This window comes from Quercus suber, unplaced genomic scaffold, assembly GCF_002906115.3.
Source record: "Quercus suber isolate HL8 unplaced genomic scaffold, Cork oak 2.0 scaffold_789, whole genome shotgun sequence".
Taxonomy (NCBI): Eukaryota; Viridiplantae; Streptophyta; class Magnoliopsida; order Fagales; family Fagaceae; genus Quercus; species Quercus suber.
The window spans coordinates 130,748-274,926 of record NW_027070225.1 but is presented as its reverse complement, the minus strand read 5'-3'; the positions used below and the strand labels follow the sequence as shown (position 1 = coordinate 274,926).

General features: G+C 36.5%; 6 protein-coding genes, 4 long non-coding RNA genes and 3 pseudogenes across 22 annotated transcripts; 2 read left to right on the top strand and 11 right to left on the bottom strand.

The window, feature by feature from the left end:
* The window catches only part of LOC136064878 (putative pentatricopeptide repeat-containing protein At3g23330), a 1,465-nt pseudogene extending 1,225 nt beyond the window's left edge, over positions 1–240 (bottom strand).
* A 2-nt stretch (positions 241–242) lies between these two features.
* On the bottom strand, positions 243–2,082 carry LOC136064875 (uncharacterized). Its single transcript, XR_010626531.1, has 3 exons — positions 849–2,082; positions 439–528; positions 243–339 (listed from the first exon to the last, which is right to left on the bottom strand). It is a non-coding gene; the product is annotated as an uncharacterized LOC136064875 (long non-coding RNA).
* Positions 2,083–3,687: 1,605 nt separating this feature from the next.
* LOC136064877 (disease resistance protein RUN1-like) lies at positions 3,688–4,392 on the bottom strand. Its single transcript, XM_065767271.1, has one exon. It carries the CDS (start codon positions 4,390–4,392, stop codon positions 3,688–3,690), a length of 705 nt encoding a protein of 234 aa, XP_065623343.1.
* An 805-nt stretch (positions 4,393–5,197) lies between these two features.
* On the bottom strand, positions 5,198–5,716 carry LOC111990800 (toll/interleukin-1 receptor-like protein). The gene has a single exon (XM_024022584.2). It carries the CDS (start codon positions 5,714–5,716, stop codon positions 5,198–5,200), a length of 519 nt encoding a protein of 172 aa, XP_023878352.2.
* A 21,622-nt stretch (positions 5,717–27,338) lies between these two features.
* On the bottom strand, positions 27,339–29,911 carry LOC112034918 (uncharacterized). Its single transcript, XR_010626533.1, has 2 exons — positions 29,185–29,911; positions 27,339–28,958 (listed from the first exon to the last, which is right to left on the bottom strand). It is a non-coding gene; the product is annotated as an uncharacterized LOC112034918 (long non-coding RNA).
* Positions 29,912–33,536: 3,625 nt separating this feature from the next.
* On the bottom strand, positions 33,537–36,199 carry LOC112034914 (disease resistance protein RUN1). The gene is made up of 5 exons (XM_065767270.1): positions 36,078–36,199; positions 35,452–35,983; positions 34,296–35,236; positions 34,031–34,159; positions 33,537–33,604 (listed from the first exon to the last, which is right to left on the bottom strand). Exons 2-5 carry the CDS (start codon positions 35,967–35,969, stop codon positions 33,537–33,539), a joined length of 1,656 nt encoding a protein of 551 aa, XP_065623342.1. The 5' UTR covers positions 35,970–35,983; positions 36,078–36,199.
* Positions 36,200–43,505: 7,306 nt separating this feature from the next.
* Positions 43,506–49,584, bottom strand: LOC112034916 (disease resistance-like protein CSA1). 13 transcript variants are annotated; one of them, XM_024067739.2, is made up of 8 exons: positions 48,952–49,584; positions 48,285–48,825; positions 47,863–48,173; positions 47,462–47,771; positions 47,006–47,175; positions 44,865–45,364; positions 44,270–44,597; positions 43,506–43,857 (listed from the first exon to the last, which is right to left on the bottom strand). In XM_024067739.2, the coding sequence occupies exons 1-4, from the start codon at positions 49,217–49,219 to the stop codon at positions 47,596–47,598; spliced, it is 1,296 nt and encodes a 431-aa protein (XP_023923507.2). In that variant the 5' UTR covers positions 49,220–49,584; the 3' UTR covers positions 43,506–43,857; positions 44,270–44,597; positions 44,865–45,364; positions 47,006–47,175; positions 47,462–47,595. The 13 variants fall into 13 exon arrangements, with proteins under 13 accessions (XP_023923507.2, XP_065623356.1, XP_065623357.1 ...); XM_065767284.1 differs by having other exon boundaries at positions 47,863–48,511; positions 48,578–48,825; XM_065767285.1 differs by having other exon boundaries at positions 47,863–48,825; positions 48,952–49,047; positions 49,172–49,583.
* Positions 49,585–49,687: 103 nt separating this feature from the next.
* LOC136064876 (disease resistance protein RPV1-like) lies at positions 49,688–51,250 on the bottom strand. Its single transcript, XM_065767269.1, has 2 exons — positions 50,811–51,250; positions 49,688–50,570 (listed from the first exon to the last, which is right to left on the bottom strand). Exons 1-2 carry the CDS (start codon positions 51,248–51,250, stop codon positions 49,688–49,690), a joined length of 1,323 nt encoding a protein of 440 aa, XP_065623341.1.
* Positions 51,251–69,288: 18,038 nt separating this feature from the next.
* Positions 69,289–71,670, bottom strand: LOC136064881 (uncharacterized). Its single transcript, XR_010626535.1, has 2 exons — positions 70,882–71,670; positions 69,289–70,717 (listed from the first exon to the last, which is right to left on the bottom strand). It is a non-coding gene; the product is annotated as an uncharacterized LOC136064881 (long non-coding RNA).
* A 653-nt stretch (positions 71,671–72,323) lies between these two features.
* Positions 72,324–75,073, top strand: LOC136064880 (uncharacterized). The gene is made up of 3 exons (XR_010626534.1): positions 72,324–72,464; positions 74,313–74,407; positions 74,928–75,073. It is a non-coding gene; the product is annotated as an uncharacterized LOC136064880 (long non-coding RNA).
* A 4,268-nt stretch (positions 75,074–79,341) lies between these two features.
* On the bottom strand, positions 79,342–80,541 carry LOC112037281 (uncharacterized; annotated as a pseudogene).
* A 5,476-nt stretch (positions 80,542–86,017) lies between these two features.
* Positions 86,018–86,944, bottom strand: LOC112037302 (uncharacterized; annotated as a pseudogene).
* Positions 86,945–131,579: 44,635 nt separating this feature from the next.
* On the top strand, positions 131,580–132,113 carry LOC112028999 (uncharacterized). Its single transcript, XM_024061685.1, has one exon. The coding sequence runs from the start codon at positions 131,580–131,582 to the stop codon at positions 132,111–132,113; it is 534 nt and encodes a 177-aa protein (XP_023917453.1).
* The last annotated feature ends 12,066 nt before the right edge of the window (positions 132,114–144,179 follow it).

The following is a 144,179-nucleotide window of genomic DNA, read 5'->3' as shown; positions in this document are numbered from 1 at the left end:
ACTTTAAATAGATCTCTAGACTTCGCAAATGCTGATATAAGTAATGTTGAAAGTCTCAATGCTGAGTGTAGATATACCCTGAATTTCGCTAAACCTATTCACTAACTTTTCAACATTCCCCTTCATGGAATAAAAGGAAATCAGAATATTCCACGAAACATCATCCTTTCAGTCAATCTTGCTGAAAAATATTCAAACTTCTTCAACACTACCTGTCCTAGTGCACACTTTCAAAATTGCAGGACAAAATAAAAAACATGATTCAATCAATAATAAGAGCCATTTGACAGTACCATGAAACTGCTAGCTCGGGGTTCGAGCCCCCGCAATAACAATTACCTAGAAAAAAAAAGCCATTTGACAGTTAATATAAATAGCTGACCATTTTGAGACCTTGACCACTTTAGCAAGAGCCCAGGTGGATGTGAGAGAAGGTACCTTACTTGGCTAATTCTTCAACGTGGCTCTGCTAACTATCCCTCTTACCGCCGCAATAGGCTTCAAGCTTCTTGGATGTTTGATTCCCTCCTTCCATTATATAAAAATTCCCCAACAAGACAACAAGAAAAATATAAAAAAATAAAAATAAAAATTGGCTATCTGAGTGCCAAAAGGTAATTCTAAGGTACAGCTAGCACAATACTATGATTTTTTTTCTTTAAATGCTAGTAAGGGAAATCCAAAATGAAAAATTCTATAGTTTTATACCTATGACAAATTAAATTTGTTATCATGCCAATTTAAACCTGACAATCAATACCCACACTTCCATTGGATTCCCCTCCCAAATCAAAAGAGAACAACAAGGGTTGTAAATTATAATAGCAAAAAGAAAGATGATGACTTACCGGCAAAGAAGTCGTAGAAATTCCCTTTTTACTAGATTCTTCAAAGTAAGTCATAAATCCTCCAATTCTTTGTATGTGGTTCCTCATCAAAGTAACCTTCTCCGCTAGGTCCTGCTCCATCATCCTCATTGCGGCTTCGCTTATTTCTACAACCTTTTGGGGTTGAATCACTACCCTCTAAGGTTGACTCACTGCCTTCTGAGGCTAAATCAGTACCTTCTGAATCACTGCCTTCTGAGGCTAAATCAGTGCATTCTGAATCACTACCTTCTGAGGCTGAATCGTCAAAATCATGATGAAGAACACCCAGATCCTCATAGGGTATGCTGCTGTTGCTGCACTGTGCCATAGTTTGATTGGGACCTTCTTTGTCTTGCTCATATGCCAAACGGAACCCCATTTTCTTCTCCACCACCAAGGACCCGAAAATTACTTTAATCTCAAGTTTCCAGCATCCGCTTGCATCAGTTTCACTAAGTATTTCTTTCCAATAGGAGCCGAAAATTTGAGAGGACAAATAGAGCAGCCAAAGGTGAGGTAGTTTAACTTCATCATAGTTTGTCGAAAAATCAGAGTGTACATATTCCATTGTAATTCCATTGACTACAAAAAGACATGAAAGGTGACAATCTCTAGAGTATTGACGCAACTTGTTAAGTTCAAAAACAAGGCACAACGCAATTCCCATAGGATCATTACATCCAAAAGAAGGGACCTTTATTTTATCACTCCTACATTTATGGCTAAACCATTTCAGAATTTTTCCTCCAGGAATAATAATGTCTAAGATGTCTTGTAGTCTACCACTTTGTCCCTGAAATATACAAAGCATAAATGTTAGGAACTGAGAGAGAGAGAGAGAGAGAGAGAGAGAGAGAGAGAGAGAGAGAGAGAGTCATCGATCTGAATATTGTCAACCAATTTGAAGCAGTTGACACACTGGAAACACAAATGGGAGTGAAGCCTCTCGCAAACCTCCAAATGAGGTACGATTGTAGTTTTAATAGAATAATTTTGTAGTTTTGGCAATCTCTCCAATGAGATACAATTGTTTGCAATTACAACATGAGTAGTTGACGGAACATTTTGCAATGATTGTAGCCTCTCGCAACCCTCCAAATGGAGTCTTCAAAGGTTAGAGAGTTGAGAGATGCTTTTAGGAAGGGAAACAAAATTATTTCCACTTAAATTTAAGTGTTCCAAAGAGGACAAGCAACCAATTTCATTGGGAATTGATGAAAGATCTGAGTCACTAAGATCCAAATATCTAAAGAATGCAAACTTGATAAGGAAGACAATAATTGGCCCACAGGAACACAATCTGATGGCATGGAATAAAATAAAGATAATGCCCTCTTATTAGGGATTTTTTAGAAAATAACTACAAACCCCAAACAATATTATTAGTTAGGCAACGTTTTAAACATATTACATTTCTAACAATTCGACTTCAGAGGAATCGATTTTACTGTTCATATCGCCTATTTTTTGCCAGTTGAAGAAGCCACGTAGATAAAGAAATCGAGTCCTTTGGACTCATTTCTTATACACAGAAACCGACTTCGCTAGAGTCGTTTTCTATACAAAGAAAACGACTCCAGTGAAGTCGATTTCTTTGTATAGAAATTCAAACTAAGTTCCTACTGAATCAAGCTTTTTGTGTATTTTAGATGAGCCTCTTCAAATTACTTACAGCTACTGGGATGGAGTTGGGCATAGGCGGGTGGACACGGCAGTCCAGGCAGAGTCGGACAGTGGTGGCACCTGCATCGTCAGCATTCTGAATGAGCTCCTTTAGCACCGTCGTACCCTCCAAGTAGTTCAACAAAACCTCACGGATCCGTCGAGTCAGGTCTACCGTCTAACTGAAGTCTTCCAGTTCCACAAACATCGACGACGACTCCATTTCGAGATCAGATCAGATCAAATTTGTCATTCGTGGAGGAAAGCTGCCTGTTTGGGTTTCGTTTTTTTTGGAATTGAATTGGTTGCTTGAGGGCGATTGAGGCTATTTGCTTTCCTTTATCTATGTAAGGTTTTGCAGTTTGTAGTTGTACTGGGCCAAGGCCAACGAACAAAAAGGCTTTTTTTTTCTTTTTCTTTTTTTTTTCTTTTTTCAGTTCAAATTGGGATTTCGGTTTCTATACAAAGAAATCGACTTCAGTGAAGTCGGTTTCTACACAAAGAAATAGACTTCACTGAAGTCGATTTCTTTGTATTGAAAACGACTCCAGTGAAGTCGGTTTCTGTGTACAAGAAATAAGTCCAAAGGATTCGATTTCTTTATCTACGTGGCTTCTTCAACTGGCAAAAATAGGCGATATGAACAGTAAAATCGACTCCTCTGAAGTCGAATTGTTAGAAATGCAATATGTTTGAAACGTTGCCTAACTAATAATATTGTTTGGGTTTTGTAGTTATTTTCTAAAAAAATCCCCTTTTATTACATCCATGAATATTTAGTTCTTTGAGATTTTCAAGGAGAAAAATAGAGGAAGGAACCTCTTTTACGGCTGTTCCACTCAAATTAAGCAACTCCAAACCTTTTGCATTGCCTAGGTTCTCTCCCAAGTTGTCAAATTTTGAGCGTCCAGAAAGATCAAGAAATTTAAGCAACTTCAAACAAAAAATATTGTTAGGAAGACGCATGAGATTTTTGCAATCTTTTAGAGTCAACATAGTAAGGTAAGTCAAATGCTCAATAGATGAAGGCAGCTCTTTTATAGCTGTTCCACTCAAATCAATCTTCTCTAGACCTTTGACATTCCCTAGGTTCTTTGGCAAATTGTCAAATTTTGAGCATCCACAATTTTCAAGAGAGAATTATCAATGAGTTCCTTCAATCCAATACCAAGGTAAAGGCTAAGAATATCAAGTATTCTACTATCTTATCTTTATCTTGATGATTAAAAAAGCATGCAATATGCAAGAATATTTCCTTTTGTGATTTTTGGAGTCCATTAAAACTTATTTCAAGTACGCGGAGAATTGCTTCTTCAGGAAATTCTTTGAGTCTCTCTAACGCAATTTTCCATCGAGCAGTACTTTTTCCAAACAAAAAGGAACCCAAAACCTCAAGAGCTAAAGGAAGGCCACCAGCATAATTCAAAAAATGGAAAGACAATTCTCTATAATCTTCAACGACATGCTTTTCTTTAAAAGCCTTTGAGAAAAAAAGTTGAAGAGCATTTTCATCATTCAATCCTTTAACTTCATATATTTCATCTACTTGATGTTCCTTCAACAAATGTGCATCTCTTGTTGTTATGATAATTCTACTACACGCTCCAAACCAATTATGTTCCCCAACTAACATTTTTAACTGTTTCGGTTTGTTTACATCATCAAGAACAAGAAGAATCCTTTTACGACATAACCTATTCTTGATCTTGAGAACTCCATCATACTCCTCTTCTATCTTCAAATCATTATACTTCAAAACGTCCATAATAATTTTCTGTTTTAGTGGAACACAACCATATTTTTCAAAATTTTCCCTATCATCCTCAATAAAACCACGAGCTTCAAATTCTTTAGAAACCATGTGATAAAAAACTCTAGCAAGGGTTGTCTTGCACATTTGCCCCATCACTCAAATTCCTATAAAGCGAACATTATTTGACTCTAGAGCTAAACATGACTCCAATTCCACCACTTGAGAGTATATTCCTACTAGGTCCTTGGTAATACTCCCTCCGTCCCATTTTTTTGGTCCTCTATTCCATTTTGAGATGTCCCAAAATATTGTCCTGTTTCTAAAAATAAAAGTCATTAATTTACTAATATTCCTATTATACCCCTATTAATTTACTAATTCAATTTTTTAATACTCCTAAATTTTTTAAGGGTAGTTTTGGAAACTTATACATTTTTAAAAGCTAGACAAGATAATAAATGATGTTCCCTTAAAAAGTTTGACTTTTCAAACATGACAAAAAAATTGGGACGGAGGGAGTATATAAGAGTGCATCATATTTCAAGTTAAGCGATATCCATCCCATTATTTCTTGGATATCTTGAGACTTAGGCCTACAATAAAGAAAGTACAATATGCATTGAGTTTGAACCACTAATAGGTAACACAAAAAAATGCGATACATATTTAAAGTTCAATTTTATTCACTGAAAACAAAAATATGTAAATTAATTGGATCACGACAAATTTGAAAGAAATACAATGAAACATGTACGTAGATCTGCTTAAGGTTTCAAATAGAGTTATATACATTCCCTAGGAAGAAAGTAATATATATATATATATATATAAAACACTCCAAGTCTACATTAAACTATCTCTACATGAGGTGGGTCATCTGAATATTTAAAAGAAATAAATATGTCAAATTAGATTACCTAATATTCTTTAAATGCCATTTGGAGAGGTTGCCTACTTGTGTCAAAGCATCTCTCCATTTCTCCACCCTCTCTTTGTTCTCCTTTTCTTCATGTTTACCAAATGCATGTGCAAAAGTTCCCATTTTTTTACGTACATCAGATGGATCAATATAGTGAAAAACGAGCAAAACTGTTATTCCCATATCTTTCTCACAAGCAATGATCTTTGCAAGTTCATCTAAGCACCAAGTTGAAGATGCATAGTTTTCTGAGAGAATGACGATAGCAAATTTTGCTTCTTCTATTGCTTTCGACAACTTTGGTGAAATGGGCTTTCCTCTCTCAAGATTTTCATCGTCTTTAAAGATGATGATGCCTTTTTGTATCAAAGCAACATGCAGATTACCCATAAACTTGTTGTGGGTGTCCTCACCTCTGAAATTGAGGAAGACGTCGTACTTTCGTCCAACAGCAGAGGAAGAAGAAGAACTTGGGAAAGATAATGAGGCGGTTTCTGTGACCATTAAAGCCATAGGAAATATACTACTAAATATTGAATCACAGTCTATATCTGCATACAAAAAAAGAAAAAGAAAAAAATATTCAATTAGAACTGGAGAAAGATTAAAAAGAAAATCAATTAGGGAAGAAGAAACTAGTCGACGCTCAAGCTGAACTGCGTGATTTTGAAATTGTTAAATATATTATTATTAACGCGATGTGTTATACCATGTTGTATATGCTAGAGTGGATGTGGAAGGGGAAGCATAGAATAGGAACATCGAGAACACGAGGGTTATGTGGTTCAGCCTTGTCGGCCTACATCCACGGAGAAATCTCTTAAGGGCTACATCTTTATTGTGTAAGAGTGTAGTAAAATAACCTTTGTTACAATGAACTTTAACATAAGTATATATAGGCGACTAAACCCTAAACTACTAGTACAAGCAGGAGTGGGCTTGGGCTTATTACATATGGCTAATATGTCTAATATATCTCTAACAGAAATTACTTCGAATTGGAGAGAGAGAGAGAGAGAGATGGAATCAAATCCAGAATGGGAGAAAGGGCAGCTTTTGAGGAACAGAATCCTTGTTGTTTATGAAAAACTAGTTGCATACCCACGCGTTGAGCGTAATAATTTTTTTAGGATGGTCTCATTAAATATTTTATTAATACTATAATTTTAGTTATTAACCATTGGTTTTTCATTAGTTTTTAAGTTAATAAAAACCTTAAATATACCTTTTTTTTTTTACCTTTATACACACACATATATATAGTGAATCTTTACACATACCTTTAAGAAAACTTTATATAATCCACTTTTTAATTTTAGTTATTAACCATTGGATTTTCATTAGTTTTTAAGTTAATAAAAACCTTAAATATACCTTTTTTTTTTTTTTACCTTTATACACACATATATATAGTGAATCTTTACACATACCTTTAAGAAAACTTTATATATTCCACTTTTTTGGATGCGTAAAATTATAGACTTCTACTCCATAATGATAGTGACTAATTAATTATATATATATATATATATATATTTTAGTGATCTCATTTATAGCGCTTCTTATCATTATCATATATTTACTAATTGATTATTTGCATAACAAAGACGATAAATGAGAGGTAGCATTGTTCATTAGATTTTCAAAAGTAATAGTGTATGAAAATTATATATATATATATATATATAATAAATAATGGTTTTTAATTTTCTAGCTTTATTTCTTATGCAATTTCTACTACTATCAGAAAACATCTCTTTTTCAATTATGATTAATATGGTTTCCATGGTTAGAGTTTGATTAGTTTTAAATTTAAATTTAGTACTATGATTGTATTTAATTGTTGATTGTTGATTTAATTTTTTAAGTGAATTTAATGGTTTATGTTACTACACTGTAAAGTTTTTAATGTTCTTCACATGGTAATCTCTATTTTATTTTTTACTTCTCCTTACAACCTTTTTGTTTTCCAATCAACAATTACTAATGAACGTTTGTTTTTTTTTTTTTTTTTTCTTTATCTACTCTTTATTACTTTGTATTGGTTTTTTTTCTATACCATCTCTCTCTCTCTCTCTCTCTCCATTGGCAACCTATCGTTTTCCAAAATTTGATGATGATTCTATAACATTAAATATGCATTATTAGTTTTTTTTTTTTTTTTTTTAATTTAGTGTTTATTTAGTGTTTCTAATTGGATTTTTTTTTTTTTTTTTTGGTATTTCATTCTTCATTTGATGCATTGGGTGTGAGAATGAGTGTTTCCCTAGCATTACTCCACTTAATGTAGACAATTTTATTTATTTAATTTAGGCAAAATATTATATTTAAAATTTTTTAAAATAAAAAAGGACTGGAAATATAAATAATTTAATGATATATATGGGGGACGTGGCTAAATTTAAATGTTAAATAAAATGATATGAGAAAAAAATAAAATAAAATACATAACAATAAACACTAACTTATCTGAATAATTCTATGTAATATAATAATAGTACATTCTTATATACTATTTTTAATTATTTATAATGCAATATGATAATATTTAACAATCAAAGTCATAAAAAAAAAATAAATAAATAAAAAAACTTAAAACACAAAACTAAATCCCATCAACCATAATAGAGTTCTAAAGAATATAAAACTTTATCAAGCTAAAATAGAGATGCAAGAAAAAAAAAAATCCACCAAAAAATTGAGGGAGAAAGAGTGGGAAATAACCACTTTTTTGTGAGAGAAAATTATGTAAAGAATGGAAGAGTGAATGACAAATTTATACTAAGAGGATGATAATAAAAAGAAAAAAAAATAAAGGAAGATAAAAGGAAAGAGGAAGAGTAATATCAAGGTAGAATGTTTGGAGAGATGAAAAGGTAAAGAGAAGGAGAAAGTTTGGAGAAAGTGTAAATGTTAAAAAAATTAGTTGATGATCACAATTTTCTTTTATTTGAATTTAAGTAAAATATTACATTTTTTATTTTTTAAAACAAAAAGAGAGAGAAAATATAAATAATTTAATGATAAGTAGGATGTGCTTGAATTTCAATATTGAGTAAAATAGAAGAGAAGAAAAAAAAAAGATATAACAATAAACACTAAATTATCCAAATTATGGTATGTAATGGAATACTATTTTATTTTTATCTACTTTCTTTAATTTTTTATAATGTAATCGGATAAGATTTAACAATTAAAGAGCAAAATAATAATAATATTAACTTAAAACACAAAACTAAATCTTATCAAACTAAAGCGGAGATGCAATAAAAAATAAAAATTCACCAAAACACAGAGAGAGAGAGAGAGAGAGAGAGAGAGAGAGAGAGAGAGAGAGAGAGAGAGAACCTTTTTGTGAGAGAAAACTATGCAAAGAATGGAAAAGAGTGACAAATTTATAGTAAGAGGGAAGAGATAAGAAGAGACAAATAAAGGAAGATGAAGGGAAATATGAATAGTAATATTAAAGTAGAGGGTAGTGGAGAGATGAAAATGTGAGGGAGGAAGAAAGTTTGAAGAAAGTGTAAATATTTAAAAGGGATAATTACACTTTACCCACTTGTGGTTTGCCTCTAATTCTATGTGCCCACCCGTGATTTAAATTTTGACACTTTGCCAACCTGTGATTCTCACCGTTACCTAGCCGTAACCCACCTCTCCCATTTCTGTTACTCTAACACAAAAAAGGTAAAAAAACAGAACCCCACACGAATCAAAACTCACTCTCTCCCTAAACTCACTCACTCCCATCCAACCCAATGAAGATCCACACTACGTGAAGTACAACCCAACTGTAATATCATCAAAATTGTTAACAAGTCTAGCAATTCACTTAGGATCAACAGTGCCCAGAAAAAATCTACACGCAAGACTCAAAGTTAGAGTCTTGGCAAGAGGGAAGGCCTTGACTACATCATTTCCTTCCCAATAACTTTGCATTTGCTGCTGTGTGATAGACTCCATTTTCCCCAAGTACTTCACCAATGCTTCGGGCTTCAAAAACCCAGGTGACCTTAAGATTTTGGACTTAGCATTGCGTGAGGTTTGGACTGGAGTAGCTATTTGTGTTTGGTAAGAACGGAAGATCTTTTACATAGAATGAGGACGAAATGCAGTGAAGAGCTTTTGCTCGTTGGAGAACAAGAATTTGTGTCCACTTGGCCCACATATGACTACTGTTTCCTCACCAAGAATCTTGGTCTTGAATATATCAGGGTTGTACTTTTAGTGTGGATCTATTAGAAGTCAATTTGAAATTCAAAATTCTGGATCTTATTTTATTTATGGGTCATTTTCTTACTTATTGGTTATTTTTGGCTTAAATTAAAAACCACTTCAAATGGTTTGTAAATTGTGCAGGATGATTAATAACCTGAAGTTTCTTTTTTTATTTATCAATTTGAAATTTAGAAATTTGGATGTTTTTTCATTTCTGGGTCTGATTCTCACTTGCTGGTTATTGGGGTTTTTTTTTTTTTGCTTGGATTTAATTTGGTTTTGTTACTTCAGATTTACTAAGTTGTTTGAAGAAGCACTGGACACATAATAGCATTGCATTGCATTGTGTAGGATCTTCGTTGGGTTGGATGGGAGTGAGTCAGTTTTGAGAGAGAGTGAGTTTTGATCCGTGTGTAGTTCTGTTTTTTACCTTTTCTGTGTTAGAGTAACGGAAATTGGAGAGGTGGGTTACGGCTGGGTAACGGTGAGAATCACAGGTGGGCAAAGTGTCAAAATTTAAACCACGGGTGGGTACATAGAATTAGAGGCAAACCACAGGTGGGTAAAGTGTAATTATCCCAATTTAAAAAAAATAAGTGAATGTAAAAAAAATTATATGAAAATTGGAAAAAAAAATATAGATGTTAAAACCGATAAAGATAAATATGTAAAGTCAACAATCTATTTATATATATATATATATTAATAAAAAAATAAGAATAAATAACAATTATGTAAAGATGAAACGGTGCAACAGGAGTTCTATAATAATAAATACCACGATTCATCTTTTAGTAATTTATATATTTGACATGGCGTGGTGCTTAAGCAGTGATGTAGGAAATTACAAGAAACATCATTCTACAAGATTCGAAGAAGTTAAAGCGGTCGACCCATAATGTGAGAATCATTGTATGAGTCTACGGCCAAAATGGCCCTTTACCATCAATTTTCGAAATATTTGGCAAAAAAACACTGTTTCGGAAATAAACAGGAATCTACCACTTTTTCAAGTACTCGAGTTTGGTGAACTCGAGTACCCTATTTTATAGTTCCACCGTGGCTGCTGAGCTGAAAAATGGTGATTAAAAAAAATTAAGTGGTACTCGAGCTTTGAAAACTCGAGTACCATGCAACACAATACTCGAGTATACCAGGCTCGAGTACCTTTTATAAAAAAAAATACAGAAAATTTTTTTTCTACAGTACTCGAGTTTACCAAACTCGAGTACTGTGTAATTTTTTTTTTTTTTTTTTTTTTTTTTTTTTTTTACTTTTGCTCGTTGGAGAACAAGAATTTGTGTCCACTTGGCCCACATATGACTACTGTTTCCTCACCAAGAATCTTGGTCTTGAATATATCAGGGTTGTACTTTTAGTGTGGATCTATTAGAAGTCAATTTGAAATTCAAAATTCTGGATCTTATTTTATTTATGGGTCATTTTCTTACTTATTGGTTATTTTTGGCTTAAATTAAAAACCACTTCAAATGGTTTGTAAATTGTGCAGGATGATTAATAACCTGAAGTTTCTTTTTTTATTTTTTGTGGGTATTTGCTTAAATTAGAAAATCAATATTGAAATTTAGAAATTTGGATGTTTTTTCATTTCTGGGTCTGATTCTCACTTGCTGGTTATTGGGGTTTTTTTTTTTTTTTTGCTTGGATTTAATTTGGTTTTGTTACTTCAGATTTACTAAGTTGTTTAAAGAAGCACTGGACACATAATAGCATTGCATTGCATTGTGTAGGATCTTCATTGGGTTGGATGGGAGTGAGTGAGTTTTGAGAGAGAGTGAGTTTTGATCCGTGTGCAATTCTGTTTTTTACCTTTTTTGTGTTAGAGTAACAGAAATTGGAGAGGTGGGTTACGGCTGGGTAACGGTGAGAATCACAGGTGGGTAAAGTGTCAAAATTTAAACCACGGGTGGGTACATAGAATTAGAGGCAAACCACAGGTGGGTAAAGTGTAATTATCCCAATTTAAAAAAAATAAGTGAATGTAAAAAAAATTATAGGAAAATTGGAAAAAAAAATATAGATGTTAAAACCGACAAAGATGAATATGTAAAGTCAACAATCTATTTATATATATATATATATTTTAATAAAAAAATAAGAATAAATAATAATTATGTAAAGATGAAGTGGTGCAATAGGAGTTCTATAATAATAAATACCACGATTCATCTTTTAGTAATTTATAGATTTGACATGGCGTGGTGCTTAAGCAGTGATGTAGGAAATTACAAGAAACATCATTCTACAAGATTCGAAGAAGTTAAAGCAGTCGACCCATAATGTGAGAATCATTGTATGAGTCTACACTCTACAGTCTACACCATAGGCCCATACACATCCACTTCCTGCGTCAAAAGTAGTAGCAAAAGTTCTTAGGGAGGAGCGAAAGTTACTGTGTTTTGTTTTCTTTGATAGCTATACAGTTCTTTTCATATTGCTTTTTGACCAAAATGAAAATAGTTCTTTTTTATTTTATAGTAAAACTTCAACCATTTTTATCGGGGCAAAATAGCATTAGCATTAGAGAATTCCAATTCTACTCTATTTTACCATTCCAAAAAGCTACTTTATCATTATACCATACTATTTTACAATACCTCCAGCATCCCAAAACTCTATTTTTATTAAAATATTATTTTTTAACCTTTCTTTATTATTTCTTTCCAACTGTTTTTCAATCTCATTTTCCTGGGCTTTTCAATAGTCACACACACATAGAGCCACAAACAGAGCAAACCCATTCAAACCCACACATAGAGCCACACACACATAGCATCCCATCACCACACACACAAAGCCACACACACACCGATCAAAAAAATCATCACTAGAGCAAACCGATTCAAAAAAAATTATCACCGGAGCCACCAAAGCAAACCCATATAAAAAAAATCATCACCAAAGCCACCATCGGAGCTCGCCATGAACCGATCCTAGCCCACCGATCCAAACCCAACTCGTCGATCCACGATAAGAGATGATAAAGAGGCCGTGTGAAACACCGAACACAACCTCGCTGAACCCAAACACTGGAGATCTCCGACAACCAACAACCTACTTTAGCCACAACCCAACCACGACCCAAACACCGGACCCAACCATGACCCAACCACAACCCACAACCCTTTTAAGCACCGATCATAGCAAAAAAAAAAAACCACAACCACCACAGTGACCCACGCCAAAAACAACCACCACCATAGTGACCCACGCTGTCACCCACGCCAAAAAAAAAAAAAAAAAAAGCAACCACAGAACTGAAATAATGAGATAAGGAGGAGAGAGCAAGGTGTTTGGGTTTGAAGAGAGGAGAGAGTAGATAGTGAAACAGAGAAGGAAGAGAGAGAAGAATTGAAATAATGAGATAGAGGAGAGAGAAATTTCGGAGGAAAAATGAATAAAATATTATTATTTTTTTAGAATATTGCTACAGTACAATTCTAACTTTAGAATTGTATTGTAGCACTATTGCAAAAAAATTTGCAATAGTTGGGTTTACCATTCTCTGATGCAAAGCATTTTAAGGCTTAAAATGCTAAATTGTTTTAGATTTGGCATTAGTATTTTCAATGCTAATGCTCTTAGAATACATAGTGTATCTTCAGTTTATACAAAATGATTTTTTTTTTTTTACGTAGGCATTAAAAACCTTAAATTATATAAAATATAATAAAAATTAATTTAAATATATCAATATCACAATATATATATATATATATATATTTGAACGTGTAAGGTTGAATTAATCAACCATCTTGTTGCTTTATTCCGTGCCAAATTTGCTTGTATTTTAGCAATTAGTAACTCTATATTTAGGTGGAGATTCATGTAAAGGGTAGTGTATGAGAAAGTGTGAAAAATGCTCAAGTTTGTGCAAGGAAGCAGAGACTCGCGGTTAGGACTCGCGCGACTGGCTCAAGCGCACCAACTGCAGCACACTGTAAAGCATGTAGGGGAGCTGAAGGGTCATACCAGCTGTCGCATTACAGGACAAAAGTCCTCAGGCTGGCAGGCCGTTAACTCGCGGCTGGGACTCGCGACTCAGACCAGTCGTGACGCTAAGTCGCCAGACTACCCTGTTTGGGAAAAACTGACTCTTCGCACTCCAAACACACACCACTAATATAGACCCTTATACCCGAAATGTAGAAAGCTTCTAGAGAGAATTTGAGAGAGAAATCCTAGAAAAAAAAAGATTGATTCGTTCACAATCTTCACCTAAGAGACTTTTCAAATTCCTCTACTCTCACTTTCTCCATTGATAAAATCCTTGAGAGGTTCTTGACCAAATCATTTCTCACCATACCCATATTAGTGAGAAGGTTTATTTGGTATTTTGGGAAGCAGTTATGAAGAGACCAATTCACATTGGTTGATGCTATGGTTTATAGCGGAATCCGATAAGCTAGAAAAGAAAAAGGTTCGACGCAACCTTGTTAGAGTAGGAAGTTTAGAGGGCTTAGGTACACTGGATAGATTAGGCTTGGAGGGTCTATTGTTATTCATGTATCCCAACTACATTATTAGGTTTTAAAGACTTAGGATTTGATGTATTTAGAACTTAATATGTAATGTTGCAAACCATGATCAAAACAATATGTTTAGTCTTGTTTAGACTTGCTCAAAGTTGTTTAATTATTGTAAAATTGGAATCGAGAGGCTGCAGATGTATTAGTGCATTTCGGCCTGGCTCGATCGATCGAAGGTTAGACTCGATCGATCGAAAGTCAGCCAGATTGTGTTTTCTGCAGAATTTTCAACTCAGCCCTACCTCATTAAACGTTTAGGGTTTTATATTTTTGCCATAGGTATATAAGGCAAAACCCTAGCCACGTTTTGTGAGTTGCTTTTGTCGTATTGATGCTCATACTTTTCTATTTTGTGTAAATCTCTTATGAGATCTAGATGAGCTTTCCTTTACACAAAACTTAGGGTTTTCAAGATAGAGATAGTATCAACATCTTAATGATCAACTCGGTTGTTGCCATTGAAGCTTAAAGAATAACAAGCGTGGGTGCTTGTAGCTGATTGGAGAATTCAAGAAATAAGGAGTCCATGGATTTGGAGCTTGCACGTGGTTGTGTTAGTAAGTTCTATTGGTTGGTAGCATTAGGAAGTCAAGCGGGGAGCTTGTAAGTCCTTTTGTATGAATTTCGATTCTTTCATAGTGGATTTAGGTTTACTTTGAGGAGAGTTAGGTTAAATCATCCCCAGGTTTTTATCGTGTGGTTTCCTGGGTCATCATATCATTGTGTTATTTATATTTCCGCTGCTTTATATCTTGATATGATTGTTTGATTGTTTTAACCAAGAATTGCATAATTTGACTAAGTTAATCACTTGGCTAATTAATTAGGTTAATCCAATTGTTGTTTTAATGGGTCTAAAAACTTAACAAGTGGTATCAGAGCGGGTAGCTCTTTTTGTTGTAGATCTTTTGATCTCTAAGCTGATCATTGACCCCTGTTGTCATGGAACATGGACACTCTCTTGTTGTTCCTCTTCACTTTGATAGGAATAACTGTACTTATTAGAAAGTAAGGATGAAAGCATTCCTGAAATCCATTGATAAGAGAGTTTGGAATTCCGTTGAGTACGAATGGGAGAAGCCCACTACTTCTATGAGTGAATGGCAAACTTCTCAAAAAGAAGCAGCTGAGTTTAATAGCAAAGTTATGAATGACATCTTTAACGCTATTTGTATGAAGGAATTTAAGAGAATCTCTAATGTTGAGGTTGCTCACACTGCTTGGAAAATCCTCCAGATTATGTATGAAGGAACAAAGGCTGTCAAAATAAATAAGTTACAGCAATTAACTTCTAGGTTTGAAAACATTAGGATGTCTGATGATGAATCATTTGATGAATTTTATGCCAAACTTAATGGCATTGTTAATTCTGCTTATAACTTGGGTGAAATCTATGATCAAGCTAAAATTGTTAGGAAGATTCTTAGATCCTTGACTGAAGATTTTAAACCCAAAGTGACTGTCATTACTAAGAGCAAGGATGTGGACTCTATTTGTTAATGAGTTTGTAGGATCTCTTCAGTCTTATGAGCTAGACCTACCCAAAACTAACAAATCCAAGTCAATGGCTCTTAAGTCTGTTAATGATGTTGAGGTTGGTGGATTTGATGATGAGCTCTCTGCTACAGAGATTGCTTATCTTACCAAGAACTTTAGGAACTTTCTAAGGAATAATAACAGAAAGGCAAGAAATACAAACATTGCTGAACCTAGAAATTTTAGGAAGAATGATCCCATTAAGGTTAGCAACACTGAAAAACCTAGAGAAAGAGTAGGTCAATCTTCCAATAATTCTCTGGGTTCTTAATGTTTTGGTTGTCAAGGGTATAATCATGTTAAATCTGAATGTCCTACATTCTTGAGATCTAAGGGCAAGGCTATGGCTGTAACCCTTAGTGATAATGAGATTTTTGATGATGAGTCTGGATGTGACGAGGATGGAAACTTCATTGCTTTCACTGCTACTGCTGTAGTCAATGAAAGCATATCTGTTGAAGAGAACTCTTTTGATGGGGAACTCTCTGAGGATGCAGATCTTCAAGAGGCCTATAATAAACTTTGCAAAATTGCTACAAAGGATGCTATGAATGTTGAACTTGGCCTTAAGAAAATTGAATCTCTTGACCTTGATAAGAAAAATTTGCTTGTTAAATTGTTTGATACTAATAATCTTTTGAACAATGTGAAAACTGAGAATATGCTGTTGATTGATAAAGTTAAGAAATTAGAACTTGATTTAACTGTTACTAGATCTGCTAGTTTTAAACTTGATCAAATGTTGAGTGTTCAAAAGTATTATTCTGACAAATCTGGTTTAGGTTTTGTTGAGAGCATCTCTGTGTCTGCACCTCATTCCACAAACTTTATTCTTTCATCTTCTTCTGAACCTTCTGTGAGTGAGCTTGTGAGTGAAAGTTTTAAACCCCTTGTGAGTGAGGCTGTTAAACTTATAGAAGTTTCACCACCTAGGAAGATTAGGGTTGATCTGAAAGAGTCTAGACCTAAGGAGTCTACCCTATCTAAGGACAAGATGCATGGTAAACCTACTTGGGTTTGTCATTTTTGTGGAAAGTCTGGACACATTCGTCCTAACTGTTACAAGTTTCAAGCTGCTAAGAAAGCAAATAAACCAAAAGTGTTTGTACCTCAAGCACAAGATCCTATGGCACTTATTGGTGAATTGGTAAAGGCGTTAAACCTTTATTCTAATTTTGGAGTTGGGAGTCATTCGAACGTGAATAAGAACTCCAATGCTCGTGGTGTATCTAAAAGGTATTGGATGCAAAAGACTCGATCTAATTGAGTCTTTCTGACATGGTCCTTGTGCTTCATTGCTCTACTTTTTTGCAACTATTGTTCTTTGATTTGTGTTGTTTTTATTTCTAGGATTTGCATTGTATAATATTCATGCATTTCATTCTAGGATTTATTTTGTTTTTTTTTTTTTAAAAAAAAAAAAAAAAAAAAAAAAAAGCAAAAATATGTTTGACATTATTTTTCTTGGTTTTTGAAAATAAGGTTGGTCAATTTATTTGCACATAACATATCTTGTGTATTTTGTTTAACTTTGATGAGCTTATTTACTGCACTTTACTAGTTGAAACTTTGTAGTGCATGTTGTGTGGGAAAGATGTTTGTGGTCATTAATCACTTTGTCTTGATCTTGATGTCACAAGTTATTTGACTGTCGGACTTAATCCTTTTGAGAAAGGCATAAATAACCATCTCATCACTGCTCACTAGCCAATCACGAATATCTTAGTGCATATCGTAAGATTTTGTGCTCGAAAAAGTGTAGCATATGCACAAAAAGAACATAAGGTGTAGCCTCGATTTAATTGCTTAATTCTTAAAATTGGTGTGTACTATAAGACTTGATGCCAAATCACATAATTAAAATTGGTGTGTACATTATACTGACTTTTTAATAAGTCTCTGAATAAATTAAAATTAGTGTGTATATTAAGAGGCAAAATTCAAGAAACTTACATGATTGCAAACTTTTGTTCTATGAGATGTGAGAGTTATATGATGTAACTCTTTTGGTGATAGTCTCTTTCAAATTCTATGTGATGAATTTTGTAGACTTTGTGTTTGATTTTTATTCACATATCACCTCACATGTATCTCAAGTTTTTGCTAGTTGCACACACTACACAAGTTACTCTTTGCTAAATTTTGTACATGTTATTGTGTGTGTTTTTGATATGACCAACCAAGTTTGAAAATATTTTGAGAATTATGCACAACATATTTTTTGTTTGAAGAATTCAAAGGGAGAATGATTGAAATTGGTTTAAATTTTGGGTTTTGAAAAAGCATTTCATCTCATACTCATGCATTTTGTTCTTAAAATTTTAATGCTTTGAGGAGTGTTGTGGCCAAAATGTATTTGTTTTTTCAAAACTGTGATTTTTCCAAAATTTAGTGAGCCTTTGTCTGTTTCGATCGATCCATTTTGTTTTTCGATCGATCGAAAATGAGCTTAAATTTTTTTATGAGTCTAGGGGTACTTCGATCAATCGAAGATCGCGAATCAGGTTTTTAAAACTTAGACTTTGACTTGTTCAAAACACTTTTCAAATAGTTTCAAAACCTTTTTCTCTCTCTCTCTCTCTCTCTTTCCGACTAGGCAAGGCCAAATCATCAAGTTTTTGTCGTTTTTCTCCGAATCTTTTGCAAGGTTTTTGTCTTCTAAGGCCGGTAAGACTATTTTGCCATTCCTTTTGAGTTTATTTTCATGATTTCATGCATTATTCATTAAAATTTTCAGACTTTTTCTTTTTGGGATTTTTTTTTTTTATTCAAGCCTTATTTTATGTAATTGATTAATGGGTTTTTGTGGGGACTTGTTATAATCATGATCTATGTTCGTTAATTTGATCAATTTGAGGTTTTGCGAAAAATTAAAAATTCTAGGGCTTGTATTGAATCCAATTTGGGGTTTTTGTTCAATTAGAGTGAAATTGATGAAATTGGCTTGTTGTTTTGATGTAATCAAGCATTATAATTTGTGAGTTGTGTTATGTGATGCTCAATTCATCAATTTGTTTAAAAAATTTCAACAAGTAGTTTTTCAATTTTGGGGTTTTTGTTAGAAACCCTATGCTCAAGCCAATTTTGTTAAGCTGAACTTTAATTGAACTTAATTTTTACTGCATTAGAACATGCATCATGACATTTTAATTGTTCATGCATCATATAGATTTTTATTTTTTGTGCTAACTTGCAGTCTGCCCTTTGTTTTTGATTTTGTTTTGTTCTTTTTTTGGTTTTTCTGTGTGTTTCTGTCCTTTCCTTAGCATCATGCCTAGGAAGACTAGAGTTTGTAGGAATGTTCCCTCACCTTCCCCTCCCCCACCTTCTTTTGACCGTTAAAAGTTTCCGAGTGAGAAAAACTAAGAGATTTTTGATAAGCTGAACCTTAAGAGAAAAATTTAGGCTAAGCGTTCTGTGGTGTTAGATGAGTTAGATCTTGCCATTAGGGTAAATTTTGATCTTAGGGACTGGTTACCTTTGTCGGATGTTTTTGATCCTCCTCCACCGGCTACCTTGATTAGAGAGTTCTTTTCGAACATCTCTATCCGTGTTTATGATTCCAACACTCTAGTTAAGAGTTGGATACAAGGCGTAGAGTACACCATTACTCCTATGGTAGTGGCTGATGCTCTTGGGGTACCTTTGGTGCTGCACTCTGTTTACCCGTATGACGAGTCTCCACTCTTGGATGATGCCATGTCATACATCACTAGGTCTTCTATCCAGTGGGGTTCTGATCCTCAGATCATTTCTGCTGAGCTTCCTGAGATTAGCTATCTTTTTCTTAGGATAGCATGTCATTCTCTTTAGCCTATCTCTCATCTTCACACCATTCCTCTCGAGCGGTGTGTCTTTCTGTACGCTTTTATTACTAATGCTCGTATCATTTTTCCCCACTTGTTTCTTCGTTCTTTGAACGAGGTTTATAGGAGTTCATCATCTGCTCATGCTTTGGTCCATCCTATTTTTGTTCATAGGATTTTGTTATATCTTGGTCTAGATGATTTCCCTTCCTCTGAGCCCGTCCATGTTATAGCTCCCATAGGTGCGTCTTTTCTTAGACAGAGGGCCGCTTATCTTAAAGTTGACTCTAAACACCCTAGGTCTGAGTCTTCTGGTACCGCACCTCCTCCATCTTCTTCTATAGGTCCTGTTGGTGAGGATATTGCTGATCTTGCTAGTGATGCTGCTGCTGCTGATGTTCCTCCACCTCCTTCAGATGGCTTCGATATTCGTCGTACTCTGGAGACTGTCATGATCGTTCAAGGTTCTCATGGTCAGATTTTGGTGGACATACTTGATGAGCTACGTGATGTGCGAGCGGCTTTGGCGCATTTCCGTCATTCACCCTCACGACCTCCTTTTGATGACTTGTGATTGTTCTTTGGCATTCCGTCACAAAAAGGGGGAGTAGAGTTTTGTTACTTGTAAATGAGTTTTTGTAGTTAGGGGGAGTTTTCTTTTGTGTTTTTGCGGAGCTAGTGCAGATATTAGATTGTATCTAGGTGCTTCACCGTGTATACTTTCTTTTGATATCATTTTTGGGCTATTCATGTTATGGGAGATACATTTTTGATATATATGATTCTTGATATGATTCTTGTTTTTTGTGTTCACTGCTTATTGATTTATATTTATGAGTTATTCATTAATATATGTCTTTATTTTGTGTTGTGTGAACTTACAAGAATGCTTTGTTTTGGATGTATCTAACTTAGGGGGAGAGTTAGTTTACATATCTGTTGGTTTACTGTTTTTCTGTCACACATGCGTTCATGCATTTGTTGAGTGTTTCAGGAATATACAAGTTGATTCAATTGAACTGCTGTCTACACTTGCAACTGATGGATAGTAGTTAGGATTGAATTTGTTTTATGAGCATTATTCTTGTAAAGGACTTTTTATTTGTAAACTTTGAGCTTTTAGTTTGTATTTTGTCACGGATTGCCAAAGGGGGGAGTTTGTTAGGTTCTAAAGACTTAGGATTTGATGTATTTAGAACTCTAATATGTAATGTTGGCAAACCATGATCAAAACAATATGTTTAGTCTTGTTTAGACTTGCTCAAAGTTGTTTAATTATTGTAAAGTTGGAATCAAGAGGCTACAGATGTATTAGTGCATTTCAGCCTGGCTCGATCGATCGAAGGTTAGACTCGATCGATCGAAAGTCGGCCAGATTGCATTTGCTGTAGAATTTCCAACTCAGCCCTACCTCATTAAATGTTTAGGGTTTTATGTTTTTGCCCTAAGTATATAAGGCAAAACCCTAACCATGTTTTGTGAGTTGCTCCTGTTGAATTGTTGCTTATACTTTTCTGTTTTGTGTAAATCTCTTATGAGATCTAGAAGAGCTTTCCTTTACACAAAACTTAGGGTTTTCAAGGTAGAGATAGTATCAACATCTTGATGATCAACTCGGTTGCTGCCATTGGAGCTTAAAGAATAACAAACGTGTGTGCTTGTAGCTGATTGGAGAATCCAAGAAAGAAGGAGTCCGTGGATTCGGAGCTTGCACGTGGTTGTGTCAGTAAGTTCTACTGGTTGGTAGCATTACGAAATCAAGCGGGGAGCTTGTAAGTCCTTTTATATGAATTTTGATTATTTCATAGTGGATTCAGGTTTACCTTGAGAATAGCTAGGTTAAATCCTCCCCAGGTTTTTATCGTGTGGTTTCTTAGGTCATCATATCATTATATTATTTATATTTCCGCTGCTTTATATATTGATATGATTGTTTGATTGTTTTAACCTAGAATTGCATAATTTAACTAAGTTAATTACTTGGCCAATTAACTAGGTTAATCCAATTGTTGTTTTAAGGGGTCTAAAACTTAATATACATTTTCTAGTGGATTATTGACCGCTTGGAGGGCGGCGGAGAGGTTTTACGCTGAGGGCTTCGGTTTCCTCTTAGATAACACATCGTGTGTTGTCCTTGTGTTTACATCTCTCTTCCCTTTATCTTTACCATTAATTTAATTACTGCTGTGTTTGTGATTATTTATGGTTTAGATTGTTTATCAATTCTGGTTTAGCTTATGTTCATGTTCCGCACATTTATTATTTGATAATAAACTTGAATTGATATTTTGTAATTTGGAATCTAAACGTTCAAGGGTGTTTTATACACATATTGAACATTCAGAACGGTTACAAATTTTTTTACAAACAAAATTAAAAAGTAAAAAATGATTGATAAGAAACTAAGTGAGATATGAGAATGTTAAGATAAAAGTAATAACGAGAGGAAAAGTCTAAAATGATGATGGAGAAGAGAAAAACAAATAAAGTAAGAGAGAGCAGTGAATGATCATGTTGTAATTGTGAGCCAAGCCTCTAAAGAGCATAGCTCCTAGCGTTACTAAGGAAAACTCACGACCAAAGTCTCATTTTTGATACCTAGGAAAATGAAATCATAAATTATTTAAATAATTTTATAGAATGAGTTGAACGTGTTACAAATCTGAATGATTAGAAATTTTTATTTTATTTTTGTTTTTGAATGAGCGTTTGTTGGATATTTTGTTCAGTAGTTGTTGTTTGGACTAATCTTGTTTTTTTCTTTTTTTACTATTTTTTTAATGTTATTTTGGCTCATTTTTATTGTTATTTGAACATTTATTTATTTATTTATTTGTTCAAGTTAAAGACTATGTTTGAGGGACCAAAATTATTTTTATGAGTAACTAGAGACACAACAAAATTTCACAACAGTTCCAATATAAGCATACAAAAAAAAAAATTAAATTAGAGATTAAAAATAAAAATAAAAAACATGTGAGTTGGTATGCTAATTTTGGAATGTTATGAAATTGTTGTCAAATTTTATTATGTTCCTAGCATTACTCTTATTTTTATTCAACCCAAATTCTTGAAATTATCAAGTTAGTGTGGTTAATAGGATAGACAAAATATGTTAATTTAAATATAATTATGTGTATAATTTTTTCTTGCAAGTAATTTTTTTTTGTTTGGCAAGGTAATCAGAGGACCACCCTAACTAGTAAGGGATGGAAATGGGGAGGAGCGGGCCCGAATGATGGGATCTTCACCCCTGCCCAGTATGGTTTTATTTTTTCCCTTTTGCCTCGCTCTATATGATGGGGACAACTTTCTTACCCCATCCTTGCCCCTTGGGACCCCACCTCGCCCCATAAAATTCTATTTCATTTTAATTTGCCACACAATTATTACAATTTTTCTTTTTAATAAAACATGTTTCATTAATACCCGTGTAAAGTGAAATGGGGAGGGGCGGGTAAAGGCAAGGCTGGGTAAAATTGCCATCTCATGACTACTATGTGCAGCTACCCCTTATTTTTGAATTATCGAAAGGAAATTTTTTTTTATAAATTTATTAAAAATCAAACATTACAACAAGAAAAATCACTTTTAGTTTTAATCTTTGGATTCAATTTTTTTTTTTTTTTTTTTTTTTTGGCTTTTTAACGTTTTACTTTTAAAACTTTTCTTGATCACATTAAAAGGTACAATTGCACAGATCCAAATTTGGGGGGAAAAAAACCATCCTCTTAAACTCCAACTCGTAAGAAACAAAATTGAAGAACAATAATAGAATTTGGAAAAAAAAATGTTAACGCTTGGACTTGCCATAGAAGGCATTAAGTAAGAAAAAAAAAAAAAAAAAAAAAAAAGGAATTTATGCATAGAGTTAGCTAAATTTATGCATATGATTTATGCATAAGATACCATGAAAATATTGTGAAACTTTATTGTGTTCTTAAACTTACTCTCAAGTTTATTAGGACTCAACTTTATGAAATATTATAAACAATTTCATCAATTTGACTCATTTAATTAATGAACATTATTTAGGACCTGGGCAATGTATGAAACAACTACCATCCTTTTTACTATTTATATGGCTTCAAAGTTCGGATTGAGACATGATTACCTAGCGTATTGCACAATGCGTAATTGCTTTTAATGGCCTAGATTGAGGTGAAAAAAATCAAACTTAATCATTGAATAAATAAAGTTAGAAAAAGTTAAAAAGTGAAGAAGTAAAACAATATTGTAAGAGGAATGGATGTAATCGCATACATACTGAATCCACAAAGTTCTTTATACAGTTTGTAAAGATTCTATTTATGGTCAAGAACTTTGAGGCTAACCGTACATTTAGTATTATTAACAAAAATTTCTAGGATTTAAATACTTCTATATCTAATGTAATTATTGAATTATCAAAAAAAAAAATTATTAAAAACCAAACACTATAACAAGAAAATTTTACAATTTGACTTTTTTGAATGATGAGATTGAAAATTAAAAAGTTAACTTCTATTCTTAATCTTCGGATTAACAATTTTTTTTAGCTTTTTAAATTTTTACTTTTTAAAATTTTCTCTCTCATGTTAAAAGATACAGCTGCACTGATCCAGATCCAGTAAAACTATCCTCTTAAACTCGAACTCGTAAAAAACAAAATTGAAGGACAATAATAGACTTTAAATAATTTTTTTTTAAACATAGGAATTTATGCATATAGTTAACTAAAATCAGCATAATATCATTGAGAAAATTTCAAATGAAATCTTCTAAAGTCAAATAAACTGTAAATCAAAGAAAAGGAATTAAATTTCTAAACCCAGTAGTAAAAGAATATAAGGATTTTAATAGCAGTCTTGAACTAGTACATTGGTTGGGTTGCCTTCTTTTTATGTTAATGTAAAGTTTTGTAATTGGAGACTTGCATCTTTGTGTCCATACCAAATGGGTTAGGCCAACTGTCACCTAAAGTTTAGCTAAAAGCCCACCTTTTGTAACATATTGAACCAATCAACCCCAAAAGGCTGGGCTTAATGGGAAAGGGGCTTCCTATTTCTAATACGCTGTGTCCTTGCTTGTTAGGTGTTTCTCCTGCGCAGAAGATTCGTGACATGTCCTACCAACGGGTAGAACATTCCTCTAATACTATTTCTAACACCTTGTGTTGCTCAAGCCCAAATGGTTGATCTTTTGGGCTTGAAGGATTCAAGGTGTTATATTTTTCAATTTGAATTGCCTACTTTTCAAATACAACAAATTTTCCATTCTCTCTCTATCATATTTAAGCCTTTATTGATTTTTTTTTTCTTTCCAATGTTCATATTTTTTAAACAGCCATATATTTCTAACAATCGTGTTTTCCAATGATTATATTCTTTCAATAGAAATAGCATAATTTCCTCTCTAATTTTCATTTAACTCTAACCCAATAATAGTCTCCCTCAAAAAAAGAAAAAAAAAAAAAAAGAGCTTATTATGTCATTTGAAGGTAGCCCAAATCCAATTTGAAGTGGGTAACTTTTTATCTTTGGGTATAAAAGTAGATGTCGGTGGAAGAGTTGAACCATTTCAACATTTGGACTGATGAGAAATTGAGATGATCTTTTCTATGAAATTTCAAATCAACCAAATTCAATACTAAAAATGAAACAATAGTACGACCATGAAATTTCAAGAGTATCTTCACATAATGCTTGGCAGTAGTTGAGCGATTTGAGTAGTAATGCTTTGACAACTATGTTATGCCCACAATAATAGTTTCATCAAGGTCTAAATGGTACACATGATATTATTTATTATCGTCACGTAGCGTGTAATCGATGGTAAAACTAGAGATTTTTTATTTATTTATTTATTTATTTTTTATTTTTTCTAAATGTTAAACTTTAAAAGTGTCATTGATTTTCTTACAACCTACTTTGGGTTTTTGTACGGTGGTGGTTCAATTGAGCACCATCTCAAATGCAATGTAAGTAAAGGGTCCGTTTGGATTGAACTTATTGTTGCTGAAACTGAAAACTGAAAACTGAAAACTGAAAATACTGTAGCAAAATAATTTTTAAATGCGTAAATAGTACCGTGGGACCCATTTTTAATATTTTTTAGTGCGTAAACAGTGTTAAACAGTGTATGAACAGTGTTTTTTGTCTCATGTACAGTAAAATCATGTGATTTTACTATTCACTTGCCGGGGAAAAAAAAAAAAAAAAAAAAGAAAAAAAAGAGAAACGCAAAACGCAAAACGTGGACTCAACTTTCAGCTGAGTCCAAACGCCCTCAAAATGTGAAATATTTGGTAAATTTTTTGGTATCCGTTGGAGATTGTAATTTAAAAACAATATAAAATATGGGTTTAAAAAAGTAATTTACCCACCCAAAAAAAAAAGTTTTCTATTTTCAAAGACTTGGCGAGCGTGTCAGGTATCCAAACTTCCACTTCCCTTATGCAACTAAGAAGAATAAACCCACTTTAATTAGGAGATGTCAAATGCCTTCGTTTATAGGGCAAAATATATTTTTTTTTTAAAAAGAAAAATGCTAACGAATGCTTTTAGGGCATTGATTAACAATCTATTTTAAGAAAGTTTTGACATTATTTTTATGGAAAATAAAAAAAACTATCAAAACTTTAATTGCTTTTTTTTCTTTTCCCATAAAAACTTTCTTTAACTGGATTGTTAATCAATACCCTAAGGGCATTTGTTAGCATGACCCTACAAGAAAATAGAAGAATTTTGAAATTTCAAGAGACAAAAGAAAGAAGAAGAAAACCTTGAGATGAGGGGTTGTGATGGTTCCGGTTTTCTCTGAGTCAGACTCACTCGAACCCAATCCTTCAGAATTGTCATGTTCTCCATTTTTTTACTTCAACAAGCTTAGCTCTGACTCAGTGAAGTGAAAATGGTGGCAATTGCCAATTATAGCCGGCGTCATTTTATTTATTGTTAGTATTTCTTTAGAGATAGCAAAAATATATGATTTGGTGTTTAAAATTTGATTAAGGTTTTATTTTAGTTTGAAATATTTAATTTCTATTCCCTATAAAATTGGAAAAAGTGGGCATATCATATCAATAATAAGTTGTTTTGGAGAAATGTGGTGTCCGAAGAAGGAACGTGGTTTCAAAGAGACACTATACTGTACTGTGTGCAGAAAATGGTTCTGAGAAATGAGAAGGATTTGAGGATGATTTAATGAACTTATTAAAATAACACTGCCCTTTGCCCCCAAAAGATGAACATGAGAAACAGATTCAATTTGCATTAGAGCATGGAATTGGTGGAGTGGTCTCTGCTTTAGCTAGGAACAGATACCAGACCCCAGTAGAGCTTGAGATGGTTCAATGTTCAAGGTTGTTGTGTCGATTGGCATGAGAATGGTACCTAGCCACCCTGATGATATTTATTTATATTGCATTTCTTGAATGGGAAATGGAAATCTAGAAGCAACTATAGGCATGAGCAACTAGTTTGCAATAAGGTTTTTCATAGCATCTGGAGGAATTTAAATTGTGTCTGGGTTTGTAAAGAATTAATGAAGTGCTGCTTAATTAACTCCCAAGAATTTGTGTGGGAAGACATCATTGTATGAGAAGATCAGTGGATGTGAAAATCTCTTAGGGTTGTGGTCTGTGAGCAAGCCTCAGGTGCTGCTGTGTAGCCATATATGACAGCAAAGGAATGCCATTCTCCATTGCCAAGGGATAAGAACTGACGAGGGATTATGCAGTCATCATAAAGAGAGAGCTTAAACCAACGGTGGAGACTAGAAGTAAGCCATTTGTAGTAAATGGGGGGATTAATTTAGCTCTATCCTTGGAGAGCACCCTGCATAGCTAATTTGGTGAGCAAATCAACATCTGAACTGAGCAAGGTTTCTGTTCGAAATTTCTCAATATGAATCAGAGAGCCAAATGCCGGGAAGGGGGAAAAAAAACATTATATATGTTGCAGTTGGAGAAAAAGAAGAACAACAATTATATTAATATAACAAACCGTTACATTGGAAAGTCAAATATCAATACGTAAATATGTATTTTTCTTAAAATAAAAGCAGCAGGATTTGTATTGCATTTCACAAAATTATCAAGTAGCCAAATCTCAGTGGAGCAATTTTTACATCCAAGATCTGCTAAAACTAGAGGAGCATTATTACAGCTTTTGTCCACAAAATTAAAATTGCAGCTTCGGAAAGTAGATATTGCTAGTTTCACTTTGTTGAACAGAGCATTTCAGGTCACTTTTTTTTGGGGGGGTGGGGGTGTGGAATCCATGTTAAAAGCAGCAATGGCAAATTGGCAATACTTAAGTGGCTCTCAAGTTGAACCTCCTGAATTCCCTGCTGGTTAAACAATTGTAGGGCCTCCAGACAGCATTGGCCCACAATCACCTCAACCTTAGCTGCAACAAAATTCACTTTGAGATCTCTAATCACTGCAACATTTACAGCAACATTTACCTTGGAGTAAGGTAACTAACGGGGCTTCCATATTAGGAGATGAACTTTCGGCAGTATCTCAGACGAAAATTTTGCAGCCTAGTGTTCCTGCATCTCTTTACCTATTTATACCAAAGTGGTTGGCTGTATTCCTGGTTTCCCAAATCTCTCCATTTCTGTGCAGCCATAATTGCCATGAGAGAGTGGGAAATAGTTTCAGTGAGAATGTATTCTTATGGTGCAGCATCCAGGAGAACAGATCAGTCCAGTTCTGGATAAAGTTTATGCATTCAACTAATTGCCATAACTTCTTGGTGTCTGGGCAAGACCACAAAGCATGTAAACTGGTTTCAGGAACTTCATTACACTGCCCACAAGTTACTGAAGAGATGATGCATTTGGAAAATAGATGAGGCTTTGTTGGCAGGATAAACCGAAGAGCATGCCATGAAAAACTTTAATCTTGTTAGGAACCTGAGCCTTCCACAGTGCCTGCCACATAATTGTTGAGCTGTGATTGTTTGAAGCCTTTCCTAAACCTGACATTGCCTCGTGGTCTGACAAATCATATGCACCCTGAACTGATAAACCTCCAATTTTTGCACCCACCCAAAAGATAGTGTAATCAAAATGTTGAGTATTTCACAAAATGCTTTGAATGACAGCAGCTTCTTGTGGCATGAACAACCTGTCCAGAACAATCTTTCTGCGAGTCTTTGTATTCTCATCCAGCAAGTCACACGCATAGTTTGCTGCAGATTGAGGATTTCTTAGTAAAACCACCCTGAATGTATTCGGTGTCGGCAGCTGCCTATCTTCCCAGATGTTAATCTGTCTTCCATCCCTATCTTCCAACAGTAGCTCAACTGTGCAACCTTTCAAGCTTCCATTATACTTCTCCAACCAAATGAGGCATTGGATGGTAACTTTTCATTAACAAAAAGAGGTAGATGGGAAGGATTTGTGTCTGTATGTCATTAGAAGTTTAACAGAACATCACATTTGCAGGACACCCAAAAAAAGAAGATTTAACCAATAATGAGAGCCAATTGACAGTTAATTTAAAAGCTTGACCATTTTGAGTCCTTGACCACTTTCGCAATAGCCCAAGGTCAGTGTGAGAGGAGAATAGCTACTTGGCTAATACTTCAACGTAGACGCACTTGTAACTATCCACGGTGGCAAAGGCTTCAAGCTTCTCAGATGTTTGATCCCATCCTAACATTAATTAAATAAAAGTTCACCAACAAGACAGGAAGAAAAATTTGTGTTATTCCCACCTGATTAAAAAAAAAAAAAAAACAACTTAAGAGAAGGAAAAAAAAAAAATACGGTGCACATGATATTAATTTTTGAGTTTGGGTCAATTTGGATGTGATTGCCAAAAGCTGCCACTAAGGTACACAATATTTTGAAGTTTGTAGAAAGAAAAATGATGACTTACAGGTAATGAACAGAAAATGTTTAGCCTTCCAGGTCATTTTCACTAGATTCTTCAAAATCAACCATTAATCCTTCAAGTTTGAATCCTCTTTGGCTGTGGATCCTCATTATAGTAGCACTCTCCACTAGCTCCAGCCCTGTCATCCTCATCATGGCTTCGTTATTTCTGATTCTGCAGCTGAATCGTCAAGACCATGATGTAGAACACCCAGGACCTCATAGTTTGTACTGCTGTTGCTGCTGCACTGTGCCATAGTTTGATTGGGATCTTCCATGTCTTGCTGGTATACTAAGCGGATCCCAATTTTCTCCACCTCCAAGTTCCAGCTATCTATTTTAATATTAAGTTCAAAAAATCCATTAGCGTCAATTTGGTTTTAACTAAACATTCTTCCCCCATTGGAGCTGAAAGTAATTGGAAAAATAGGGCAGCCAAAGGTGATGTGATTCAATTAAACCATATTTTATCATAAAAATAGAGAAAGCAGAAAGGAGAGTAGAGGAGGAAGAGGAATGGAAATATGCTAAGAAAACAGTTGAGGATTTGATGAGGCTGTGTGTGAAATGCACCAATCGAACTTTTTGGGAAGGTGGTTTAGATGGCTGCTTCTACAAAATCATGGGTCGCCCTAGGCTGATCAAGTTACTCATTGCTCTTGAAGATACAGATACTATCAAGTGGCTTGATTTCTTCTGCTGCTGTCACAACTTCAAGATGTTAAAAAATGTAGTAAAACAAAAACCATTTAAGTGCAATAACTGCGCCAATGCTAGAAATAGTTAATGCAAAAAACAGTGAACAATTTTTATGACAAAACAGTGAACAGTTTTAATTAATGCAAAAAACAGATTTTATGAATGCAATAACAAATTTGAATATACAGTAAATATGATATGCAGAGAGAAAATTTCATAAATGTAGAAACAGATTTTATCAATGCAGAAAAATATATTCGATTATTGTGAAATTCAAACATGAAAAAGCATTCAGATTTGGCGTTTAAATTTAGAAAACACGATTTCACTAGGTGTTTTATGAGAAAACAGTGAACAATTTTTTAAATAGTGAACAGAAAATAATTTATGCAAAAAAGAGAGCGAACAATTTCTTAAATAATGCTGAACAGAAAATAATTTTATGTAAAATCGTAGAAATAGTTTATACAGAAAATAATGAACAATTTTTATGAGAAAACAATGAACAATTTTAATCAATGTAGAAATTAAATTCATATTTCGAAATTAAAATCTCTATATCTTACAATGCTTCTATTCAAATAAATAAAAGGATAGAAAAGCTACTTATTTTTATCCTTATGTTTATTTGTCAATTATCCTCAAGAAAAAAAAAAAAAAAAAAAAAAATTTACACAGTACTCGAGTTTGGTAAACTCGAGTACTGTAGAAAAAAAATTTTCTATATTTTTTTTTATAAAAGGTACTCGAGCCTGGTATACTCGAGTAGTATGTTGCATGGTACTCGAGTTTTCCAAGCTCGAGTACCACTTAATTTTTTTTAATCACCAATTTCCAGCTCAGCAGCCACGGTGGAACTATAAAATAGGGTACTCGAGTTCACCAAACTCGAGTACTTGAAAAAGTGGTAGATTCCTGTTTATTTTCGAAACAGTGTTTTTTTGCCAAATATTTCGAAAATTGATGGTAAAGGGCCATTTTGGCCGCAATCTTGAACTATTAGGACATTGGTTGGGTTGTCTTCTTTTTATGTTAATGTAAGGTTCTATAATTGGAGACTTGCATCTTTGTGTCCATACCAAATGGGTTAGGACAACTATCGCCTAAAGTTCAGCTAAAAGCCCACCTTTTCTAATATATTGAACCCATCAACCCAAAAAGGCAGGGCTTAATGGGAAAGGGGCTTCCTATTTCTAATACGCTGTGTCCTTGCTTAAGGTGTTTCTCCTGCGCAGAAGATTCGTGACATGTCCTACCAACGGGTAGAACATTCCTCTAATTCTATTTCTAACACCTTGTGTTGCTTAAGCCCAAATGGTTGATCTTTTGGGGCTTGAAGGATTCAAGGTGTTATATTTTTCAATTTGAGTTGCCTACTTTTCAAATACAACAAATTTTCCATTCTCTCTCTATCATATTTAAGCCTTTATTGATTTTTTTTTTCTTTCCAATGTTCATATTTTTTAAACAGCCATATATTTCTAACAATCGTGTTTTCCAATGATTATATTCTTTCAATATAAATAGCATAATTTCCTCTCTAATTTTCATTTAACTCTAACCCAATAATAGTCTCCCTCAAAAAAAGAAAAAAAAAAAAAAAAAGCTTATTATGTCATTTGAAGGTAGCCCAAATCCAATTTGAAGTGGGTAACTTTTTACCTTTGGGTATAAAAGTAGATGTCGGTGGAAGAGTTGAACCCTTTCAACATTTGGACTGATGAGAAATTGAGATGATCTTTTCTATGAAATTTCAAATCAACCAAATTCAATAATGAAAATGAAACAATAGTACGACCATGAAATTTCAAGATTATCTTCACATAATGCTTGGCAGTAGTTGAGCGATTTGAGTAGTAATGCTTTGACAACTGTGTTATGCCCACAATAATAGTTTCATCAAGGTCTAGATGGTACACATGATATTACTTATTATCATCACGTAGTGTGCAATCGATGGTAAAACTAGAGATTTTATTATTTTTTTTTTTTTATTATTGTTTTTTTTTTCTAAATGTTAAACTTTAAAAGCATCATTGATTTTCTTACAACCTACTTTGGGTTTTTGTACGGTGGTGGTTCAATTGAGCACCATCTCAAATGCAATGTAAGTAAAATGTGAAATATTTGGTAAATTTTTTGGTATCCGTTAGAGATCGTAATTTAAAAACAATATAAAATATGGGTTTAAAAAAGGAATTTACCCACCCAAAAAAAAAAGTTTGCTATTTTCAAAGGCTTGGCCAGCGTGTCAGGTATCCAAACTTCCACTTCCCTTATGCAACTCAGAAGAATAAACCCACTTTAATTAGGAGATGTCAAATGCCTTCGTTTATAGGGCAAAATATATTAAAACAAAAAAAAAAAAAAAAAAATGCTAGCGAGTGCTTTTAGGGCATTGATTAACAATCTATTTTAAGAAAGTTTTGACATTATTTTTATGGAAAATAAAAAAAGCTATCAAAACTTTAATTGCTTTTTTTTCTTTTCCCATAAAAACTTCCTTTAACTGGATTGACGGATTGTTAACTAATACCCTAAGGGCATTTGTTAGCATGACCCTACAAGAAAATAGAGGAATTTTGAAATTTCAAGAGACAAAAGAAAGAAGAAGAGAACCTTGAGATGAGGGGTTGTGATGGTTCCGGTTTTCTCTGAGTCAGACTCACTCGAACCCAGTCCTTCAGAATTGTCATGTTCTCCATTTTTTTACTTCAACAAGCTTAGCTCTGACTCAGTGAAGTGAAAAAGGTGGCAATTGCCAATTATAGCCGGCGTCGTTTTATTTATTGTTAGTATTTCTTTAGAGATAGCAAAAATATATTATTTGGTGTTTAAAATTTGATTAAGGTTTTATTTTAGTTTGAAATATTTAATTTCTATTCCCTATAAAATTGGAAAAAAGTGGGCATATCATATCAATAATAAGTTGTTTTGGAGAAATGTGGTGTCCGAAGAAGGAACGTGGTTTCAAAGAGACACTATACTGTACTGTGTGCAGAAAATGGTTCTGAGAAATGAGAAGGATTTGAGGATGATTTAATGAACTTATTAAAATAACACTGCCCTTTGCCCCCAAAAGATGAACATGAGAAACAGATTCAATTTGCATTAGAGCATGGAATTGGTGGAGTGGCCTCTGCTTTAGCCAGGAACAGATACCAGACCCCAGTAGAGCTTGAGATGGTTCAATGTTCAAGGTTGTTGTGTCGATTGGCATGAGAATGGTACCTAGCCACCCTGATGATATTTATTTATATTGCATTTCTTGAATGGGAAATGGAAATCTAGAAGCAACTATAGGCATGAGCAACTAGTTTGCAATAAGGTTTTTCATAGTATCTGGAGGAATTTAAATTGTGTCTGGGTTTGTAAAGAATTAATGAAGTGCTGCTTAATTAACTCCCAAGAATTTGTGTGGGAAGACATCATTGTATGAGAAGATCAGTGGATGTGAAAATCTCTTAGGGTTGTGGTCTGTAAGCAGGCCTCAGGTGCTGCTGTGTAGCCATATATGACACCAAAGGAATGCCATTCTCCATTGCCAAGGGATAAGAACTGACGAGGGATTATGTAGTCATCATAAAGAGAGAGCTTAAACCAACGGTGGAGACTAGAAGTAAGCCATTTGTAGTAAATGGGGGGATTAATTTAGCTCTATCCTTGGAGAGCACCCTGCATAGCTAATTTGGTGTGCAAATCAACATCTGAACTGAGCAAGGTTTCTGTTCAAAATTTCTCAATATGAATCAGAGAGCCAAATGCCGGGAAGGGGGAAAAAAAACATTATATATGTTGCAGTCGGAGAAAAAAAAAACAACAATTATATTAATATAACAAACCGTTACATTGGAAAGTTAAATATCAATAGGTAAATATGTATTTTTCTTAAAATAAAAGCAGCAGGATTTGTATTGCATTTCACAAAATTATCAAGTAGCCAAATCTCAGTGGAGCAATTTTTACATCCAAGATCTGCTAAAACTAGAGGAGCATTATTACAGCTTTTGTCCACAAAATTAAAATTGCAGCTTCGGAAAGTAGATATTGCTAGTTTCACTTTGTTGAACAGAGCATTTCAGGTCACTTTTTTTTCGGGGGGTGGGGGTGTGGAATCCATGTTAAAAGCAGCAATGGCAAATTGGCAATACTTAAGTGGCTCTCAAGTTGAACCTCCTGAATTCCCGGCTGGTTAAACAATTGTAGGGCCTCCAGACAGCATTGGCCCACAATCACCTCAACCTTAGCTGCAACAAAATTCACTTTGAGATCTCTAATCACTGCAACATTTACAGCAACATTTACCTTGGAGTAAGGTAACTAACGGGGCTTCCATATTAGGAGATGAACTTTCGGCAGTATCTCAGACGAAAATTTTGCAGCCTACTGTTCCTGCATCTCTTTACCTATATATACCAAAGTGGTTGGCTGTATTCCTGGTTTCCCAAATCTCTCCATTTCTGTGCAGCCATAATTGCCATGAGAGAGTGGGAAATAGTTTCAGTGAGAATGTATTCTTATGGTGCAGCATCCAGGAGAACAGATCAGTCCAGTTCTGGATAAAGTTTATGCATTCAAGTAATTGCCATAACTTCTTGGTGTCTGGGCAAGACCACAAAGCATGTAAACTGGTTTCAGGAACTTCATTACACTGCCCACAAGTTACTGAAGAGATGATGCATTTGGAAAATAGATGAGGCTTTGAAAAATCTTTAGACAGCCCTTTATAATCATCAGGGACATGCTCTTTTTTAAAAGCTTTCAAGCAAAAAAGTTGAAGAGCATTTTCATCATTCAATTCTTTAATTTCATATATTTCATCTACTCCATGTGTCTCCAACACCTGCATATATCTTGTTGTTATGATAATTCTACTGCCTGGGCCAAACCAATCATGCTCCCCGGCTAACATGTTTAACAAGTCTGGTTTATCTACATCATCTAAAACAAGAAGAATTCTTTTATGATGTAACCCATCTTTGATCTTGAAAACTCCATCATACTTATCATCTATTTTCAATTCCTTTTCCCTCAAAATTTGATCAATAATTTTTTGTTGTATTGGAACAAAACCATTTTTTTCAAAATTTTCCCGAACATCCTCAATAAAACTGCAAGCTTCAAAATCTTTAGAAACCATATGATAAACAACCCAAGCAAGAGTTGTCTTACCCATTCCCCCCATCGCCCAAATCCCTATAAAGCGAACATCATTTGACCCTACAGCTAAACGCGACTCCAATTCCACCACACGAGAGTCTATTCCTACTAGGCCCTTGGTAACTTCTGAGAATGCATCATTATTCAAGTTAAGCCATATTAACCTCACAATGCTTTTAATAACTTGTGAGAAAGGCCTGCAATAAAGAGAGATCACAGAAGATATTTGGTGTTCAATTCCGCTTACTGAAACAAAACCATGTAATGATGTAAATTGATAGGCTTAAGATAAAATTCATGGAAATGCAAACATGTATGTAGATCTGCTAAAGGTTCAAAATGAAGTCATATATATGAAATGGGTCATCAGAATATTTAAAACAAATAAATATATCAATTGAAATTAAATTACCTATTCATTAAAGGCCATCCAGCGAGATTGCCTACGTGAGTCAAAGCAGCTCTCCACATCTTCACCTTCTCTATATTCTCCTTGAAACGATTTTCATGTTCAATAAAAGCCTGTGCAAAAGTTCCCATTTGCTTCCGCACATCAGAGGGCTCCACGTCATAAAAAACTGGCAGAATTTTCATTCCCATGTGTTCCTCGCAGTGAAAGATCTTTGCAAGTTCATCTAAGCACCAAGTGGAAGATGCATAGTTTTTTGAGAAAATGACAACAGCAAATCGCGATTGTTCTATTGCTCTTGAAAGCTCTGGCGAAATAGTTTTTCCTTTCTCAAGTTTTTCATCGTCCTTAAAGGCGTTAATGCCCTTCTGATTGAAAGCATCGTATAGAAGGTCCGCCAATGTGTTGCGGGTGTCCTCACCTCTGAAACTGAGGAACACATCATACTTCCGTTGGGCGACAGAAGAAGAAGAGGAACTTGGGAAAGATGAGGAGTCCGTTTCCATGCCCATTAAAGCCATTAGAAATTATAGATCTGACATGCAAAATTTAAAAAACAAAAAAAAAAGATCAATTAGAATTAGTTTAGAACAGAAGAAAGAATAAAAAGAAATTACTTGATCCCCAACCTGAATTGCGTAGCTTTGAAAGAGATGGAATTGAATCTGAAATTAGGAACTGATAGACAAAGAAAGAGGAGACTGAGTGGAGGACCGAAATTTGGAAGAGATGAAAGAGGACTGAAGATATTCTTTATTTTTCTGAGTACTTTCACTTCCTAGGGGGAAAATAGTAAACTAATTTTTTTTTTCTAACTATTTAGTTAGTAGATCCGGTTTGCAAACTATATTGTATAGTAGCATCTCGAGTATTTGAAACTCGATTTTAGCCTGTAAATCGAGTCTCAATTACTCGATTTTTATAGTCTGATGTGGCATATTTTTTCACATGGAGACCACCTGGAAATCGAGTCTTTAATACTCAATTTCCAAACCAAAAATATTTGAAAAAATTTGAACTCTCCAAGTCTCATGTACAAGCCGAAATACCAGAAAAAAAAAAAAAAAAAAAATACAATCAGATCACAGACAAACAATCCAGATCAAATGCATGTGTTCATCAGAGGAAAAAAAGGAAAAAAAAAAACCCAGAAACAGAAGACCTGGGTCGCCGAAATACCCAGAAAAAGATCAAGCTCAAATGCATGTGTTCATCAGAGAAAAAAAAAAAAAACCCAGAAAAAAAAAAAAAAACCCAGAAACAGAAGATCTGGGCCGCGGTGCGACCTGGGCCGCGCGGCGACCTGGGCCGCGCGGCGACCTTGGTCGCGGTGCGACCTGGGCCGCGCGAGGCGACCTGGGTCGCGCGGCAACCTGGGTCGCGGTGCGACCTGGGTCGCGCGGCAACCTGGGGCTTGCGCCGACCTGCGCCTCGCCGGCTGGGGCTGCTTCTGGGTTTTTTTTTAATTTTTTCTTCTGGTTTCGGCTTCTTTCATTCTTATTCGGTTTTTTTTTTTTTTCCTTTCTGGCTCTGATTTCTTTTTTTTTTTTTCGGTGGAGCTGGTCTGATATATATATATTGGCTTAGAAATCGAGTCTCAGATACTCGATTTCCACGTAGATGCCACGTGAAAAAAGTGCCAACTCAGACCCGATCAAAATATAAAAATCGACCCTTAAATACTCGATTTATAGCCCCTAAATCGAGTTTCTTAAACTCGAAATGCTAGAAAAAAATATAGTTTGAAACTATTGACAACTAACTATATAGTTGAGATTTTATGGTTATTTACCAATTTCGTTCACTTCCTAGTGAGGAGCGAAAGTTGCTCTCTTTTTCTGAGTGCTTTCACTTCAAAAGTAGCGATGAAATTTCCTAGTGCGTGAGCAGCCAAAGTTCTTTTTTTTTTTCTTTTTTTTTTTTTGGTGAACTAGCAGCAGCAGCCAAAGTTCTGCAACAACAAAAAATTCTCTTTTTCATATTGCTTTTTCACCAGGTTTGTAGATTTTTCTTTTAAGTAAAAAATTCAAGCACTAAGGAAGACAGGTGGACTTTCCAGTAACTAGCGAATTCCTGTTTATGTTTATATTTATTTCCCTTTTTTCTTTTTTACAAGCTACAAAGTTTTTTTTACACTACTTTTTGGGGTTTTTTTTTTTTTTCGGCGCTAAATAAATCATTTTTTAGGATTATTTTATTAAAAAGATTCTTTTTGAAAATAAAGTTTGGAGTAAAATTCAACTTTCCAAAAGTTGAGTTGTATCAGCCATCAATACTAATGCTTTAATATGGTATTTAAAAATTTTTGCCGTTTGTTTTCAAAAAAAAAAAATGGCATTTATAAATAAAAATCAAATCACTTGGAACTAGAGTCCTATGCAGTGTTTTTTTTTTTTTTTTTATAAAAAAAACTAAAGTTTATAAAAATCGATTTCAATGCAATATCAGAAGAAGAAAAAAAACCCAGAAAATTGAGTTTGAATTTATAAATAAAAATCAAATCACTTGGAACTAGAGTCCTATGTAATTTTTTTTTTTTTTTTTAACTAAAGTTTATAAAAATCGATTTCAATGCAAAATCAGAAGAAAAAAAAAAAAGAAAAACCCAGAAAATTGAGTTTGAAAAACTCTAGTTCTATGTAACACACCTAGTTCCACACCTAGTTCCAAATTGTGCAATTTTCTTTTAAGAGTTTATTTATGTATTTATTTTTTTAAATAATTATTAAAGAAAAGTAAGAAAAATCATGCAATTGCCTTTTAAGAACTGAGATTTAAAATTGTGATTTTTTTTCTTTTTTCCTTTTTCTTCTTTTGATTTCCTCCTGGACAATTCTTTTCTTTTTCTTTTTTTTTTTCTGGGATGTGGCGTAACTGTGTTTTTTATTGTTTTTCTTTTTCTTTTTCTTTTTCTTTTTTTTAATTAGAAGTGATTTTTTTTTTTCTAGTAAATTTGGATTTTTTTTATGTCACTTTTTTGTTTTAATTGGGAATTATTTTTTAACATAGGTATATAAGTAAATTTAAATAAACTTACTTTTTTTCATCTTCCCACTTTTTTACTTCCAACTAAACAAAAAAAAGTAAAAAATTAAAATTTTTTCTACTCCCCACTTTTTTGTCATACCACCGTTTTTTTATTTTCCCACTTTTTCATTCATCCTCCCAAACCAATGGAGCAAGCCTTCTAGGAAATTTCATAGTTTACCTTACCCAATGCCCATCTACAACAAGTACAATCTCCTTTATTTGATTATTTTTAAATAAAGAATCTCATCTCAGCTGTACTAAGTAATATCAGGTTTGAATTTATCTTTTTTTTAAGACATCAAAAACTGTGAAAGGTCACATGAAATGTGAAAGTACAAAAAATAAATTAAAGAAATAGAGTAAGCCTTCTAGGAAAGTTCATAGTTTACTTTACCCCATACGCATCTAAAACGAGTACAATCTCCTTTATTTGATTATTTTTAAATAAACAATCTCCTCCCTGCTGTACTAAGTAATATCAAAGTTTTCTCAAAAAAAAAAAAAAAGTTATATCAAAGTTTAAATTTTTTTAATCATCAATCTCATAATTATATCACTGTATAAGAAATTTATTTTTATACTCCTAAAATAAGTAATTTAAATAATTTATGCATGTATATATATCTGGCACATAATTCTAGAATAGAGTTCCACCACACACCGGTACTAAAATATTTCATTCTTATAGTCAATCCAAAAAAAACGTCTAAAACATAATTCAAAACTTTGGTTTATATTGCTTTTTTGCTTTTTACATTGCTTCCAAGTTAATAGTTTGTTTATATATTTATTAAAGAATTAATTATTAAAGTAAAGTAAAAAAAAATCATAAAATTGCCTTTTAAGAACTGAGATTTTTAAACTTAAAAAAAAAAAGTCATTTTTAATTTTAACATTAGAACAAATGAATAATTTTTTGATGAACAACAAATGAATAATTTTAAACCTTTTAACTTCTCTCTCTTACATTAAAAAAGTGAGATTGTATAGTTCAGGTGCTCATATATATTGTGCATATGCCTAGCATTAGTTATACGACGGCATCTTTGCATGACAAAAATAATAAATAATGTCAGCTCAAAAAATCAAAAACATAAATATTGTTAGTTTTATATATAAATTACTTAAATCCACTCTAAAAGTATAAATTATAAATTCTTTGTACTATGCATTGCAAACCCGTTTGGTAAAACATTTTAAACACATGTTTTCAGTTTTTAAACAATATTACACGTATTTTCATACACTTTTTCACCCATACATATTTCAAAAAAATATAAACAACATTACTCAAACTCCTTTTCCAAATGAACCCAAACTTTAAAGTTTAAACTATCTTCTTAAATTGAATGGAGATGGTACTTTTTTAGCCTCACTTTATTTTTAACCGTTTTTTTTTTTTTTTATGAGAATCTATTTTTTATTGTGAATAAGACTCAATTTGCAAGCATTGTTGAAAACATAATATTAAGATGGCTATTAGGTCTAAAGTCTTAAAACTTTGATAGTGGGGATGTTGAGGCAATTCTACGTGTTCCCTTAACTTGTTATCAGACAAATGATGCTATGTTTTGGTCACATTCCAACAATGAGTTCTACACAGTCAAATCTAGTTATTGTGTGGCTAAGATCATCGCAATAAAAGAAAATTTAATTTAGAGATCAAATGGGGGCATAAGCAAGTGTGATCAAAGTCTCAAAGATTTGAAAGTTTACAGTGTTTGATTCTCAACACACCCATATCTCAATATTCATAATTTAGTTCTCAATTTTCAAATTCCTGTTTGGAACCCAAACTTGAACTCAGTATTTGGTTTGTAAAAAGCAAGTGGGGCCTAAGTCAGAACGGCTACCCACGTTTCTTCTACACACAAACCCAACCTGAAGATAAAAGAAGAATGCAAAGGTGAAAAAAATAAAAGCTTTGATCTCATAAAATAAACCCAGAAAATAAAGCCAAAAGATCTCCGTTTTAAAGGTTTGATGTTGATATATGAAGTTCTGATCTCATATCATAAACCCAGTAAAAACCACAAACATCATAAACCCAAAAAACTAAAATAATGTAGTCCGAAAATCAGAGCCAAAAAGCCTGTAACAACACATCACTCTTCACAAAATTTTAACAATAGATGAGACTGAGAGAACGAAGTAGACGCACCTGAGATTGGGGCTAGAACAGGTGGATCTGAAATTAGGGAAGAAGAAATGACTTGATCCCAACCTGATCACTTGCGTTGTGTTGAAAATGCGTCGAATCGGAGTGAGTAGAAATCCAATCTGAAATTTGCAAGAGAGAGAGAGAGAAGGCTGAGGAGAGCTAGAATTTTCAAGTAATGAAACAGACTGAAGTTTCAGTGCTCCTTTTAGGGAAAATTAGAAGAAACTTCCACTGCTCTTTTTTATTACTATTATATGTTTTCTCATTTCTGAGTAATTCCACTTCCTAGTGAGGGGCGAAAGTTGCTCCTTTTTTTTACGCTTTTTCAAAAGTGGCGCCGAAAGTTTAGTGCGTGAGCAGCGAAAGTTTTCTTTTCATTATTTTAATTTTAACGGCTACTGCAGTGCAAACTTCTTTTCATATATATTTTTTTTTGATGAACAAACTTCTTTTCATATTTTCTTCTTAAAAAAAAGTTCTTGCTGTAAGTTCCCATTGACCAGAGAAGTCCTGTTTACATTGCCATATTTTGCTAGCTATAAATTTCTTTTTACATTTGCTTTTTGACCCAAGTTAAGAGTTTGTTTATATATTTATTAAAAAAACTAATTATTTAAGTAAAGTAAGAAAAATCATGCAATTGTCTTTTAAGAACTGAGATTTAAAATTAAAAAAAATTATTTTTAATTTCAACATTAGAACAAATGAATAATTTTAAACCTTTTAACTTCTCTGTCTTACATTAAAAGTGCATTTGCATAGTTCCAAGTGCTCATATATATATTGTGCATGCGCCTAGTATTAGTAATACCACGGCGTCTTTGCATGACTAATATAATAATAATGTCAGCTCAAAAAAACAAAAACATGAATATTGTCAGTTTTATGTATTAATTACTTCAATTCACTCAAAAAAAAATTACTTAAATTCAGTTAATTCACTCTAAAAGTCTAAATTATAAATTCTTTGCACTTTGCATTGCAAACTATTAAAATTTAATGGAGAATATACTTTATTAGCCTCACTTTATTTTTAACAGATTTTTATTTTATTTTATAAGAATCTATTTTTAATTGTGAATAAGCATAATTTGCAAGTATTGCTAAAAACATAAAATTAAGATAGCTATCACAACTTTTTAAGTCTTAAAGTCTTTATCTTTGGCACCGCACATTGTTGATATGATGGATGCCACTTGTGGGCCGTAGATTAAAAAAAAGAAAAAAAAAAAAAAAAACCTTTAAAAGTCTTTATACTTTGATAGTGGGGATGTTGAGGCAATTTTACATATTCCCCTAACTTGTTATCAGACAAATGATGCTATGTTTTGGTCACATTCCAAGAATGGGTTCTACACAGTCAAATCTAATTATTATATGGCTAGGATCATCGCAATAAAAGAAAATTTAATTTAGAGCTCAAATGGGGAATATGCAAGTGTGGTCAAAGATTTGGAAGTTTATACGGTGTTTGGTTCTCAACACATACATGTCTCAATTTTCATAACTTAGTTCTCATTCTCATAACTCACAACTCACAATTCTTAACTCAATTCATAATTTCCTTTCTTTTCTTTTTTTAATCTCACTCAAATTCTTGTTTGGAACCCAAATTTGAACTCAGTTTTCAGTTTGTAAAAAGCAAAATAAAACTCAAACAATGGGAACTATGTCAGAACAGCTACCTAGTACCCACATTTCTTCCACACACGAACCCAACAAAGAAAAGAAGAATGCAAAGGTGGCAGTAATGACATCAAATCAAACAATCAAATTCCAATTTCATATTTTATGAGTAAGACTTTTTAAATAAAAAAATGACAGAAAAAAAAGTTAATGTTTTGTTCATGTGTGGCAGAAAATACAATATATCAACCAGAAGTTACTGAAACATACTGAAATTTAGGTTGAGGTGGATGGAGGGATGATTCATCTTGATAAATAACTTGAACAAACACAAAAAGAAGGAAAATAGTGTAGGAGTATCAAAAATACAACCTAGATCGACTAATCTAACTAATTCAAAACTAATAAGCCCTTAAAATTTTTAAAATGAATTATTGGGAACGGCAATAGATTCATACAGCAGGCAATTTTCTCTCTTTAAGGCACATTAAAGAGACATTAGATAAAGATTGAGTCCGTTTCTAGCTAGAAAGACATTAGAGAAAGAAGAAATGAGAGTAGAGGAGGAAGAGGAATACGAATATGCTAAGAGCACAGTTGAATAATTGATGAGGTTGTGTGAAAAGCAGCAATAAAGCTTGTTAGGAAGGTGGTTTAAATGGTTGCTTAGGATGATCAAGTTACTCATTGCTCTTGAAGATAATGATACAATCAAGTGGCTCGATTTCTTTTGCTGCTGTCACAACTTCAAGATGATAAAAAATGTAGCAACTTATCACTAGGGTTCTTGGGTATTTTGTTTGTCACTAGCTGAACCAACATCCCAAGAGAAATATATTAATACAACAAACCTCAGGAGAATTATTTTAACGAATAATTAATTTTTATTTATCAAAACACTAGAAGAAAAAACTTAAAACAAAGCTGGACACAAATAACAGCCCAGCAAAAACAAAACTCAAACAACCCCTCCTCTCTGCTACCAAAGTACAAACAGCTACATTTGCAACCACACTTTCCAAGCCCAACAGGGCACTCAATCATTACAACAATGCAACTTCATTTCATAAGCAAACATTGCTCTAATCACAAACTATTGAGTTAGTGGAAGCTTTTATACTTATTTGTTGTGTAATAAACTAATAGTAGGTTATTTTATGCTTATTTGTTGTGTGAACAAAATAATAGTATGTTATGCCAAATAGAAATAGAAAAGACAATCACACATGGAACACAAAGATTTACGTGGTTCGGCTTTAGGCCTGCATCCACGGACAGTATCTAACAGAAAATTTCACTAAGAAAATAGGAGATTACAAAATGGCACAAAAGCATGGGACAAGAGAACTTTAATTTCTCTACACTGAATCCACTGCTTAAACTCTATAAAACCAATTAAACAAAGCCACACATATATATACACACATTGACATACATACAGCAAAAAGGAACCCTCAGTTAATTCTTGACCAGTTTAGTGAGTGCCAAGGTGGGTTTGAGAGGAGGGACCCTCCTTGGCTAATTCTTCAATGTCGCTCTTGTAAGTTTCCCTCTTACCACTGCAATAGACTTCAAGTTTCTTGGATCCCCTCCTACCAATATATAAAAAGTGCCCCAACAAGTCAAGAAGAAATTTTTGTATTATTCAAACCTGACAAAAAAAAGTTTAAAAAAACAAAAGTGATATGAATTCTGGAATGAATTTAATTTTTGAGTTTGGGGTGATTGGGATGCGAGTGCCAAAAGGTAATGTTAACCAACACAATACTTTGAACTTTCTTTTTTTCCCTCTCTCAATGCTAGTATATGTACAAAGATGGGGGTAAAAATCTAAAAAGAAAAACTCCAGTTTATACATATGACAAATTTAAATTTTTATCATGCCAATTTAAACCTGACAATCAAAACCCACACTTTCATTTCATTGGATTCCCCACTTCAAAAAATAAAAGAGAACATCAATACTTGTAAACTGTAATAGCAAGAAGAAAGATGATGACTTACAGGAAAAGAAGTCGAAACATTCCTTGTACTAAATTCTTTAGAATCAGCCATACATCCTCCAAGTCTTTGGATGGGGGTTTGTCTCTAGAGTAGCCTTCTCTGCTTGGTCCAGTCCCGCCATCCTCATCACAGCTTCGCTTATTTCTGTTACCTTCTACGGTTGAATCACAAAGATCATGGCAGAGATCACCCAGATCCTACTAGAGTGTTCTGTTGTTGATGCTTAACTGTGCCATAGTTTAATTGAGATCTTCAATGTCTTGGTAACTATCCCTCTTCCCTCCGTGAATGGGTTCAAGCGTCTAGGACATTTCGTACTATCCTTGTACTAAATAAAAGTTCACCAACAACACATCAAAATTTGTTTAACTCCAACCGGATTATTAGAAAAAAATACTAAAAAAAGAAAAGCAATATGGTATGATTTTAATTTTTGAGTTTGGGTTGATTTTGCTGTGAGTGTTGACAGGTAATTCTAAGGTACAACTACCCCAATACTTTGAAGTTAACAATGTAAAATTAAAAAAAAAATAGTATATGTCCCCAAAAAAAAATTGATGATGACTTGTAAAGTAGTAAGAAGAAAGATGATCACTTATTGGCAACGAAGTTGAAAATTTCCCTTTGACTAGAATCCTCAGAATCAGCAATAAATTCTCCGACTTTATTAATTCATTTTGGCTGTGGTTCCTCATTAGAGTAGCCTTCTCCACTAGGTGTCCAGCCCCATCATCCTCATCATGCCTTCGCTTAGTTCTGCTACCTTCTGAGGCTGAATCATCAGGATCATGATCCTTAGAGAGCATGCTGCAGTAGATGCCTCGGTATATTTCTGAGCTCTGCAACTTTGTGTTCTTCTGGTTGTTATTGTTGTAATTTAAACTTGCAGGTATTTCTACATTTAAAAACAAGGTTGTTCTTATTGAAACGCCACTTTTGATCCTTGGAATTGGGATGAGTGTGTGCCCATTGACATTCAACGAGTTACTTCCATGGCGTGATATTTCTTATGTAAAGAATTTGCCGTTCTTGGATGTTTCTAGAAGAGAAGACCTATAGAGACATTTCCCTCCACCACCAGAAGATTCCACCAACCTGTTGCTAAAGATTTGTCAACATTATAGTAAAGGACTAGCTAGAAAGCTTGTTGCCATGCTAACTTATTAAGTTCTTACTACTACCTATGTACATACATACATACATACATGTATTTGTGATGTGTGTGTGCATGACATCTAAATTTTATGTCAGGATCAATGCTTGTTTTTAGTCATACTTTTAACATACTGAATTTTGTTGTACATTCAGGTAAGGGAATATGACTACAAGTGAGACCAAAGTGACCTGCGTGCTGCAGGGGTAGTTCAGGTTTTGGAAGTAGGTTGTGTGGTTGCCACCATCTCTACTTACGTACTTCCCTTGGATATACCAATAATGTCCTTTGCTCTCAAAGATGGGCATGAGAAACAGATTCAATTTGCATTAAGAGCAAGGATTTGGTGCAATGATCTCTGCTTTAGCCACAAAACAGCTGCCATACCCCAGTAGATCCTTTGAGATGGTTCACTGTTAAAGGTTGTGTCAACTGGCATGAGAATGGTACCTTTCCACCCTAAAGATATTTGTTTATGTTGCATTGATTGGATGGGAAATGTAAATCCAGAAGCACCTATAAACATAAGCTCCTAGTTTGCAGTATGTTTTTCATAGCATCTGGAGGAGTTTAGGAAATATGTCTGGTGTGGCTGCTAACTCTCAAAAGATTGAGGTTTTCTGTGCTGCTGTTCCTGATGGGATGAAGAAGTGATTATTTGAGCTCTTGCAATTCAAAAAGGCTCACTACTTGTAAGATAGTTCGGGGTTTCTCTAATTTCTCAAAGACCTGGTGCAAAAGTATGTTTGCTCCTTCTTGATAAGATAACAAGCAGAATTGAATCATGGACAGCAAGGAACCTTTCCTTCGCAGGATGGCTTCAGTTCTTTATAGCCTTTAGGTTTAACTGGTCCAGCATCTTCATAATGCCAAAGAATTTTATCAAGGCTATTGCACAGATATTGAGCAGTTACCTATGGAAAGGAAAGGAACTTTAGGGGGCTAAAGTATCTTGGGATGTTGTATGCAAGCCAAAGAGAAGGTGGATTAGGTTTGAAAGAGGTGCAAGAATGGAACTAAGAAAGCATAATGAGACATATATGGAATCTCTTTGCTAAGGCAGGTTCAATTTAGGTAGCTTGTGTTAAATAAAACCTTTTGAAATACAAGAGTTTCTGGTTTGTTAACATTCCTCAAGTAGCACTCAGGGATAGGCGGAAATTCTTACTCTTAGTTGCATTGTCAGGACATTTCTGAAGTTTGAAGTGGGATCAGGTTGTATCATTTTCCTATGGCATGATTGGTAACATCCAGATGGAATCCTAATTCAGAAGTATGGTACTCAAGTCATATATGATGCTGCCAGCCAAAAAAAAAAAAAAAACTAACAAGGAACAAATTAAGCACTCAGGACAGAATGCTAGATTGGGGTTACACTAGTGATCTAAAATGTGTACTGTGCAGGAAGATCTTGGAATGTAGAGCACACTTGTTCTTTGAGTGCTTTTTCACTAGGAATCTGGAAATAATTAGATTTCAATATATATTTGTATAGGAATAGAAGTTCAACAGAACATTTGCAGGACAAAAAACTGATTTAATCAATAATAAGAGCCATTTGACAGTTAATTTAAATAGCTAACCATTTTGAGTGAAAGGAGAGATCCTACATGGTTAATTCTTCAACGTGGCTCTGCTAACTATCCCTCTTACCACTGCAATAGGCTTCAAGCTTCTTGGACGTTTGATCCCTTCCTTCCATTATATAAAAGTGCCCCAACAAGACGACAAGAAAAATTTGTATTATTTCAACCTGATTAAAAAAAATGTGGCTATATGAGTGCCAAAAGGTAATGCTAAGGTACAACTTGCAGAATACTATGCTTTTTTGTTTTTGTTTTTTTTGTTTTTAATAATTTATTTAAATTATAAATGCTAGTATGGGAAATCCAATAAGAAAAACTCTAATTTTATACCTATAACAAATTAAATTTGTTATCAATCAAAAGCCACACTTTCCTTGGATTCCCCTCCCCAAAAATAAAAGACAACAGTAAAACTTGTAAATTGTAATAGCAAAGAGAAAGATGATGACTTACAGGCAAAGAATTCCCTTTTACTAGATTCTTCCGAACAGACATAAATACTCCAAGTCTTTGGATCTGGTCCCTCGTTAAAGTGGCCTTTTCCACTAGATTCTTCCGAATCAGACATTCGGTTTTGCTTATTTTTGCTACCTTTGGCGGCTGAATCGTTCAATATCACGATAGATTTCACCCAGACCCTCATAAGGCGTGCTGCTGTTGTTGCTGTTCTTTGCCAGGGTTTGATTTATATCTTCGATTTCTTGGAAACTACTACATTCGTGAATGGCTTCAAGCTTCTTGGACGTTTGATCCTCTGCATCCACTAAATAAAAGTGCACCAACAAGTAGTTGTAAATGATGGCTTGTAAATGTTAAAAGTTAAAACTTGAAAGTAAGAAGAAAGATAGACTTACTCGCAAAGAAGTCAGAAAATTCCCTCAGACTAGGATCCTCAGAATCCTCCATAAATCCTCCCAGCCTTTGAATCCCCTTTGGTGGTGGTTCCACAATAAAGCAGCATTCTCCACTAGGTACTGCCCCATCATCTTCGTCACGGCTTCGCTTATTTCCGCTACCTTCTGCAATTGAATCATCAATATCATGATGGACTACAATGCTGCTGTTGTTGATGCACTGTACCATAGTTTTACTGGGAATTTCGATGTCTTGCAGGTATATGAATCGGACCCCAATTTTTTCCACCTTCAGGTGCCGGGAAGATGCTCTAATCGTAAGTGGATGAAATCCGTTCAGATAGGAATAATAGGTCAGCCAAAGGTGATGTAATTCAATTGTATCATATTTTTTCACATAACCAGGAATTTCATTGCGATACCTTGGAATTCCATCGATTATAAATGAAAGAACCCAATTATGAGGGCATTCAAGCCAATAGTTGGGTACAAAAACAACACAAAATGCAATTCCAATCGGCGCATTAGACCAATTAGAAGGCACTTGTACTTTCAATTCATGACCCGTACATTCATGGTTAAAATATTTCGGAATTTCACTTCTAGGAATAATAATTTTTAACTTCATTGGTAGTGTACCACTTTGTCCCTGAAATATACAAAGCATAACGTTTAGAACTTGGAGAGAGAGAAAGAGAGAAAGAGAGAGAGAGACCTGAAGCATGTTATTAACGCCCTGAAGCATTCTATTGTCAACCAATTTGAAGCAGTTCAAAAACAGGAATTGCAAATCGGCGCGATCTAACCTAAAACGATAATATTGCAGTTTTGGCAATCTCTCCAGAGAGATACAATTGTCTGCAATTATGGATTCAATAGTTGACGGAACATTTTCCAATGATTGAAGTCTCTTGCAACCCTCCAAATAGAGACTTCGAAGATTAGAGAGTTGCGACATGCTTTCTGGAAGGGAAACAAAATTATTTCCACTTAGATCCAAGTATTTTAAAGAGGACAAGCAGCCAATGTTATTGGGAATTGATGAAAGATCGCAGTGACTAAGATACAAATATGTTAAAGATTGTAGACCTGATAAGGAAGGCAATGATAAGCCCACCGGAGCTGGACTTGTTTGCACGGAAGAATATATATAAGAAGGCAATAATATTCTTTCCGTGGTAAGACCTGTTGGCAAGAAAAGTGATGTAAGCCACTCAGGACTTTCTGGCAGGAAATAAAATTCAGATAACTTCCATCCACGGATAATTAGCTCTTTGAGATTTTTAAGGAGAACAATGGAAGAAGGAACCTCTTTTATGGCTGTCCAACACAAATTAAGCACCTCCAAACCTTCCATATTTCCTATGTTCTCTGGCAAGTTGTCAAATTTTAAGCATCCAAAAAGATCAAGAGAATTAAGCAACTTCAAACTACAAATGGTGCTAGGAAAACGCACAAGATTCAAGCAATGTGTTAAAGTCAATAGAGTAAGGTTAGTCAAATGTTCAATTGATGAAGGCAACCCTTTTATAGCTGTTCCACTTAAATCTAGCCCTTTTAAACCTTTGACATTTCCTAGATTCTCAGGCAAGTTGTCAAAATTTGAGCATCCAAAAAGATCTAGAGATTCAAGCGATTTCAAACTACAAATAGTGCTAGGAAGACACACAAGATTTTTGCAACTCCTAAGAGTTAATGAAGTTAGGCCAATCAAGCCTCCAATTGATGAAGGAAACTCTTCTATAGCTGTTTTACTCAAATCAAGCTTCCCTAGACCTTCAATTATCCATGGGTTCTTTAGCAAGTTTTTAAATCTTGGGCATGTTTAAAGATCAAGAGCACCTTGGAACTTAAAACCACAAGTGGTGTTAGGAAGACACACAAGATTTTTGCAACCATCTATATCCAATGAAGTAAGGCTTGGCAAGCGTTCAATTGATGAAGGCAACTCTATTATAGCTGTTCCACTCAAATTTAGCATTTTTAAACCTTTGACATTTCCTAGATTCTCAGGCAAGTTGTCAAAATTTGAGCATCCAAAAAGATTTAGATATTCAAGCGATTTCAAACTACAAATGGTGCTAGGAAGACACACAAGATTTTTGCAATCGCTTATATTCAATGAAGTAAGGCTTGTCAAGCGTTCAATAGATGAAGGCAACTCTTTTATAACTGTTCCACTCAAATCTAGCATTTTTAAACCTTTGACATTTCCTAGATTCTCAGGCAAGTTGTCAAAATTTGAGCATCCAAAAAGATCTAGAGATTCAAGCGATTTCAAACTACAAATGGTGCTAGGAAGACACACAAGATTTTTGCAATCGCTTATATTCAATGAAGTAAGGCTTGTCAAGCGTTCAATTGATGAAGGCAACTCTTTTATAATTGTTCCACTTAAATCTAGCCCTTTTAAACCTTTGAAATTTCCTAGATTCTCAAGCAAGTTGTCAAAATTTGAGCATTTGGAAAGATCTAGAGATTCAAGTGATTTTAAACTACAAATGGTGCTAGGAAAACATACAAGATTTTTGCAATCGCTTATATTCAATGAAGTAAGGCTTGTCAAGCGTTCAATTGATGAAGGCAACTCTTTTATAACTGTTCCACTTAAATCTAGCCCTTTTAAACCTTTGAAATTTCCTAGATTCTCAGGCAAGTTGTCAAAATTTGAGCATTTAGAAAGATCTAAAGATTCAAGTGATTTCAAACTACAAATGGTGCTAGGAAAACACACAAGATTTTTGCAATCGCTTATATTCAATGAAGTAAGGCTTGTCAAGCGTTCAATTGATGAAGGCAACTCTTTTAGAGCTGTTCTACTCAAATCTAGCCTTTTTTAAACCTTTGACATTTCCTAGATTCTCAAGCAAGTTGTCAAAATTTGAGCATCCAGAAAGATCTAGAGATTCAAGCGATTTCAAACTACAAATGGTGCTAGGAAAACACACAAGATTTTCGCAACTTTAAGAGTCAATGAAGTTAGGCCAATCAAGCCTCCAATTGATGAAGGAGTCTCTTCTATAGCTGTTCTACTCAAATTAAGCATCCCTAGACCTTTGATTATCCATGGGTTCTCTGGCAAGTTTTTAAATCTTGAGCATGTTGAAAGATCAAGAGCACCATGGAACTTGAAACCACAAGTGGTGTTAGGAAGATACACAAGATTTTTGCAATAGCATACATTCAATGAAGTAAGGCCTGTCAAGCGTTCAATTGATGAAGGCAACTCTTTTATAGCTGTTTCCCTCAAATCTAGCCTTTTTAAACCTTTGACATTTCCTAGATTCTTAGGCAATTTGTCAAAATTTGAGCATCTAGAAAGATCTAGAGATTCAAGCGATTTCAAACTACAAATGGTGCTATGAGAAGAATTGAACAAAGCAGCCATAATGAGAAATATATGGGATTTTTTTTTTTTTTTTGCAAATGCAGGCTCAAATTGGGTAGCTTACTAGCTTGGGTTCAATCTAATCTTTTAAAAGCTGAGTTTCTGGAGTATGAACATTCCTCAAGACAGCTATTGAGGTTGGAAAAAAATTCTAAATCTTAGAAGCACTGTTAAGCCATTACTGAAGTGTGAAGTGGGATCAAGTTGTAGTATTTTCCTATGATATGATTGGTTGAATCCAGACTGAGCTCTAGTTCAGAAGAATGGTACTCGAGTCATATTCCTAGACTTGGCAAAGTGGGATATCTACTCATTAATGGAACTTCAATTACATGTAGGTGTGCAAATCATGGTCCAAAATCAACTTCGGAAAACGAGCAGGTCTGTTTGCATGAGGAAAAAAAAATATAGAAAACATCAGAATATCGGATTGTCTTTTTTTTTTTTTTTTTTTTTAAAGGAAATAAAAAAGAAATAAAATTAGAAAAAGTTAAAAAGTGAAGAAGTAAAACAATATTGTAAGAGGAATGGATGTAATTGCATACGTACTGAATCCACAAAGTTCTTTATACAGTTTGTAAAGAGTCTATTTATGGTCAAGAACTTTGAGACTAACCGCACATTTAGTATTATTAACAAAAATTTCTAAGATTTAAATATTTCTATCCCCAATGTAATTATTGAATTATCTCAAAAAAAAAAAAAAAAAATTAAGAACCAAACACTATAACAAGAAAATTTTACAATTGATTTTTTGAATGATGAGATTGAAAATTAAAAGGTTAACTTTATTTATTTATTTATTTATTTTTTGAGAATCAAACCGAGCACTTTTATTCATTATCAGGAAAATCTGAAATAACAAACTGGTAAATGTCAGATGGAACATGCTCTATCCAAACTAATAAAGGGAAAGAAACTATTGCTCTCTTAGCCAATGCATGGGCCACACAATTACCCTGCCGCCTAATATGAGAGAAAGAGTAAGTTCTAAGCAAACTAATCATAGACATGATGTCTTTGACAATCTAACCGATGGATGAGTGGCTGCAATCCGCTGACCCTAAAGCTCTGCACACAATCTCCAAGTCACCCTCAAATTCAGAGTCCGTCATACCCAACTCTACAATGAATTTAACAGCCTTTCTTGCAGCTAAAGCTTCCAGCAATTCCACTAAGCCCGAGTACGAAATCTTTTCGGCAAGAGCAGCCATTACCTCTCCCTTAGCATTCCGAACCACCACCCCAATACCTGCCTCTCTAGATTTAGTAAAAACCGCCCCATCATAGTTAGTTTTATACATCTCACCCTGAGGAGGACGCCACTGAATGCGACCTTTGGGAGGTTTTGTTGTTGCCTTGGGAATCTTCGTCTGGAACTCTGAGAGATACAACTTCGCCGCTTGTAAGATTCTATCTGTAGCTATTCCCTTCTCATTCAGGCACAACTTGTTGTTGCCCGACCAAATAAATAAGCTCCTGGACATTGTGGAATTGAGGAACCTCTGTTCGGACCCAGCTGAAACAGGGGAACCAAATGTGGTGGAGCTTCTCGCAATCCCAAATGGCATGGAGAGTATCTTCCTCGGCCACGAGACATGCTTTGCATTTTGCATCTTCCAGAATCTTCCTCTTCTTCAAATTTACCATAGTCGGCAAAGCATTTGAACAAACCCGCCAAAGGAACATTTTTATTTTATTTGGGATGTGCAACTTCCAAATACTTTTCCAAAAAAGAGTTTGCTCCGAACTGTCAGAGCTTGATGCAGCACCAGAAATTTCAGCTTCACAGAGGAGCTGATATCCCCTTTTTGCCAAATAATTCCTGTCCTTGCACGCAGGCCAAATTAAGCTATCTTCCTGATCGGTCCAACACAAAGGAATGGCTCTAATGCGGCTAGCCTTGAAACTCAAAAAGTGTTGTTGTAACACATTTTGGTCCCAGGTCCTAGTATCAGAGTTTATAAGAGCAGCAACCCGTGCACCTTCCAATGCACCCGAGTGTGGAGAGAGTACTTTGGCCGATCCCTTCCTAGGCAGCCAGTTGTCGTTATAGACATTTATACTTTTACCATCCCCTATCCTCCATCGCATCCCCATCGAAATCACCTTCCTGGATTTAAGAATACTCTGCTAGGCATATGACCCCCCAGCTACATGTGCTTCAAAAATCAAACCAGTTGGAAAGTATTTTGCTTTGAAAACTCGGAAAAATAGGGAGTTTTGATCCTTTAGTAGTCTCCACACCTGTTTTGCAAGCAAGGCATCATTAAACTTTCCCAAATCCTTAAAGCCCAACCCCCCTTCGGCCTTTGGCTTACAAAGAACCTCTCATTTTTTCCAATGGATTTTCCTTTGCTCTCCCTTCGGCCTCAATTTCATCACAAAGGCCTCCAGGTAGTTTGAAACAACTCATGGCAAAAGTGGGAATTGCTTGCACCACGGCTTTGAGTAGAATCTCTCTACCCGCTTGGGACAGAAGCTTCTCCTTCCACCCTTGGAGTTTGCTCCATACTCTCTCCTTTATATAGTTAAGGCTTGCCTTCTTATTTCTTCCCACCACCGCCGGTAAGTCAAGGTATTTCTCATATTCTTTAACCTTGGGTATCTGTAGAAAGTTTAAGAGTAGGGTCTTTGTGTCTCCATGAACTGCCTTGCTAAAGAAAATGGTTGTCTTCTCTCGGTTTAGCTTTTGTCCTGATGCTTTCTCATACAATGATAGAATATTTTGAATAACTTGCAAATCTGCCAAAGAGGCTTTACAAAACAACAGGCTGTCATCAGCAAAAAATAAATGGGAGATTTTTGGCCCTCTCTTACATAAGGAAAAGCCCCTAATGCCATCCTCCGCTGCTGCCTTATGAAGCATCCTATTCAACCCCTCTGAACATAGTAAGAAGAGGTAGGGGGACAAAGGGTCACCCTACCTTAGACCTCTAGAGGGTCTAATATCACCCCTAGGTTCTCCATTCACCAAAATTGAGTAAGAGACAGAGCTAATACAAGCATAGACAAGGGACACCCACTTATCACAAAAACCCAATTTCTCCATGATTTTTACCAGGTACACCCACTCCACCTGGTCATATGCTTTGCTCATGTCTAATTTCAAAGCCATAAAACCCCTCTTCTTAGATTTTTGGTGCTTCATATGGTGAAAGGTCTCAAAGGCCACCAGGATATTATCAGATATAGCTTTGTTAGATTGGAATGCACTTTGAGTATTAGAAATAACACTAGGTAATAAAATCTTGAGCCTATTTGCTAGAACCTTAGAAATAAGCTTGTAGAGAGTATTACATAGAGCAATAGGGCGGTGGTCTGAAACTCTTACCGGGCTTTTGACCTTGGGAATGAGAGTAATGAATGTCCGGTTTATTGAGGAAGGTATGGAGCCCGAATTGAGGCAAGTGAGTACAGCCTCCACCACATCATCTCCAATAGCCGACCAAAAGTGCTGGAAAAACAGAGGTGGCATGCCGTCTGGTCCTGGTGCCTTTAGAGGGTCCATCTGCTCTAAAGCCACCTCTACTTCCGCTCTTTCAAAAGGTGCTACAAGTACCTGGTTCATCTCTTCAGTAACCACCGTAGGAGTGGCTTCTATTGCTTCTTCAATCTGATCAGGTGAGGAGGAAGCAAAGAGGTTTTGATAACATTCAACCAAAATATTTGCAATCCCATTTTCATCGTCACATCTATCCCCCCTGTGATTTTCCAATGCCTCAATTCTGTTTCTCCTGAACCTGTGGGATGCTTTGCTATGGTTAACTTTATTCTTAATCTTCGAATTAACAATTTTTTTTAGCTTTTTAAATTTTTACTTTTAAAACTTTTCTCTCTCATGTTAAAAGGTATAACTGTACAGATCTAGATCCAGTAAAACCATCCTATCAAACTTGAACTCGTAAAAAACAAAATTGAAGGACAATAACAGACTTTAAATAAATTAAAAAAAAAAAAAAAAACATAGGAATTTATGCATATAGTTAACTGAAATCAGCATAATATCATTGAGAAAATTTCAAATGAAATCTTATAAAGTTAAGTAAATTGTAAATCAAAGAAAAGGAATTAAATTTCTAAACCCAGTAGTAAAAGACTATAAGGTTTTTAATAGCAGACTTGAACTATTAGGCCATTGGTCAGACTGTCTTTTATTTTTTTTATTTTTTTATGTTAATGTAAGTTTCTATAATTGGAGACTTGTATCTTTGTGTTCATACCAAATGGGTTAGGCCAACTCTCACCTAAAGTTTAGCTAAAAGCCCACATTTTGTAACATATTGAACCCATCAACCCCAAAAGGCTAGGCTTAATGGGAAAGGGGCTTCCCATTTCTAATATGCTGTGTCCCTTGCTTGAAAGGTGTTTCTCCTGCACACAAGGCTCGTGACATGTCCTACCAGCGAGTAGAACATTCCTCTAATTCTATTTCTAACACCTTGTGTCGCTCAAGCCCAAATGGTTGATCTTTTGGGGCTTGAAGGATTCAAGGTGTTATATTTTTCAATTTGAATCACCTACTTTTCAAGCACAACAAATATTCTGTTCTCTCTCTATTATTTTTAAGCCTTTATTGATTTTTTTTTTCTTTCCAATTGTCATATTTTTTAAACAGCCATATATTTCTAACGATCGTATTTTTTAACTATTATATTCTTTCAATATAAATAGCATAATTTCCTCTCTAATTTTCATTTAACTAACCCAATAATAGTCTCCCTCAAAAAAAGAAAAAAAAGAAAAGAAAAAGCTTATTGTGTCATTTGGAGGTAGCCCAAATCCAATTTGAAGTGGATAACTTTTTTATCTTTGGGTATGAAAGTAGACGTCGGTGGAAGAGTTAAACCAGTTCAACATTTGGACTCATGAGAAATTGAGATTATCTTTTCTATGAAATTTCAAGTCAACCAAATTCAATAATAAAAATGAAATAATAGTACGACTATGAAGAACAAAGAAGAAAGCAAATATTAGCAAACTATTGCATGTTGTGGCTTGGTTGTAAGAGCTCTCGTATTGCTTCACATAATGCTTGGCAATAGTTGAGTGGTTTGAGTAGTGACACTTTGACAACTATGTTATGTTATATCCATAATAATAGCTTCATCTAGGCCTCAATGGTACACATAGTATTACCCATTGTCGTCACGTAGCGTGAGATCGATGGTAAGACTAAGAATTTTTTTTTTTTAATGTCAAACTTTAAAAGTGTCAATGATTTTCTTACAACCTACTTTGGGTTTTTGTACAGTGGTGGTTCATTTGAGCACCATCTCAAATGCTATGTAAGTAAAATGTGAAATATTTGGTAAATTTTTTGGTATCCTAGGAGGATTGTAATTTAAAAAAAAAAATATAAAATGTGGGTTTAAAAACGTAATTTATCAAAAAAAAAAAAAAAAGTTTGCTATTTGCAAAGACCTGGCCAGCGTGTCAGGTATCCAAATTTCCACTTCTCTTATGTAACTCAGAAGAATAAACCCACTTTAATTAGGAGATGTCAAACGCCGTCGTTTTTAGGGAAAAGAAATATGTATAAATAAAAGAGGAATTTTAAAATTGAGAGAGACAAAAGAAAGAAAAAGAAGAAGAGAACCTGGAGATGAGGATGAGCTGTGATGGTTCTGGTTTTCTCCGAGTCCTTAAGGATTGCCGTGTTCTCCATTTTTACTTCAACTAGCTCTGCTCTAACTCAGTAAAGTGAAATATGGTGGCAACTACCAATCATGGTTTTCAGACCCGGACCGGACCGTACGGTCCGACCGGGAAAACCTCGAACCGCTTATTTTTGCGGTTCTTTTAGCATCAAGAACCGTTCTATGTGAAAAAAGCAGGGATCCGTGAGAACCGCGGTCGGACCTCACGGTTTTGAGAACCGTGATCAGACCGTTCCTCACGGTTCCCTGCTTCCTTTGAATCTGACCTTATAAAAAAAAAAAAAAAAGAGCAAGAAGGGGAGATCTTCGTTGAGTTTGGAGGAGGAAGGGAACTGGAGATGAGAGGGGAGATCTTCTGGCTTTGTTCTCCGCCGGTGATGGAAGGCCAGTGCTCTCAGTCCTCACTGCTTTCATCTCTGGCTTTGTTCTCTTATTTTTTTGTTCTCCGCCTGTGAGAGTTTGAGAGAAAAAGAATGAGAAAGAAAGGATGAAGAAAGACAAAAAAAAGTAGAGAAGACTGAGGAGTCAGATGAGAGGAGTGGGATAGGGATGGGGAATGGGGAAACGTGTGTGGAGGATAAAAAATAAGAGAAAAGAAAAAAGAAAAAAAGAGTAAGAAAAACGTATGGTCCGTATGGGTGCAAAGGAAGAAAGGAAAAAGAATAAAAAATCACAACAAAATGTTAGCATAATATTTTTACAATATTTCACAATAAATTTTAAGTAATAGATAGTTATTAGTTAATATTAATAAGTAAAAAAATAATTTTAATGATGGGTTCAAATTAAAACTAGTGATAATTTTTTATATAAATTTTGTTGTGAAAATATTGCTAAAAATGTTGTAAACTTCTTCACTGCTTTTGAACAATTTTTCTTTGCTGCTGCGTGCGTAATGCTTGCTTGCTGTCAACTCCTTACATGCAATGCTTCTTACTGTCAAGCACTTCCTTCTTAGCTTTTGTTATTTATTTAACTTTAACAATTTTTAAATGCATGGACACCTTCATCTAGCTTTTGTTTTGTTTTTTTTTTTTTTTTAATTCATAATAAATGGTGAACTTTGACTATTCAAATGGGCTTGGGAGTTGGTAAAAAAAAAAAATGATCCATGGTCAAATGGGCTTGGTCATGAGCAAATGAACTAATTTGTCTCTTAACTATTTTATTGAGTTTCATAAAGTAAAAATTATTGGGTACTAAAGTGTACTTTGTCATGACTTAAAAATAATTTAAAAATTCAATAGCTATTTATGTTTTTTTAGAATTTATAAATCTTATTTGCATTATGAAAGTTATGTTAAAAAAAATACTATCTATATTTGTTTTGGGTTTTTCTAGTTAAATTTTCAATTTTTATTTATTTAATATATTAATTTATAATTTAAATAATTATTAAATTAATTATGACGTCATCACGGTTCGACCCCGGTTCGACCTCGGTTCGACCTCAAAAACCTTGAACCTCTCCATTTTACGGTTCAATGAACGGTCCGGGTCTGAAAACCATGCTACCAATTACAGATGGCGCTGATTTTTTACTATTGGTATTTCTTCAGAGACAGCAAAAATATATAATTTGGTGTTTAAAATATGATTAAGGTTTTTATTTTAGTTTGAAATATTTAATTATCATTCCCTATAAAATTGGGAAAAGTGGGCATATCAATAATAAGTTATTTTTGGAGAAATGTGGTGTGTGAAGAAGGAATGTGGTTTCAGAGAAGAGACCCTAGTATTGTACTGTGTGCAGAAAATGGTTTGAGAAATGAGAAGGATTTGAGGTTGATTCAATGAGCTTGTCAAAATAACATTGCCCTTTGCTCCCAAGAGATGGACATGAGAAACAGATTCAATTTGCATTTGAGCAAGGAATTTGTGGAGTGATCTCTGCTTTAGCCACAAACAGCTACCATAGCAGACCCCAGTAGGGCTTGAGATGGTTCACTGCTCAAGGTTGTAGTGTCGATTGGCATGAGAATGGTACCTAGCCACCTTGAAGATATTTATTTATATTGCATTTCTTGAATGGGAAATGGAAATCTAGAAGCAACTATAGGCATAAGCGACTAGTTTGCTGTAAGGTTTTTCATAGTATCTGGAGGAATTTAAATTGTGTCTGGTTTTGGAAAGTGTAAGGTTGAATTTAATCAACCATCTAATTGGCTTTATTCCGTGACCAATTTGCTTGTAATTTAGCACTTAGTAACCCTGTACTTAGGTGGGAAAATTGTAAGGGTAGTGTGTGAGAAGAAGTGAAGAAAAGCTCAAGAGTGTGCAAGAAAAACAGAGGTTCGCGGCTAGAGCTCGCGGGTGGATCGCGACTGGCAAGCCACCAAAAGCTGTCACGTGAAAGGTACACTGGGAAGCTGAAGGGTCGCGCCAGCTGTCACGCTACAGGACAAAAGTCCCAGGTTGGCCAGGCCGTTACGTCGTGACTAGAACTCGCGACTTGGACAAGCCGCAAGACCAAGTCGCCAGTTCGCCCTGTTTGGCAAAAACTGACGTTTTGCATTCCCTTCTCACCCTACTATATATACACCTTTATACCCATCATATTGTGAGAGCTTTCAGAGAGAATTTTGTGAGAGAAAACCCTAGAGAAAAACAAGATTGCCTCATCCCCAATCTTCATCTAAGAGACCCTACAAATTCTTCTACTCTCTTCCTCTCCATTGTCATACCTTTGAGAGGTCTTTTACCAAATCCTTATCTCACCACACCCATGTCTGTGGGAAGGTCCATTTGGTGCTTAGGGAAGCAGTTTGGGAAGAAACCAATATATATTGGTTGATGCTATGGTCAAGTAGCGGAATCTGGGAAGCTAAAGAAGAAATAGGTTCAACGTAACCTCGTTAGAGCAAGAAGCTTGGAGGGCTAAGGTACTCGGGTAGATTAGGCTTGGAGGGTCTTCTGCTGTTCATGTATCCCAACTATATTCTTTAGTGGATTTTATCACCGCTTGGAGGGCGGCGGAGAGGTTTTACGCCGAGGACTTCGGTTTCCTCTTCGATAACACATTGTGTGTTGTCCGTGTGTTTGCATCTTTTTTTCCTTTATCTTTGCCTTATATTTACTGCTGTGGATGTGTGTATATTTGGCTTAGATTGTTTTATCAATACTGTTATAAGCTTGTTATCATATTCCGCACATTAATTGTTTGATATAAAGCTTGAATTGGTAATTTTGTATTTTGGGGTCTAAACGTTCAAGGGTGTTTCATACCCATATTGAACTTTCAATTGGTATCAGAGCGGGTGCACTCTTTGTGGTTTGATTACCTGAGTGCGATCCTAGACCCCTTGGCTATGGATGCTGCTGTAAAAAGAATAATGCTGAATTGTGGTTTAAGTGTTTGTGAAAAAGACTCTATGAGTATATTTGAGGGATACTCTAAAAATGAACTCTTATAGTTAATTAAATCCAGGAAACATGCTAGGATGTTCATTCACATGCTGAAATATTTTGAAAGCAAGAACCACATTCTTCACAATAGTCTATGTGAGTCTAACTCTTTGATTGAGAAACACAAAAGAAGAAATAGATCATTGTGTGAAAAAATTGATAATCTGAAAAAGAAAATTCAGTCTGGAATAAGCATGGAAAATAACAATGAATTTTTGTTTGATGGTCAAGAATGCTTGTCTCATGCTTGTATGTTTGTGCACACCTCATTGAAGGTATTTAATTCATGCTTATGGTATCTTGACAGTGGATGTTCTCGTCATATCACAGGAGATAAATCATTTTTTAAGACTCTTAAAGAGAAAGCATGTGATTATGTGACTTTTGGTGATGGGAGTCATGCTCAAGTTCTCGGAAAAGGGACGGTTGAAATACCGAGATTACCTGTGTTGAAGGAAGTACTATACATCAAAGGATTGAAGGCAAATCTCCTAAGTATTACTCAAATATGTGATGAAGATTTTCTTATTCAATTCTCAAAGAAGGGGTGCATAATCATTGATGAGAAAGGGATTCAAGTCCTGGAGGGAAATAGGACTACTGATAATTGCTATGGAGTAGTGCCTACGACACCTATTTCGTGTAGAAGTGCTCATGTTGATATGTTGAAACTTTGGCATCACAGGTTTGGACATGCAAACTTCAAACAAGTATGTAAAGTTTCTAAACTTGAGACCATTGAGGGACTTCCAAAGTTTGGAAAGGTGGAGAAGACTATATGTGGAGCATGTCAAATGGGGAAACAAACAAAAGCAAACCATCCCAAGGTGAATGTGATTGCTACCTCACGGTGTTTGGAACTTCTTCACATAGATCTAATGAGGCCTACAAGAACTGAAAGCCTAGGAGGAAAGAGATACATTATGGTGGTAGTTGATGATTTCTCAAGGTACTCTTGGGTGGAATTCCTAAGAGAGAAGTCTGAAGCATGTGATAAAATGCAAAGATTATGCAAGAGATTGCAAAATGAAAAAGGAGTTCCCATAGTCAAAATCAGAAGTGATCATGGGAAGGAATTCGAGAATGCTAAATTTGAGTCATTTTGTGAAGAGCATGGTATCAAGAAGGAATTTTCAGCTCCAAAGACTCCACAACAAAATGGGGTGGTTGAAAGAAAGAACCGGGTGATCCAAGAGATGGCTAGAGTCATGCTACTCAATAAAAACATACCTCAAAGGTTCTGGGCTGAAGCTGTGAACACATCTTGTCACATTTGTAACAGAATTTATTTCCGAGCAGAGACAAAGAAGACGTCATATGAAATATGGAGAGAAAAGAAACCCAAGGTGAAGTATTTCAGAGTATTTGGGAGCACATGCTATATTCTAAACGACAAGGAAAATCCAGGAAAATTTGATGCTAAGAGTGATGAAGGAATGCTCCTAGGATACTCCACAAATAGCCGAGCTTATAGAGTGTACAACAAGTGCACTAAGACGGTGATGGAGTCAATCAATGTGGTCATTGACGACACCATATCTGAAAAGGAAATTGATGATGATGGAAAAGGGCTCAAACTCAAGGAGAATGAGGATAATGATATGCCTCTAAGTAATGATGCTGAGAAAGTAACACCTGAAAAGGAGACCACACCCCCTGTATCAAGAAGAGAGACTAGATCAACACAAGAAGTCTCAAGTCCACTCACTCCTCCAGAAATTCAAACCCCAATTTCTCGTGATGAGGAACTCTCAACTTCTAGGAAACCTTCATCAAGAGTGACAATTAATCACCCATTAAGTAATATTATTGGGGATGTGAATAAAGGACTTCGGTTGAGAAAAGGGCTAAAGTATACTGCTAACCATGTAACATACAACTGCTATCTTGCTCAATTTGAACCCAAAAAGGTAGAAGAAGCACTGAAAGATGAGAATTGGGTAGAGTCTATGCACCAGGAGCTACACCAATTTGTTAGAAATGATGTGTGGGAATTTGTCCCAAGGCCTGAAGATACACATGTGATCGGCACCAAGTGGATTTTCAAGAACAAAACAGATGAAGATGGTGAAGTTATCAGAAATAAGTCTAGATTGGTGGCTCAAGGGTATACTCAGGTGGAAGGCATAGATTTTGATGAATCTTTTGCTCCGGTAACAAGACTAGAATCTATTCGGATTCTCCTATCCATAGCATGCATCATGGATTTTAAGTTGTACCAAATGGATGTAAAGAGTGCATTCTTAAACGGCTTTCTCAATGAAGAAGTTTTCGTTGAACAACCAAAGGGGTTTGAAGATCCTCACTTCCCAGGTCATGTACTAAGATTGAAGAAAGCTTTGTATGGGTTGAAGCAGGCGCCAAGAGCATGGTATGACCGTCTCACTACTTACCTATTGGATCATGGGTTCAAGAGAGGTCAAGCAGATCGCACATTATTTGTTAAAAGAGATGAAAAATCCCTTCTTGTCGCTCAAGTGTATGTGGATGATATCGTATTTGGTTCCACAATTGATAAACTAGCTCATGAGTTCCCGGAAGAAATGAAAAGGGAATTTGAAATGAGTATGGTGGGAGAGTTGAACTACTTCCTTGGACTTCAAGTGAAACAACTGAGAGATAGAATATTTATTTCTCAAGAAAAGTATGCCAAAAATCTTGTCAAAAGATTTGGTCTGGACTCCAAGAAACATACCTCTACTCTCATGAGTTCCTCGGCAAAGTTGAGCATAGATGCAGCCGGTGTCGACATTGATCCAACCCTTTATCGGGGTATAATTGACAGTCTTCTCTATTTCACAGCAAACAGGTCGAATATTGCATTCAGTGTCGGAGTCTGTGCAAGGTTTCAAGCCGCTCTTAAAGAATCCCACTTAACAGCAATTAAGTGAATCATTCGCTATGTAAATGGCACATCTGACTATGGGATTTGATATACAAAGGATTCGAATGAGTGTTTGGCAGGATATTCAGATGCTGACTGGGCAGGGTGCATTGATGATAGAAAAAGTACTTCTGGTGGGTGCTTCTATCTTGGAAATAACTTGGTTTCATGGATGAGCAGAAAGCAAAATTCAGTATCTTTGTCAATGGTTGAAGCTGAATACATTGCAGCAGGAAGTTGTTGTGCACAATTGTTATGGATGCGAAAGCTATTGCATGACTATGGCATTTCTCAAGACATTATGTGTGTGTTCTGTGATAATACGAGTACCATAAACTTGTCAAAGAATCCAGTTCAGCATTCCAAATCAAAGCATATCGAGATCCGCTATCACTTCATCCGGGACTTGGTAGAAGACAAAACAGTATGTCTAGAATTCATCAATACTGACAATCAAAAGGCTGACATATTCACCAAACCTCTTGATGGCCCAATGTTTGAATCCTTGCATAAGACAATTGGTGTCGGTATCATTCCTTAAACTCAATCCTCCATGATATCTAATTGTGTTTTTAGTTGCTTTGTGTGTCTTTTGTTTGTCTTCTTTTTGTTGATTTGTTTGTCAAATTTGTTTTGTGTCAAAAATCCAAAAACACATAAAAAATTTGAAAATCCAAAAAGTTTGATCACTTTTTTGAGTTTTGCCTCAAAGCATGTTTTGCCTTGTACTTTTGTACTAATGGCTTTGTGCATTTAACGAGCTTAGCTTGTCTCTCATGCACTCATATCATTATGGAAGAAATTCTGAAATCTATGTGATTGTTGTAAATAGATCTTTAACATTGTCATGAATGATTAGTGAATGATTTTGTTGATCTTGAGACATGCATAGACTCATGCCTATATATCTTCCCATTTTTTATTTTTTTTGCTTTAAAGAGCTCTCTAAATGTAAATCTCCAAAAGAAAAGAAATATTGAGCTGCAAAAGCCTGTCGCACATACTAGTATTTAACTAGGAAAAAGGGAAAGCGACCAAAATTAAATGTTTGATGCTCAAAAAGCCAAAGGCTTACTCCTCAATTGAAATATCAAAAATTTCAGGCATCTATCTCATAATGAGATTCTCTTTGCTCAAAATTAGCAAATGATATGTTGAATATGGAGCCAAATGAAAAACTTCAAAGTATTGTTATCAAGTACTTGTGGGAGGTCATATATGCGTGTTTCTATAATTGAGATAGGTCACATTATCTAGTGCTAGTTGTGTATGCCTTGATTGAATTAATCATCGAAGCTTCACATTGGACTAAGGACTATCTCATTTTTGATATCCACACACAACACACAAGTCTATGTTCAATGAATGCCATATTCATTTATGTGATTGTACTTGATTAAATGTGGTTTCACATGCTCAATCTTTGTTGATCAAACACAAAATTTTTTTTGAGTGTTTTGTTTTGTTTTTGGAAAGTACTTTACTTTTACAAAAATGTAAAACTTTTTTTTTTCAAAAACAGTGTTGCTATGTTTTGGCGACTAAGTCGCGGGTTGGCCCAGTCGCATGTCCTAGTCGCGAGATCACTCAGAGATTTTTCACGGATTACTGGCGAGTCAGTGCTCTAGTTGCGAAAAAGACTAAGAAAATTTTTTCAAAATTTGAGTTTTGCACTTTTCACGGGTCAGTGTGGCGAATGGTTCGTGGGTGGAAGGTCCAGTCGCGAGAGGTACTCAGGGATTTTCACGGCTCATATAGCGACTATCTCGCGGGTAGACCTTCCAATCGTGAAAAACACTTAGAGAAATTCTCAAGTCTCTTTTCTTCACAATTTTTCGCAGCTTAACCTGGCAACTTGCTCCAGTCGCGAAAAACGCGTGTTTTGCGTTTTAAAGACAATTTTAAAATTTTTTTTAGTTTTCCCTCATACTTGTGTGACTGTTCATTGTCTTCCTCACTTTACTCTCACAAACACTTCGTGTTTCTCGTTGAAAATCTTCCATTTCTGCATCATTATCTCTCAAATCTTCAACAAAAAGGTATGGGTTTTCTTCCTTACCCTTCATACTTCCTGATTTGGGCAATTTTTTTCCGTTTTGTGAAGATGTTTTTGTGTATTGTGATTTATCATGTTTGAACATGGGTTTCTGATTTTCGGATTATACTGTATGTTTGTGTTGGCCCATACATTGATCATCTTTATCTTGTGTTCTTTTTGTGGTGTTGGTTGTTTTAACACACTCATTGTCATGTTTTAGCCCTCAATTTCAAGTGTTTAGGGTTTCCTTCCTTATCCATGGTATGGCACTGACATATTGCTAATAATGGGTGCTATTTTGTTTGGTGTTTGTGTGTGAATTAAATCATAGTGCAGATTGAAAATGTCTCCATTCAAGAGATCAGCTGTGAAAGGAGGAAGCAGCAAAGGGAAGGAACATGTCATTGAAATTGATGATTTCTCTCCTAAACCAAAGCGGGCTCGTTCCCCATCTGGTGTGTTCGATCCCAACAAGTTTCGATCATATGCTGCCTTTCAGACTCATGAAAATTACTTCAAAAAGGCGACACCTCTGATTGAAAGAGTCATTGACCAACATTCTCTGTTTGACACCAACATTCCTCAATGGTTTGCTCGCAAGGACTGGAATTATCTCTTCTCTGACCTTGATGATGCATATGAAGATATGGTAAAAGAGTTTTATGCCAATGCAATTGTTGAAGGAGATGAACTTAAGTGCTGGGTTAGAGGAAAAAGTTTCTCGGTCTCTCCCGCATATCTAGCAGAGATTCTGCACATCAACAGGCCAATACTTGGGATATCATCGGTCTATGATGATTTTCATCCGGATGAAGAATGACTTAAAGCAGCTTTTGGGGACAATATGGAATTTTCCTCAAATGGGAATTCAGTCAGTGTTTCTTCTCTTCCTCCAAAATTGAGGGTGCTCACAATCGTCATGTTTCACAACCTGTATCCCCTATCCAGCACAGGGTATATGAATCTCGGGCGTGCACTATTTCTTCATGATCTGATTTCTGATGTTGAAATTGACATATGTGCTCATATCTTTCATATCTTTCGCAAAACTGTTTTAAGAATAGAATCAAGGATGTGCATCCCACTTTGCTGTCTCATCTCACGGATTCTGAAGCGTAAAGGGATCTATCCGTCTGAGAATGAAGTTCCCTGCGCAAAACCATGTCCAATCAACATGCGCACATTCAATGCTAGCATTGGTCATAGCAAGAAGGGAATCAAAACAGAAGCTTCTGCGTCCCACAGTGGCTCGCGCTCCAGTTCACTCCCCGCAGACGAGAAGCTCGACTCTATTGTAGCTTCTGTTCATGAGCTGAGTTCAAAGATGTCCGATCTTACTTCCATCTTACATCATCTCAACTCTTGATGGGATATGAAGTTTACTTCGATTCAAACTCAATTGGATGAAATTCAAAGAAAGTTAGAAGATAATGACGACTAGTTATTCCTTGACAAAAAGGGGGAGATGCTATTGGCAGGGGGAGAGCTCAACGAAAGGGGGAGATTTCAGTTAACAGATTTTTGTTTACTGTTTTTGTCTATCTTTAGTTTTTATCATTGTTCTGTATCCATCTTATATCTTTCAGCACTTCATGTTGTTGTTTTGTACCCATTGTTGCTTTTGTAAGCTTTGAGGGTTGTTTCTTGTACTTATGCTTGTTTTGTAGGATTTTATGGTTTGTGCCATGTATTTGCAAAATTTTGCATATGCAGCCTTTGTGCTTTGTGCTTTGGTACTTGTTAATGTCTTGCATTTTCTTAAGTACAACACTCTTGTGCCCTTGTAGGATTGTTCCTAGATGCATATATGTTTGTATTCATTGGTTGAGTGTTGGACTAGCAAATGATACTCTTCAATTGAGTTTATCATTTTTGCATGTCCGGATGTTCATTCCTTGTGTGAATGAACATAGTAATCACTTTTGCTTAAAGTGACTACTGTTGTTGATCTTGCCATGAATCATTGCTATTATGCTTATGTTCATTTTTGCTTAATCATGCTTATTTTGCTCCATATGCATATTAAGTTTTCTGCATACAATGATATTGCTATGTTATTGTGTTTCAGGAGTTACTTATTCATATGTTCAAGAGCTTTACAGAATCTAGAGTTAGGTGTGAGTGAGTTTTCCAACTGTTCCTAACTCACGTTTAAGTCTAGAGTCTGTTATAGGGTTTTGTCACGGAATAGCCAAAATGGGAGATTGTAAGGTTGAATTTAATCAACCATCTAATTGACTTTATTCTGTGACCAATTTGCTTGTAATTTAGCACTTAGTAACCCTGTACTTAGGTGAAAAAATTGTAAGGGTAGTGTGTGAGAAGAAGTGAAGAAAAACTCAAGAGTGTGCAAGAAAAACAGAAGTTCGCGGCTAGAGCTCGTGGGTGGATCGCGACTGGCAAGCCGCCAAAAGTTGTCACGTGAGAGGCACACTGGGAAACTGAAGGGTCGCGCCAGCTGTCACGCTATAGGACAAAAGTCCTAGGCTGGCCAGGTCGTTACGTCGCGACTGGAACTCGCGACTTGGACAAGCCGCGAGGCCAAGTCGCCAGTTCGCCCTGTTTGGCAAAAACTGATGTTTTGCATTCCCTTCTCACCCTACTATATATACACCCTTATACCCATCATATTGTGAGAGCTTCCAGAGAGAATTTTGTGAGAGAAAACCCTAGAGAAAAATAAGATTGCCTCATCCCCAATCTTCATCTAAGAGACCCTACAAATTCCTCTACTCTCTTCTTCTCCATTGTCATACCCTTGAGAGGTCTTTTACCAAATCCTTATCTCACCACACCCACGTTTGTGAGAAGGTCCATTTGGTGTTAAGGGAAGCAGTTTGGGAAGAAACCAATATACATTAGTTGATACTATGGTTAAGTAGCGGAATCCGGGAAGCTAAAGAAGAAATAGGTTCGGCGTAATCTCGTTGGAGTAAGAAGTTTAGAAGGCTTAGGTACTTGGGTAGATTAGACTTGGAGGGTCTTCTGCTGTTCATGTATCCCAACTATATTCTTTAGTGGATTTTATCACCGCTTGGAGGGCGGCGGAGAGGTTTTACGCTGAGGACTTCGGTTTCTTCTTCGATAACACATCGTGTGTTGTCCGTGTGTTTGCATTTTTCTTTCCTTTATCTTTGCCTTATATTTACTGCTGTGGATGTGTGTATATTTGGCTTAGATTGTTTTATCAATATTGTTATAAGCTTGTTATCATATTCCACATTAATTGTTTGATATAAAGCTTGAATTGGTAATTTTGTATTTTGGGGTCTAAATGTTCAAGGGTGTTTCATACCCATATTGAACTTTCAGAAAGAATTAATGAAGTCCTGTTAATTAATTCCCAAGAATTTGTGTGGGAAGACATCATTGTATGAGAAACTCAGTGGATGTGGAAATCTCTAAGGGTTGTGGTATGTAAGTTGGCCTCAGGTGCTGCTGTGTTGCCATATATGGCACCAAAGGAATGCCATTCTCCATTGCCAAGGGATAAGAACTGAGGAGGGATTATGCAGTCCATATAGCCAGAGCTTAAACCAAGGGTGGAGACTAGAAGTAAGCCATATGTAGTAAACGGGAGATTAATTTAGCTCTATCCTTAGAGAGCGCCCTGCACAGCTAATTTGGTGTGCAAATCACGGTCCAAAATCAACATCTGAACCGAGCGAGGTTTCTTTTCAAAATTTCTCAATATGAATCAGAGAGCCAAATGCCAGGAAGGGGAAAATAACAATATTATATTTGTTGTGATTGTTGGAGAAAAAGAAAAACAACAATTATATTAATATAACAAACCGTTACATTGGAAAGATAAATATCAATATGTAATTATGTATTTTTCTTAAAATAAAAGTGGCTGGATTTGTATTGCGTTTCACAAAATTATCAAGAAGCCAAATCTTAGTGGCACAATTTTTACATCCAAGATCTGCTAAAACTAGAGGACCATTATTACAGCTTTTGTCCACAAAATTAAACTCGCAACATCTGAAATTAGATATTGCTAGTTTCACCTTGTTGAACAGAGCATTTCAGGTCACTTATTTTTGGGGGAATCCATGTTAAAAGCAGCAATGGCAAATTGGCAATACTTAAGTGGCTCTCAAGTTGAACCTCCTGAATTCCCTGCTGGTTAAACAATTGTAGGGCACGCTAGATTCCTGCAAAATGAGCCTCCAGACAGTATTGGCCCACAATCACCTTAACCTTAGCTGCAACAAAATTCACATTGAGATCTCTAATCACTGCAACATTTACAGCAACATATACCTTGGAGTAAGGTAACTGAGGGGGCTTCCATATTAGAAGATGTACTTTCTGCAGTATCTCAGACGAAAATTTTGCAGTCCAGTGTTCATGCATCTCCTTACCTATATATTCCAAAGTGGTTGGCTGTATTCCTGGTTCCCCAAATCTCTCCATTTCTGTGCAGCCATAGTTGCCATGAGAGAGTGGGAAATAGTTTCAGTGAGAATGTATTCATATGGTGCAGCATCCAGGAGAACAGATCAGTCTAGTTCTGATAAGGCTGGTGTGGGATAAAGTTTATGCATTCGACTAATTCCCATACCTTCTTGGTGTCTGGGCAAGACCACAAAGCATGTAAACTGGTTTCAGGAACTTCATTACACTGCTCACAAGTTACTGAAGAGATGATGCATTTGGAAAATAGACAAGGCTTTGTTGGCAGGACAAACTGAAGTGTACGCCATGAAAAACTTTAATCTTGTTACGAACCTGAGCCTTCCACAGTGGCTGCCACATAATTGTTGAGCTGGGATTGTTTGAAGCCTCTCCTAAACCTGCCATTGCCTCGTGGTCTGACAAATCATATGCACCCCGAACTGAAAAATCTCCAATTTCTGCACCCAACCAAAAGATACTGTAATCAAAATGTTGAGTATTTCATGGAATGCTTTGAATGACAGCAGCTTCTTGTGACATGAACAACCTGTCCAGAACAATCTTTCTGCGAGTCTTTGTATTATCATCCAGCAAGTCATGCACATAGTTTGCTGCAGATTGAGGATTTCTTAGTAAAACCACCCTAGACGTATTTGGTGTTGGCAGCTGCCTATCTTCCCAGATGTTAACCTGTCTTCCATCCCTATCTTCCAACAGTAGCTCAACTGTGCAACCTTTCAAGCTTCCATTATACTTCTCCAACCAAATGAGGCATTGGATGGTAACTTTGCGTTAACAAAAAGAGGTAGATGGGAAGGATTTATGTCTGTATGTCATTAGAAGTTTAAAAGAGCATCACATTTGCAGGACACCCAAAAAAAGAAGATTTAATCAATAATAAGAGCCAATTGACAGTTAATTTTAAAGCTTGACCATTTAGAGTCCTTGACCACTTTTGCAAGAGCCCAAGGTGAGGGTGAGAGGAGAATAGCTACTTGGCTAATACTTCAACGTTGATGCTCTTGTAACTATCCACGGCAGCAAAGGCTTCAAACTTCTCAGATGTTTGATCCCATCTTACCATTAATTAAATAAAAGTTCACCATTAATTAAAGTGATACGGTGTGAATGATATTAATTTTTGAGTTTGGGTCAATTTGGATGTGATTGCCAAAAGCTGCCACTAAGGTACAAGTGCCACAATATTTTGAAGTTTGTAGAAAGAAAAATGATGACTTACAGGTCATTTTCACTAAATTCTTGAAAATCAGCCATTAATCCTTCAAGTTTGAATCCTCTTTGGCTGTGGATCCTCATTATAGCACTCTCCACTAGCTCCAGCCCTGTCATCCTCATCATGGCTTCGCTTATTTCTGATTCTGCGGCTGAATCGTCAAGATAATGATGTAGAACACCCAGGACCTCATAAATTGTACTGCTGTTGCTGCTGCACTGTGCCATAGTTTGATTGGGATCTTCCATGTCTTGCCGGTATACTAAGCAGATCCCAATTTTCTCCACCTCCAAGTTCCAGCTATCTATTTTAATATTAAGTTCACAAAATCCATTAGCATCAATTTGGTTTTAACTAAACATTCTTCCCCCATTGGAGCTGAAATGGCAAGACACATAGTAATTGGAAAAATAGGGCAGCCAAAGGTGATTTGATTCAATTAAACCATATTTTATCGTAAAAATAGAGAAAGCAGAAAGGAGAGTAGAGGAAGAGGAATGGAAATATGCTAAGAGAACAGTTGAGGATTTGATGAGGCTGTGTGAAATGTACCAATAGAACTTTTTGGGAAGGTGGTTTAGATGGCTGCTTCTACAAAATCATGGGTCACCCTAGGCTGATCAAGTTCCTCATTGCTCTTGAAGATACAGATACTATCAAGTGGCTTGATTTCTTCTGCTGCTGTCACAACTTCAAGATGTTAAAAAATGTAGTAACTTATCACTAAAGGTTCTCTTGCATTTTGTCACTAGTAGAGAAGCATGAATTGACCAACAGCCCAACAGAATCTATTATCTATTATCTATATATTACTAAAAGCTGAAGCGTAGCATTTAATGTTGTTACGCTTAGGTTGAGCCACATCAGTTGCCATGTTATTATCATTTTTTTTCTTGATTTTGTCCTACAATTTAAAAATGGTTTTTCTAAATTTAAAAATCCTAATAAAAAGAAAATAATTCCCAACTCTATCTCTTTCGTAGTTATAATTTTAGATGGCAACCCTTTATGTTCCACGATTACAATTTCAAACACAAAACTTTTGTGTTCCATGGTTACAATCTCAAAACCCTTAAGCTTTCTAACGCTAGACTTTGACTTTCTGACTCTTCATCTCTTCCTCTCCTCACACTATATTAATACCAAAAATCTATATCTATCCATATATAATATAAAACACCACTCCTTATTGCACCAGCAACGTTTACATTTAAAACACCTGAAGACAAGTGACTTTTCATTAGTGGTTTAAACGTTTTGATACTCTTATAGTAACTTTGGTGTTTAGTAGCCTATGTTAATTTAAGGAGACAATGTTCTGATTCATTAGAACGTTTTGAATGTTGGGTAGTAATTACAAACCCATTTCATATTCCTAACCATCAAAAAACTATATATATATATATTAAAAAAAAAAAAAATCTAATAGTTTACGTACATCTTTTTCTCTCTATACGTTCCTCTCTCCGTTTCTCTCTCTCACTCTCTTCTGAAAGCCTTCTTCTCTCCAGGCTGCCTCACGATGCCTCTTCAAGAACAAACCATCCTGGATCAATGGGAAAGTCCCTCTCCAGTTTTCGCACATCCAAGTGAGTGTTGCCTTAAAACTTCCCAATTCAATTTCTGACAGTGGTTTTTGCTGTTATATTATTGCAATTTTAATGTGGATTCCTTCCCTTTGTAAATTTGGATTTTTCTTTTTAAGGTTTTTGCGTAGGCACTGATTTGTGAGCCTTAGATTTATAGATAAATTCAAAATTTGAAAGGAAGTTTTAGATAATAATTTTTATTGGGTTCCATTAGGGATTTCAAGTGTATTTGAAAGTTTAGGGAAAACTAAGAAATAGGTATGATTTTTTTATGATTCATTTATGGTGGTTTTGTGCATTGACATTATAGTTTGTGAATTTCTCTGCAAATTTAAAAATTTTCGTTGAGAATGAATTTGGGTCTAATTTAGAGGTGGCTTGGTGTTCTTGAGCATAAATTTGGAAATGAACTGTGGGTGTGTGAATGTATGTGAATGTAAGGTCATACCTTGAAGATTTTTACTGATTTGCTTGAGTATTGGTTGTGGGATTGACATTGAACTTGGACTTGATCTTAGCCATTTGGTATATAATTTTGAAAGAAAATTTCAAGCTTTTTAAATTAGAGGGGTTGATGTAGTACAAAGATGCAGAGACAATAGAGTGTGCAACTGAATGGGCTATCTTAATTTTTTTTTTTTTTTTAATAAAATGGGCTATCTTAATTGATTCCCTTACTCCCTGTAGAAATATACTCCTAGGGTTGGCCACAGCTTTCACTTGCAATGTTGAGGCTGAATTACTTGAAATAGAGATCATGTCTATTGATGAAATAGAGAAGCAGAAGTAAAGCAAAAAAAAGCACTATTATAATAGTTAGTCTTTTCTGTTGTTCACCATCACTATTATATAAGCATATAAATCTTCTTGAAGCCAACATTTTATGGCTTTTCATGCTTAGCAATTCTTCTATTGATGTAAATAGTGAAGATCAACATCTTATTGCTTCTAATAGGAGGTATCAATATGTTCCTAATTTGTAGATTCCATTATTCTAAATATTCTTTAGGTTTTGGAAATATTGCTTCCCTCTATTATAGCACCTCTAGATTAACCAAGTTCTATTTCTTGGTTATATCTGCTAGGTGTTTGACAAAAGGCCTCTAAAAGCAACTGGTTTTACTTGACATTATTGCACTTATGTTAGTTTACAAGCCTATACAGGTGTTGAGATTATAGTATAGATGAACTGTCATAAACTAGATGATGACCCACTAAGTTCTGTATTTATGTTTATTTACTTTCATTTATCACAATAATCATAAATATCTTAGACATTGTACCTGAGGTGTGCATTTTGCATTATGTAGATTGGGGATATGTTTTCTTGGTTTTGAATACTAGAAATATAATTGTTTGGACTATCTAATGTGTTCATTCCCACACCTTTTGATTTATGTTTGGATTGTGAATTCTTGGTTCTATGCTACATTCTAATTTTAGAAATTTTCTTGAAATTAATAATTTTTAAGATTTTTTTTTTCGAATCTGTGGGTTATTGGTTTATAAATAGATATAAATCATGTCAGATTTCAAAACTCATGTACAAATTAGTCTCAAATCTCAGTTGGTTACATCCTAAATGTAATTCCTCATTATTCAAGTTGGCTTGGGCTGCCTATATATATTTGGATTTAGAAAAATGCAAGGGTGTTTAGTGGCAAAGTATTATTAGAGGAGGCTATGCTGTATCTATTCAATTGTAAAGTGTTTAGTTTGTCATGGGTGTAATTTTTGGGTGGATTCAAGTTGTAGTAATTTTAATACTATTTTATCAAAAAGTTGTTCTCTTTCCAAGTTTCTGTTTTCTTTGTATGTTAAGTCATGTTTTTCTCCTTATGATGTTAGGCATAAAGAAAATGGCAAGTTAAATTCTTCTGCAAGTCTCTAATATGCCAATAGATCTTCACGTCGCTATGCTTTCTGTTGCCGACTTCACTAAGGTAACAGAGCTGTTTGGAAGTAATCTTTAAATTAAGATATGATGAGTGGAATCCTATTTTACATTCAAAGATGTTTTTCTGCAACTCTTCACACACATCATTTGATCAACTTGAACTAAAATTCTTGCTTGCTTAGTGTTGATTTCATTGACTACAACCATAAAATAAAGGATAACATGGTCCAGCCGAGAAGGTTGCCGTTGTAGCTCTTTCTAAATAAATAAATAAAAACACATTTTCTCTTTTAATTCCTCCCCCCCCCACCCCCCCCAAAACAAAATCTGAAATATCTGTGATAAGAGAAGTTAGACAATATATGTGATTGATGATAGTATTAACAACTATGTATGATATATGGTACCTCCAATGCATAACGGATGAATATTTAAACTTCATTTTCATGGGAGAATTGGTACATTTGCAATTCAATATTGTTGCTGATAGTCCAATATCACTTTTCTTCTAATGCATGCATAAGTTTAGTTTCCATATATAATATATTTTATATTGTGTTTGGCAGGGAATGATGAAAAATTAGCTGTTTGCAAGGATCGTGGAGCTAATGTTTGCATCAATTACAAGATGGAGGATTTTGTTAAAAGGGTGAAGGAAGAAACTGGTGGAAAATGTATTTTCTCTAATATTAAAAGCTCACTTTTCTTCAACTATGGATTAGTGAAACTAAAGAATATGATTATTATTTTGTTAAGTGGACATTTTCATAGGGAGGTCTTTGTTATTGTTTGTTATTGTCAAGGAATTTAATAAGTTATTTCCTTTTTCAAGGCATATAAGCTTCACTTTTGGGAGTATCTAGGGTATCATGGAAAAGAAAGAACATTGCTAAGGGCCTGAACCCAACTTTTTGTTGCTCTTTGGGGCCATGTTTAACTTTGCCTTGAGGTGAAAAATGAGACTAGGTTATAAAAAAATACAATCCCTCTGCAGAATGTACAGCAGTATAGAGATACGACTATATACAATAATGAAGATTTCCATCCATGAGAAGTGGAAGCATACAAGCACAAACAAATTATTTTTGTATTTATTTGTATGTGAGTTTTTGTTGTTATATTATTGCAATTTTAATGTGGAAATTGTTATATGAACCTATGAAATATCTCTCAAGTTACTATTAACCTTAATTTATTTCTTCATATATACTCTAGAGATAACATATATAATATTATATCATGTTAATATAAAATTAATTGACATTTTTTGATTTATTAGTACTTAATAAAGAAAAAAAATACGTATGATATATTAAAATAAAATTGCCAAACTTTCCCGTGCGTAGCACATGTTAGCGACTAGTTATATATAATAGCAGAAGCATAACCCTCAATTTCCTCCCATTAAGCCATCTGGCATATCTTGAGTAGCCGTACAATCTCAAACTAATGTAATTATTCAATCCCAAACACAACATCTATAACAACTGCTCCAAGACACCACCACCGCGCACCCTTGGTGCATGGTGTAACAATTACGCATGGAACACATATTTATGTGGTTCAGCCTTAGGCCTACATCCATAGACATTGTCTAACAAAAATTTTCACTAAGAAAATAGGAAATTACAAAATAGCAGAAAAGCATTGGGCAAGTGAATAAACTCTATAAAACCAATTGAACAAAGCCCCACACACAGAAAAGAGGAACACCCCCCACTATTTTGTTAAGTTTATTTAACATTTTTTTTTTATATATAATTGTCATTATCTATTTTCCATTGATATTAATATTATAAAGATATTTAAAATTAAATTAGTATAAAAAAATATTTTATAAATATACATTTTCTTTTCTTTTCAAGGCAGCTGCTGAGGGTTCGTTTTGAACCAGGCCTAAAATACATGTGCAGCCGCCCCTGTGAGATAAGTCTCACAAGTTGTGTTGATTGGCTATTGTGGAAAGCTCCACTTGCTTTCGGTGAAACCTCCTGGAACTTACTTCCCTCACTACTAAATGGCCATTGAGCAGTGAGAAGAGCAGAGCAAGTAGGCACAAAAGGGAGAGAGCAAGGTTCCACATTCAGACTATGAGGAGTTGGTTGAAAGATCATTTCTTTAAAAGAAAGCAAAGAGAGAGAAATTTTGTTGAGAATGGAAGAAATTTACTTGAGAAGATGATTGCTTCGTGCAACAGTAAGCCTATTCCCATTCGTACCTTCTTATCTCAACAACTCCGCCAAGCAACCAACAATTATTCTGAACATCTGGGAATGTATTAGTACAAGGGTTCTATTGAAGGACGATCTGTTCTTGTTATGCGATTAACTGAAGTTTGGACAAACTGTGCGGTCAATGATATAGTGATCTCTGCAAAGATGTGTGATCACAGTAATGTATTAAAGCCCATTGGGTGTTGTCTCGAGACTCCATGTCCTATCTTAGTGTACGAATTTGCTGCCATTGGCATCCTTGCATATCGAATTTATGTCAAACGTGTTACTAAACTACAACATCAGCCGATGGTGTGGGAGTGAGGGTTAAAGATTGCAAGGCAAATTGCTCATGCACTTTCCTATCTCCATACTGCCTTCGATAGACTTGTCATCCACATGACTATAGATATGCACCATATCTTATTAGATGAACATGATGTTCCCAAATTGTTCAAATTTTTTATTTTTTATTTTATTTTTTATTTATTATTATTATTATTCTGTATCAATCCCTGAGGGTGAAACTGAAGTGGAAGGTTATGAGGGCATACGGATTTAAAAGTTCTACAGCACCCCTGAGTTGAAAGCATCAGGCAAGGTAACAGAAAAAACTGATGTATATAAATTTGGTGAGCTTCTTCTAGAACTTTTAATTGGAGAGGATTCTCATGATATAACCAGATTGACAATTGATGAAGGTTCTTCCTTAAAAACATAAATGCGTGACCGCACTCAAGGTAGTTGCATAAACGAGATTGTGGATCCTACAATCTTGGTAGATGGGGAAGGAGGTGCTAGTTTACAGCGGCAATTTCATGCTTCTTGGATCTTGCCTTGACAAGCACAGAGGAAGATCCACAAAGAAGACCAACTATGGTAGATGTCACCAAACAACTCAAGCGGATTAAGGGTCCGTTTAGATACAGCTTATTTTGCTGAAAACTAAAAACTAAAAATATTGTAGCAAAATAATTTTTAAATGGGTGAATAGTGCTGTGGGACCTATTTTTAATATTTTTTTTCTAAATAAAGTGGTTGTGGTTTCCGTGAACAGGGAGTAAACGGTGCATGAACAGTGTGTAACTAGTGCGTGAACAATAATTTTGTCCCCTAAAACGTGTGTAGCAGAAGGGAAAAAAAAAAAAAAAAAAAAGAGATTCACATTATTAACTTGTGTTCATCCAAATCCAATCGTCTGTTATAGATAAACAGATTCACATTATTGCATACCCAAATGTTTTAGGCACGACAACAATAAAAATTTATTTGATTTTCAAAAAAAATGGCCATGAATGGAGTATAGACAAGTTAAAAAGCTTATTTGATGAAAAGCCATTTAATGCCATTATGAAATCCCCATTGCTACTAAGAAGCAGTCCTAATAAACTGGTATGCATCTTAAGTAATGAAGGAGAATTCTCTGAGATTAGCTAATGGTATTTCTCAATCACACAGGTTCACACAGACGGGTGAAGATCTTGGCGGAAATTTGCAGAATTTAAATTTTCATAAGAGTTTAGAAGAGCATGCTTCTGCATCATTCAAGAGAAATTTTTTTAATGATGAAAGCCAAGAAGTGAAGGAAGCCTCTGACAGGCCTCTTGAAGCTTAATTGTGATGACTGATTGATGATAGAGCTTGCATTGCCGTTTCAATCTGTGATTGGGAAGGAAATATAAAAGTTAGGTGGGACAAGAAAATTATGTGGGTTTCACCAATAGCAGTAGTTGCTCAGGCTATTTTTCTTTTGGAGCATTTAGATTTCTGAAGAGATGAAATTGCAGAAAGTGATCATATATTGATGCAATAAGAACTGGAGGATAGATTGGTATTGGCAAAGGAGTTTGATAGTTGTTCTTTTGTTTGGAATAATAGGAATGCAAACCAAGTAGGTCATAGTCTTAGTAATTGGGCTATGCATAGTGGTTTGTAGGGGGGAAAAAAACTTTTGTACTGCTGAGGACAATAGAATTCTACTGTTTTGTTGGTTTGTATATAGTTTTCTTTTGTCCAGCCAAAAAAAAGAAAAGGGTACGAGTCTTATTTACAATAAAATGATATAAGGGTCATATTAACAAATGCCGTAGAGCATTGGTTAACAATCCAATTAAAGAAAGTTTTTATGGAAAATGAAAAAAAAAAAAACAATTAATATTTTTAATAGCTTTTTTCATTTCCCATAAAAGTGATATCAAAACTTTTTTAAAATGGATTCTTAACCAATACCCCAACGGCACTCGTTAACATTTCCCATGAAATAATTACTCAAAAGTAGTTGGTGAACCTTTTTCTCTTTATGAAATAGTCTTAATTCATTTGAATTTGGGTCAAAATCCATTAACTTATTACCCCACAATTGATCTTCAAGCTGGTATAATTGCAATTAACTCGTTTCCCTTGGATGAGAGTATTGTTGTCCCAAAAAGAATGAAATCAAATAGTTAATATTTAACAAACAGAGAACTACTTAATCCTGCTCAAGTGTTACTGCACCAATACATTGTTATCCTCAAAAATTCAGCAGGCACCTACTGAGGGAACTTTTCACAAGTAAGAGAGCACCACAATGGTGATATAGAAATAGCAGCAGCAGCAGCAACAATAGTGCCTGTGGTTCACACAGGCACCATTGTAGTGCTCTGAATCTTGAAGCCAAGACCTCGGACCAAAAATCTTAAAGATTAGTATACCAGTTATTCTTTTTGCCGCATTATATTTTGTCCAATAACCATATCATTCATGGTTCATTTAAAAATAAAAAATATTAACCATTTCCTGGTTCCAAAGTACCTGCAAAACATAACCAATCAAAAAGCAGCATGAGGTACCAGACCATGGTAATTTCTGACTGCTCACTAATTAAAGAAAGCCATAAGTGAGAACTCATTTTTACTGGATCACAAAATTAACAGTAAAAGACAATTTCTTCATTTGTAATTAGATTCAGTCAACTGATTCCAAGGTGAAATATGAACAACTACAGATCATGAACCAGGATTTCACAATAATTTTTCCCACTCCAAAGAGACATCAAAGCATCCATTCCAAATCCTGGAGTGCTTTTTGGCTTGCAAAATTCTTCATGCCATTACATCTACACTGATCATGAACCAGGATTTCACAATAATTTTCACCACTCCAAAGAGACATCAAAGCATTCATTTTCAAATCTTGGAATGCTTTTTGGCATGAAAAATTCTTCATGCCATTACATCTATTGCACATAAAATCAAACAGATTGAAAAAGAAACTCATAACAGTCAATCAATCGTCAACTGCAAAAATATAAAGAAACTGTTGCCCCACGAACACTTTGCAGTTCAGTTTCACTTCTACATTTATCACTAAGAGGGAGACTAATAAACTCTGCAAAATAAGCCAAAGCCTCTGAGTTAATGTAGCAAACCATCCATAGTGATGCAATCTCTCCTTTGGGAAATGTACCTCATTCCTCACAATCATCAAGAAAGTCTTATTGCTTTGAATAGAATCAGTCATAGTTCATTAGAGTAACGGAACAGGTGATTATAAAAAATAAAAATAAAAAGAAAGGGAAAAGGAAGCTCTGACCCTGTCAATTCTAGTCGAATTAATGCTAATATTTCAAACACCTCATCTAGAGTACCAATACCCCCAGGAAGAGCAACACCAGCAATTCTATCAGAACTACTGCTCCTAACTGCAGCATCCACCAACCCATGCTACCTCTCAGAAAAAACCGTCACTACTGAAAAGCAATTCATGCAACTGAGAAGCATCAGGTGACAACAATAGATTATCTACAAGTAAGAAAAGTTTCTGAAGGTAGACACAAATGAAAATTTGAGGCTGTCCCTTCACCAGCTTCTTTACCTATCTTTAATCCACCTGCTGATTTTCCCACTAGTAAAGCACCTTTTGTAGCAGCATGCATTAGTCCAGGACCAACCCCACTCCATGTGGTCTACTGATTTGATATCTTCATTCCTGACGTTATTATGTTTATTTGATGGGAATAAATATAGAACTGTTAAATGAGTTTCCATTCTTCCAGCCCACACTTTATCTTAGCTCATTAAATGAGCTTGTTGGACAAGTGCTAAGAAGTCAGCAAAGTGAAATGGGTTTGCTGGTGTAGCTTGTCCGAAAGAGAAGAAATTGGGTACAAAAGTCCAGCAACATTTATAAAGGGATGTACATAAGTCAAGTCACATAAATGAATATGTGATGTTAAACTTGTGAGACACGTTGTAAGGAAGAAAGAAAAGAAAGAAGTAAAAGGCAAGGGTCATTCGGCTAAGGGAGAGCTGAAGAAAGAGATTTTGGTTGAAGCAAAGTCAAGGTAAGTGGCTTGCATTTATTGTGACTTGATGTGAAGAGTGTGAAAGGAAGAAAAGAAGGAAAAGAAGGAAAAGATGAAGAAATAAATAGAGAGGCCATTCGGCCAGTGAAGATGGGCTGAAGAAGTGAAGTCCCGGGGGAGAAAAAGAAGTGAAGTCCCAGAGTGTGAGGACTAAGTGTGTGAGTGAGAGCAAGCAAAAAGAGGAGAAAAATAGAGAGAGTAAGAGAGAACTGTATACACAGTGAGAAAGAGAGCAGTGAGTGAAAAGAAAAAGAGAGTTTTTATTTACTCAAGTTATATCTTAAGTGAAAAGAAAAAGAGAGTTTTTCTTTACTCAAGTTGTATCTTTAAGTATTGTAATCTCTATTAAGAGTGAAATTATTCAGAGTTTATCACATGGTTTTTCCCTTCAAGGAGAAAGGGTTTCCACGTAAATCTTTGTGTTATTGTGTGGTTGTTCTTTCCGCTGTTCTTGCTAAAATTTATTCACATTTACACAGAATTTTTCCCAACATATAGTTAGCTAAGGATTAAGTTGTCAGTGTGAGGGAAACATCACAAAAGCAATGTTTCTTGCTTACATGCATGCGCTGAGCTATAGTTGGCAATATATTACACATAAACATCAGATCATCTGTTAATATATGGTTTTTTGCAATGCAATTATGCTTGAGTTTCCTGTCAAAGTGGAGACTGTTATGTCCCCGAAAGGGTTTATTACTGTTTCAATGGGCCATTTCCACATATTTTTACTAACTCGTGTTGTAGTTCATTTAGTGGGTTTAGTAGATTGACCATAAATTAGGCTTAGTGATATTTAAGCTTACATACATCTTACATTAGGATGATTGGAACTCCATGTGCATGAGCTTGGTCCTTTGAAGTTTATAACTACCTAATTTTCATAACTCTAATGTATGTTATGAAAATTAGGTAGTTATTTTCACATTAAAAATGAATTCACAATAAAAATGCCCTCATTGTCATTCAGCTGAGCCTTCATCCCTCGCTAGCAGAGTAGTAGTATTAGTATTAGAGCACAAACAAAAGAGAGCAAGGAAGGACGTTCCACATTCAAGCTATTATGCACTGGAGTTGGTTCATGCCATATCATTTATTTATTAAAACAAGGGAGGAAAGAGAGAAAAGAGAGGAAAGAGAGAGAGCGTTTTATGAGAATGGAAGCGTGTTACTTGAGAAGCTGATTGCCTCTTGCAATGCCAAGCCTATTCCCGTCCGTACCTTTTCCACTCAGAAGCTCTTCCAAGCAACCAGCAACTTTTCTTCTGAAAAGCTAGTAATAGGGTTCTCTATTTGGTACAAGGGTTCTCCTGAAGGACGAATTGTTCTCATTAAGCATTCTTTTGTTTGCAATGCCAAGCCTATTCCCTTCAGTACCTTCTCCCCTCAGCAACTCCACCAAGCAACCAACAATTATCCTGCTCAACATCTGGGAATTTATTGGTACAAGGGTTCTCTTGAAGGACGAATTGTTCTCATTAAGCGTTTTGATTACGCTTTTCCCGAGTTAGCCATCAATGATTTAGTGATTTCTGCACAAATGAGTGGTCACAGCAATGTATTAAAGCCCATAGTGTTTGAATTTGCCACCAATGGTTTCCTTTCGGGTCGAATTTATGTCTCCTGTGTTACTAAATGACAACATCAGCCGATGGTGTGGGAGAGAAGGTTAAAGATTGCAAGGCAGATTGCTCGTGCTCTTTCTTATCTCCATACTGCCTTCCCAAGACCTGTCATCCACATGGGTATACATATGCATAGTATCTTATTAAATGAACATGATGTTCCCAAATTGTCCAGCTTTAATTATTCTGTATCAATTCCTGAAGGTGAAGCTGACGTGGAAGCTTTTCACGGCTTTCGACATTTTGGTTTTTGCGCCCCTGAGTTTAAAGCAACAGGCAAGGTAACTGAGAAAGCTGATGTATATGATTTTGGTCGGTTTCTTCTAGAACTTTTAACTGGAGAGGATTCTCTTAATATAACCTGATTTACAATTGATAAAGATTCTACTTTAGTAGCATACATACATAACCGTGCTCAAGGTAGTTGCATAAACGAGATTGTGGACCCTGCAATCTTGGCTGAAGATAGGGATGGAGGTGCTAGTTTACAACATCAATTACAAGCTGTGGTGGACCTTGGCTTGACATGTACAGAGGAAGATCCACAAAGAAGGCCAACTATGGTTGATGTCACCAAACAACTCAGACGTATTGAGAGGTTCGTTCCATCACTAATTATTTACTCACTTGATTTCATCCAATCATATGTTATAGATAGATTCACAGTATTGCATATCCAAATGATTTAGGCATGACAACAAACAAAATTTACTCACTTGATTTTCAAACAAATGGCCATGGATGGAATTTGGAAAAGTTAAAAAAGCTAATTTGATGGAGAGCCATTTGATGACATTATGAAATCCCCATTGCTACTAAGAAACAGGCCTAATAAACTGGTATGCATCTTAAGTAATCAAGGAGAATTCTCAATGAGATCAGCTAATTGTATTTCTCAATCACGCAGGTTCACACAAACGGGTGAAGTGCTTTTGGGAAATTTGTAGAATTTAAAGCTTCTTGAGAGTTTTGAAGAGCTTGCTTCTGCATCATTGAAAAGGAATGCTTCTAGTGATGAAATCCAAGCAATGAACAAAGCCTCTGAAAGGCCTCTTAAAGTTTGATTGTGATGTAACTGAATAATGACAAAGCTTGTATGGCAGTTTTAACCTGTCATTTGGAAGTTATCATTATGGCAGACCCTTAAAGTATGTATTGATGCTATAAGAACTGGAGGATAGGTTGTCGTTGGCAAAGGAGTTTGATAATTGTTCTTTTGTTTGAATAAAAGGAATGCAAACTAAGTAGTTCACAGTCTTAGTAACTGGCTATGTATAGTGGTTTGTTGGGGATAAAAAAGACTTCTGTACTGTTTAATTGGTTTAAAAATTTTCTTTTTCCAGAATATATATGATTTCTCAATTTAACTTGGCAAACCTTTTTCTTTTTGCAAAATAGTCTTAAATTTTAATCGTTCAAGTGAATTTGGGTCGAAAATTCGTTAAATAACTTATTTCTCCACAATTGATCTTCTAATCGGTAGAATTGCAGTTAACACCTTCCCTTTAAATTAGAAAAATATTGTTGTCCTGAAAAGTATGAAACAGAAATGTCATTATCTTTACAAACAGAGATGTACCTAGTCCTTATCTTGTATTACTACTCCAATTCATTGTTATCCTCTTAAATTTAGAAGGCACCTTCTAAGGGAACTTTGATGGAGAAATATAGCTGCATAGGGCTGCTTGAACATTGGTAGAAGTGGAGAGAAACAACCAAGTCAAGACTCTTGGTCACACTAACTCATTTGATGCCCAAAAACTCTAATCCAATTATCTTGGGTATCAATCTACGCTGAGACAAATATTTGGCATTGTAATACATATACAGATGTCTCATCCCACCATCACAAAGGATAGTAACAAACAATAGCATGAACACACACACACACAGACAAAGAGTTTTGTTGGTGTGGACACTAGGTCACTGGATGATGGAGGATAGGGATGTACATTAAAAGCCACAAAAACAAGTTTTATTTTTGAATTATAACGTGTGTGGTTATAACATATTCACATTGTTGCATATCCAAATGTTTTAGGCATGCCAACAGGTTGATTTCAAGTCTTCCTATTTCACAATGGCTTAGAAGTTAAGAGATTAAAAGACAGAACTTAGTGATTCTCAAAATGATTTCTTGTTTATAATGGCTCTAAGGTTAGAGATTAGAAGGAAAAGCCAAGCAAGATAAGTAGTATTCATTGTTAATAGCCATCCACAATGATGCTCTAAGAGTCATATTCACAGTAAAATGAACTAACTACTCAAATTTTTCTGGCAAACTTATTTCCTCCTGACATTGCCGTAGACCATAATAACCGGTATATTAACATTAATTCATTCAACTTCACTTGACAAAATGATTTCAATCATCCTTGTACACAGCTTTGAATACAATATTGTACACCTCTTAATGCAAATACATATTAGTTTCCTGATAGAATGAAACAAAAAATTGACATTATCTTAACAGAGATGTACTTATCTTAGTGTCACAAATAATAGTTACAATAGAGTGACCAGGGCCAATGGATTGTGTCACTGAACGTCTGGTGGCTCGGACACAATTCAAGGCCAATGAACTTCCAAGGAAGAGCCCATTCTTCAAAGGAAACGTGATAAAAGTTCAAGAAGGATAGCATTAAAACACACAGAAAGTATTTGTGTTCCAGCAAAGGAAAATGGGTGAAAGAATGGATTTTTTTTTTTTAATGTTTCATGATCTGGAAAATATTAATGATGGACAAAAAAGGGAAAAGGAAAAAATCCACAATACAGTAGAATCAGCAAAAGAACAAACTGGTAGAATTGGCGTAATCTTTTTCCCATTGGTTTCATTTCTCATCCTATCAACAAGATATATCACTTTAGTAAAACAAAGGCATGCACTTACCAAGACATTTCAACAGCTTCCAAGTCTGTGCCTCTGAAAGCCCCATCAAATTTTGCCGTATTGAAATTTTGTGATAACTTATTTATTCCAAGTCCTTTTGTTATTGTGTCAAATGGATTGTTCATTCTTCGTCCTCTCTAGTATGCATCGCCCTCCTTGTAACCTTTTTGAATAAACCAGAACCAAGAGGATCTATCAAGAAGCACTTAATGTTTGGATTCTTTTCCTCTTGAACACATGCTAAGGGATTCATTGACTAATTTAATATGAATGTTTAAATTAAAGGAAGTAAAATAAATTGACCTTGAGAATATGGAAAGACCAGCCACTCTGTCCTGTGCCTGCATCCATTTCCAAATCTTGGAATGCTTTTTGGCATGTAAAATTCTTCATGCCATTACATCTACACAGATCATGAACCAGGATTTCACAATAATTTTCACTACTCCAAAGAGACATCAAAGCATCCATTTCCAAATCTTGGAATGCTTTTTGGCATGCAAAATTCTTCATGCCATTACATTTATTGCACATAAAATCAAATAGATAGAAAAAGAATCTCATAACAGTCAATCAATCGTCAACTGCAAAAGTATAAAGAAACTGTTGCCCCACAAATACTTTGCATTTCAGTTTCACTTCTACATTTGTCACTAAGAGGGAGATTATTAAATTCTGCTAAATAAGCCTAAGCCTATTGAGTTTATGTTGCAAACCATCCATAGTGATGCAACCTCTCCTTTTGGAAATGTACCCCATTCCTCACAATCATCAAGAAAGTCTAATAGCTTTGAATAGAATGAGTCATAGTTCATTAAAGTAAAGGAACAGGTGATTATCAAAAAAAGAGGAGGGAACAGGAAGCTCTGACCCTATCCATTCTAGTTGAATTAATGCTAATTGTAATATCTCAAACACCTTATCTAGAGTACCAATACCACCGGGAAGAGCAACAACAGCAATTCTATCAGAACTATTGCTCCTAACTGCAGCATCCACCAACCTATGCTACCTCACAGAAAAAACCAGCATTACTGAAAAGCAATTCATGCAACTGAGAAGCATCAGGTGACAACAATAGATTATCTGCAAGTAAGATAAGTTTCTGAAGGTAGACACAGATGCAAATTTGAGGCTATCCCTGCATTAGTCCAGGACCAACCCCACTCCATGAAGTGCAATTCAAAAGTTTCGCAATCTGAAGACCATAAGAAAAAGCTAACCACAGTCAAAAGGAAAATTATGTTTCCAAGATGCAATTGTGGTTTTGCGCTGCCAAGTCTCAGCATTCTTTATGCATGATTGTCTTAGCATGTGAAAACATAATTTAGATACAGAAATTTACATTCATGTATGCCAGGCAAAGCAGGCAGGAAGCAATCTATAAATTCACGTACCTCTCTACTTAACTCTAGTGCTTGCAAGTAATGAGAATGACCAGGTCCCATCCTTGAAAACACAACTTCAAGACTCCTAGCCCAAGTTTGTGTATGAGTTCATAACATTTTTTTTTATATAATTAATTTTGTAACATTGTTCTATCTCTCTTCTGACCTTTCAACCAATAAAACCAAATTAGCTACTAAAAATTTTTGCACATTCAACAAAATTGCAACTCATTTCATAAATTCACAAATCTTCTTAGTACATGACACTCTTGGAACAACCAATAAGAACTTCTAAAGCCTGGCATTAAGGTCCATAAATTTGTCCACTTTCAATTCTGTACTCCGCTCCCACTCCCAAAAATTGATATTAAAAGTAAAATTGGCCAAGTTTGAAATAGGGCTTAGATCTCTGCATGAACTGAAGACTTTTTTTTTTTTTTTTAATTACAGTTTTCCCTTTAGATATATAAGAGTACTATTTGTTTTTACTTAGGCAAGCTGTTCATATGCCTTGCTAGAATTGTAATCCTTACTTGCCTGTGAAAGAAAAAGAAGAGCTTGAAGGTTTATCAATGGTGGAAACAGAGAAAACTAGAGATGAAGAATTCTCTGAAGATTGAAACTGAATTTTATTCAAGCTCACTGAAATGAATACATAACCCTCACTCACTATTTATACAATACATATCTCGTAACTACCTTCCTATCTAACAAACTCTAACAGAAAATACAGTTGTACATGATAAACAAAATATCTACAATCTGATAAGGAAAATATCTGGAGCTTAAGTCATGAAGAACAGAGCAATTCCAGAATTGTTTAGAGATGAAGAGCTGTGTCAAATGATGTCGTCTGCGATCTTGAACAGACGCTTAAGTAAAACGATGCCGTTTATCATTTAATGAAACGTCATCGTTTTAAGCATCTTTGAATCAATGTTACCATTGCTCTTGTGACCGTTAGAACAGTGAGTCTTCTTGCTTCTTCTCTTGTTCATTAGTTCCACTTTCAGCCCGCCAATATAAATAACCAATCTCAACGTAAAAGTCATCCATGAAGAGATTGCAGTTCATTTTTGGTAGAAATCAAAAGCAGGAAATGTGATGCTTTCACTTATAAGCTGAGAAGGCTTTTATGTGCAGCCTAACTCCTAGAAATTGGCCACTAGCAAATAATTTGGAAAAGCATCCCTCTGTTGAAATGCAAAGGAATTTCATCAACAAAGCCACTACATGTTTATGATTTCAACTTGCTTAAATTAAAGTTGCATCCCACGAGACCTTCTCATTCCTATACTTCTGTTTTTTTTTTTTTTTTTTTTTTTACATCCAACACCGGAATTGATGCTGAAATACCTACTTGTCACTAACATAGACATCCCTTCACTTCAGGGAGCAACTACTAATTATCTTCAAATTCTTTGTTATCTTGTTTGAGAAGAAGAAAATTTTTTGCTAGTACATGTAAGATTCAACATGGTTCACCAAATTCATTGATACTGTACAATATCCATGTCCTCTGTTTTTATTTTTTGTTTTTATCTTTTTCTTTTAGAAAATTCTCAATTCCTAGCATGACTAATGTTAGGTTCTAAAGGTTTAGGAATTTATGTATTTAGAACTCTAATTTGTAATATTGGCAAACCATGATCAAAACAATATGTTTAGTCTTGTTATAGTGTACTCAAAGTTGTTTAATTATTGTAAAGTTGGAATCGAGAGACTGCAGATGCATTGGGGCATTTCGGTCTGGCTCGATCGATCGAAGAATAGATTCGATAGATCGAAAATTGACCAGATTGTGTTTTCTGCAGAATTTCCAACTTAGTCCTAACTCATTAAATGTTTAGGGTTTTATGTTATTGCCCTAGGTATATAAGGTAAAACCCTAGGCACATTTTTAGAGTGCTCCAGTTGTATTGTTGCTCATACATTGCTGTTTTGTGTAAATCTCTTGTGAGATTTAGAGAAGCTTTCCTTTACACAAAACTTAGGATTTTCAAGTTAGAGATAGTATCAATATCTTGATGATCAACTTGGTTGCTACCATTGAAATTTAAAGAATATCAAGCGTGGGTGCTTGTAGCTGATTGAAGAATCCAGGAAAGAAGGAGTCCGTAGATTCAGAGCTTGCACGTAGTCTTGTCAGTAAGTTCTACTGGTGGGTAGCATTAGGAAGTCAAGCGGGGAGCTTGTAGTCCTTCTGTATGAACTTCGATTCTTTCGCATAGTGGATTCAGGTTTACTTTGAGAATAGCTAGGTCAAATCCTCCCCAGGTTTTTACTGTGTGGTTTCCTAGGTGATCATATCATTGTTTTTTTTATTATTCTGCTGCTTTATTATTTTGATATGATTATTTGATTGCTTTAACCTAGAATTGCATAATTTGACTAAGTAACAACTTGGCTAATTAATCTAGGCTAACCAATCTGGTTGTTCTAAGGGATCTAAAACTCATCAAATGGTATCAGAGCAGGTAGCTCTTTTGCTGGAGATTTCTTGATCTCTGAGCTGATTCTTGACCCCTGTTGTCATGGAGCATGGACACTCTCTGTTTGTTCCTCCTCACTTTGATGGGAACAACTATGCTTATTAGAAAGTAAGGATGAAAGCATTCCTGAAATCCATTGATGAGAGAGTTTGGAATTCCGTTGAGTATGGATGGGAGAAGCCCACTACTCCTGTGAGTGAGTGGCAAACTTCTAAAAAGAAGCAGCTCGCTTCAATAGCGAAGCTATGAATGTCATCTTCAACGCTGTTTCTATGGAGGAATTTAAGAGGATCTCTAATGTTGAGGTTGCTCATATTGCTTGGAAAATCCTCCAAACTGTGCATGAAGGCACAAAGGCAGTTAAGATCAATAAATTGCAACAATTGACTTCTAGATTTAAAAGCATTAGAATGTCTGATAATGAATCTTTTGATGAATTCTATGCTAAATTAAATGATATTGCAAATTCTGCTTTTAATTTGGGTGAAGTCTATGATCAACCTAAAATTGTTAGGAAAATACTTAGATCTTTAACTGAAGACTTTAGACCCAAAGTAACTATCATCACTGAAAGTAAGGATGTGGACTTCATCCTTGTTGATGAGCTTGTAGGATCTCTTCAGTCCTATGAGTCTGACCTACCCAAAGTGAACAAATCCAAATCAATGGCTCTTAAGTCAGTTGATGATGTTGATGGTGGTGGATTTGATGATGAGCTCTCTACTACAGAGATTGCCTATCTTGCCAAAAATTTTAAAAATTTTCTTAGAAATACCAACAGAAAGGCAAGAGGTACATACACTGTTGAACCTAAAAATTTTAGGAAGAATGATCCCACTAAGGTAAATAACCTTGAAAAACCTAGAGAAAAAGTTGGTCAATCTTCAAATAATTCTTTGGGTCCTCAATGTTTTGGTTGTCAAGGGTATGGTCATGTGAAATCTGAATGTCCTACATTCTTAAGGACTAAGGGTAAAGCTATGGCTGTAACCCTTAGCGATAATAAGGTTTATGATGATGAGTCCGGATGTGATGAGGATGGAAACTTCATTGCTTTCACTGCTACTGCTGTAGTCAATGAAAGCATATCTATTGAAGAGAACCCTTTTGATGGGGAACTCTCTGAGGATGCAGATCTTTAAGAGGCCTACAATAAACTTTGCAAAATTGCTGCAAGGAATGCTATGAATGTAGAACTTGGCCTGAAGAAAATTGAATCTCTTGAGCTTGAAAAGAAAAATTTGCTTGTTAAACTGTTTGATGCTAATGATCTTTTGAACAATGTTAAATCTGAGAATATGATTTTGCTTGATAAAGTTAAAACTTTGGAATATGATTTATCTGTTGCTAGATCTGCTAGTTCTAAACTTGATCACATGCTGAATGTTCAAAAGTATCCTTCTAATAAATCTGGGTTAGGTTATGTTGAAAGCATCTTTGACTCTGCACCACATTCCACGAATTTTGTTCCTTCATCTTCTTCTGAACTCTCTGTGAGTGAGGTTGCAACTGAAACTGTCAAACCACCTGTGAGTGAGGTTGTCAAACCTGTAGAAGTTTCACCTCTCAAGAAGATTAGGGTTGATTTGAGAGAAACTAAACCTACCCTTTCTAAGGACAAGATGCATGGTAAACCTGCTTGGGTGTGTCATTTTTGTGGTAAGTCTGGACACATTCGTCCTAACTGTTACAAGCTTCAAGCTGCTAAGAGAGCAAACAAACCAAAAGTGTCTGTGTCTCAAGCACAAGATCCTATGACACTTATTGGTGAATTGGTAAAGGTTTTGAACCTTTATTCCAATCCTGGAGTTGGAAATCACTCGAATGTGAATAAGAACTCCAATGCTCGTGATGCATCTAAAAGGTTTTGGATGCAAAAGACTCGACCTAATTGAGTCTTTCTGACATGGTCCTTGTGCTTCATTGCTCATTCCTCTGTGACCATTGTTCTTTGGTTTTTGTGTTTCTTTTGTTTTGTTTCTAGGATTTGCATTGCATTACATTCATGCATTTCATTCTAGGATTTATTTGTTTTCTCTTAAATAAAAAAAAAAAAAAAAAAAAAAAGGAGAAAGCAAAAATTATGTTTGACACTATTTTTCTTGATTTTTGAAAAACAAGGTTGGTCTATCTTTTTACACATGTCATGTCTTGTGTACCTTGTTTAACTTTGATGAACTTATTCATTGCACTTGACTAGTTGAAACTTTGTAGTGCATGTTGTGTGGGAAAGATGTGTGTGGTTCTTAATCACTCTGTCTTAATCATGAAGTCATATGTTATTTGACTGTCGGACTTGATTCTTTTGAGAAAGGCATAAATAACCATCTCACCACTGTTCACTAGCCAATCATGAACACCTTAGTGCATATCATAAGATTGTGTGCTCGAGAAAGTGTAGCACATGCACAAAAAGAACATAAGGTGTAGCCTCAAATTAAATTAAAACTGGTGTGTACTATTAGGCTTGATGCCAATTCACTTAATTCAAACCGGTGTGTACTATTAGGCTGAATGCCATTTCATACAAATAAGAGGCAAAAATGCAAGAAACTTACATGATTGCAAGCTTTTGTTCTAGGAGATGTGGGAGTTATAGGATGTAACTCTTTAGGTGATAGTCTCTTTTAAATTCTATGTGATGAATTGTGTAGACTTTGTGTTTGATTGCTATTCACATATCACCTCACATGTATCTCAAGTTTTTACTAGTATCACACACTACACAAGTTACTCTTTGTTAAACACTGTACATGCTAGTGTGTGTGTTTTTGGTCTGACCAACCAAGTTTGAAAATATCTTGAGATTTGTGCACAACATTTTTGTTGCTTGAGAAAATTCAATGGGAGAATGATTGAAACTTGTTTTTGACATAATTTGGGATTAAAAATTTGGGTTTTTGAAAAAGCATTCCATCTCATACTCATGCATTTTGCTTTCATTGTTTAATGCTTTGAGGAGTTGTTTTTTCAAAATTAGGTTTGTGTTTTTCAAAACTGGATTTTTTCTCAAATTTTAGTGAGTCTCTGTCCATTTCGATCGATCCAGTCTGTTTTTAGATCAATCAAAAAAGTGCTCTATTTTGTTTCAAAATGACTGGCTCATTCGATCGATCGAATGTAATTTTCGATCGATCAAAAATCGTGGAGAAGCTTTTTAAAAAGATCAGATCTGACTTTTTTAAACACTATTCAAACTTTTTCAAACTTTTTCTTTCTCTCTCCGACGAGGCAAGCCAAATATTTCAGATTTTTGCCGTTTTCCTCCGAAGTTTTTGCAAAGTTACTCTTTCCTCATACCGGTAAGACTCTTTTGCCCTTCCTTTTGATTTTATTTTCATGTTTTCATGCATAAATCCATGCATTTAAGGGAGATTTTCGGACTTTGCATATTGGGATTTTCTAATTGATTCAAGCTCTATTTTGCGCAATTGATTATTGGGTTTTTGTGGGGACACATCATAAACATGATTCTTGCTTGTTAATTTGATCAATTTTGAGTTTGTTGAAAATTTGAAAATTCTAGGGTTTGTTCTTGATCTGATTTGGGGCTTTTGTTAAATTGGGTAGAATTTGATGAAATTGGCTTGTTGTATTGATGAAATTAAGCATTATAACCTATATGCTATGTTTTGTAATGCTCAATTCATCAATTTGTTTTAAAAATTTTCAAGTGGTTTTCAATTTTTGGGGTTTTTGATTAGAAATTTCCTGCTCAAGCCAATTTTGTTAATTTAATCTCAATTAAACTTAATTGCTTATTGCATTAGTACATGCATCATGGCATTGCATTTGTTCATGCATCATATAGATTTTCATTCTATTGTTTTTTTTGTGCTAACTTGCAGTCTGTCTTTGGTTTTGTTTTCTTGTGTTCTTTTGTGTCTCTGTCCTTTCCTTAGCATCATGCCTAGGAAGACTAGAGCCCGTAGGACTATTCCTTCTTCCTCTCCATCCCCTCCTTTCTTTGACTGTGAGAGGTTTCCGAGTGAGAAAAACCAAGACCTTTTTGAGAAACTTAACCTTAAGAGAAAGATTTGGGCTGAGCGTTCTGTTCTGTTAGATGAACTTGATCCTGCCATTAGGGCTAACTTTGAGCGTCGAGGCTGGTTACCATTGTTGGATGTTTCTGATCCTCCTCCATCTTCTGCCTTGATTAGAGAGTTCTTTTCGAACATCTCTATCCGCATCTATAATTCCAACACTTTAGTAAAGAGTTGGATATGAGGCGTAGAGTACACCATTACTCCTCAAGTAGTGGCTGCTGCTCTAGGGGTACCGTTGGTTAGGAATCTTGTCTATCCATACGACGAATCTCCCGAGTTAAGCGACGTTTTGTCTTACATCACTGGGACTTTTGTCCAATGGGGTTCTGATCCTAGGATCACTTCTGCTGAGCTCTCCGGATTGCACTATCTGTTCTTTAGGATAGCGTGTCATTCCATCTGGCCCATTTCTCATGTTCACACCATTCCTCTTGAGAGGTGTGTATTTTTGTACGCTCTGGTTACTGATGCTCCTATTAGTTTTCCCCATCTCTTTCTTCGTTCTTTGAACGATGTTTATAGGAGTTCATCTACTTCACATGCTCTGGTTCATCCTATTTTCATTCATAGGATTTTGCTCTATCTTGATCTTAGTAACTTCCCTTCCTCTGAGCCCGTTCATGTGAAAGCTCCCATAGGTGCGTCTTTTCTTAGACAGAGGGCCACTCATCTTCGAGCTGGTTCTAAACACCTTAGGTCTGAGCCGTTTAGTAGCGCACCTCCTCCTTCTTCTTTTACAGGTATTGCTGGTGAGGATGTTCCTGATCCAGTTGGTGATGATGCTACTGCTGCTGATGTTCCTCCACCTCCTTCGACTGACTTTGATGTTCGTCGTACTCTGGAGACTGTCGTGACCATTCAGGCGGCTCATGGTCAGATTTTGGTGGACTTACTAGATGAGATTCGTGCTCTCCGAGCCGATTTAGCGCGTCTTCATTCACCCTCACCACCTCCTTTTGATGGCGACTCATGATTGCTCTTTGGCATTCCGTCACAAAAAGGGGGAGTGGAGTTTTGACTTGTAGAGAGTTTTTGTAGTTAGGGGGAGAGATTTTTTTGTTGCTGTTTGAGAGGAGCTTGTGGAGTTTTTAGATTGTATCTAGGTGCTTCACTTTGTATATCATTTTTTTTTTTGGGATATTCATGTTAGAGGGAGTAACATTGTTTGATATACATGTTGTTTTCTTTATACTTGTTGATTTGTGATTCACTGCTTATTGATTTATATTTATGAGTTGTTCATTCATATATGTCTTTATTTTGTGTTGTGTGAATCTTACAAGAATGTTATACCTGTTGTTTTACTATTTTCTGTCACACATGCGTTTATGTGTTTGTTGAGTATTTCAGGAATATACAGGTTGATTTAACTAAGCTACTGTCTACACTTGCAATCGATGGATAGTAGTTAGGCTGAATTTGAAGTTTATGAGCATTTCTTTGTAAAGGGCTTTTTACTTGTAAAACTTTGAGCTTTTAATTAGGGTTTTGTCACGGATTGCCAAAGGGGGAGTTTGTTAGGTTTTAAGGTCTTAGGATTTTATGTATTTAGAACTCTAATTTGTAATGTTGGCAAACTATGATCAAGACAATGTATTTAGTCTTGTTTAGGCTTGCTCAAAGTTGGTTTATTATTGTAAAGTTGGAATTGAGTGGCTGCAGAAGTACTTGGGACTTTTGGCCTGGCTCGATCGATCGAAGAATAGACTCGATCGATCGAAAATCGCACAGATTGATTATTCTGCAGAATTTCCAACTCAGCCCTACTTCATTAAACGTTTAGGGTTTATGTTTTTACCCTAGGTACATAAACTAAACCCTAGCCACATTTTTGAGGGTTGCTCCAGTTGTATTGTTGCTCATACATTACTGTTTTGTGTAAATCTCTTGTGAGATCTAGAGGAGCTTTCCTTTACACAAAGCTTAGGGTTTTCAAGTTAGAGATAGTATCAATAGCTTGATGATCAATTTGGTTGCTACCATTGAAGCTTAAAGAATATCAAGCGTGGGTGCTTGTAGCTGATTGGAGAATCCAAGAAAGAAGGAGTCCGTGGATTCGGAGCTTGCACGTGGTCGTGTCAGTAAGTTCTACTGGTGGGTAGCATTAGGGAGTCAAGCGGGGAGCCTGTAGTCCTTCTGTATGAACTTCGATTCTTTCGCATAATGGATTCAGGTTTACCTTGAGGATAGCTAGGTCAAATCCTCCCCAGGTTTTTACCGTGTGGTTTCCTGGGTGATCATATCATTGTGTCTTTTATTATTCCGCTTCTTTATTATTTTGATATGATTATTTGATTGCTTTAACCTAGAATTGCATAATTTGACTAAGTAATAACTTGGCTAATTAATCTAGGCTAACCAATCTGGTTGTGTTTTAAGGGGTCTAAAACTACTAGAATATGGACTAGATTGTACTTGATTCACACACACAACATACAAGTCTAATGTTTAATGAATGCTTATTTCATTTGTGTGATTGTACGTGTTCAAATGTGATATATGTATACTCAATTGCTTGATGATCAAATCCAAAAAGATTTTTAAGTATTTTATTTGTTTTTTTTTTAAAAAAATGTGTATCACTTATGTTTTGAAATTTTGAAAGTTTTTCCAAAAAGCCGAATTTGTTTTATTAAAAAAAATCCTCCAGAAGCATTTTCACGAGTATGTTGCAAGTAAGGTATCTCACACCCTAGTCGTGAAAAGGGGGATGTAAATTTTCATTTCTTCTAAAATTTTACACTGAGAGTTTCGTAACTCCCTCATGAGTACTTCACAAGAAACAGCTTCCCGCGAAACTTGCCCTATGCATTTGACGTATACCACAAGTAACTCGTAAGTACTTTCCGAGTAACTATCTTGCGAAATGAGCAGATTTTCAATTTTTAAAGGGACACGCAATGGTAGCTTTTTCAAAACTTCTATTTTGCCTCCCTTGCGCCTTTCTCAACCCAAAACATCTTTCTCACTCTAGTCTCAACCAAAACTCCTTGGATTTCATCCCTAAGAATTCTCTAAGGTACGTTTTAACAACTTTTATCTTTTGAATCTTTAGATTAAGTCTTAGATTCTTCAAATTCTAAGGTTGGGGTTATTTTGAATGGGGTTGGGAAAATTTAATTTTTGTCAAATCTTTTTACATTTCTCTTGCTTGGGCTACGTCCCATTGTCTTTGTTTTTGTTTTTATTGGCCCTTTGTGGAATTTTAACATATATTTTGGCAAGTTTTTCACGTGTTCATGCATTGTTTAACATATTTGTGTAGTGTGTGTGCTCTAAGTGTTTGATAAAATGCCTTTATGGTATTTTTTTTTTTTCCATTCTTTTGGACTCCAATGAGTACCAATTTTTGGGGATGATCATGATTACTGATTTTTATCATGTTTTGATCATTATTTGTGTGTTTTACACATTTTTCCCTATGAGTGCTTGTTCATGCATTCCTCATGCATCTCACATGCACACTAGATGCACCCTTGATGCACACACTCTAACACTTGACATGTTTTACATTCAGTCATGCTAGTTAAGTCCTTTTAGAACCTATAACATGTTTTAGTGTCTATGTTATGCTTGTCTATTTCTATTTTAGGACATTTTTCTCAATTTTTTCTTGTTTATGGACTAACGTGTATCTAATCAAGTTTGTTACCATGTTTGTGTATGGTTTATGTGTTTGTTCATTTTTGTAGATGTCTCCTCATAAGTTAGCTACAAAGAAATCAGCAAAGCGTCCTTGTCACTCCCCCGATTTGTTCAGAAACCAAGATGCTAACAATGCCTACATCGATTAATACAAGAATGCTACGATCATCATGGAAAGGGGTGTGAACATTGAATCCTTAGAGAACACATTCATTCCAAAAGTGTTCAAGGAGAGGACATGGATGAAATTGTTGAATCCCTCGGGTGATTTGTATGACTTCATCATCAATGAATTCTTTACAAATGCATTTGTGGAAGATGACCTAATCAGTTGCTGCATCAAGGGGAAAGAATTCACTGTCTCTAAAGAGACAATCCAAGAGCTTTTAGAGATCCATCCGATGACTCCGGATAGCTCTCTACATTTTTGAAAGTTCAAATAGCTTATAAAAAACCAATATGAACGTTTAGATCCCTAATTACAAAATTACCAACACAAGCTTATACACAAACAATATATTTGTGGAAAGATGAATATAAGCTGAACCCAAATTGGTAAAACACTCTAAATCAAAATTAATCACAAACACACCAGTAATTAAAAGGTAAAGAGTAAGAGAAGAGAGATGCAAACATAAAGATAACATAGCGATGTATTATCAAAGAGGAAACCAAAGAACTCGGCAAAAAACCTCTCTACCGCCCTCCAAGTGGTAAATGATCCACTAGAAAATCAATTGGGATACATGAATAGCAATAAACCCTCCAAGCCTAATCTACCCGATGCATCTAAGCCTTCCAAGCTTCATGCTCCAACAGGGTTACGCCGAACCTTGTCTTCTCTAGCTTACTAGATCCCACAATAAGCTCCATATTGCGTCCAACATCCTTGGCATCTTCCAATGCTTCCTAAAGCTCCAAAAACACTTAACACTCTAAATGGTTGTAGGTCATATTTGGGTACAAATCTCCTCCCAATGGGTATAACAATGAGAGAGGGAATGAGAAGAGACTACAAAGATTTCTCTCTAAGAATGAGTGGCTCTCTCTCTCTAATGAGGTGGGTGTGTTGTAGAAATCTCTCTTAGGGTTTTTCTCTCTGAATAGCCACCCTTACATTTTGTGGGAATAAGGGTATTTATAGTAGGGCATGTGAGGAATGTGGAAAGTCAGTTTTCATCAAAATAGGGCATTTTAGCAACTTGGCCTCACGACTGGAATGAGTCTCGAGTTTATGTCACAAGAAAACTTCTAGGCCAAACTGTACTTTTGTCTTGTAGTGCTCCAACTGTCGTGACCCTTCAGCTCCCTATATGCTTCACACATATGCCACTTTGGCAACTTGCCAGTCGCGAGACTTCTTTGAATGCACACATCTTAAGTTTCTTCACAGTCTCTCACACACAACCCTTACATTATTCCCACCTAAATACAAAGTTTCTACATGTTGAATTATAAGCAAATTTGGTACGGAATAAAGACAACACATGGTTGATTAAATTCAACCTTACAATTTTGATGAGAGAAAAGACAAACTTGAGCCTCTTGTGTAAGTTCTTGGATGTCAACTCAAGAAGAAGGCCTTGCACATGATTGACTTCACGCCTGAGATGAAGGCTTTGGCCTATATCATGATCTTCAACCTCTATCCAGTGAAGAATTTGATAACTTTGTCAGGGCCAAGGACCATTTTCCTCCATGATCTCTTCACTCACAAAGAGATTGATATATGTGGTCACATCTACCACCTCTTCGTTAAGTGTGTTCAGAAAAGAAAGACTAGGATGACTCTACCATTCCTAAGCCTCATCATGTCACTCGAAGGCATGGGTGAAGATTCCAAGTGGACTACTTCTCATGCCAAGGGAAGAGTCAATTAGTAAGCACACTATGAATAGGAGTAAAGCTCACATTCCTGGTCTAGAAGCCTGTACGGCACCAATTCCAAGAGAAGAAGCTGCAGCTGAAGGTGGCAACACCGAAGGTGGGATTGATCAGTTCACTCATGTGCCGAGGATATTCCATAGCCATCTTCTCAAGCACAAGTGAGAGCACCCAACCACCTTGATTTAATACTAGGAAGGGTAGAACAAATGCCTGCTATGCTCAATGCACACATCGACTACTCCACGAGGTAGTTTACATACCTTCAAGGGCAAATCACCGCCCTATCTTCTCAAATCTAAGACTTGGAGAAATTAGACTCAAAATCTGATGCATACTAGGATCTTTGGCCATTCTGGTCAAATAGAGGGGAGTAGATTAGCTTGAAGGGGAGTACAGCCTAAGGGAGAGTAGTAAAACCATTGGTTCATTGGTTTATTTTTGGTGGCTTTATGTTTTTATTTATAGTGCTTTATTTAAAGTGTTTAGTACTTTAGTTTAAAACTTAGTTTTTTTTTTAGTACTTTGTGTACCTTGGATTTTATAGTCGTTTCTTGATGCTTTTAGTTATCTATTGCTTCTTGCTTTAGTTTCTTTAATGCATCATGTGGTTTGTTGGACATGCAATTAATTTTTTCATTGCTCTTAATTGCTCCGGATGATTATTTAATCGTTAAATGTTCATTGTGGTCATTTCTTATGACTATTCTTGTATGATCAAGTTATGCTGTATGTTCACATATCTCTTATTTATCTTGATCGTGTTTTACTTGTTCTCTATACATGCCTGGTATTCTACTTGTCTCATGCTTAATGAAGTTTATTTGTTATGTATAGGTGTTTCAGGATACAGTTGTATAGGGTTCAAGTGCTTCACAGTTTTTAGATTTAGGTGTAAGTGGGTTTAGCCTCTGTTTCTAAACTCATGTTTAAGTCTAGAGTTTGTTTAGGGGTTTTGTCACGGAATAGTCAAAGTGGGAGATTGTAAAGTTGTGATTTTCAACTAGCCTTTGTTGCCTTTAATTCCGTGCTAAATTTGACTGTAATTTCTTCAATCGTTTCCCTATATTTATGTGGGTTTATTTGTAAGAGATGAGTGTGAGAGATTGGTGAAGAATTAAGCTTCAAAGAAGAAACAATGCAGTTCGCGACTAGCTCACAAGAAGCTTGCGAGAAGAGTAACCCGCAAAAGGCCATGTGTGAAGCACATGACTAGAAGCTGAAGAGTCATGCTAGGCTATAAAATTCGTGAGTGCTTCGCGAGAAAGGCCATCTCGCGAGGTACCTGCAAAACACTCTTTTTGGCAAAAAGATAAAGTGCTTTACCAAATTTTTTACCCATACTATATATATCCTTATTACCCACGAAATGTAAGGAATGCTTATCAGAGAGAAAACCCTAGCAAAAACACTTGAGAGTTAGAGATTGTTATACCCACAATCATTTACATATTTTCTCTTGGTTTTCCTCTACTCCTACCTCTCAATCTCTACATCCTTGAGAGGTTCTTAGCCTAAACACTTACCTCACCTAGTCTAAGTGTTGAGTCAAGTTTTGGTGCCTTTGGGAATCATTGGAAGGAGCCATTAAGTAGAGGATGTAATCGGGCTGAATTATGGGATTCAGAGAGTTAGTGAAGACAAAACTCCAAGAAGCACGTTGGTAGCAAGAACTTTGAAGGCTCAAGTACATAGGGTAGACTAGGCTTAGAGGGTCTTTTGTCATTCGTGTACTCCAACTTATTCACTAGTAGATCGATTTCAACTTGGAGGGATGCAGAGAGGTTTTTCGCCGAGTTTTTCAGTTTCTTCTTCGATAACACGTTTTTGTGTTATCTTGTATTTGCATCTCTATTCCCTACTCTTTAAACTTTTATTTTATTGTTCATTGTGGGTGAATATGGCTTAAAGTAGTGTTACTGGTTTATTGCGCATATTTACTCTTGTTCCGCACATTGTTAAATTAGAGTAAAAGAAATCCAGTCGTAATTTTAAAATTGGAGTTTGAACAAGCTTTAGTATTTTCACCCTAATTTGAGCTTTCAATATTAAACTATTACTTGAAAGTCAAAGATCAAGGGTCTGAGCTGAGCCACAGAAATATTTACTGTCAAGAAACAAAACCATATGCCATAAGTCCACATCAAATGGTTGATATACACGCATACCAAATATTTCTGAGTTCAAAAATTAGGAGAAAAGTTAACATTTGAGTATAAATTCCATTATCACGTTCATTAAACAGGGGAGATAGCCTTCAGCCGGTTCATTAAAAAATGATGTTTAGTATCCATTTATATAAAATGTGGGATATCAATTTCACTTTTCGATCCTGAGCTAACATCTAGGTATTAGTACTACTTCCTTATCATCTTTTTGTTAATAAAATATTTGACAGAATAAAGTTCATGATAATAAGTTTTGTAACAAATAATATCTTGAAAAAAATACCTACATTAACTAACTGATGATTTAAAATAATAATAAAAGATATTCCATGCCATCTATCATCTTAAACAAGGTTTATCCTAGAAAATAATCAGTAGTAGTGAGGATAACTTTCTTCCAATAATTTAAACGATTTTTAATTGCTTTCGCTTTCCCTAGCATTAAGAGCCAAGACAAGTGAGTGTTTTGGCAGGCGCAAAGTTTTCAAATGTGGCCAAGGTTGAAGAATTGACGAGCAGATATATATGAACAGCTAGCACGCACAAAACTACAAGAGCACCATAACCCAATGATGGGAGGTGCACCCATGAACCATAATTTCTGTGTGATTGACGTCAGAGATGATGAAAGCAAAGAGAGTGAGAACAAAAAGGAAAGGTATCCAATTCCATTGACAGACACTGTGATTTTGAAAGATCAACCTACTCGGAAAATTTGACTCTCATACTACCTTTCATTTTGCAGTAAAGCTTGACCAACACGTGTCTCAATTTTGCATATATTAATTTCATGATTTGGTCTCGCCCACAGGTTGCGTTTGACATTTCTCTCCCGCAATTCTATTAATTTCTCACACTACTCTTTTCTTGTCGCAGTGCCAGTATGTACCTGGTGTGTCTTTGGTTTTTTCTTTAGACTGTCATATATTATTGTGTCTTTCTCTCATATGTGAAGTGTTTTTTTTTTGGTCGGAAATGAAAATGTTGTCGGAAATTCCTATATGTGTAAAGTGTAATAGTACTCACATGGAGTATTTTTTACGTTTGCAAATTTTAATAACTAAAAAGCTAAGGTGGGGTGGGCTGTGGGCTGTGAGGAGTAGGGACCGACAAAGGACCGGGTGGACCATGCGCGCGGTCCATTGCATTTGAAATTCGCCAACCCAATACCTTAATATCGATGTTTACTTTTAAGTATTAAGCAATGTGACTTGCTTAAATAAGTATTAAGTTAATAGTTTTATGAGTCACCACCTATTAGTTTTGGTGGAGATTCGTTTATACCAGTTTTGAACACGACTTTGTCCTTATTTAGGTAGGAAGGTGCTAATTATAATTTAAATAAATTTTATTGATCTTTAGGGATTTTAATTGAATCTCATTTAGCATTTGATGAAGTATAAGGTAGGATACTTTTTGTAGTATAAAATGATTTCTGCTCAAATATTGATACTCTCTCTCTTTGGAAAAATTTTGAGCAATTATATTTAAGTAATAATGCCCATTAGCTTGTAGGTCGATTGGCACCTACCCGAGTGGAGTTCAAGGTTTAACCTGCCTCCTCCACCCCCTTGCTCAAGAAAGAGAAAAATGATACTGTAACTTTTAATATCATTATCTTTAAAATTGTTTATATAATGAAAACTGTAAAGATATAAAAATGGAAAAATTACATTTTAAACTCTATATCTTAGGAGTGGTTTTAAATTAAGCAGTATAGTTTCAAATTCAAACCTAAAGTTAAAGATTGTTAATTTGTTACAAATAAAACCTTATAGTTTTGGTTATTTTAAATTGAACATTGAGCTTTTAAATTTTGTAAGGTTGAATTTATTTAATCATTTTGTTGGCTTTATTCTATGCCAAATTTGCTTGTAATTCAGCATTTAGAAACCCTGTATTTAGATGGAAATCATGTAAGGATAGTGTGTGAGAGAGTGCAAAGAAAAGCTCAAGAGTGTGCACTCAAGAAGAGCCTTGCAACTGGATCTCGCGACTGGCGAGTCGTCAAAGGTGGCACACGTGTGAAGCATGCAGGGGGAGTAGAAAGATCACGCCAGCTATTGCACTACAGTACAAAACCTCTAGTCTGGCTAGGTAGTTAGCTCAGTACTCAAACTCACAACTAGTTCCAGTCGCGAGCTCCCAGAATTCCCTGTTTGGTTGTAACTGACTCTTCGCATTCCTTATACACCCTACTATAAATACCCTTATACCCACGAAATGTAGAGAGATTCCAGAGAGAATTTTGAGAGAGAAACCCTAGAGTAAAACAAATCTTCATCCTTTGATTCTCCAAATTCCTCTACTCTCACCCTCTTCATTAATATATCCTTGAAAGGTACATTAGTCAAATCATTACCTCACCATACCCATATCTGTGAGGAGATATTTTGGTGCTTAGGAAGCAGTTCAGAAAGGACCAATTCATTTTGGTTGATGTAATGGGTGATTGCGAGATCCGGTAAGCTAAAAAAGACAAGGTTCAGCGTAACCCTGTTGGAGTAAGAAGCTTGGAGGGCTTTGGTGCACTAGGTAGATTAGGCTTGGAGGGTCTTCTGCTATTCATGTATCCCAACTTTATTCTCTAATGGATTATTGACTGCTTGGAGGGCAGAAGAGAGTTTTTTCACTGAAGACTTCAATTTCCTCTTCGATAATACATTGCTATGTTGTCTTTGTGTTTGCATCTCTTTTCCCTTAATCTTTGCCTTTTAATTACTGCTGTGGCTATGATTAATTTTAGGTGCATTGTTTTACCAATTTTTTTTTAGCTTATTTTCATATTCTGCACATACATTGTTTGATTATAAGCTTGTGTTGGTAATTTGTGAATTGAGGGTCTAAACTTTCATAGGTGTTTTACATACTATTTGAACATTCAAATTTGTATCGATATAAGGGTATTGTAAGTCAACTTGTTGGCACCTTCTGGTGAGTTCACAATACTTATGGTTTGTGTAAAGTTGTGATTTCCAACTAGCCTTTGTTGGCTTTAATTCTGTATCAAATTTGACTGTAATTTATTCAATCATTTCCCTATATTTATGTGGGTCTATTCATAAGAGATGAGTGCGAGAGATTGGTGAAGAATCAAGCTTCGAAACTGAATTAGTGCAATTCACGACTAGCTAGCAAGAAGCTCGTGAGAAAGTAACCTGTGAAAAGGCCACATATGAAGCACATGACTAGAAACTGAAGAGTCATGCCAACTTGTCATTTTGTGAGTACTTCATGAGAAGGCCTTCATGTGAGGTACCTGTGAAGTATTGTGTTTGGCAAAAAGAAAAGTTGCTTTACCAAATTCTTTACCTACACTATACCCTCATTACCCATGAATTGTAAGGAGTGCTTTTCAGAGAGAAAACCCTAGCATATACGCTTGAGAGTTAGAGATTGTTATACCCACAATCATCTACACATTTCCTCTTGGTTTTCCTTTACTCCTACCTCTCCATCTCTATATCCTTGAGAGGTTCTTAGCCTTAACACTTACCATACCCAATTTGAGTGTTGAGTGAAGTTTTGGTGCTGTTAGGAAGCATTGGAAAGAGCCATTTAGTGGCAAATGCAATTGGACTGAATTGCAGGATTTGGAAAGCTAGTAAAGTCAAGATTCCAAGAAGTCTATTGGTAGCAAGAGCTTGGAGAGCTCAAGTACATAGGGTAGACTAGACTTGGAAGGTCTTTTGTTATTCGTGTACTCAACTATATTCACTAGTGGATTGACTTCGACTTGGAGGGTCGTAAAGAGGTTTTTCGCCTAGTTCTTCGGTTTCCTTTTTGATAACACATCTTGGTGTTATCTTGTGTTTGCATCTCTTTTCCCTACTCTTTAAGCTTTAATGTTATTGTTCATTGTGGTTGGATATGGCTTAGAGTAGTGTTATCGGCATATTGCGCTTATTTACTCTTATTCCACACTTTGATAAGTTAAGGTAAAAGCAATTTAGCCGTAATTTTTAATTTGGGGTCTAAACAATCTCTAGTGTTTCACACCAATTTGAGCTTTCAATTGGTATGAGAGCAAGTAAACTAGTTAGATTTCATTATCAATTTGTGTGATCCTAGACCCCTCCTTGCTATGGATATGGCAATAGAAAAAGCTAACATGAATTGTGGTTCATGTGTTTGTGATAATGACTCTATGAGCATCTTTGGAGATTGTCCTAGTAATGAGCTCTTAGAGTCACTAAAATCAAAGAAACATGCTAGAATGTTCCTACATATGCTGAAATGTTTAAAGCATAGAAATCACATGCTTCATAATAGTTTATTCGAGTCTAATTCCTTGATTGAAAAATATAAAAGGAGGAATAGACACTTGTGTAATAAGCTCAATGGTTTAAAAAGAATGTTTATCTCATCCAAGAAAAATGTAAAGGAAGATGAGTCTTGTTTTCAAAAAAAAGAATGTTTATCACATGCTTGTCTTTTTGTTCATACCACATTAAAAGTGTTTAACTTTGTTTGTAGTATCTTGACAGTGGGTGCTCAAGGCACATGACTGGCGATAAATCTCTTTTTTAAAAGCCTTAAAGAAAGGAGGATGGCTATGTGACGTTTGGATATGGTAGCCACTCACAAGTCCTTAGATAGGGTACCATTGACATTCCGGTACTTCCTTTATTGACCGATGTTTTATACATCAAAGGGCTAAAGACAAATTTGTTGAGCATCACCCAAATCTGTGATGAGGACTTTTTGGTTCAATTTTCCAAGAAAGGGTGTGTAATCCTAAGTGAAGAAGGTGTGCAAGTCTTGAAGGGACTTAGAACCACTGACAACTGCTATGGTGTGGTTCCTAAGCCAAATGTCTCATGCCAGAATGCCCGAGTCAATTTGTTGGAGCTATGGCACCAACGCTTTAGTCATGCCAATTATAAGCAAGTGGCAAAGGTTTCCAAGCTTGAAGCTGTGATTAGTTTATCGAAGTTCATAAAGATTGAGAAAAATGTTTATGGCCCATGTCAATTGGGAAAACAAAATAAATCAAGCCATCCCAAGGTGAATATTGTTTCCACATCTTGACCATTGGAGTTGCCCCATGTTGATTTAATGGGTCCAACGAGAACAGAATGCATGGGTGGCAAAAGGTACATTATGGTTATGGTTGATGATTTCTGAAGATACTCTTGGGTGGAATTTCTTAGAGAAAAGTTGAAAGCATGTGAGAAGATGGAGAAACTTTGCAAGAAGCTTCAAAATGAAAAGGGAGTTCCTGTCATCAAAATAAGAAGTGATCATGGGAAGGAATTCGAGAATGCAAAGTTTGAAATATTTTGCAATGAGCATGGAATTAAGAAGGAATTCTCGGCCCCAAAAACTCTACAACAAAATGGGGTTGTCGAAAGGAAGAATCATGTGATACAAAAGATGGCAAGAGTAATGCTTCTCGACAAGGATATTCCTCGAAAATTTTGGGCTGAAGCAGTGAATACATCATGCCATATTGGGAATAAAATATTCTTTCAAGTAGGAACAAAGAAAATATCATATGAGATATGGAAGGAAAAGAAGCCCAAAGTGAAATACTTTTAGGTGTTTGGTAGTAAATGTTTCATCCTCAATGATAGGGAAAATCTTGGGAAGTTCGATGCTAAGAGAGACGCAGGAATTTTTCATGGGTACTCCATGAATATCCATGCATATGGAGTCTACAACAAGTGGACCATGACAGTCATAGAGTCAATAAATGTGGTCATAGATGATGCCATTCTGGAAAAGAGTGTTGATAAAGGTGGAGAAGCTTCAATCAAGTCTTAAGAAGAATGATGATGACAGTACCTCTTCATAAAGTGATGATGTTGAGAGAAAATCACTGGAAAAGGAAACTACTCCTACCACATCAAGAAGGGAAACTAGATCAACCCAAGTGCCATCAATCCCACTCACTCCACCGAAAGTCCAACCTCCAATTTCTCATGATGATGAGCCTTCTACTTCAAAGAAACCATTGTCAAGAGTGAGTCTACATCATCCCAAAAGTAATATAATTGGAGATTTGGATAAGGGCCTTTGTTTGAGAAGAATACCTAGCTATAGTGTGAATCATGTGACGTATCATTGCCATCTTGCTCAATTGGAACCAAAAAAGATGGAAGAAGCCTTGAAAGATGAAAATTGGGTAGAATCCATGCACCAAGAATTACATCAATTTGTTAGAAATGATGTGTGGGAATTGGTTCCAAGACCAAAAGACACTCATGTAATTGGTACCAAGTGGATTTTCAAGAACAACAACAATGAGGATGGTGAGGTTGTGCAAAACAAATCTAGATTGGTGGCTCAAGGTTATACTCAAGTTGAAGGTGTAGAATTTGATGAGTCATTTGCTCTGGTAGCAAGACTTAAGTCAATTTGAATATAGCAAGTATCATGAATTTCAAGCTTTATCAAATGGAAGTGAAGAGTGCATTTTTTAATGGACTTCTATAAGAAGTATTTGTTGAGCAACCAAAAGGGTTTTAAGATCCTCATTTTCCAAACCATGTTCTCCGATTGAAAAAGCTTTATATGGGCTAAAGCAAGCACTAAGGGAATTCTATGATCATCTAACGTAGTATCTTTTGAATCATGGTTTCAAAAGAGGTCAAGCTGACTGGACCTCTTTGTCAAACGAGATGAGAAATCTCTTCTTGTAGCTCAAGTGTATATGGATGACATTGTGTTTCATTCATCTATTGATGCTCTTGCTCAAGAATTTTCAGAGGAAATGAAGAAACAATTCAAAATGAGCATGGTGGGGGAGCTAAACTACTTCCTTGGTCTCCAAGTGAATAAATGAAAAGATAGGATATTCATATCTCAAGAGAAGTATGCCAAAAATCTAGTGAAGAGATTTGGTTTAGACTCTAAGAAACATGCATCTACTCCAATGAGTTCCTCAGTCAAACTAAGCTCTAATCTAGCCGGTGTGGAAGTAGATCTAACCCTTTACAGAAGCATTATTGGCAGTCTCCTATACCTCATTGCAAGTAGGCCAGACATAGCCTTCGGTGTTGGAGTATGTGCTCATTTTCAAGAAGCACCCAAAGAGTCCCATATAACGGCGGTTAAAATAATCATTCACTATGTCAATGGAACACCTGACTACAGAATTTGGTACTTAAGAGATTTAAATGACTACCTAGTTGGATACTCGGATGTTGATTGGGCCAAGTGTGTTGATGATAGAAAAAGCACTTCGGGAGATGTTTCTATCTCAGAAACAATTTGGTGTCATGGATGAGCAAGTATCAAAATTCAGTGTCTCTATCAACTGCTGAAGCGAAGTATATTGCAGCAGGTAGTTGTTCTGCTCAACTCCTATGGATGAAAACTTCTTCATGATTATGGGATTTCTCTAGACACCATGTGCATTTTCTGTGACAATACAAGCGCCATTAATCTATCCAAGAATCCTGTTCAACACTCAAAGTTAAAGCATATCGAAATTCGATATCATTTCATTCGTGACTTGGTGGAAGAGAAAGTTGAATGGCTGGAGTTCATCAACACTGACAATCAAAATGCTAATATTTTCACTAAACCACTTGATGGTCCTTAGTTTGAATCTCTTCGTAAGACCATCGGTGTCAGTATCATTCCTTGACTCATTTCTCTAGTGTGACCCTCATTTGTCTCTCATTGGTACATTCATGTAGAAAGGGTCTCACATGTCATCATGTTTCTTTTATAGGTCTTTGTTCTTTTTACCTTGTTTTTGTTAATCTTACTTTAATGCTTTGTTTTTGAGTGTGTAAAAAATTCAAAAACCCATAAAAAGTATAAAATCTCAAAAAAATTGATCGCTTATGTTAAGTATATCACATGTTGAGTTTGGCTTAGTACCTCCATACTAATGGTGTAGTGCATTTACGAGCTTAGCTTGTTATGTATGCTCATTTTTAAGTGTGAGAGAAATCTAGAAATCTATGTTTAATTGTTGTAAATAGATCTTCAAGCTAGTCATGAATGATTAGTCAATAGTCTTGTTTGCTCTTGATACATGCGTAGACTTGTGCCTATATATCTCCTCACATTTTTTTTTTTTTTTGGTCAAGAAGCTCTACAAATGTCGATCTCTAAAAAGAAAAAGAGTTGAAAAAGCCTTGCTTCTAAAACTAGTTTGACTAGGAAAAGATGGAACAAATTGTTTGGTGCCAAAGTCAAAGGCTTATTCTTCAAAAAAATATAAAAAATTTCATAGCATCGCTGCTAAAAAATTGAGTTGTATTTGATCAAAAATTATGAAAAATGGAAGCCAAATGAAAAGCTTTCAATCAAATGTAGACACTTTGGTGGGGGTTTCATATATGTTCATTTCTACTAGTAAGATAGGTCACTTGACTTCGTGTTAGTTGTGTATGACTTAATTGAATTGATCATTAAAACTTCATACTAGACTATGGCCTAGTTCATACTTGATTCTCACACACAACACACAAGTCTAATTTTCAGAGAGTCAATCCAAAATCTGTTGGAGATCTATCCGATGACTCCAGATATCTCCCTATAGTTAGATCAAATGAAAGAAAAGCTTGAGCCTCTTGTGCAAGTTCTTGGAGATCAGCTCAAGAAGAAGGCCTTGCATACGATTGACTTCACTCCGAAGATGAGGGCTTTGGCCTATATCATGATCTTCAACCTCCATTTGGTGAAGAATTTGATAACATTATCGGGGCCAAGGACCATTTTCCTCCATGATCTCTTCACTCACAAAGAGATTGATATTTGTGGTCATATCTACCATCTCTTCATCAAGTGCATCAAGAAGAGAAAGTCAAGGCTAGCTCTACCATTCCCAAGCCTTGTCATGTCTCTAATATCAAGGGCAAGGGTGAATATTCCAAGTGGACTCCCAGTCATGCAAAGGGAAAGGCCTATCATTGAGCACACTATTATAAGGAGTAAAGCTCACATTCCCGATCTAGAAACTGGTGCACCACAAATTCCAAGAGACGAAGTTGCAACTGAAGTTGGCAACATCAAAGATAAGATTGATCAGTTCACTCACATACTGAAGGATACTCCACAACCTTCTTCTCAAGCACAAGCTAAAGCACCCGACTGCCTTGATTTTATACATGGAAGGGTAGAAGAAATCCATGCCATGCTAAATTCACATATCAACTACTCCATGAGGAAGTTCACATACCTTCAAGGCCAAATTATTGCCCTATCTTTTCAAATCCAAGACTTGGAAAGATCAGACTCAGAGTCCGATACCTTCTAGGACCTTTGGCCATTCCAGTCAAAAAGGGGGAGTAGATTAGCTTAAAGGGGAGTATAGCCTAAGGGGGAATAGTAAAAACCATTGGTTTATCTTTGTGGTTTATGCTTTTCTAGTTTACGTTTATTTACAGTGCTTTATTTAAAGCTTTCAAGTACTTTAGTTTAAAATGTAGTTTTTCTTTAGTACTTTGTGTACCTTGGTTTTTGTAGCCGTTTCTTGATGCTTTTAGTTATCTATTGCTTCTCGCTTTAGTTTTTTTAATGCATCATGGGGTCTATTGGACATGTAAATAATTTTAGCATTGCTCTTAATTGCATTTCGTGTCTGGATGATCATTTACTATTTCAATGTTCATTGTGGTCATTTCTAATGACAGTTTTATGTACGATCAATTTATGCTATATGTTCACATATATTGTGTTTATCTTGATCGAATTTTACTTGTACTTTATACATGCATTGTGTTCTACTTGTCTCGTGCTTAATGAAGTTTATTTGTTATGTGCAAGTATTTCAGGATACATGTGTATATAGTTTAAGTGCTTCACAGCTTTTAGATTTAGGTGTGAATGAGTTTTGCCTCTGTTCCCAAACTCACGTCTAAGTCTAGAGTCTGTTTAGGGGATTTGTCATAGAATAGCTAAAGGAGGAGATTATAAAGTTGTGATTTCCAACTAGCTTTTGTTGGCTTTAATTCCATTCCAAATTTGATTGTAATTTCTTTAATTGTTTCCCTGTATTTATGTGGGTTTATTTGTAAGGGATGAGTGTGAGAGATTGGTGAAAAATCAAGTTTCAAAGATGAATTAGTGCAGTTCACGACTAGCTCGCAAGAAAGTTACCCATGAAAAGGCCACATGTGAAGCACATGACTAGAAGCTAAATAGTCATGACAACCTGTCATTTTGCTAGTACTTTGCGAGAAAAGCCATCTCGTGAGGTACCCATGAAACATTGTGTTTGGAAAAAAGAAAAGTTCCTTTACCAAATTTTTTACCCCCACTATAAATACCCTCATTTCCCATAAATTGTAAGGAGTGCTTTTCAAAGAGAAAACCCTAGCATAAACACATGAGAGTTAGAGATTGTTATAACCACAATCATCTACACGTTTCCTCTTGGTTTTTTACTATTCCTACCTCTCCATCTCCACATCCTTGAGAGGTTCTTAGCCCAAACACTTATAACACCTAATTTGAGTGTTGAGTGAAGTTTTGGCGTTGATAGGAAGCATTGGAAGGAGCCATTTAGTGGTGAATGCAATCGGGCTGGATTATGGGATTTGGAAAGCAAGTGAAGACAAGATTCAAAGAAGTCCATTGGTAGCAGGAGCTTGGAGGGCTCAAATACATGGGACAGACTAGGCTTAGAGGGTCTTTTGTTATTTGTGTGCTCCAACTATATACACCAATGGATCGATTTTGACTTGGGGGGTCACGAAGAGGTTTTTCATTGAGTTCTTCGGTTTCCTCTTCAATAACACATCTTGGGGTTATCTTGTGTTTGCATCTCTCTTCCCTACTCTTTAAACTTTACTTTCATTGTTCATTGTGGTTGGATATGGCTTAGAGTAGTGTTATCAGCATATTGTGCTTATTTACTCTTATTTTGCACTTTGATAAGTTAGGTAAAAGCAATCTAGCCATAATTTTTAATTTGGAGTCTAAATAAGCTTTAGTGTTTCACACTAATTTGAGCTTTCAGTTCTAATTCCCCTAACTCGTTATAACTATTTGTAATATTGTGATTTACAACTATGTTTTATGTTGGCTTTAATTCCATGTCAAATTTTATTGTAATTTTTTTCAATCATTTCCCTATTTTTTGTGGGATTTAATGTAAGGGCTGTGTATGAGAGTTTAGTGAAGATTCTATAAAGATTAAAAATTTGCGACTAGCTCGCGACTGGCTTGCGAGTGCCAACCCACAAAAAGGCCACGTGAGAGGCACATGCTGGAATTTGAAGAGTCTTTGTCAGGCCGAATTTCGTGAATCACTTGTGACTCAGGCCAAGTCGCGAGTAACTTGTGAAACTCTCTGCCTGATGTTTTTGAGTGTGCCTTTTCACATACCTTTACCAATACTATATAAACCCTCTTTACCCACAAAATTATAAGTAGAACAAGGAGTTTTTACAAGAAACGTTTGAGAGAGAAAACCCTTGCCAAACACTTGAGAGTTAGTGATTGTTTACCCACAATCATCTACACCATTTCTCTAAAGATTCCTTTACTCCTACCTCTCCATCTACAGATCCTAGAGAGGTTCTTAGCTCAAACACTTACCTCATCCATTCTGAGTATTGAGAGAAGATTTGGTGCATGTGGGAAGCATTGGAAGAAGCTGTTGAGTGGCAGATGCAATTTGGAGCTAATTGTGAGATTCGAACAACTAGTGAAGACATGGCTCCATGAAGCCCATTGGTAGTAGGAATTTGGAGGGTTCAAGTACATTAGGTAGATTAAGCTTGGAGGGTCTCTTCATTATTCATGTACTCCAACTTTATTCACTAGTGGATTGATTTCAGCTTAAAGGGCTACGGAGAGGTTTTTTGCCGAGTACTTTGGTTTTCTCTACAATAACCTATCTCGGTGTTATCTTGTGTCTACATCTCTCTTCCCTACTCTTTAAGCTTTACATTTATTGTTTATTGTACTTGCTTATGCCTTAAAGTAGTGTTCCAGTTTTATTGCGCGTTATTTACTCTTGTTCCATACTTAGTTAAGTTAGAGTAAAAGCAACAAAGCCATAATTTAAAATTTGGGGGGTCTAAATTGGCTATAGTGTTTCACACTATTTAACCTTTCATTTGGTATCAAAGCGGCTACACCTTTTGGATTTCGTTATTATTGTGTGATCCTAAACCCCATTTGAGATGGATAGATCTTAATCTCTCAATGCACCTCCTTTCTTTGATGGGAGTAACTATGCATTTTGGAAAGTACGTATGCGTGCTTTTTTATGTGCTATTGATGAGACCATTTGGGACTCCGTTGAGAATGGTTAGGTGAATCCAACAACACCTAAGGCAGAGTGGGACAAGGCTACCCTTTCTTTGGCAAATGCCAATAGCAAAGCTATTAATGCAATATTTTGTGGTGTTTCAACTGATGAATTTCACAAGGTCTCTCATGGGTTTGACATCTTTTCAATAAAGCCTAAAACATACTCATGATCTTGGGCTCTCTTGCTTTTGAAAAAGATTTTTGAACTTTGGCCCAAAAGCTAGGGTATGTTGTGGCTTTATGGCCCAATACCTTCCTCCAAAGTCTATGATATATTCATGATCTTGGACTCTCTTGATTTTAAATTTTTTTGAATGGCCCCAAAACTTAGGGTATATCATCTTTCATCTTCTTTTTGAATTTTTTTTTTTTCAAAACTTTTTTAATTTTTTATTATTTTTTATTTTTTGAAAACTTTTCCATCTTTTTTCTTTTGAAAATTTATCTCTTGAAAGAAAAATATTTACAACAGTTTTACAAAAAATCTTTCCTTTTTTGTTTTATACAAGAGATAATTCTACTCTAGCCTAATCTAAGTGTGCATATGTGTGAAACTCACTCTTGGAGACTTGAACCCCGAACCTTGCCCTCCACACCCCACAAGCACTTATACTTATGAAGTAACTATCGCACCAAGGGTGTGCGGTGGTTTGAAAAATCTTTCCTTACTTTCCTTAAAAATCTTTTTCTTTGCAAAAATGTTCTTTCCTGAATTCTTTTATTTTGTAAAAGATTGTTTGAAAATTCTATTTCTAAAAAAAAATAATAAAATTATTTACAAAAGATTTTTTTTCAAAAACTTTTCATCATTTTCTTTTTAAATTCAACTCTAAAAATAAAAAATATTCACAAAAGATTTTTTTTTTTTTTTTTACATTCTTTTCCTTGAAAAATTTTTTCTTTGCAAAATATTCCCCTTCTTGAATTCATTTTCCTCGCAAAAGATTTGTTTTGAAAATTTCACTCTTTTAAAATTATTTACAAATATATATATATATATATATATTTTTTTTTTTTGAATTTTTTCTTCTTTGCCTTTTTTTTTAATTCCTTTCTTAAAAAATTTACTACTGATTTTTTTTTTTAATTCTTTTCCTTGAAAAGGTTTTTCTTTGCAAAACATTTCTTTTCTAGAATTTTTTTCCTTTGCAATATATATATATATATATATATTGTTTTTGAAAATTCAACTTCTAAAACAATATTTACAAAAGATTATTTTTTTTTTTTGTTGAAAACTTTTCTTCTTTGCAAAAGAATTTCTTTATTTGAATATTTTTCTTTGCAAAAGATTTTTTGAAAATATTTACAAAAGATTTTTTTTTTTTGAAATCTTTTTTTCTTTACAAAAGATTTTTATTTTTAAGTAGCCCTTTAGCTAGAACATATTTTAGTCCTCCTCTCAAAGCCTATGAATCTCTCACCATTTTGGGCCTTGGCAAACAACAAGGAAACCAAAGATTAGGGAAGTTCATATTAACTTTGTAGGATGTTGGATGTTAAGTCCATAACACATTTGTTACCCTAGGCCCAAAGTTCTCCTTTTCAAGAGGCATTTTGATTTGGGCTTATGATAGCAACTAAGCTATGGTCTTATGAACCTTTCAAGTAAAGACATACCTTTGGACTTTGGGATAAGTCTCTCATATGTGAGGACTTTTTTTATTTTCATCCCAATATCTTAAGGTATACCATAACTTTAGGGTCATCCCTTCCATTATTACATCTTATATTTGTTCTTTAGAATTAGGTGAACACATGATATATGGTTGAAGAAACAAGCGATATATAAAGGGTATCCTTTGTGATAGGGTCTAGGATCTCTCTAGTGTGGGTAGACTCCCTAAGGGGAAAGGGATAGATAAGTAGGTCACTCACAACTAGGTGGGTTATGATTCCAACCGAGGGCCTAGATAGACCCCATAGTGGATTGGTAGGGAACTTTTATCATACTCAAAGGCCATTATAGGCAATGGCACCAATTGTGAGTTAGTGGGATGAACTTCGGAAGATTTGGGCTTGAATGGAGCCATCCATCTTCCCAATCATCACCAACTAGGGTTAAGGGACAAAAGAAATCAAGTGGTTGTGTTCAAACAAGTATTGAAATAGCTTTTATTAAGGTTAAGATATATGACACATAGGAATTGAACTAATTGTCCCCAGTGGAGTCACCACTGTGGACACAACAAAAAGTGTTGGAGTCGCCACCTAGTTATATGGTCTAGGAACCATGAATATAGCATCCTTTCGAGGAAGGACCATTGATCATATTACCAGAGTATGATGGGTTCAGAGTTTAAATACATTCTTGGGACGGTGTTAGGCACTCAAGACCACCTAACCCTAAGGTTGGCCTCACATCATTATGCATTATATCTTAACCTTATTAAAAGCATGTTCAATACTTGTATTCTAACTCACACACACATTATAAACGCTAACATGTTATCATCATACATACCATCCACCTAACATTCATCTAGCATCATATCATATATCTCATCCAAGGCAGGAACATGTAAACTGTTAAGTTATGATTTTTCTCATAACATTAGTGTTGGCTTATTCCATGATAAAAAGTATTGTAATTGCTTTAATTTTGTTCCTTGTATTTTATGGGATTTTATTGTATTGGGTTTAGTATTAAGTTCGTGAAGAATTGAGCACGTATTGGAAGATCAAGTGGATTTTGCAAGAAGATCGTGAGAAGCTCGCTAGAAGCTAATCCGTGAAGTAGCCAGATGAGAAGCACATGACTAAAAGCTGAAGAGTCGTGACAGACTGTCAGTTTCGCGAGTGTCTTGTGGTAAGGCCTTCTTACGAGATAGTTGTGAAACATTCTACCTGGATGATTTTTTAAGTGTGACTTTCTTACCCTTTAACCATTCTATATATACTCTCATTACCCACAAATTGTAAAGAGGCCATTAAGAGAGAAAAACCCTAGATAGGTTTTCTACAACACACATACCCATCTTTTAGAGAGAGAGCTACTCATCCTTAGTCATTCTAGCCTCTTCTCCTTCCCTCTCCCATTGTCATACCTTGAAAGGAGATTTTTACCCAAACACAACCTATACCTTTTTAGAGTGTAGAGAGTGTTTTGGAGCTTGGGAAGCTTTGGGGATTTGCTAAAAGGAGCTGGTAAGGCTTGGCAGATGCAATCGGGCGTATTGTAGGATCCAGAAAGCTAGAGAAGATAAGGCTTAGTGAAGTCAGTTGGTAGCAGGAGCTTGGAGGGGTCAAGTACATTGGGTAGACTAGGCTTGGAGGGTCTTTTGTTATTTATGTACTCCAACTTTATTCTCTAGTGGATCGATTTACCGCTTGGAGGGTAGCGGAGAGGTTTTTCACCGAGTTCTTCAGTTTCCTCTTCAATAACACATCGAGGTATTATCTTGTATTTGCGTTCTCTCTTCCCTTGCTCTTGTGCTTTACTTTTATTGTTTGTTGTTCATGTTTATGCACTAGAGTAGTATCAATTACATTTACTCTTATTTCCACACTTTGATTAAGTAAGAGTAAAAACAATCTAGCCGTAATTTTGATTGAGGGTCTAAACAAGCTCTTGTGTTTTCACACATTTTCGAGCTTTCATAAACATCAAAGGATGACATTGGGAACATGAAGATCATTAAGAACATGTTGTTTAGCCAAACACATTCATGCTCATCATCAAACCATGTCATCAAATAATATGCATGTACATATGAATGCATGACTTACCTTTACTTACCTCATTGCACCACAACACCTATGCATCAATGAATGGACATGTGAATGAATGACATGGCATTAAAACTAATGAACAAAAAGATAAACCCTAATTTAGCATGCACACAGGCCAGTTGTATGTGTATGCATACTTTGAGCTTGTGTGCACATATAAAAGTATGCGTACACAGACGCGCCTGAACCCTAACCTAGAAAATAGACAAGAAAAAAATAGAGCAAGACTTGAAAGATTAAATATATTAGCCTAACATGCTTAAAAATATAAAGAAAGCATAAAACTAACCTAAACAAACATATATAAATATAAACTAAGCAGAGAAATAGATTAAAACATAACAAGAGGGTATAAAAGCAAAGGAACAGAAAAAGAAATAGTTAAGCTCAATACCTCAAACAAGAAGCTTTTCAAGCTTGATTTTGACCGTTCCCCTCAATCAATCTATTCATGAATTAATAAAAACGTGACTAGTAATCTTAAACTCAAAGGATCAAGGCCAGACAAGGCCCCAATCAAATAAAATTTACTTGAGGATGTTTTGTGAAATAATCACTCTTTGATTCACTGTTTCTAATGAATCTTAGGTTTCCCTTAGGATTTTTCTTTGTCTCTTGAAAAGGTACTATGTAGGACTTTATATGGTTGAAAAATGGGGGTTTGGTACGGTTCCCAAACGATGTAGGATTCTTTTCAAACCTCAGTCTTTAATCCAGAAAACTAGTCTTTTTTATGTCTCTTAGACCCTAGCTACGTACGCAGACTTGTGCCTGTGTATGCAAACCGTGGGTTTTCTTTGGCTTTTTTTTTTTTTTTTTTTCCAAAAATAGATTTTTGCTCATTAAAATCTATATTTTTCCATTTTAACTCCTCTCAAGTCAATTTTACATCTGATTGGGCCCTAAACCAACCTTGGGCCTTGGAATTTGGACATCATTAGGGAACGAGAGCTCGAGTCGTAAGGAGTACAAAATGCAGTGTCTAAACATACTCAAAGATCAAGTTTCTCAAACTTGAAGTGATTCAAGCTAATGTTAAAGTAGAGTGCATCACAACCAAGAAGCTTGATAATGTTCTTTCATCTCAAAAGCCTTTTCAGGAAAAACCGAACTAGGTTTTACCTGTGAAGGAAGTTCAAGTGAAGAAACAAGAAGGGAGATGAAATTTGTATTAGTAAAAGTTGTACAAAAGCCCAAGGTTGCAATCCCTATTGTTGAGAAGAAGGACATTAAGCCAAAATCAAAGGCAAAAGGAAAATCACTGCCAAAGAGTTAAAGGGGACCTCAAGTGAATCATTTTTGTCACCATTGTGGCATTTAAGGGCAAACAAAACCAAATTGCTTCAAGCTTCACGCTCTCAAAAGGGTTGATTCTCTGCATGCTCAATAAAATGAAAGAAGAATGACGAGAAGAAAGCATGTTAAGGGAGAAAATGATGGTCAACTCATGGAAATGCTTAAGAACATCTCATCATGCCTAGCAAGCTTCACCTTGAGGTTTGAGAGTTATGTTGGTCATACCCCTCCGTCTAAGGATCTCACCCAAAGCACTTGTGCAGTGTGGGTGAAGAAGGGTACTCATGCATGATTCATCTACTATATCTATGCATTAATACTTCCTATGTCTTAGGTTTATAGTATCATGCATAATGCCATGTGCACTCTTCTTGCTACAAAGCTTCTTCTTTAGCATGTTTCTTTTAATAATTTTTGTTTAAAAGATTGTTTTAATTGTTGATCTTACTTTACTTCTTTTGTTTTTTGTGGGTAAAAAATGCAAAAAAAACTCATAAAAAGTATTTTAAAAAAATCCCAAAAAGGTTTGATCGCTTGTGTTGTGTTATATCACATGTGAGTTTGGCCTAGTACCTTCGTACTAATTACGTAGTGTATTTACGAGCTTAGCTTGTTATATATGCACATATTGAATGTGGGTGAAATCTAGAAATCTATGTTTGATTGTTGTAAATAGATCTTCAAGCTTCTCTTGAATGTCTAGCCAATAGTCTTATTTGATCTTGATACATGTGTATACTTGATCCTATATATCTCCTCATATTTATTTTTATGTTAAAAATCTCTTCAAACATCAATCTCTAGAAGGACAAAGAGCTGAAAAAGCCTTGCTTCAAAAACTAATTAGACTAGGAAAATGTGGAGCAAAAATGTATTCAAATGTATGATGCCAAAGCCAAAATCTTATTCTTCAAAGAAATATAAAAAATTTCATGGCATCGTTGCTCAAAATTGAATTGTATTGATCAAAAAGTATGAAAAATGGAAGTCAAATGAAATGTTTTCAATCATTGTAAACACTTTGGTTAGGAGTTATATATGTTCGTTTCTACTAGTGAGATAGGTCACTTGACTTCATGCTATTTGTGTATGACTTGATTGAATTGATCATTGAAACTTCATACTAGACTATGGACTAATTCATACTTGATACGTACACACAACACACAAGTCTAATGTTCAATGAATATCTATTTCATTTGTGTGATTGTAAATCTATAAATGTGATGGGTGTATACTTAATTGCTTGATGATCAAAAACAAAAAGATTTTTGAGTATTTTATTTGTTTCTAGAAGTGAATTTTGTCACTTTGGTTTTGAAAGTTTTTCTCAAAATGTCAAATTCTTTGTGTTGAAAAACTTTGTGTTTAGTCATTTCGTGACTCCTTTCGCAAGTGGTTCCAAGTCGCAAGATTTTTAAGGAATTTCAATTTAAAAAAAAAATTCAGGCAAAGAGTTTTGCAGCTTCCTTGCGAGTGCTTCGTGGCTTAGCCCTGACCTGCAAAATTCTACCCTGTGCATCTATTGTGAGTAGGCTCGTGATTGGTTCGCAAGTCACTGATTCGCGAAATGCAAAAAAAGACAGTGTTTAAAGGGCTCAAAATTTTAGTTTTTCAAAATCCTTGTCTTTATGCACTCAGCAACTCCCACCCACAAAAACTCATTTTCTCATCAAATCTCAACCAATCTTCCTTGCATTTCAACTCTAAGGGTGCGTTTGAATACCGCTTATTTGCTAAAAACAAAAATCTTATTGTTGAAAACATTGTAGCAAAATAATTTTTAAATTTGTGAATAGTGTTATGGGACCCAAATTTTGTTAAAAATTTGTGTTTGGATGACTTTTATGGGTCCGTGAACAGTACCCATGGGACCCACGGACTAAACGCAGAATGCAGGATTGGGCAAAATGCCAAATCCAAGTGAACGCTAAGACTCCTCAAATGTATTTTCTAACACATTTCCTTTATCTATTCCTTTGATTTTGTCTTAGATTACTTAAAAACTAGGGTTGGGGTTTAATTTTTGTTGGGTTAGGAAAACTTACTTTCTTGCAAAATTTTTTTTTTTTTAAGATTTTGTTGATTGGGCTTAGTCCCATTTATGTGATATGGCTAACTTTCATATGTTCATGCATTTTTTCTCATACAGCGTAAATATATGCATGCTAAGTGTTTGATAAAATGCTCCTTAGGCATTTGAAGATTGCCATGTTTACTTAATTGTAACATGTTTCTATCATTGCTTGTGTGTTTTACACACTTTGCCCCATGAGTGCTTGTTCATTCTTTTCTCATGCATTGCATATGTACACTTGATGCACACACCCTATCACAATTGACATGTCATGCACATTTTCATGCTTTTTGTCTAATTAGACTTCTAGCATTGTTTTCATGTCTTTGTTTTCATGGTTTTTGTACTAACTAGCATTTAATCAAGTTTGTTGCCATTTTTGTATATGGTTTTTGTTTGTTTCTTTTTGTAGATGTCTCCTCGCAAGAAAACCACTGCCAAGAAACCATTTAAATGTCAATGATATGAAGAGCATCGCTTCCGAAATAGAGATGCATTTGAGGCATTCTCAGAATTCTATAAGGAACCTATTATTATTATGGAGAGAGAGGTGGACCTTGAGTCTTTTGAGAGCACCTTCATTCCTGATGTGTTCAGATACCATACTTGGGCTCCTTTTCTCATAGGCTTAGTAGAGGCACATGATATCTTGATTCGGGAGTTCCTCTCAAATGCCCACGTGGAAGGAGATTACTTTAACTATTGGGTGAGAGGAAAGGATTTCTCTATCTCAACCATGTCAATCCAGAACTTGTTGTAGATACGACCAGTGATCCTTAAGTCTTCTTTTCCTTATGACAAGAGAAAAACACCTATTTCAGAGTAGTTCTAGATCTTAGGGGAGAACAGAAGAGACAATCCTTACTACTAGCTTCTCTTTAGATATAAGAATATTGGCCTACATCATGCTCTTCAATCTCTACCCAGTGAGGAATCAAACAACTCTCTTTCAACCATGAGCACTATTTCTTCATGAGTTGTATAAGAAGGACATAGACATCTGTGCTCATATCTATCATCTTCTTGCAAAGTGCATTAGCAAGAAGAAGACCTAGCTGACTCTACCATTCTTAAGATCGATCATGTCTTTCATGCGTCATGAGAAGGTCAAGATTCCCTTAGGTTTGCCAGTCAAGAAGAAGGAAGATCATATTTCTACTCAAACCATGACTAGAAGCAAAGCTCATCTTCGTGGTCTTAAAGAGGAAAAAGGAGCATCAGGTGAGGACACTGCTCATGAGGGTGGCAACACTGATGATGAGATTGACAACTTCACCCATAGACCAAACAATATGGATGCCTCACCTACTTAGGCTCAGCCTCAGGCGCAGCCACAGGCACCAGCTCATGCTCCCGATTGCCTCGACTTGCTTCTTGACAGATTTGATCATTTCCAAAGAACTCAGGAGGCAATGCAAAGAACTTTGGATGAGCACTGTGCATTCATCACAGGATAATTTGCTTACCTCAAAGAGCAAATCACTGCTCTCTCTACTCAAATTCAAGATTTGGCAAATATGGACTAGCACCTTTGGCCATTACGGTCAAAAATAGGGAGTAGTGTTTAGCTTGAGGGGGAGTATTTTTTTTAGAGGGAGCAGAATTTTGAGACTTTTTATTGCTCTTATAGCTTATTTACATTGCTTTAGTTTAAAACTGTGTTTTCTTTTGTACTTGTGTTTGTTGATCCCGTATTTTGTCCGCTCTCGATTCGCATGTCAAACCCCAAAAATCCAAAAATATCATTTTGTCTCTATTGGACCATGAGAACATCTAGAATGATGTGGCTCAACCCATTCAAGCACCAGAGCACTCGAAGTGCCTTTTTAAGCCAAAATGCCCCTAGTCGGCCCTAGGGCTGACCGAAGATCAAACAAGGTCCAAACTTCCACAACAAAACATTTTTCATAGTTTTACACCAAACCCAAGCTTCTCAAAGATTTTTAGCAAGTTTGACCTGAAGTCAATCTTGGGTGGGCCTAAAAACCTTAATTTTGATTCGGATGCTAGCACGAGTTAAAACTAATGCCATTGAAGATCATCAAATTCTCATTCCAATGACTATTCATAGGTCAAAATCGGAGTTAAAACAGCCGAGATATCACAAAAACTGGGATGACATATTGATCGCTACACCTTAAACTTCTAAGAGCCATAACTTTTGATTTTTGAGTTCCATACCTTTCTAGAAATAGAAAATGAAGATCTATGCAATGGTGTCAAGATCAGCCCGATCGGACGTGTTTTGAGGCCAGAGGCCCTTGAATGGCTGCCAGCAACCCTACAATGGCCGCTGCCTTGAAAAATGCACCTGGGGCTATAAATAGCCTCAGGCACCCATCAGACCGAGGGGACACACATTTTTTCTAAAATTTTCTCTCTGCCCAGATCCTCTCTATATTTTTTCTCCCTCCCAAACACCATAAAAGCCCAAAAACACTCCAAAAAAGCACGTCAAAATCTCTTGATTCTTCCCTCTTCACCAAGAACACAAGGTATTGCTTTCGCACCCAATATTCTTTTCCATGGTTCTATGCTTAGGATTTACAGTTAGGGTGTGGGTGTAGCTTTTTTAGCTATCATCCACACCCCTAACCCTCTATATCTATTTTCTGGAATTTATCTTTCTTTTTATTAAAATAATATGTTTTATTGCTTTCTTTGACATGCTTCTTGCTTTATCTTGTTTCTAGCAAGTTTTTAGCTTAGATCCGTGTTCTCTACTTGTTCACATGTTTATTTGTCCCAATCTACATGCTTAGGATCTTTATGCCATGTTTTATGCTTAAATCTACATCCATTCATGCTTCTATGTTTAGATCTACATGCTTAGGGTTTTATGCAATGTTTCCTTTGTGTCGTTCCTCTCTTTGCTTTGCGCTAATGTTAAGGTTATGTGCTCACGTGCATGATATCATGTCTACAGTTAGGCTTTGCTCAAATCTATGTGTTCGTATGCTTTTTGCCATGTTTTATGCTTACATCTGCATTCATACATGTTTATATGCTTGGATTCATGTTCTTCCATGTCTATGCGCTAGCTTTCACATGCCCACACATGTGTTGCCATGCCTATGCCTAGATTTATGTTTATGTGCTTAGATCTATATTTCTATATGCTTGTGTGCTCGTATCTATGCTCTGCTTGCTTTATGCCATCTTCCATGTGCTTGTGCGCTCCATGTCGTGTTTGTGTGCTTAGACCTAGGCTATGTTTGGCTTGCCATGTGCTATTGTAGCCCTTTTGTTGCTTTACCTTTTTTTCTTGCATTTTGGCCTATTAGTTTGGACCCGATCCAGACCCTATGGCCTTTGTCAGCTTCCATACTCCTTGGCCCATATCAAAGGGTTTGGATCACCCCTATTTGCATGTCTGTGCTTGCTTACTTCTATGCTTCATGCTTTTGTTAGCCTTTCTTGTTCTATGCTTTGCCACGTTTGATGCCTTAACGGGTATGTGGTTGTGTGGTTGCATCCGACGCCCAAGAGCCCATATCTGGATGTAACCACTTATGAGGCATCTCCGGATGCCAAGTTGCTTCGTGTGCATCCTTCCCTTTTCCGCTCTGTGCGATGACATGCTTTCCATGCTTGTTTGCGCCACCCGTTGACTTTCTTCATATCTTTACATGCTTGCTTACATGTCCATGCATGATTCTTGCTTGCTAGTGTGTAATCCATGCTTCAACACAATGAAGCTATGGACATCTGATCCAAACCTACATTTGTCCCTTGTGGACACCACCATTATTAGTTTGCTATCTTGCTTTGTTCCCCTTTTTGCTCACATCCTGGTTTCTATGTTTGCCGTATCTATCATATTTATCTACTTTATGCCTCTTTATTATGCTCTTTGCATCTTTTCCTTCCATGGCTTATACGCTGGTTTTTTGTCTTTTCCTTTGCATGTACGCACATGGAGTAAGGACGCACAGAGATAGGGCACGGTCTCCCGGGCACAAGCAAAAGGGGCAAGGATGTGAGCATGTGGATATGAGCCAAGTGGCTGCGATCAGTAGGTTTAGGAGTTTAGCTTTTCACTTTGGTTATGTACTCTTTTAAACCTCCTTCTTCCACCTCCCTTTCTCTCTTAGACGGTTTGTATTAAGTATATCATGTTGTGTGCCATTCGCCCTCGTCTCTGGAGTATGGCAAACCCTATTTACTTTCCTGCACCTATTTTTTGGGCCATGCTCTAGGGATGTAGGCATTTATTTTCCTTCTTTGTGTGCTTGCATTGTGCATGATGTATGTATAGATACCTGCTTACCCCCCTCTGGTGTGATCGTCACATTCTATGTCACCTTTATCCGCTTTCCATATATATATATATATATATATATGCTGTGCTTTGAAAAAGTCTTCCCCCTTCATTAAGAATTGCATGACATAGACACCCTTTTGAGCCGAACCTGGGCTTCGCATTGCTGGCAAGGTCTCACCTTTTTTGGGGATTTCATCACCCTATCTGTAGGTGTATGGACAGAACATCGGTAGTGTTACCCATAGTTAGATTCAGGGAAGATGTTGTAGGCACTTCTAGGTCCATAGGTGGACAGGATTTGCTGAAAAGGCCCCCTCAATCCTTCCTACCCCATAACTTCCATAAAGGGAGGGATATGGCGATTGAGTACCCTAGGATAGGAACCACCTACCAGTTATGCCTTTGCACACAGTTGGTCTAGTTATGTCAAACCCATATGGACTAGATCAAGCCAGAGCCTATCAGGACTAGGAAAAGGCCAAAGAGTGAACATCCAAGCCTAGGAAAGGATACCCTTCTAAGGCTGGAGGTTAGGGGAAAGTGTCTTGTAACAGGTGTGCCCTTTTTGCTTGCGCCAAAAAAATTGTGCTCTACTCCAAGTTCCTTCTATCCTACTTGCATAGCATTCATGTTTAAACCCCTAGGAAATGTAATCCTGTTACTTGTACATGCTAGACCATACCCTATCCCTAAGGGTTTACAACCCTACAAGGGCACTCATGCATACACTAATTGGTTCCATCACCTAATTATGCAAAGATAAAATTTGTGGCAAGTAACCGAAACTCCGTTTAAAAGGGAGGTACTGCCAAAAACTGCCAGAGATCCAAAGGTCCAAGAGGTATAAGTAGCCTAGATTATTAAGATGTAAAAATTGCAAAGAAGACAAAGATGTCAAGAATCCAAGGGCTCCTCTAAGAGATCCAAATTACCAAGAGGCCCATGATGTCCAAATTGCTAAAGGGTCCGAATTGCCAAGATGTCAAAATAGCCAAAAGGTCTTAGATGTCAAGAATCCAAAGGCTTCCCCGAGAGATCGAAAGGTCCTAGAGATCCATGCTGTCAAGAGATCCAAGTGTCCAAGAGCTCCCCCGAGAGGACCACATCATCAGAAACTGAGCTTTTCCTCACAGTTACATTTCTTGTATTGTAAAATGCCCATTATTGGAGCCGATGAACCCAGTGTTGTAAAAGCAAATTTCGTACAAGCCTATAATCAAAGGAAGGGCCTTCCCACTTTGTTAAGCATGTCATGAAAGTTTCGATTACTTGCCTATCTTGTGCATTAATCTTGCATCATAGTAGAAACTCACCATGATAAATACCCAAGCAAGGGTGCAAAGCAAATTTTTCTGAAAATGGTAGGTGCATGTTAAATACCAAGAGCATAAACTAACTTGATTTTGGTGTTGTGTTTCCACCTTGTCAAATGCATCCCGTTTCTTTCACTTCCCTTTCTCAAGGAACAAAAGATTGCTAAAAAGAAAAAGTCTAAGCTACCACCACATCATGATCCCATCATCACTAGGTCTTGTGTAAGAGAGATGTCTACTAGTGGGCCTTTAACTCCTAAAGTGGATCCTGTCGAGTTCGCTCAGATGAAAGAGCAAATGTCAAAACTGATGCACATAGTACAACAACTAGTTGTAGGAGGAGGACAAAACTCTTCCAATCATACCCAAGGAGGTCCCCAAGATGAGAATGGAAATTAGCTTTGCCATTACAAGAGTAGGGCCACTATGTACCACCCTAAGGTAGCAACCAAGAGACAAATCCTTAAATGGACAAGAACCTTAAACCCAGGTATGGCCAAGTCAAGAGCCAAGTGGAAACTCTAGCTGAGAAGCTTCTCATCATAGAGGGCTCTAGCATCCACAGAAGTGTTGATCTAGACAATCTGACCAACTTCCCTCAAGTCATTATGCCTCCCAAGTTCAAGCACCAGAGTTCATCAAGTATGATGGTACAAGAGACCCCTGCGTACACTTGCACATGTTCTATAGGAAGATGGCTCCCTAAGGGGATAATCACCCTCTGCTTTGCCAGATTTCCCTTGATAGTTTGACTGGCCCTACGGCCACATGGTATTTGAGATTGGAAAAGACTTCTAGCTCAAGGGAAATGGCCAACTCTTTCCTAGAATACTACCGGTTCAACATCGAGATAGCTCCCAACCGCATAGTTCTTTAGAAGACAAAAAAGAAGAGTGGGGAATTCTTCCGTGCCTAAAGTTGGCTCAAGCTAGCCGAACAAGTGTAACCTCCCATGATGGAAAATGAGATGATCAAGTGGTTCATTGACAACTTCAAGCCTCCTTACTATGAGAAGATGATCAACACCTAAGTCACTCATTTTGCTAGCCTCATCCCTATTGGGAAGCGCATTGACGAGGGTATTCGAAGTAAGAAGATCATGGATGCCGAGTCTCTAAGTTCCATGGTTAAACAACAAGTCAAGAGAATGACCGGTTGCAAGACCAAGGAAATCGATGTTCATATGGTCGATAATGCATCAGAAAGGCCTAGGGGTGTTGCTTCTGCCTATACTCCCCCGACTACTAGGCCTTATCAGCAATAGAATCAGTCTGGTCAAGCACCTAACAGAGCCTTTAATCAAAGAGGGAGGCCAGAACCAACTTGTCCCTTCAAGAGGGAAAACTGAAAGTACATTCTATTAGCCGCCCATGGCAGACCTCTATGCTTACCTACTGGAAAGGAAGCTAGTGACCCCACTATTTTTGAGGCCTAAAGAAGGTCCTCATCCACCAGATTTGATCCATCCAAGAAGTGTAAACACCATTTTGGGGCCAAGGGGCATACCCTGGAGGAATGTTTCCAATTGAAAGACCATGTCCAAGACCTCATTGACAATAAGCTGATACAGTTCGATAATGCAGCTGCTCCGAATATCATCACCAACCCCTTACCTCCCTATTAGGAAGGGAATGTGAATGCCATCATCACAGTGGAAGAAAGGGTTCTGGACTTCTCATTTCCGTCATTCCCATGGAAGGCTATGCTTCAAGCCTTGGTCCAAGAAAGCCACCTTGTTCTTAAAGGTATGGGAACCCTAGGATTTGATTGAGGAATCTACTCATTCTGTGACAGTGAAGACAGTTATGCCTTGTTTGATTGTAAAGTGCTCCGACCATAAGTGTAGAGTCTAGCCGAACATGGTATCATCTGGATTAAAAGAGAAATTGTGCGAAAAGGTGACTGTATGGTCGCCAGTTTGTGTCCTCCAACTATCCAGTCAGAAGCCAACTGTAATGCTAAATCAGCTGGGTTAAAGAAGGAGTGGGATGAATATTTACTGAAACGCCTTGGCCAGATTGCTCCAACACCTCCCTTTTCAGTAGTCATTAAGGAGATCGTAGAATCACCTATAGTTCTAGGGTTGTCAGACTTGAAGAAAAGGCAAACCCTGCCTGCCATTGGAGGATTCGCTTCTCTAGTTCTTGCATTGCCTGTAGTCGCAGGACCAGATTCATCGTTAGTATAGGAGGGGACTGTTATCGCTCTCGCTATCTGAGGTTTAATTCCTCTTATTTTGCCAAAGCCTGCCTTAGGAATCTCTAGTGTATTTGGCTCAAAAGCCCTTGAAGCTATTCTAACAAGTCTGGTGGTCATTAATCCAAAGACATTCTCTATAACACCCAATTTGCAAACTTAGGAGGGTGTTATCATTCGCATGTCGAAGCCATTCCCTTATGAAGATAGTCATCGTGTCCCCTGGAAATACAATGTGTCCTTGATTTCCACTCGAACCAGAAAAAAGGAGGTCTGCTCCAATATCTCTTCAGGTTTATCTGGGCTCACTAAGAGTGGCCGTTGCTATACTTCCAAAGAGTTGGAAAGAGAAGAAAGAGTTTGGCAAGGGTGTAGCTAAACCCATTAGGAACAAAGTTATGACCAAAGAAGCTGAAGAGTTCTTGAAAGTTATTAGGAACTCATAGTACAGTGTGATTCAGTAGCTAAACAAGTCGCCAACACAGATCTCTATCTTGGCGTTACAGCTATCCTCTAAGGTCAACCGCAATACTCTCTTAAAGGTCTTGAAAGAGACACATGTTCCTACAAGTGCTACAGAATCCGCCTTTAAGGGTATGGTCTCAACGGTGTTGGCCACCAACCAAATTTCCTTTACAGATGACGAATTACTACCAGAAGGTAGGGACCACACTTTGCCTATGCACGTTATAGTAAAGTTTGAGGATATGATCATTGCCAAGGTACTAATTGACAACGGGTCAACCTTGAATGTTTGCCCGATGTCCACTCAAAAGCGTTTGAATGTGGATACATCTCTTATCCACCCTACCACCATGATCATTCGAGCTTTTGATGGCACTTTCCGGGAGGTGCAAGGTGAGATCGAGTTAGCCATTGGAGTTGGCCCTATGTTCTTCATGGTTAATTTCCAAGTCATCAAGGTGGACTCCCTTTATAACATGCTTCTAGGAAGGCCTTGGCTACACGCCGCGGGAGCAGTTGCTTCTACTCTTCATCGAAGACTCAAGTTCCCATCCAAGGATCTGATGGTCACTATTACGGCTGAGAAATCCCTGACTTTCTTCAAAGAGACTTCTGTCCCCTACATTGGCGCTAATGCCTTCCCAGAGGCAACCTTTCACAATTTCGAGCTAGTCTCCATGATTTCTAGATTTTCAGAACTCAATTCAGCATGGCCCTCATCTACTCTAATGGCTACCAAAGATATTCTCAAATTCGGCTATTAGTTAGGCCAAGACCTCAACACCGTAGGACACGGGAAGGCTTCTTTGGTCGAACTCTCAAACAAAAAAGGAGGTTTCGATCTAGGCTATGACCCCTCTAATGAAGAACTTTTACAAGCTTCCAAAGGAAAAAAGAGGAAATGCATTGGCCAAGGGATGTCTATTCCCCACATCAAGGTCACTTTTCCAACTCCGGCTGAGGTCATTAGATCATAAGTAGCACAAGAATCATGTAAGGAGGAATTAGATTTGGCTTGCCTCATCCGTCTTTGTCTAGAAGAATTTTCAATAAATGTCATTACATCCCTAGGGGATGATCTGACTACTACTATCAGGCCTTATGTGCCAGACGAGATAGTAGGCCATTGGACCGTTGAGCCCTACTTTATGGTTGCACCAGCTGAGTAAGGAGTATTCCATTAACATGTGGTTGGGTCCTCCAATTACCCGAAAGAGTTAGAATAGCATATCTAGTTTGTTTTGCATGTTTATTTCTTGTTTCCCACATTCCTTGTTTGCATTTTCCAGTTTATTTTCCAAAAAAATGTTTCCCCTTTTTATCATTATCAAGCATGAACTTTGTTATCCCCTATCTATAATCCACTAATGAAATTATCCAACGTATTATTCAGGAAATCTTTGCATTTATCTCTTTACCTTCTTTCTTATGAATATGCATGTGCAAATTATCTTATGTTTCCTTGCTATAACGAGGATATTGATGACATGAATGAGACAATAGAGTTGGAACATGACATTGAAGGATTAGAGGAAATTCGAAGTCTGCCTCGTGATATTTTGGAAGCTCTAAACAGAGAAAGCGAAGGGTCCAAGCCCAACATAGAAGAGAAAGATATCGTTAACCTTGCCGACGAAGGCAAGAATGAAAAACCCGTCAAGATTGTGGTAAACTTTCCTAAAGATATGAAGCCCGAGCTTATAGCGCTATTCAAAGAGTTCAAAGAGATCTTTGCTTGGTCCTACCAAGATATGCTAGGGTTAGATACTGAGATTGTCATGCACAATCCAGTCAAGCTTGAATGCCCTCCAGTACTACAAGCCCTTCGAAGAATGAAATTTGAGATAATTTTGAACATCAAAGAAAAGGTAGAAAAGCAGTTGAAAGCTGATTTCCTTACCGTAGTAGCCTAATCATATTGGGTTGCCAACATTGTTCCTGTGCCTAAGAAAGATAGGAAAGTACACATGTGCGTTGATTACAGGAATTTGAATTGGGCCAACCCCAAGGGTAATTTTCTTTTGCCACACATCAATACCCTGGTCGATAATACTGCTACCAATAGGTTCTTCTCCTCCATGGATGGTTTCTCAGGCTATAACCAGATCAAAATGGCCAATGAGGACAAAACCAAGACAGCATTCACCATTTGTTGGGGAACCTATGCATATGATGTTATGCCATTCAGTCCAAAGAACGCAGGTGCTACTTATCAATGGGCCATTTTAACCTTGTTCCATGATATGATGCATAAAGAGATCGAAGTCTACATAGACAACATGATTGCCAAATCCCGCACTGCCAGGGATCATTTAATGGATTTGATAAAGTTGTTCAAGCACCTCGTTAAGTACAGATTAAGACTAAACCCTAACAAGTGCTTTTTCAAAGCTAGTTTAGGGAAATTACTTAGCTTCATAGTCAGCCAAAGAGGAATCGAGGTAGACCCAGCAAAAGCCTAAGCCATCTGGGATATGCCGACACCGCAAACCAAGAAACAAATTTGTAGGTTCTTAGGCAAAGTCAATTACATAGCTCGCTTCATAGCACAGTTGACCGCCACATGTAATCCGTTGTTCAAGCTCTTGAAGAAAGACGCCAAGATAGAATGGAAAGACGAGTGCCAAGTGGCCTTTGACATGATCAAGCAATATTTGTTAAACCCTTCTATTCTGGTTCCCCCGACGCTGGGATATCCATTGATGGGTTACATGTTAAGCTAAACGGCTAAACCTGACTAGAAAGAAAAGGCAATTTACTACTTAAGCAAGAAGTTCACCAGTTATAAGATTAACTACATCATCATTAAGAAGACGTGTTGCGCCCTAGCCTGGGCATCACGCAAGTTGCGACACTATATGCTCTACTTCACGACACAACTCATTTCCCGCATAGATCCCATTAAGTACATCTTTGAAAAGCCAGCTCTCGTGCGGAAGATCTCCTGTTAGCAAATGTTGCTCTTCGAGTTCGACATTGTGTTTGTAACAAGAAAGGCCATCAAGGGCCAAGCCATAGTTGATTACCTAGCGGATCAACCGCTGAACGATCCAGAACTTTCAGAATCCCTCTTCCTTGATGAGGATGTCATGGCACTAGAGCCAAAACTAGATAGTGTAGAACCATGGTGTTGGAAGCTTTATTTTGATGGAGCCACCAATTCTACTGAAAATGGAGTGGGAGCAGTCTTAGTTTCTCTCAAAGGCCAGCAAGTCCGTGATTCAATCAAGCTGAATTTCAGTTGCACCAACAACATCACAGACTATAAAGCATGCATAGTCGGCCTGCAAGTGGCCCTAGAGTTCGGCGTCTATGACTTGAGCATCTTTGGAGATTCCCTATTGATCATCTCCCAAATCAAAGGAAAGTTGAAAGCTCTAGAAACTAAGTTGATTCTATATCAAAAATGCGTCAGTCGCTTGATTTCGAAGTTCCGAAACATCACATTTGCCTCGAGCTCACAACCAATTTACAGATGCCCTAGCTAGCATGGTTATGTTATCAAAAGGAGATGATATGCGACAATTGCGCATAGAAGTCCGTGGCATCCCAGTCTATTGCATGAACATCAAAGAATGCATGTGTTGAATTCGAAGTCAACAGAAAGCCATGGTACCATGATATCAAGGCTTATATCAAGAACAGTGAATACCCGCCCGGTGCAACAGATAGTGAAAAGAAGTTCATCCGACACATGGCCAGCCAAATTTTCCTGAGTGGGTAAGTCCTAAAGGAACCATGATTCTACCTTGCTCTGATGCGTAGATGCCTCTAAGGCTAATCACTTGGTGGAAGAGATGCATGAAGGATTTCTTGGAGCTCATGCTAGTAGACCCCTGTTGTCTCGCAAGATTATGAGAGCCAGTTATTACTGAATCACCATGGAAAATGATTACATTAAAAATGTGAGGACATACCACCGATGCCAAGCCTATCAAGACAGGAAGAACGCTCCTCAGCCATTACACTTTCTAGTCGCACCATGGCCCTTCTCAGCCTAGGGTATGGGTGTCATCAGACTTGTGATTCCAAAAGCCTCAAATGGTCACGAATACATCTTTGTGGCCATCGATTATTTCACAAAGTAGGTGGAAGCCGCTTTGTACAAGAGTGTCACTAAAGCTGTGGTAGCCTAATTCTTGAAACACAACATTATTTACCACTACGGCATGCCAAGAGAGCTTATTACAAAAAATGGGATGAACCTAAATGGAAAAATGATCTAGTAACTCTGCCAACAATTCAAGATCGAGCACAAAAATATGGTCCCTTATCAGCCTCAGATGAATGGTGCAGTGGAAGCCGCTAACAAGAACATAATGAAGATCTTGGTGAAGATGATAGACATATACAAGGATTGGCACAAATACTTGCCCTTTGTTATATGTGCATATTGTACTTCTATTCGCACCTCCACGGGTGCGACCCTGTATTCACTGGTATATGGCATGGAAGACATCCTCCCTGTAGAGGTAGAGATCCCATCTCTCTAGATTTTATCTCAGACAGAGCTGTCAGAAACTGAATGGGCCTGTTCCAGATACGAATAACTAAACATGATAGATGAGAAGTGCATGACCACAATGTGTCGTGGACAGTTGTACCAACGCCATGCCGAGCGAGCATTCAACAAGAAAGTTAGACCCAAAGTTTTTGAAAAGGGTGACCTAGTCTTGAAGAAGCACAACTAGGCCCTGCCTGATCACAGAGGAAAGTTTGCCCCAACTTATGAGGGCCCATATGTGGTAAAGAAGGCATTTTTCAGAGGAGCCTTGATTCTAGTCGACATGGATGGGCATGACTTCAATATGCCCACCAATTCTGACATCGTCATATAGTACTATGCATGAAGGAGCCTCCTAGGGCATCTCATTTTTCTGTCCAAAAAAAAAAGACAAAAAAAAAAAAAACAAAAAACAAAACAAAAGATATGTAAAAAGGTAGATTGAAAGCCTAAAAGGGCAGTCTGCGTAAAAGGAGAGCCAAAAGAAAAGGTGCGTAAGAAAATACAAAAGGTAGATTGAAAAGGAAAGAGTGTGAGAAAGCCTGCTAGATTGAAAACCCGAAAAGGTGGTCCAAAAGGGCGATCCAAAAGGAGAGAAAAGGAAAGAGTGTGAGAAAGCCTACTAGATTGAAAACCCGAAAGGGCGGTCTAGGCAAAATTTAAGGCAATCAAAAACTCAGTTGAATTATGTGATGACCTGATCCTTCCTTGTGGAGGTACATAGGCAACGATCTTGGTTTAGTCATATCTTAAAAGAAAAATCAGTCAGTTGCACTTGCTTGAATTTCTGCTCAAGATCAGAAGATTAAAGGGATCTAGCATCCAGGTCAAGATATGAAGACACCTCCGAGATTGCTCTTTGGTTTATGCCAATGGGAAATGTACCTCAATGGGAAAAGGGAACGATCCATCTAGAACAAGATGTATCTTTGGAAAAATAAGACATTGATATGCATAGATTTTATATTCATCATTTATTTGTATAGTCTTGCATTTTCAAAGCATTTGCTTGCATATTTATTAACATGCCTGTATTGTGCCATTCTGTTTCTTTCATACATTCTAGTATCAAAACATGAAATCTCATCTCATATATATATATATATATATATCCTTTGAATATCCTCATAAACATCTCTCTGCACCATCTCTTAGTTTCTAGCACGCCTAACAGACTAGACTATGCTTTAAGAACTTAAAACAAAAAGTGGAAGGCCTTGCGTAATTGCTTAGTAATTTAGAAAGGACCTTTCCATACATGGTGGAATACTAACTACATAGCTCATATGCAGAAATAAAGTAAATAGAAAAAGATATCAGCAAATCAAACATGGCCTAGACGATTGGACATGGCCTAGCACAGCCTCCCAAAACTAGTGAGGAAGATCGGGTCATCCTGAGCATAAGTATGAAGCACTCCGGCTGCATCGAAGCCCAAATCTCTGGCTACCTCTCTAAGTCTATCGTGTGAATGCTGAAGACGAACTAACTCTCACCCCATTGTGGGATCAGTAGTAAAGCTCTGCCTCTCTATCTCTAGCAAGGTGCTCACCTCTACGGTAGCGACTCTCAAGGCCTCCTCTCTCTCGGCCAACTCAATCTAAAGGCAACGAAAAGCCTATTATGGCTTGCTAGGCTCATCGGCCTCTCACTCGTACTCCATGTCTAAAGCAACGTGAATATAAAACTTTGCCTGTAATAGCTCCAGTGCTAAATCATGAGCTTGACTACTAGCTGCGACCCTGCCAGCCCAAGTGTGATCCAGAGTAGCAAATCTTTGAGTAAAAGCTGCAAACTTGTCTTCCAAACCTGCGACCCGAGATCTTAACTAGGCACACTCCAATCAAGCTCTGACCTAAAAGCAGTAAGCTCACTCTCCTGCACACTGCTCATCTCCATGAAGTCCTCCACGAGTGTATCGGCTAGCTCTCTGCAGCCATCTCTGTCTGTTCGGGTTGTAAACGAGCCAAGCTTCATCGAGTAGTGCATGTTCAAGCTTGGCTCATTAGGAAAAATTAAAAGTTCGAGCTTGGCTTGAGCTTGTGACAAGCCTAAAAATAGTGTTTGAGTTTGAGTTCGTGAGAAAGCCAAAAGCTTGAGCTTGGCTTGGCTTGGCTTGATTAATTAGTCAAACCAAACTCAAGCTTAATATCAAGCTCAAACTCGAGCTCAAGTCAAGTTTTTGAACTTGAGATCTAAAAAAATTACATTATTAAATGCTTAAATCTCTAAAATTAAGAAAAAAGAAAAAGAAAATAGTATACTCATTTTATCATGCATCTAGTCTTTCTTATGATTAGCTATTATTCAAATTAATAATTTACATAATTAAATTCATTCATTCATCATTTTTAATCTATAGCTTCAGTAATTGTTCAAAATACAATTTTTACATTCACGTTAGATAGTGAAGGACTAGAAAAATACCTGTTTGTAACTATTATGAATGAGAAAATACTAACATGTTTTATAACTTTACTTTAGATGATTGATAGAGAAGAATCATATGTGGCCTACTTTATTATTTATTTATTTTTAAATGTAACTATAGTCTAAAGTGGTTCTTGATCAATTTAAAGGGAAGGAAAAAACTAAGGTAATATAGGTAGTGGTCTCATGTTGGCCATGTCATTATTAATATATGTGTAATGTGTATATTTAGCTAACACATATAAACTTATAAATAAGTCTATACTTGAATTGTTGTGTATCAAGCCTAATAGCTCACGAGATTATTCGTTTTTTGCTTAGGTTCGGCTTGTTTATTAAACGAGCCTAAAACTAAGGCTCAAGCTTGGCTTATTTATAAACAAACAAACATGAACAAGCTTTTTATCGAGCCGAGCCCGAGTTTTTCATGATCGGCTTGGTTCATTTACAGCCCTATTTGTCCCTGACAGCCTCTCTCAAGCACTCCTTAAGTCTGCAAAGGCCCTCTCAACCCTGATCTCGAATTCTAGGGTATAATCTCTCAGGATGTCCACCAGAAGTGGCATATCAGTCGAAACTGGCAACAACAAGTCAAACACAAAGACGGGATCCTGCGTGTCTCGCCATATCCTAAACACAGTGGAGAACCACTCCTGGTCGTCCCTAAAGCAGAGGGGAAAGTCAATACTTGATTTGTGCACCTCCCAAAACTTAGAGGCATGCCTTACCACTGCTATGTCAATGTCCACTAGCTTATACTCATAGGTGACAGCAGAAAGATCACTGAGTCAGGGGATGTGCTAGATGCCCCCAAACTACCTCATGGCCATATCGGGGAAATACCTAGTGCACTCCTAGACACCCACCAAGTGAATACTGAGCAAGTCGACACAATGGGTCTGCCCCTGCCTCCTAGTGATACCCCACTTGACCCTCAAGGTCCAGTCAGTAGGGCTTAGGCTGCACAGATATCTCAGCCAACCATCAGTATCACTAGAGAAGGGAAGATCGAAAGCCACAATAGCCCAGATCCTATTCCTATCCATAAAGCCCATCGGCTGATCCCTAAAGATGACACTCAAATGGCTACAGAACCATAACTGTAACATATGGACGCAACAGCCTAGTCTAACCCTACCAACCTCCCGACACAAAGACAAAGACTTAATAGCCTCGAAAAGTAAAGCGGGAATGAAAGAAAAGCCATGGGGCAGGACACTCACCAAAGGAAGAACATTAAAATTGATAGCCCCTGATGGTGAAGGGAAGAGTACCATGCCAAAGAAGGCCACCAAGAAAGCCTGATGTCGATAGAAAGACCATTGCTCCTCCAAATCTACAAAATTGTCTCAGTAACCAACAAGGCACTCTGATAAATGGAACCCGTCATGTAGGAACTCAAAGGACATGCTCCCTTTTACCCCACTGTCATGCCAAGTTAGCACCTCCATAATGGGCCATTTAAAGCGCATCATATCAGCAAGCCGCTTGCAGTAGCGTGTCTGCACTAGTAAGATGAAAACAATGCTCACAGGATTAGAAAGAGAAAGGAAGCGATCATACTCCTCAAAAGTGGGAACCAAATCAACGTCCCCAATGGTAACACACCTCAAAATAGGATCCCAATAAGAAGTAATGACCTCTAATAAGTGCCAATCAAGTGTAGTGTGGAGCAGAATGGCAGTATCTCCAATAAGCTGTCGGAAGTGCCGAGTCACCATAAGGAAAAGAGCCCCACCACTTCTTGAGCTTCCTCTCATGATAGTCCTCCCTCTCAAGCTTAACCAAGGTATCATAAGAATGAGCGCCAAGAACCTCAATGAGCAAGTCCTACTCAATCTGACAATCTGATGAAGATTCGCGTAAAATCCGATGAAGAATGGTGTTTCCTAAGTGTTTTCAGTGAAGAAAGGGTAGGAGAAGACTTAGAAAAAATTGTGCAACTGAATAAGCTGGGGATGGGCTGATGCCCAGCTTTCATACACACACCCCGAGGCAGAGGCCATTGAAAGGCCGCCGGCAGCCCTTAGACTTTGAGAAGTGTGCCAAAGCATTTTAGCCCCCAGGCACAAACCCAAACATGTACTGACACTTTCCTCCCTATTTGACATGTTTTGGGCCATTTTAGAGCAAAGATTCCCATCTCTAACCCGCTCGGGTGATAACAGGAGAATCAGTGCATACCACCTTGTAGCGTGTCTAAAGTTATCTCATTCAGAGTGTCCGCACTTGTCATCAGTATTTTGGCATGGCCTGTGAGGTCGAGGCCATTTGTAGCCAATCTACAAGCTCAAAACCCCACAAAACCCTAAATTAGGGCAATTTATTTTGCGCGATCCTCTCCCCCTTTGTCTAATATACGAGAATGGGTCCATCCCACTGAGGATGTGTCTTTCATGTCAAGAATCGCATGAAACCCTAAGCTGGGGCAGTTTATTTCACACGATCTCTCCTTGCCTTCTCCCCCAACGAGATGATCATTGTTCAAAAGCCGCTAGCAAATCCGTGAAATTGTGGAGCAAAGCAAGTGAATGTGACACAAGCTGGTTCAATACCAACATCCGTAACAAAAATGCAATAGTACGTGCACACGTCTCAACAGCCTTTCTAAAGGCAATTTTTCTAAAGTTATACATATAAGTCCTAATCAGAGGCATTGTTTTACACATACATTAGTAGCCCTTCTAAAGGCGTTTTATCCAGAGATACATATAAGTCCTAATCAGAGGCATTGTCTTTTACATACATTGGCAGCCCTTTCAAAGTCCTTTCAAAGGTGGTATACAGAGCTATACATGTAAGTCCTAATCAGATGCATTGTCTTTCATGCACGTCAACTGCCCTTCTAAAGGTGTTTTATCTAGATCATACATATAAAGTCCTAATCAGAGGCATTGTTCCATACATACATCAGGCTACAATGAGATAATATAATACATCAAAACCCACTGTGGGGCAATACAATACACACATGTCAAGGCCTACCAAGGACCCGCACCGCTTAAAGTGTCAAGAGCATACCCTAGGCCCTGGGAAGGCCCCAGAGCCTAAGTAAAAGAACCCTAACCATTTGACAGGCCTGGAGAAATTGGCACATACCTGTGCTCAAACGGAGGAATGATTAGCCCTCAGCTGGGAATCTTAGAGGCAGCCGAAACAGGAAGACAAGCCGCTCGTAACTCTCCCATCAAGGGCATGGAATAGCCTTGATGTAGGGATAGCTTAATCTATAACTGGCTTCGCTCTCTGTCCATCCTAACAATGAGCATCTCCCTATCTCTCTGCTAGATCTCCCTCTCCCGGGGTAATGCCTAAGCAATCTCCTCCTGCATGTGCACCTCTCTAGCAGTAGATAGGGCCTTAAACTCTATCACTTTGGACTCTACGGTCTCTGCACATGCTCTCCACTCAGCCCCAGTGGCCACCTGAGTGCGAATGGTGCCTCCCAGCACTCTACCCCCACTCACAGGGACATCTCCAATGATAGGCCCCACAAAAAACTCTGCAAACCAAGTGGAATAGTCTCTGCTCGTGTCCACATAAGTAACAAAGGTGCCTATCGCATAATTCGGGTCATCTAGGACCATGGCCTTGAATGACAAACCATGAGGAGACGGATCCCTGGGCACTTCGTAGACTGATATAACCTAATGAAAGGTCCTCTCTACCAGAAAGAACTCCCAGCTCGTCAGGGCCCAAAACCAGCGTCGGATCCTCAACTGGCCCATAACAATGGTAAGCTCTAGTCTCCTCAATAACATGTCATCATATGGACAAACTATAATCTCATCCCGGATGACGCAATCCAAAGCTGCAGAAATAGTGACTGGCTGCACTATTACTACCCTCGTGATCCTACAATGAGCCCATGCATATGCTCAGAGGTATGCTATCAAGGAAAATCATGTATAATGAGGTTACAGGGTTGGGATGTACTCATGCACCCACTATGTCAATATCTGCCAACATCCTTCCAAGCTCTTAAAGTCTCACTGGGAGGACCGCCTCAAGAAGGAAATGAAGAAACCATAGGTCACTAACCCCTAGTCATACGCCCTAATATCGGAGACTACTCCCATTGCCCATAACAACTAACAAGTCAACACAGATTGGTTGTTGCCCAAGAAGCAACTGTTGAGGAACCACAGGAAGCACTAACGAAGATGAGTGTTTGTAGAGGCCTCACTTTAGGGAATACTATGCTGCAACCACTCAATACAAATCTGTGGCGATGTGGTGGGCCTAAAATATCCCCTCATCTCTACAGTCAATGGAAGAGGGATTCCCAGGAGGTCACTGGATATATCGAAGGTCATCTGCTTTGTTAGAATTAGGTGGACACCAAATCTAATACCTAGGATGGCTGTCTAGTCAAGAGGAAGGACTACATACTCTCCATAACTCAGATGAAAGGTGCCCATCTCGGCATGAAACCATCACACCAAAACTTCCCTGATCCTATACAGCATGGTGAACGGGGGAATTTGCAAGAAGTCCTCAAACCCCTGCTTTTTCAGAAACATGGCGTACTGTAGTTGGGTCCTATGAGCAAACAATATCCCAAGGAAAGTGCACCAGGTGCCCCAACCAGGGAGCCTCACACTCCTTTACATTTGAAATCAAAAGCTACTCGTTATCACATGCATATAATTGGAATCTGAACAACCAAGAAGGGAATGCAACATACCTCTCCCCTCCACACTGGTGCGGAAGGATGATCCTTTAGCCCATGCTAAAGGTGAGTGTCCTAGATGCCTCTATCTATGGTTTGAGTATAGGCGTCAGCCCTGGCCTGGTGCAGGGGAAACCTCGGTCTTAGACTACGCCTCCGAGCACTAAACTCCAACAAGACCTCGAGCCCAGCAAAGACCTTATCTATGTCAAAGAGGATGTCATCATCTCGTACCTCTCCTCTGGAGGTTCCTCACCCTCTAATTGACCTGCACCATGAAGTTGTCCAACTAGAAATGGTACGGGACTTAAACGAAGCACTAGCCATCTCAATGGGACATCATCTCCTAGACTTAGTCTCCATAGGTATACCATTGGTAGACCTGGGGTCGTCAATCCCACAATCAAAATGGCTCTGCAAAACCCGGGTCGTCTACTCACCAGCTAAAGCGATCTCGTCAACAAAAGAATCGTCCCCTTGGGATGTGGCATATATGGGGGCCTTCCCACGATCTCCCCTGGAACTAGCTCTCCTAGACATGATCTACAAAACAACAAGAATTCAAACATAATTGGTAAGCCCATAAGTTAAATATCCTATGTTTCTACCTGACACAAATCAAGATTGCTATTCAGGCATCCTCCGTTTCTAACTAGCCTAAGTCCAAGACTGCTATTTAGATATCCTCTATTTCTACTTGGCAAATTTTAGGATTGCTATTCAGATATCCTCTATTTCTACCCAGCCCAAGACCAAGACTGCTATTCAGATATCCTCTATTTCTACTTGGCAAATTTCAGGACTGCTATTCAAATATCCTTTGTTCCTACCTGTCACTCCTCAGGACTGCTATTCAGATACCCTCTGTTTCTACCTGACACTCCTCAGTACTACTATTCGATATCCTCTGTTTCTACCTGGCCTAAGTCCGAGACTGCTATTCAAATATCCTCTGTTTCTACTTGAAAAATTTTAGGATTGCTGTTCAAATATCCTCTGTTCCTACCTGACACTCCCCGAGGCTGCTATTTAGATATCCTTTGTTTCTACCCAACCCAAGACCAAGACTGCTATTCAGATATCTTCTGTTTCTACATGGCAAAAATCAAGACTGCTATTCAGATATCCTCTGTTTGTACTTGACACAAATCAGGACTGCTATTCAAACATCCACTGTTTCTACCCAGCCTAAGTCCAAAACTACTATTCAGATATCCTCTATTTCTATTTGGCAAATTTAAGGACTGCTGTTTAGATATCCTCTGTTCTACCTAACACTTCTCGAGACTGCTATTTAGATATCCTCTGTTTATACCCGACTTAAATCCAAGACTGCTATTCAAATATCCTCTATCTTTACCCAGATTTCTCAAATTTCGAGGCTAACTAGCAGCCGTGTAGTACGTCTCGCCAGCATTTTGCCACTAAATTTCAAAAATCTCTCAAGTTTCTACCACATGGGGCTACTATTCAGATATCCTCTATCTTTACCCAAATCCCTCGTATGACTCACCATTCCCACTATCCCCAACTACCAAAACAAATAAAGAAAAGAAGAAAAATAGACACTGACCTCGAGCGCAGAATAAACAAAAATAGTTAGGCCTATCCACGGGTCAGTCTCGGTCAGGTTTGTGCCCAACCCAGAACCGACCCGATTACTTCGAGTCTACCATTTCTGGACCCGCTGCTAACTAGTAAAAAGGGTTGGTTCAGGTGGTCGAACCTCCTCGGAGACCAGCCAGTTCTCAGTCGGGGTTGAAAGTTGCAAAACTATGCCAGAATCTAATGAAATCTACTGGATCTGTACCAAATCAGGCCGAAGATGCTGAGATCTGGCTGGATCTCGAAGAGATCAAGCCAGATCTCGACTAGATTTAGCCAAATCTCGACGAGATCTTGCTGGATCTTGAAGAGATCTAGCCATTTCTCGACTGATCGGACTAAAACCATTAACGAAACGCTCCTATCGATGGAAAATGATGATTTTTTTCAGTGTAATATAGTCGGATCAATTTTTTTCATGTTTTCATGTTCAGACCCGTCGACCGACCCACCGGTCTCAAGTTCTGGGGGTGGCAACCCGCCACCGACCTGTCACCGACGTTGGGTCAGCCAGTTCTCAGATCAGATCAGCCGAGTTGGCCAGGTGGGTCGGTTGGCAGGTTGGTTTGGACACCCCTAAAAATAGTTGACTCAAATGGCAGACTGAAGCTGAAAGCACGGGCCCGCTGAGCTGTAAGTGCTCTAGGAAAATTTGTGGAAAGTGACAAGTGGAGAGAAAGAGTTGAAATGAGCTAAAAGGGGCCCAAAAGGCATTTTATAGGGCCTGGGCTGCCCAGTGGCCCTATAAAGGCTGCCACAACTAGACCTGGTCAAACCCAAAAAAAAAAAAAAAAAAAAAAAAGGCAATAGTAGTTGCAGCAAATCAGGCCAAGCAGGTAAGGTCCGATCTTAGTCCATGAACTGTCTCCGCACATAAATTTGGGGGCAACAAAATTCAAAATCACGTTTGGGCCATAAGAACATCTAGAGTAACATGGTGCAACCTATTTGGGCACCGGAGTACACGAAGTACCTTTTTCAACCAAAATGTCCCTGGTCGGCCCTAGGGTTGACCGAAGATCAAACGAGGTCTGAACTGCCACAAAAAAACATTTTTCATAGCTTTACACCAAACCCGAGCTTCTCGAAGATTTTTAGCAACTTTGACCAAGTTTGACCCAAAGTCAATCTTAGGTGGGCTCAAAAACCCTAATTTTGATCCAGCTACCAAAATGGGTTAAAACTAACTCCATTGCAAAGATCATTGAATTCTTATTCCAATGACTTTTCATAGGTCAAAATTAGAGTTAGAACAGCCAAGATATCACAAAAACTGAGATGATGTACCAATTGCTGCACTGCAAACTTCCGAAAGCCAAAACTTTTAATCCGATCATTGGATTTTTGAGTTCCATACCTTTTTAGAAACTGAAAATGAAGATCTATCCAAGGATGTAAAACTCACCCCGATCAGAGGTGGTTTAAGGCCAGCGGCCCTTGAATGGCTGCTGCCTCGAAAAACGCGCTAATGGCTATAAATAGCCCCAAGTACCCATCAGAAAGGGGGGACACACATGTTTTCTAAAATTTGCTCTCTGCCTAGTTCCTTTCTACATTTTTTCTCTCGTCCAAACACCAAAAAAAATCCCAAAAACACTCCAAACAAATACATCAAAGTCTCTTGATTCTTCCCTCTTCACCAAGAACACAAGGTATTGCTTTTGCTCCGAATCTTCTTTTCCTTGGTTCTATGCTTGGGATTTAGGGTTTAGGGCTGTGGATATAGCTTTTTTAGCTATCATCCACACCACTAACCCTCTAGATCTCTTTTCTAGCATTTATCTTTCTTTTTACAAGAATAATATGTTTTATTGCTTTCTTTGACATGTTTCTTGCTTTATCCTGTTTCTAGCATGTTTTTAGCGTAGATCCATTTTCTCTTATGTTTGTTCACATGTTTATTTGTCCCGATCTACATGCTTAGGATCTTTATGCCATGTTTTAAGCTTAGATCTACATCCATTCATGCTTATATGGTTAGATCTACATGCTCAGGGTTTTATGCCATGTTTCCTTTGTTTCGTTCCTCTCTTTGCTTTACGTTGATGTTAGGGTTATGTGCTCACATGCTTGATATCATGTCTAGGGTTAGGCTTTGCTCAAATCTATGTGTCCGTATGCTTTTTTCCATGTTTTATGCTTAGATCCGCATTTGTACATGTTTATATGCTTGGATTCATATTCTTCCATGTCTATGCACTAGCTTTCACATGCCCACACACGTATTGCCATGCCTATGCCTAGATCTATGTTTATGTGCTTAGATCTATGTTTTCACATGCTTGTGTGCTTAGATCTATGCTCTGCTTGCTTTATACCATCTTCCATGTGCTTATGCACTCC

Bases quoted from the DNA above. Each gene is read 5' to 3' on its own strand.
- LOC136064877 (XM_065767271.1), bottom strand. From the start codon at position 4,392: ATGGTTTCTAAAGAATTTGAAGCTCGTGGTTTTATTGAGGATGATAGG.
- LOC111990800 (XM_024022584.2), bottom strand. From the start codon at position 5,716: ATGGCTTTAATGGTCACAGAAACCGCCTCATTATCTTTCCCAAGTTCT.
- LOC112034914 (XM_065767270.1), bottom strand. From the start codon at position 35,969: ATGGCTTTAATGGGCATGGAAACGGACTCCTCATCTTTCCCAAGTTCC. The intron at 35,237-35,451 runs GTAATTTAATTT...TCTTTATTGCAG, and splicing joins GGATGGCCTTTAATGAATAG to GCCTTTCTCACAAGTTATTA. The intron at 33,605-34,030 runs GTATTGCCAATT...AATTTTGAACAG, and splicing joins TCAACTTGAGAGCCACTTAA to AAACCTTGCTCAGTTCAGAT.
- LOC112034916 (XM_065767274.1), bottom strand. From the start codon at position 49,219: ATGGAAGGTTTGGAGGTGCTTAATTTGTGTTGGACAGCCATAAAAGAG. The intron at 48,826-48,951 runs GTCTACAATCTT...TTTCCCTTCCAG, and splicing joins ATCATTGCCTTCCTTATCAG to AAAGCATGTCGCAACTCTCT. The intron at 47,772-47,862 runs GTAAGTCTATCT...ACTTTTATTTAG, and splicing joins ATTTTCTGACTTCTTTGCGA to TGGATGCAGAGGATCAAACG.
- LOC136064876 (XM_065767269.1), bottom strand. From the start codon at position 51,250: ATGGCTGCTTTGTTCAATTCTTCTCATAGCACCATTTGTAGTTTGAAA. The intron at 50,571-50,810 runs GTGTGTTTTCCT...CACCATTTGTAG, and splicing joins CTTAAAGTTGCGAAAATCTT to TTTGAAATCACTTGAATCTT.
- LOC112028999 (XM_024061685.1), top strand. From the start codon at position 131,580: ATGTTGCTCTTCGAGTTCGACATTGTGTTTGTAACAAGAAAGGCCATC.